Source organism: Callionymus lyra, chromosome 5 (assembly GCF_982586985.1).
Source record: "Callionymus lyra chromosome 5, fCalLyr1.hap1.1, whole genome shotgun sequence".
NCBI classification, from domain to species: Eukaryota; Metazoa; Chordata; class Actinopteri; order Syngnathiformes; family Callionymidae; genus Callionymus; species Callionymus lyra.
The window spans coordinates 23,853,948-23,975,843 of NC_141822.1; the positions used below are offsets into that span (position 1 = coordinate 23,853,948).

The 121,896-nt window shown below is 38.6% G+C and overlaps 7 protein-coding genes across 13 annotated transcripts in view; 3 read left to right on the forward strand and 4 right to left on the reverse strand.

Annotated features, from left to right (window-relative positions):
• The window catches only part of dzip1 (DAZ interacting zinc finger protein 1), a 9,573-nt gene extending 5,387 nt beyond the window's left edge, over positions 1-4,186 (reverse strand). For 3 of the 7 annotated variants that reach the window (XM_087791531.1, XM_087791530.1, XM_087791526.1), the window contains exons 1-6: positions 4,080-4,186; positions 3,448-3,596; positions 2,764-3,384; positions 1,785-1,869; positions 1,079-1,194; positions 844-1,002 (exon numbers count right to left, since the gene is read on the reverse strand). In XM_087791531.1, coding sequence (XP_087647657.1) covers positions 844-1,002; positions 1,079-1,194; positions 1,785-1,869; positions 2,764-3,384; positions 3,448-3,450 — 984 coding nt within the window. In that variant the 5' untranslated portion in view covers positions 3,451-3,596; positions 4,080-4,186. The remainder of the gene's footprint in view (positions 1-843; positions 1,003-1,078; positions 1,195-1,784; positions 1,870-2,763; positions 3,385-3,447; positions 3,597-4,079) is intronic. The other 4 variants (XM_087791527.1, XM_087791532.1, XM_087791528.1 and 1 more) reach the window with 4 other exon arrangements.
• Positions 4,187-26,372: 22,186 nt separating this feature from the next.
• On the forward strand, positions 26,373-48,347 carry LOC148079846 (heparan-sulfate 6-O-sulfotransferase 3-B-like). The gene is made up of 3 exons (XM_087791551.1): positions 26,373-26,388; positions 26,490-27,161; positions 47,119-48,347. Exons 2-3 carry the CDS (start codon positions 26,614-26,616, stop codon positions 47,882-47,884), a joined length of 1,314 nt encoding a protein of 437 aa, XP_087647677.1. The 5' UTR covers positions 26,373-26,388; positions 26,490-26,613; the 3' UTR covers positions 47,885-48,347.
• Positions 48,348-56,959: 8,612 nt separating this feature from the next.
• On the reverse strand, positions 56,960-61,266 carry klhl41b (kelch-like family member 41b). The gene is made up of 6 exons (XM_087791534.1): positions 60,063-61,266; positions 59,452-59,609; positions 59,265-59,372; positions 57,952-58,137; positions 57,296-57,442; positions 56,960-57,206 (listed from the first exon to the last, which is right to left on the reverse strand). The coding sequence occupies exons 1-6, from the start codon at positions 61,161-61,163 to the stop codon at positions 57,095-57,097; spliced, it is 1,812 nt and encodes a 603-aa protein (XP_087647660.1). The 5' UTR covers positions 61,164-61,266; the 3' UTR covers positions 56,960-57,094.
• Positions 61,267-63,222: 1,956 nt separating this feature from the next.
• Positions 63,223-93,182, reverse strand: LOC148079848 (uncharacterized). Its single transcript, XM_087791535.1, has 36 exons — positions 93,112-93,182; positions 92,861-93,014; positions 90,810-91,384; positions 86,563-86,583; positions 86,424-86,486; positions 85,130-85,183; positions 85,016-85,060; positions 84,821-84,847; positions 84,668-84,712; positions 84,458-84,502; positions 83,572-83,625; positions 82,678-82,746; positions 82,518-82,586; positions 81,919-81,987; positions 79,337-79,405; positions 78,740-78,808; positions 75,875-75,943; positions 75,724-75,792; positions 75,590-75,661; positions 75,386-75,454; positions 75,238-75,309; positions 74,156-74,224; positions 73,750-73,818; positions 73,598-73,666; positions 73,463-73,531; positions 72,484-72,552; positions 71,262-71,330; positions 71,123-71,191; positions 70,989-71,069; positions 70,889-70,924; positions 70,770-70,806; positions 70,119-70,676; positions 68,856-69,073; positions 68,579-68,792; positions 66,383-66,577; positions 63,223-63,605 (listed from the first exon to the last, which is right to left on the reverse strand). The coding sequence occupies exons 2-35, from the start codon at positions 93,006-93,008 to the stop codon at positions 66,390-66,392; spliced, it is 3,588 nt and encodes a 1,195-aa protein (XP_087647661.1). The 5' UTR covers positions 93,009-93,014; positions 93,112-93,182; the 3' UTR covers positions 63,223-63,605; positions 66,383-66,389.
• A 7,489-nt stretch (positions 93,183-100,671) lies between these two features.
• Positions 100,672-103,693, forward strand: atp5f1b (ATP synthase F1 subunit beta). The gene is made up of 10 exons (XM_087791536.1): positions 100,672-100,830; positions 101,506-101,679; positions 101,753-101,927; positions 101,998-102,119; positions 102,202-102,386; positions 102,459-102,617; positions 102,695-102,817; positions 102,900-103,112; positions 103,176-103,377; positions 103,449-103,693. The coding sequence occupies exons 1-10, from the start codon at positions 100,728-100,730 to the stop codon at positions 103,544-103,546; spliced, it is 1,554 nt and encodes a 517-aa protein (XP_087647662.1). The 5' UTR covers positions 100,672-100,727; the 3' UTR covers positions 103,547-103,693.
• Positions 103,694-103,986: 293 nt separating this feature from the next.
• LOC148079850 (retinol dehydrogenase 7-like) lies at positions 103,987-108,265 on the reverse strand. The gene is made up of 5 exons (XM_087791537.1): positions 108,129-108,265; positions 107,247-107,561; positions 105,085-105,343; positions 104,858-105,021; positions 103,987-104,796 (listed from the first exon to the last, which is right to left on the reverse strand). The coding sequence occupies exons 2-5, from the start codon at positions 107,557-107,559 to the stop codon at positions 104,576-104,578; spliced, it is 957 nt and encodes a 318-aa protein (XP_087647663.1). The 5' UTR covers positions 107,560-107,561; positions 108,129-108,265; the 3' UTR covers positions 103,987-104,575.
• A 1,532-nt stretch (positions 108,266-109,797) lies between these two features.
• Positions 109,798-119,906, forward strand: LOC148079851 (cilium assembly protein DZIP1-like). Its single transcript, XM_087791538.1, has 13 exons — positions 109,798-109,857; positions 110,674-111,276; positions 113,605-113,707; positions 114,883-114,956; positions 115,024-115,182; positions 115,257-115,310; positions 115,372-115,434; positions 115,509-115,637; positions 115,698-115,737; positions 116,569-116,690; positions 116,762-116,921; positions 117,997-118,153; positions 118,225-119,906. Exons 1-13 carry the CDS (start codon positions 109,855-109,857, stop codon positions 118,679-118,681), a joined length of 2,124 nt encoding a protein of 707 aa, XP_087647664.1. The 5' UTR covers positions 109,798-109,854; the 3' UTR covers positions 118,682-119,906.
• The last annotated feature ends 1,990 nt before the right edge of the window (positions 119,907-121,896 follow it).

Sequence of the window (121,896 nt, forward strand, 5' to 3'; positions counted from 1 at the left end):
GAGAGCAAATCTTACTATAATAATGTGAGTTTAAAAAGTGACAAGAACTTAAAACATATCTCGTCTGAAGCAGGAGTGTGAAAAACATTCACACAAGGGGCCGAAATTCTTTCAGTACTTTTTAACAGTTTCTAATTCTCAAGTTCTTTTAATTCAACTCGTACAGTTTTCTTAGCCAATCTTAATATCTGTCATCTGTAAAGATCCCAACATCGACATTAACTTTTATTGCCTTTGATTTTGAACCAATCCTCCAGTGGGCAACATAAAATGACTTGGCATTTTATGTAACCAAATTGTTTTCTCGCAAGTACGTAGTTTGTTTGTTTGGATGTTGTCATTCAAACAAATGTGATTAAAGGGAAGTTTTCTGTTCAAATCTTATTTCATCTTTGCTCAAAAGGACTTAAAAAAGAGGATTCCAGATACAGACTTCAAAAACAAATCCATACCTTTTCCCAGCAAAGCTGTTGTGGAGCTAAACATCTATTTATTTTACACTTGAGGCTTCATTTGAGATCTAGAATGAGTTTACACTAGTGTGGGATGATGAAGAAGTGTCATGTTATTTAGAGGTCAGTAGGTACCGCTATCAGTTAACAAATGATGTGATGTTTCATTAGAAAGGAAACAAAGGAACAAAGTACAGAGACCGACATCTAGTGGACTTATGACTTATAAATTATGACACTGTTTCATGAAGCTTCATCAGTTTAAAATAGTTAAACATATGCAGGCGTGGACCATTGACCATGAAGGTTCAATCTATCTCACTCAACATCATTAATAAGTCACAATGTCAACAGTTTGACACATGATTCAAATCGTTGTTTCAATACATACGTTGATGGACTGAATGTTTCGGCTGTAGAGAAACTCCATCTCTCTGCGGATGCCGTCCCTGCTGTCCTCTATCTTTCTGTCCGTACGAACCATCTCCTCTGCTTTGAAGCGATCCAACTCCTTCAGCAGGTCTTTCTGCAAAGACTGTTGCTCTTTCTCCTGCAATTTCAAAAAAATAAAATCAACTACCGGAAACTATCAACACAAACGGCAGAAGACGTGTGTTGTTTTTTACCTGAGTCACTTTGTCTTGTAAAGTCTGCTGCTGCTGTGAGATCTGCTCCTTCAGTTTGTTGATCTCTTGTTTCAGGCTTTCGATGCGAAAGATATTCTCATTGTCAGACTGTGACTCTGGAACAAAAGATGAAACAGCTGTTGCCAGATCAAATATATAAAAGATAAGGACAACAAGATGTTGTTTTTTTATCATGAAGGTAGACAATAACAGCAAATAACCTAAACTACTATATGAAGCTTCTATGTGAGTAACTCAGACCCACATTTCACCTTTGTCTACACTTTTAATGACATGATTTCATTTATTTTCGATCATAAAATGGTAGTTTAAATCTTAGGTGAAATATATCAATACACATTTACTTTTAAATATTTATAAATGTATTTTTGTGGTCTTTTCTACAGCTAAAAAACATGTTTTACATTACTGAACAATTACAATGAAATCATTATTATTTAAAAAACAATGACGAATGACTTTCGGGAAGTGTTACCTATTAACTTTTCTTAAAGTTACATTTTTAGTTGCATCTCTGACCACCATGGCTGAATAATTCATTGTTTGTTATAGTTCAATATGAGTTATAAGTGAATTATTTCCATGTTCAGCTTTGTCCTCTCTTATCTTGATATCGAAATATTTTATATTTTATTAGAATGAGTCGGTCATGTTAGTGTTGAATGATGTCAGAGGAAACACTTACGCTTCTCATACTCCTCAGGATGGCGGCGCTGCATGTGACCGTGGAGGAAAGAGGAGTTGAGGAAGTTTTTTCCACAATGTTGGCACTGAAAGAAACGAGAAACAGCAGCATATTATCACCAACAAAATCACAACACTGGATGTAAAACATTTCCTTTTTTACATCAATCTTAAACATGGAAACACTGGATAATTTGGCTAATGTCTTACATTTAAAATGGCAAACAAGTCACAAATAAATTGGTCAATAATTCACAGCTGAAGAGTCCAGTATGTGTGAAAAGAGCAGATCGTACATAATGCTGTTTTTCAACTCAGTTAGTCACACAGCAAAGAGCTGTTATTAAATTACACACATGGAAATTAGAAATGCAATTTAGCGACTGTTTAGCCGTGGTCGTCCAACACTCAAGACGTCAGAGGTCGATTCAAGACGCACGTGAGCTCTCCATCAATTATTAATTGACGTCTGTTAGCAGCTAGCAGACACCTAGCAACCACATGCTGTCATGACACACAATACTAGCGTTGCCGTGGCAACACCGTGGCCAGGTCAGAGGCAGCCCTCGAAGTAAAGAGGGTTTGATCTCAACTAAAAATAGATTTGACGACCAAAGACTGTGTTTTTTAAAGGTGCGTGCATATAGGGGTGCCCCCCACCCCCTTATCCATGTCCACTATTTTGTAAGTGGATTAAAAAAAGTAATGGCCACAAAATGACACCATATGCTCGGCAGCTTAAGCTCCTTCTTGTTCAAGTGCAGACAGAAGCCATTGTTTTTTCATCCTGACACTACATACAGTCAAGAGAGGTCCTTAAAAAAAGGATAACAAGCCTTTTTTTTTCTCCGGCATTTGAATTCTGATGAGCTCACATAATACCGGAGCGGTGAAAAGATGGTGTGAACAATAGCAGTGCAGGGGACCCCAGAGGGAAGGGGGTGGGGGTGCTCACTCTATTGATGTGTGTCTTTTAGTACCTTTTGGCTGTTCAGGCGGGAAGAGGACGCCAGGAGAGACTGCTGGGTGCGAATGATCTTCTTTCGTTGTTTGAGCTCGTTCGTCAGCTCCTTCATCCGCTCCTCCTGCTTCTTCTGCTGATCCAGCAGATGATCCTGCCGCTCGCCGGCAGCCGCCAGCAGCTGTTCCCGATCCTTGTCGCCCGCCGAGAGACGCTCCTCGATCGCCCGCAGGTTCAGCGTCAGGAACTCCTGACAGTGGAGGAGCCACTCCACCGTGAGCTGGGCCAGCTGGAGCAGCTTGACCAGCGACGGGTCCACGGGGCTGCGGCACCGCTGGCAACGCTCGCCGTCCAGGCAGCAGAAGGTCACGGTGCTGATGTGCTCCTGGAGGGCGTCCACGTCCAGCTCGCTCACCACCAGGCTGATGTCCACGGCGCCGATCCGCCTCCAGTCCACGCTCTCCCGGCGCGGGCGGAACCTGAAGGGGAGGATGGAGGTGGAGGAGGCGCCGCTGGACGGAGTCATGGCCGGCGCCGAATGCTGGCTCAGTGGAGAATTGAGGAGGGAAGGGATCCCTGCTGACGAATGGGTCCCCTGGGAGTCACCGGTGAAGGGGTAGTAAACGCCGTCCTGGAATGGCTGTAAGAAAAACACCTTGAAATCTCACCTTTAATCCTCATCTAAGAATATGAATCCACACACCATCGTCCATCATCTACCTACGCAGCTGTGCCTCATGGACCACGATCCTTACCATCTTCCACCGACTCCCAATTCACGGCATGAACAGAATCTCTTCTGCTCTATCGGTTCCGCCTCCTTGCAGTCAAGACTGGGCGTCCCTCACGTTGCTATGGAAACAGAGAGGAGCGTCCCGGTGGGGGCAGGAGTGTTATGAAAACAGTTGCTACAATGAGCACATGTTTACCCACAGAACCAACGAACGAGTCCTGGGAGAAACGTTTTTTTATTTTTTTCATTTTTTTAAACCGTAAATATCAATTCAGCACGTTTTAATCGATCCCTGAAACAATGATCGACAGCTAAGCTAACGAATCTCTTGACTACACAATACTTTTAAAATGTCTTTTTTTTATTCTTGACATGTTTGAACTTGCCCGAGAAAAGTCGTGCGCTCGAGGACACCAAAAAAAAAAAAGAACTCACCGGAAGTTCCTAACGGTCCACGATGCTAACACTTAAGTTGTTTTTTCTCCTTTTAAAGAAGATACTTTTGGTTCAAATAACGTGTATTTATCCATCAAACGTCGCCGCTAACGCGTGAGGCTGACGAGCAGCATCACACTCGTGCTTTAGAAAAGAAGGAAACTCACCTAAACGTGGAGTTTTAGAGCTTTTTCTTTGCAAAAGTTTTTTACCTCCGCGGGTACCCCGGACGAGCAGAGAACCTCCACATTCCTAAATCCTTGGTCAGTCCAGGCGCTCCAGTGAAGCTCGCAGGCGTTAACACGTAGCACTTCCGAATCCTTCAAAATTAAATCACAACATATAAAAGAAATATACAAAAATACAATTGCTTTTAAATACAGTAAGTTAAAAATAATATGAATAACAAATAAAAACAGTCCTACAGACTTCAGTTCATATTTTGTCTGCCTTATTATTGTAGTTTACATTCATTGTTTTAAATCACGTCTCTATATGTATCCACGATTTAGAATTAGCAATATTCACGGTTAATTCCAAGGTCTCCTCGGGCCGATTGTTTGAGTCGCATCTTCAAAAGTTACGTTAAAACGTGTCTCTTATTTTGAAGACAGGAATACAATCCTGTTCGTTCAGGTAGAATTGACGCGGCCTGCAGAGGAGAGGGGGGGGAGGGGAGGTGGTCCCCGGGGATTTGGAGAAGGAGGCTGACTAAACATGGACCGAGGATCTTCCTTCTCAAATACACCTTAACGAGAACAAAGCAAACGGAGAATAATTATTCTGCCTTAAACACGACTCAACATATTTACATCATACGTTCATGTTTTTTAGAAAACTTTTAATAAATGAACTTATCGCTGTTGTCTTTTTAAATAGCTCCCTCTTGTGGCTAAAAGTTCAAAGACACTTTATAGCACTGTATTTTATAAAAAATATGTTTAACACAAAACAAAACAAAAAGGTATAATCTAAACACTTAATCGTAGTTAGAGAGACTGTAGATCTAACTCGTGTACAGGAGGTTAAGAGTGTTGATGACTTGTCAGAGAAAATGGTTCCACAATTCTAATCACTTTAAACATGTATTTACTGTAATAAATGGCGCATAAACGCCTGCTTTTGTCTCCCTGGCAACGCTATCAATACTTTGGTAAGTGATTACATTAAATGTGAGTTTAAATCACATGTTCACCAGTAGAGGGCAGAAGACTTCAAGGTTAGATTATCGGGAACAAATCAGGATCTGCAGAATGATCAGAAAAACGATTCCCTTCCAAACTCAATGCACCGTAAAACGATGATATTTATTACTTATTGGAGTTATTTACGTCAAAAAAAACAATTTGTTATTTTTTACTGATTGATTTACTTTAATTTAAATCAAGTTTTCATAAACTTTACAGACCTTGTACTAAAAAAATGTTTTTTAATTCTTATACGATTGTATCCCTGGTGCTATTTATGAGCTGCAATGAGAGAAACACTTCCTCTCCTAATATTAAGTAAAATGAAGTGACTTGGCAGTGATCACACAAACATATACACCAGCAGATTTCCAAATATAACAGACTTCGAAAGCAACAAAAATGAAGTGTATGAACAACTTATCAAGAGTGATGTTGACATACTCAATCACCTCATGCATTCGATCTGTGTGACTCACAGAATAGAAACCTGTTGGAGCAAATTAAGACAAGAAAAGACAAGGGAAATAGCTGCTTTAAATGCAAAAGTTGTTTTTATTTCCAAAGGTTCTGTCATCAAATAATTTCCGGCATTCTTTATGGACTAGTACGTCAAAAAGTATAATCCGATAAAATTAACTAAACAGTACAAAGAACACGTTATATTTTAAAAGTTTTTATTTTCTTTAATATTTTACTTGCAGAAAAGTTAATGATATGTTTTTGGTTTATCCAGAAATACAGTCTCATATTTGGAATTTAAACTGTGATTTGAAAATGTATTTAAAATAAAAGAGTTTTTTTTTCTCTCCTTTGTACAGGCTTGTCATTAATGCAGCAATAAACTAAACATAACTAAACCAAACTAAAATAATTGTTTCTGGCTCCTCCAAGTTTAACTGCAATACCATGAAACCTCAAACCCTCAATATGTATGAATCCTATATGCACTTCTGAAGCTATCAAAGAACATCAGTGCATGAATATTGAACGTTTTAAATTATCACTTACATTGAAATAAAAAAGATTTACATCTTTTTTTTATTAAAATTTTTCTTTAAAGATTTTGGTCATTTAAAAAAAAAAGGAATTAAATGATTTCTCTTGAAAACATTTTTTCTACTGAATAATTGAATTATACATTTGTTTATAATGTTTTATTTTTTTGGTTTTAAAATAATTTGGTTGGAAAATAATCGAATATTTTCAAACTTAGTTTTATGAGTTTTATTATTTAATTCCAGTAATTAAAAAACAAATGTTGAATCCATTACCTTTACATTCGTAGACTTTTAAATTAAACATAAAAGTTGGTATAATAGTGCTATCTTGTTATATAGCATTTAAAAGTCTATAAATTAAGAATTACATTGAATTTAGCAAAAATGCATATTTTTTTTATAACTGAATTAGAATATTATAAGAATTTGTTAAAAGAAAAAAAAAGAAAAAATTAACTTTGAAATGATTAAATTTCACTTGTTCCTTTATGAGGGCCATTCACACACATACTCATACCTACAGACAATTTCCTCAAGTTCCCAATGAACCTCTGTATGTTTTTGGACTGTGGGAGGAAACCAGAGTGCCCTGAGTAAACCCAAGCAAGACAGGGAGAACATATAAAACTCCACACAGAAAGGTCACAAGTTTCCTCCCGCCTAACAAATTCAATATTTCAATATAGAATTTATTTAATAAAATGATTGAATAAAATAAAATAAAATGCTAAAAACCCAACAACATTTCAATAAAACAATTGAATTCATGTTTCAATGTGAAATGTTAAATGAAACCATCTTATATTTAACCGCACTGATATTCTTCCTTATGAAGCTCTAAAAGTTTAAAAACTCTACTTTTGATAACATCTTATGAATGACTGAGGATATCATCCACAACGTTTTCATTCTTAACAATAAAAAACAAGACGGAAATCATAAAATAAAACAAACATACATGTATAGTTGTATAGAGTTTCCGTTATTATCAGATGAATTCCCAGATATCTTCGTTGTTTTGAGTCCCATCGAAGTTTATGAGAGTGATAACCAGGCTTGATCATGATTCGTACTAATGTTCAAGCACGAGTTTGCGTTCGGGGGGAATTAGAGTCGTACCAAAGAGTCGAGGTACGACTTGTATTTCATCACATCGCCCTCGTCATCAGGGTCCCGGTGCGGCTGCCATTTCCCCTGCCAGTCCCCAGACAGCTTTGTTCGTGTCCTGACAAATAGAGATTTTAATTTGGGCAGACAGTGCTGCCTAAAAGCAGGATAAACCGAGGTGAGCGGCGTTTCCCTGTGAGAGAGACACTCAGAAGCATCCCAATGAATCCAGGCTGGTTTGGATCTTTTTTATTTGTGCTCCCGCACCTTATTTTTAGTGATTGTTACACTAAAATAAAACCCACAGTTTTTGATTCCCGAGTCAGAGAAGTTGCAGCGTCACATTAGTCATACAGTAAACCTGGAGCAGAGGTGTGCGGAGGAAGAGGAGTGGAACCTCTCGAGATGAGTAAGCGCGGCCCTACACTCAATTTACTGCTTGATTTATGACTTCATTTCCTGCCGAAGTTCTCCGAGCGGCTGAGGAGGTATATCTTTCCCACTATAGGAAACCGTGGCTCCACTTCCCGATTCCCCAGGAGAGCCACTCTTTCCTTAGTGGAACTATAAATAATGGCTGCAGATGCAACTTCACGCGGAACAAGGAAGCGTCGACGCAAACATATTTATTCATGAAGAAGGTCCTTCTTCACTCCACGCAGATCGTCGGGCGTCTCTTTGTTGCTTCAGACGAGGCGTTGAGTATAATTCTTTCAGATATTCTACAGGATTTAACGACGGCGAGCACGTGTTCTCCGCGAATGCATCAAGCCGAGGAGCTTTTCATCTGAGACGCCGCTTCAGAGGAAGGCGATCAAAGTGAAAGGTCACGGCGGCAGAAAGTTTCCTCAAACCGCTGTGTAGTAAAGGGTAGCGTCTGACAGGCCGCTGTGCCATAATGTTCACAGATTTCATCCAGACAAATGGAAAGTGTCAGTTTTGCAGGAGCGTCTCGGAGCCGGGCGAGGGCCCGCTGGTTTTTCAGCCTCAGACACTTTGTTGTCTATTTTCAACGGAGCAGCCGCAGAGGTCACCGGCGGTGAATCAGCCTGGTGGGAAGGAGAGATGAAAGAGTGCTGAGACGATGACGGGAGAAAGGAGAGAAACATCCCACCGTTTCCTTTCATTGTCCCCTATGAGTGCCGCTCGGGTCGGGTGAGATATAAATATAGCAGACAAGTGATGAGGTTTGCACTGTTTTGTTCCCACCTCATCCTCCCACTGAGAGAGGCGTCCCAGCCTCTAGGTGGCAGCGCAGATATTAGACACGCTATCAGGCGCTTGGATCTACAGAGGTGTCTATTTATACCGTTGGCGTAAACAATTACTGATAATAAAGAAAAAGAAATACGTTTAACATATTCCAGGAGGCATTTGTGGTCCTTGAGCAGATTTTATGACGTATAATTCAACCAAAAACACGACAAAAACAATAAAAAATAAAAGTTTTAAATGCATCGTCTCAGAACAACCAAAAATAATTGAAACTTACCACAGAATATGATGAATTACTAAAATAAATCAACTTTTAAAATGTGTTGTTGTTCAGTAAACAACTTCTTATTAGAGATGTGAGGACTGCAGAGGGAATTTTATAAGTGACTTAGTGGTTAAGATGAGTTCATTTTTTTCATTGATTTACTTATTTGTTGTGTTTCATATGTGTTTATGTTTGTTCTCAGTGCTTTTACAGTTTCAAAAAGTCGCAGTTCATCGAGTGTTCACTTGAGGCTGACTGCAGAAAAAACAGAAGTCACTTACACACCAGGACAAACATTTAAAAATCCATATTTACATCCTTGTTTGGGGTATTTATTACATATGGCTTCGGTATTGATTCAATTCTATTTTCCCTTTTCTATTAGCCGCCATGTTGACTTTCAAACCGTGGCTCAGTAACAAACTGGTCGCAGGTACTAAAGTCTATAACTTTTACCACGGGGGCGCAGTGGTTTGCGAGGGAGCCAACTTTTGACCTTTTCTTCCGTTTTTATGTTCTTCCTGTGTTAACTCTTGGCCCTCCGGTTTCCTCCCACAGTCTAAAAACATACAGAGGATGATTTGGAACTTGGGGAAATTGTCCATAGGGATGAGTGTGTGAATGTTTTTCTCTCTTTGTGTGTCCCCCGCCTCCCACCCGTAGAAACTGGGATAGACTCCAGCCCCCCACAACCCTCATAAGGGAAAAAGCGGCACAGAAAATGAGTAAATGATTGTTCCGAGATCTTGACAAGATTCTCGCCCGTTTTACACATAATAAAGTCTAGTTTTAAAAACTGTGACTTGTTATTTCAAAAGTTAATTTGAGTTGATTGTGTTTCATACTCCCACGGCGGCCCTTATGAAACTCTCTCATTCAGAAATGTTGAAGCAAATTTGCTGCTTTTGTTCCCAGTGAGTGAAAAGTCTGAAGAATTTGCTATAATGGCCAATGATTATTCTGCAAGGCAATTGAAACTCTGAATGCTATTCATCCACAGGAAAAGACTTGAGAGACGTCAGCTTGCCTTCTTGTGTCAGACGAGGGAGTAAAGGTTTTTTCCGTACATTTCCAGAAGTCTCTGCTTATCCTTTTAATTGAAGATTTTCGGGCAACTTTTCGGGGGCCAGCCAGTGCGTCAACGTAAATGTCTGAGTGGCGATTAGAAACGGCACATGGGGAGATGGCAGCGTTCACAGTAAACCGACCGAGGGAGAAATAATTTCTGTCTCACACTCAGTCAGGCGCAGCTCCAGGCAGTTAAAGTAGCACCTTGTTATGACATTAGCATCTAAAGGAGTCATAATTTCTACACCACTGCTTTTTTGACTCCGTGCCAGCAAATGCTTGTTAGATTTCCCCCTTTAGGTGCCAAGTCGCCAGACAATTAGAGCAGCTTTTGTTCTGACCGCCCTGAGATATTCAGGGCCCAAAACATTCAAATTGGTAGAAAGTATAAAGAAGAATGATGTCCTGTGTCGAGTCATAGTTCCCAGATATCAAAGATGATCTTCACTTATGCATGAATGCAAAGCAAGAATAACATTATTGGAGCTACTTTCTATCTCGTTTAATCTTACCTTTTAGTCTGGCTCCCATCAGTAGCTCTCAAAGCAAGTCGCCAGCCTCCTTCCTAGTCACACTTTTTCTCATTTATTTTCACTAGTTTGGCTCACTTGCTAGCCAACTGCAGCCTGGCAACAAACCAGTTAGCCACTCTGCTTAAGAGATTTGGTCATTATCCCAGATAAATACAAAGCTATAACCTCATCAATGCAACACAAATATTTGGCTGTTAACCCTTGTGTTATCTCAGGGTCAAGATGACCTGGAGACCTGAAAACAAATGTGTTTCTGGTATCCCTTTTCAGGCCTCTGGGTCATCTTGACCCTGAGATAACACACGGGTTAATGGTTAATTCAACACCAGTCTGCCGTCCTGATCATGAACACTCCATAATTATTCACACACCCACCATACAAAAGATACCATACTATTGCTTGCAACTCTTGTTAGTGTTGAATGCAAAATCACTGTCAAAGAGAACCTTAAAATTTCACTTTTCTATCTTTAGTCTAAAAGAAATCCTTACTTTATTTTATTCATCTCTTTTTGCGTACAATGTTAAATATTGCAACTACCACATTTTCACTTGAGCCCACTTAAATCTAATGGTCTAATGGTAAATATATCTAATATTTATAGTATTTATCTTATTTCATCTTATATATATATTTTTGAATCTGAAATAATTCAGCAAAATCTGGTTTATTTGGTATAGCACATGATTCATCTTAAGGTAAGGTAAGGTAAGGTAAGGTTAAACTTTATTGATCCCTCAGGAGGTCTCCTTTGGGAAATTGTTTTTTTCCGGTAGCCAATACATACAGCAATTTTTTATTAAAAAAAAAAAAATAAAAATAAATAATAATAATAATAATAACCTTAAACCTTAAATCGTTCCTGTATTTTCACAACAAAAAATATGATCACTGAACACTGAATGCTCCTACCCAGATACAACACTAATAGACTCAGGAACTCATAAATTCCTGTGCTATTAGATTGTATAATTCTGAGTTTGGGGACAGGAGTGGTGTGAAAAGATGATGTTCCATGTTAATCTTTTTATCCTTTTTCTTTGTTATTTATGTTTGATTATGTTCTTTATCTTTAGATTTTGATTGTTTCATCTTGCACTTTCTTTCCATTGCACTTTGTTCTTGTTCTTGTTTCATGAATCTATGGTCTGTGTTGCTGTATGATGGAAAAACAATTTCCCGAAGGAGACCTCCAGAGGGATCAATAAAGTTATATCTATCTATCCAACAAAAAACATACTGTTGGCTGATCTACAAAGACTCCTATATGCATTTACTCAGTACCACTTATGAAGTTTGTAAGAGGGGCTGTAACACTTAATTTGACTGATTTGACGGATTATAGAGCAAATTCTGAATTCTTGCCGTCATATAAATACCAAGCTGAAATACCCTGAAATAATAAAAGACCAAATAACAGCAAAAACTCTGAAGAGAGAGGGGAAGGAAAGAGAGAGAGTGTGTTTACAGAGATAAGTGCTAACATATTTTTCAGTCTTCTGCAATATTGCAGAATGTCAAAAGATTGTTCTGCAATTCAATATAATTTCTGCAAATACATAAACCTCCAAACTACAACCCCTTCAACCTAATTATGCTTACATTTACATCATATATAGATTTGTAACACATAACATTACTGTAACTCTTTATTCTCTCACTCTACTTTTAATTTCAGTGTTCACAGATCCTCCTCTGCAGCGAAGTCATCATTCCCTAAAACCTCCACTGAGGAACTAGAAGTATAACTACCAATTTATAAATGTACTAGTCATCACACACACACATCATCCTTTAATACAACATACTAAATACTAATACTAATACTAAAATGGTATCACCATAATAATGATGTATAGAAAAACAAAGTTGGTATTTATTCAAATAAGTAGTTTGATGTCTATCAGAATTTGTAGAACAAAAAGAAAATAAGAAAAAGAAAAAAGTTAAATTGAAACCTTTGTTTTCCTTTAACCAGAAAAATACGTAGTCGGTCGGTGAAGTTGACAAGTTGGTGAAACAAAATACTAAGCTTGACACTGTGGAACAAAGTTCAAACAACTCTGCAAATGACAAGATTATTATATGATCACAAAAATACCAGAACAAAATGATAAAACTTGGAATAAACAAGACAAATAAAAGCTTACTAACTAGTTTGAATCTGATTCACCAAAAGTGTGCTTGCATAGAAGGACCTTTAGAGCACAGAGGTCTGGATGACTTTTGTTCATGATCACAGCTTTAAACACAGTTTTAATACAAGAAACACTCAAAATTCACATTAGTATTGACAGCGTCATGCAGGATTTATTGAATAACGATGAGTTTTATGTTGCAATTCTCAAACTTGAATCATCATTTGATCTATGATAAATACGATTTAAAAGTAAGTTAGTAAACCGTTTAACAGTGTTATAAATAAACTAAATTTGTTAAATGTATTTCTGTGTGACCATTGATTGTTCTGAAGTTTGTGAAATATAAATTTAGCGGAGCTTCCGCTGACGTCACATACACGGAACTCAGCGCTTTCAGCCTTTATTAAGCCTTTATTTACCAAAAAACTCTCTATTTGTAGTATGAGGCAGATTCCAATGATGAATCAACATTAACACTTACAAGAACGTTTGTTATTGTTGACTTTCATGTCCCGACTGAAAGTTTCTCTCGTCTCTACAGAACAGCAAATTGAACTGCCTCGTTTTGCTTCTTCTTTCTTTTTTCTCCGATCTGTTAATATTTTTTGTCGTGATGCTTCTCCAGATGCTTAATAAAGTTAGTGCTGTTGAATCCTGTGAAGCGCTTTTTCCTCTCCAAACACCCTCTCACATCTTCTCATCTTCTCATCTTCTCACATGATGTCAGCGCAAATATAGTTATTCAACTGCATGGATCGCAGCTCTTTCCTTTATACCTAATCTGACTTTTAGAGGCTTTTTTTCATTCTGCAAAATTGCAGGTTGATTAATTTTTCTCCAGCAATCTTGAAAATTGGTCTGCAAATTGTAGAGTGCAGACGGGTCTTTCGAAAACTGGAGATTATGAGCTTTACAATTGCTGAAAGAAGCTAGAACAATGTAAATCATCCTTATTTAATATGTATTCAATTTGGTTTTGCATTAGAATTGTGCCGATTTCAACCTTTTTGTTGCAAACTATTATAGTTTAAAAAAATGAGCTTGAATTATATATATTTATAAAAATAAATAAACGGTTTCTATATATGTGTTTTAAAAAAGACTTTAGGAAACATTTATGGAATCTATTTCAGACTTAATGTAACTTGTGACAGGTGGAACAAATGAGCCAGCGAAGTCGGGGAAGAGATATGGCCGACATCCAGAACGGACCTGCTTGGTATTCCAACAGCAGTTCTTTGTGGTGTCAGTGCGGGACAAGAGAAGCACTTAACGTGACATTTAGGGATGCTCGGTGATTCTCTCTGGAGGCCCGGTGAGAGGGGGTGGGGGGGGGGGGGTTCTGAGGAACTGTTGATGTTATCTCAGACATGTGTTCTAAATGCCAAGAGGGCTTCTTTGCCCGGGAGCACCGTCCACTAAGATAAGAGAATGTAACCCGACCTCTGGTCCGGCACATCTCCAACTGGTTCTGGGCGCTCACGTTAAGCTTTGTCTCAAATGGGCTCATCCTTTTTCCATCAAAAATGATCTTTTAAGGCTTAAAGAACAATCTTCTTAGATTGTACATTATGACTGATGTTATCCCTTGAAGATATCCACACATGCAGGGTGCATTTTAAATAGTCGCAGCACAGGACACACGAGTGGGCGAGAGGCTTTTCGGAAAAAGCTCCATCACCAGATGGTTGCGGGGCCTTTGGCCATCAGAGGGGTGTTTTTTTGGGGGGTAAAATCAAATCGACGAATCAAACTGTTGGAGAACGACGCTGCCCTGGATGCCAGTCATTATAAAGAAGCATGAATATTTAACACGTGAGAAAAGGTCACTGGTAATTGCTTATCGAAGGAATGACCTCATCACTCCATGTGAAATGAGTTTGATGTCTTCTGCTGGGATGTTAGACATCCTTGAAGAATATTATCAATTTTCCATTCATCAATCTTGGCCATGAAATGAGCCCCGGACTGATTTGTAATTCAAATAAGGCGAGTGTATTCATTTTGCAAATATATATTTGGGGACTGTGAGAATTAGGCTTATGGAAATATAGCGGCAGAACCACAGTTTAGGGAACAAGGTTAAGCATTAACGAAGGGATACTCTATAAATCTGCTGACCTTGTGGAACTCCACATGGTTCTATATCAAAAAAATGTTCAGCAAGTCAGTTTTTGCTATGTCAGGAAAAGTTCTAATGAAACACATTCTGGATCATGTTTTTCAAGTTTGCCGAATACAATTTAGATTCAGAATATTTAGTAATTTTTTGGTTCTTACCATCCAAAGTTATATGGTAAATAATTGAACACATATACTTAAATTTTAACCATTTAATCATCCTATTGGAGTACTAGGGTGGCTGGAGTCTATCCCAGCTACTTGGGGCGTTAGGCAGGGGACATCTACAGACAATTTTTCAATTGATCTATGTGTATATTTATTGGTTTAGGAATGAAACCAGAGTAAAACCAAAAAAGCACAATGAGAACATACAATCTCCACACGGAAAGGCAGCAAGAAGGATTCAAACCAGCAACTGTGAATATTGCTGATGAATCCACTATGCCCCCTTAAGATCAACATCACTTTATCCTTAAGACAAACTCTTGAATCAGGGTTTTCAAACTCGATTAAAAAAGAAGCCAAGAGGTAATAATGAAAACAGATTTAGAAAGTTCGAGAAGTTTAAACAAAATGTCTTTTTAACAATCAATCAATGGCTATTTTTGTTTCTCTTTCCCAACATCCGAATCGGAGGCCAAATAACGTAAGAATAAGTACCAAAAATGAGTCATTCACTTCAGACAAAAGGGCTTTTTGAACATGTTTGTATCACTGAAATGTACTTGCATTATAGGTGATCCGGTTTTGCATAAAACTAGCATTCAATAGTTGCTATAGCTCTAACTTGAAATGACAAGGCTGACCCTATTAGCCCCCCCCCCACCCCCCGGTTCGGTTTAACTTGGTCAAGCCAATTCAAAAAAGTAAAGGATGCACTATTCCCATTAATAACCAGAAGTTAACTGAGTTGGCTTCTTTTTTAAGGCTAGAAAATTTTGTGCCAGGACCTGTGAAACAGAAAGATATAAATCTCTCCATCTGTGTTGCCACTCACTTAGATTTTACTGACTCTGTTAAAAGTTGAATCACTATGAAGACCAAGGTTTATCGTTTTTCAAGTCTTACATCTTATAACCTTCAAGCAAACCTTTCAGTGCTTTGAACATACAAGCTTTTTCTTTGTAATTACTGAGAAAGAAAAGTAAAAACACCGTGTTACAAGTCAGGTTGTTGAGCACTGATATTTTCAAACTTTCTCTGTCATTTATATTCCTCTTTATTATCATATATTTCTATTGCAAAACATACAAATAAAGATCATATGCATCTACTACTTCCCCACAGGCCCACTTTCCCACCTTCTCGCTTCTTATCCAGGGAGGAAATCCAGTTTTACAATTTCTGCCATCGCAGGGCTCCGCGAACATCTGAAGCTTTGATGTTTTGTCGGTCTAATGCAGCTAAGCAGCTCGCCACGTCTGCCCTTGACGAGATTCTCCCCGTCTGCTTCCACTTCTCTTCCGCAATAACGTTTGCTTTTGAAGAATCTCTTTGTTCACTTCCTGGAAAGTTGTCGCCTGAAGATAAAGAATTCTTTCGATGAACACCTGTGAAAATGAAGGAGAAGAATTGATCATTAAATGTTTGCGTGAGACGAGCTCTTCCTCATTATTTGACATGGATTTCTCCTCCAACGACTTATCACTTTAAATAACTGGTTACATTCACAACATGAGCCTCCTACAGTATGAAGTGTCTGGAGTGTCTAGATTCATGCAGCATGTAGTCTTTAGCGGTGTTGCTGCAAATTGAAGTTATGACTGCCAGAGATTTTTCTTTGGCACAGGGCCGAACGCTCCCTGACTCAGCTCAAAGATGGAGAGAACCTGGCAGTGATACAAACCAGTGGACCATTACTTCTCATGACGGACTGACAACCTCGGCCAAGAAGGTTGTGTTCATGAAATCCAAATTCTTAAATGAAAATGGCAACATTTTGTAGAAATATTACATGATTTGTTCTGGTCTTAAAAATGTTCTCATCAGCCCAAATCATCAGTTTTGAACTCTTCTGACGGAAAGTAGTTTTTTGTGTTGGTCTTCTTTTGAGTGAGATGTTGGTGTGAGAAAGATAATCAATAACACCCTGAAGTGGACATTGATTGTTCTGGTGAATTAAATAATACCTTATTAGTTTATTTATAACACTTTGTATAGACCTGATGTTTTTATTTTCTATTTATTTATACGAAGGAACTCAACAATATTCACCGCTGCTGGTGGAAACTAAATGTCCCTAGAACTGCATCTTTTAAAACAATAAATTACATTATGAAGACATATTTACATGCTTCTGTCCAGATAATGAATATTTTAAAATTAATTGTAATGTATTTTAATGTAATTTCTCTATATTATTTATTCCAATGTCATTGTATAGTAATGTCTCTTATTTTATTTTAATTTATTATGTTCAATTTTATTATTTTATTTTTATTTCATTCGTATTATTTTGTCTTCAAATTCATTTTTATCTCATCCTGTAGATCAATCTTTTGATCTGCGACAATCATAAATTAAATGAAAACAAAAAAAGAAAGTTTGGAAAGATAAGTGTGAGATTAAAATTCATTAGTTTTGACATCAATAAATGATTACAGTTTATGGTTATTTAATCCTTCTATTTATATATATTTCTATAAAGGGAGCAGATATCATCATGGAAGGAAGAGATTGCCAGTTAAGTAAGTAAGTAAATAAGTAAGTAATTTATATTTATAGAGCGCTTTTCCAGACCAGGGTCACAAAGCGCTTAAACAATCAAAATAATACTCAATAAAATATAAGTAGAAAATATGGATTCAATAAACCAAACCTGACTCTCACAAAAGAGAGAACCATATGAAAAAATGAAAATGTGACACATCTGAAAGTAATTCAACATAGTAAAGAAGCAAGATATCATAACATTATGAAGTGAAAATAAAAAAAAAACATATTTAGTTCAATCAATCAAACAAAATGCAGGAAACGTTTTTAATCCAGAGAAGCTGTTTGTTGACTCAGCATTACCAGCCAAGGTCCGTGAAAATTGACAGAGAAATAAAAAGATCTATATTCAAGAATTTTCATTTCAGTTACTGTTCTATTCATATATTTCTATTAAGTAACCATCACTTATTTATTAGCTTCAAATGATCATTTAAATGGATTTACAGTCCTGGAGAAAATCGGTGGATTATTAAGAGATTTATTCAAACTTGACCATCTGTCCTTTCGTATATTTGTGCTCTTTCAATCCCAGGCCTGATGCAGAAGGAAAGAGCTTTGGGTGTATGTTCGCGGTAAAGTGGATTACACAGTAATTCTTCTCATGTTTATGATACGATTCCATCATATCTGCCCTTTGGTCCTCGACCATTAATCTATTTATGGTTTTAATGGTATTTAATGGTTTCCAATCTCGGATCAGAAAATATGTGGAGAAGAGTCTTTTAGCTTTTATGGTCCATACCTGTGATTTTGGTTGATGATTTTTTCCTATTTGTTTATACACACATTATCTTTTAAGTCTGCTTTCTTTTGTTGCATTTATTCATCCATTTGCTACATCTTGTTTCCCAGTCAGGATTACAGGGAGGGCTGGGCCTGCCCCAGCCGCCCGTGGCGAGAGCGGCGTACGACAGTCCTGAACATCATTCGTGCACACACTCACAGCAACCAAAATTTAAAGTACTCTATCAAAATATTTATGATATATTGAACTGTGTGAGGGAACCAGAGTCCCCAAATGAATATGTTCTAACTGCACACCTGCAACCGTCTTAGAGCTGTATGTACATCCTCAAAAATAATAAACTGTAAGTAAGTAAGTAAGTAATATTTATTTATATAGCGCTTTTCCAGACCAGGGTCACAAAGCCTGTAGAAAATGAATGTTCATAAAATGGTTACAGTGCATTATGGGTTGTAGAGGTTTTGCACTACAATAATGCTGCACTAAAATGTTTTTTGGTTTATTTAATTTATGGTTGAAAATTAAACTATTATCATTAAATTAATTATTTCATTTTTCCTTCAATGAATCATACCGTATTTTTCACACTATTAGGCGCACTGGATTATAAGGCGCACCTTCAATGAATCGTCTATTTTAAGAACTGTTTTCATAAATAGGGCACCGGATTATAAGGCGCATAGAATAAAAGATACAGTCAAACATTTGACTGGGGTTGCGTTATGCATCCACTAGATAATGCTGTATTAAAGGGAATGTCAACAAAACAGTCAGATAGAGCCAAACTTTATTAAGCGTTCTGATAACTCCATTCACTCCCATGGTAACGATGTTCAAATGATGTTTAAAAGCAGCAGCGCGTCAGACTGGTGTTGTGAGCAGACAACTGTTGTGCGAGCAGCAGTGAAGTTGAGCGCGTGTATGACAGCTAGAGCGCGCGTGTATGACATGTTGAACCTGTGTGTACGACTGGTTGAGCGCGCAGAAGAGTGATTTTGAGTTTACAACAACCAAGACACACTCGCTCAAAACAGTGGCAGTAATCTTACTTCATAAGCGTCCTCCATGATGTGACATGCCTCATAAATCCCACCCTGTGATGGCGCAATCACGTAATCCCGCCCACGCCGTGTCTGCTCTGTCGGCGCAGAGTCATGAAAGTGTTTGTGAACCAGTCACCCACCAGGTAATGTTCATATATAAGGCGCTACGGATTATAATGCGCACTTTCATTTTTTTTTATTTTTAAGGCTTTTAATCTCATTTTGCTCACACCTAATTCTTTTTTCCACAATTTTAGCAAGTCACTTCATCTTTGATAAGTTATTAAAATTCAGAAACACATTTTGGACACATGAACAGGAGACAGTGGACATGGTGGACCAAGAATCCTGGAGCTGGAGGTGGGACGTAAAAGTCAGATAAAGGTAGAGAAAACAACCTTGTGGTGCACATTTTTAACAAAGAAAAATAACTTTCAAGGCTATTGCACATGTTTTCGTGTTTCTATATTATTTTGGGGTGAAAAAGCTCAGCTCATAGAAACATTTCTCCTATATCTTCTTATCATGTGTGACAATCGAGCCAGATAACTTGTTTTTGAAAAATCAATGCTTTCATTTTGAGTCAGGGACATATTTCTTTTACAACTTTCGCCAAAAAAAAAAAGAAGGCTCCATTTAAGCACAAAACGCTCAAGGTTGGACACCTTTCTGACCCTCTCTAATTAGAAAACTCTCTTCGCTCAAAGTAAACCATCAGGTACAGAAAAAACCATCCACAGATGCCATCACACAAACTACAAAATAATTTAGATGCACAAAGAGAAACGTGAAGTGTTATTTGATGACTCTTTATTCTCCTTCTATTTCATGTTACAAAAAGCACATTAAAAGTTTGTTACCCAGCTATTGCCCTTCGTGTCTCATTATCTCTTCAAATCTATTCAAATCTGATTCATCTATTTTTTGATTGCGGCGTCTAAATCAACTGTGAACTTGTGTTGGCCTGCAGGCTGTCAGCGTTAAAAGATGCTCTTGAAACTGTTTATTTGCAGGCTGATCAATGAGACCCTTCAACTTGCTAATTATAGTGTTTAAATAGTTGTTCAGATCTGCCGTACTTGAAAGCCAACAAGAAGATAGACATTGATTAATATTTGCAACTTCAAATTATGTCATTTTATTTCATACTTATGATGCCTAAAGAAAAAAATGTCAAAGAAACAACTTCAATGTTTACATGAGTCACATTAAAATATATAACATAATAGCGAGTTACTGTCTAGCTGTAGCTGTTACTTTGACGTTAACGTTCCACTTGTCCACCACATGGGTTTACTGGCCCAGAAACAGCGTTAAAACAAAGATGCCAGAAACTGACACAACAAGAGCCTTAATCCTGTTTTTTAAATGAGTTAACATGCAGAAAATTCTTATTCAATCTTACCTATTGGGGCTTTGAAAGTGGAGATTAATTCAGCCCACAGCAAGAGTTGTTCAACCAACCCCGAGGAATTGTAATCATTTTAGACCAGAATGTTAATTTATGTAACCTTTTCAAGCTGAATCATCAAACAAAAACAACAGTTGTTTTGTATTCAGAGTTTAAACAGTGCAGTTATTGTTGTGAAAAAGGAGAAATTGCTACAACAATGGACGGTGAATTTCATTCTCATATTGACAGAAAACGGAGGCTGTGAGGAAATAATTTAATTTAAGCATTTGGTTAGTTTCTTTTACATGATTATTTTTTATATTTACTACTTTTAATTGAGCATTCAGTTTTTAACTTAAACTACTTCAACAGTTGTTTAGTTAAGCCCTAAATTAGGGTTCATGAAAGTTAATTGTGGGGAAGAAGACATTGAGGACAACTACTGAGCTTTCTGGATAAAGATGTTAAAGTCATGGAGAGGATATGTGTGACTATTAGCTTAGCTTAACTATTCACTTAAGAAATTTTGTAAAAAACAAATAAGAATTTGGCTTCTCTCATGTCCTCTACAACCAAGAAACACGCAATATTCGATTATTCCCATTGTTTTAACTCATCTTAGTGCATCATCTACAATCAGTGTTTCAGCCCTTTTGGAAAATCCAACCCGTAAGTAAGTAAGTCATTTTTATTTGTAGAGCGCTTTTCCAGACCAGGGTCACAAAGCGCTTAAACAATCAACACAATATTCAATAAAGTATATACTTTAAAGGGCAAGATAAAACTGATAACACAGCAGGAGTTCCAGAAAATCAAGGAAAACGTCTTAAGATGTTTCTTAAAGGAGTCAGTAGACTCCATCAAGCGCAAAGAAGTAAAGAAGTCTTGGATTTAAAAAGTGTTGTAAAACTGTTTTTATTATTCATAGGGAATAATTGTATAGAACATACACATACAGTATGCTGTATACTGATATAAATGACAATATGAAATAAGTAATTTATTATCATTACTACACAGTAATTTGTGTCTGACTGACTTCACATACCTCATGGACACTTTTAAAATCCTTCAGTGGAAGTTTTAGTCTAATTTAAGATTGAAATCTACATCTTTTAATACATTTCACACTTCAAGATCATTTCTAGAGGTCATTTTTCTGTCCAATTGGACCACCTGTACCGAGCCCCCCTTTTAGTAAACAGATGACAAGGCAAGAGACACAAGCAATATAAATGTTCTGCATCGAAATGTCCCACGGTTTCTAGATAAATAATTGGGTTCAGAAGAAGCCAATGATAATCGTGGGGCACTCGTGACAATGAGACTTGATGTGAGAAATTACTGTAATTTGCATCTGACATTCATTCAGTGCAACAGATCTGCCTCTTCTGAAATTGTTCCGAGGGAATGAAAAACATGCATCACGGCTGATTGTGAAGACAGGAAGGCTGATTAGGGCCACAGCAGGACGCATCAGCAGCAGCGTGTCCCCAAAGCTTCAATTACCTGCTAGAAAATGCAGATTGTATCACAGACCTTCTTCAATATCCTGGCAGCCTCGTGGTTAGTCGTCTGTCTGGCAGCCAGCTCGCACAGCGTGGGCCAGAGTTTTTTTTTCCTTCTTACATGGGACCGAGTGGAAAACGTGTCCCTTTTGATTAAGCGTCTTGGATGAGGTGGAAGTGGGGCCCCGCCCTAGACCCGTGTGGTTCCGTTGCAGCACTGCAGGCCTTCAAGCCTGCTGGAGGATCCCCACAGCGAGGGCTTTGCACATCTTCAGTCACTTACACAGCAGGTCGCTGAGGCAAATAGCCACAGATGTCAAGTCAGGAACAGCAATGAAGCTGCACTGCATCCACTCATCGAACCAACAATCACACATGGAGCAAAGGAACTGGGATTACCAGGACCATAAATAAACCACTTGTATATAGATAGATAGATAGATGGATAGATAGATAGATAGATAGATAGATAGATAGATAGATAGATAGATAGATAGATAGATAGATAGATAGATAGATAGATAGATAGATAGATAGATAGATAGATAGATAGATAGATAGATAGATAGATAGATAGATAGATAGATAGATAGATAGATAGATGGATGGATAGATAGATAGATATCTAATGGAATGAATGAGTGTTCAGAGGATGACTGTCATCATCCATGATGGACAGTAGTTTGTCCTGTGATCTCCTCTCTGCAACTGTCACCAGTGAGTCCAGCTTCATACCAATATATGATATGCCATATTACACTGTCCTTCAGCGATGGGGTTGGAGTATAAATGAAAATGTTTAAAAATATTCGCAAGGGCATTCCAACAGATGACATTTTTTTTTTAAATGAGAAGTTTTGGCTGAATAATGTAGATCAATAAATCACAGTGTTAAAGCATCCAGTGTCAAATATTGAAGGAATCACAAACACAAGAAGTCACAAAAAAGGTCAAACGGTAATTTACATCTGATTTTGACGTTTTTAGGAATTTTGACCATTTAAAAAAACACAATGTAAGACAGAAGTGAGAGAATGCAGCCCAAGGGCCATAATGAAACCCTTTGACTGTGTTTATGTAAGTAAGTAAGTAAGTAAGTACTTTCTCAAATTGTTTCATTCATCAATAGCTCAATTACAAAATATTTACTTATTTTAAAGTTATTAATTTTCTTTCAGCATTTTATTCCCTTACTTACTTACTTACTTGTGTTAGTAATTTTCCCCCAAAAAGAACTGTGTTAAAATGTCAAAATAAAGTGATTTTATATGTAGTTAGATGTCCTGTCCATACTTCTGATACTGAAGTATTATGTTTTTTACATGATACCAAAGTATAACGTTATTACATAATACTGAATTGTTGCGTTATTCCATTATACTAAATTATTACGTTGTAAACGTTCTTTCTCTTTATGTTCTTGTTCTTGTTTTATTTAATTTTATTTATTTTTTAATAAAAAATTGCTGTATGTATTGGCTATTGGAAAAAAACAATTTCCCGAAGGAGACCTCCTGAGGGATCCATTAAGTTTTACCTTACCTTACCTTACCTTACGTTATTACATGATAGTGAAGTATTACGTTATTACTTGATAGTGAAGAATTGCGTTACTACATGATACCGAAGTATTACGTTACATGATACTGAAGTATTGTGGTATTACATGATAATGAATTATTACATTATTACATGATACCAAAGTATTAAGTTATTACATGATAGTGAAGTATTACGTTACATGATACCAAAGTATTGTGGTATTACATGATACTGAAGTATTACGTTATTACATGATACCGAAATATTGTGTTATCACATGATACTGAATTATTACGTTATTACATGATAATGAAGTATTGCATTATTACATTAAACCATAGTATGACGTTATTACATGATAATGAAGTATTGCATTATTACATTAAATAGAAGTTTTACGTTATTACATGATAGTGAAGTATTATGCTATTACATGATACTGAAATATTATGTTATTACATGTTAACGGAGTATTAAGTTATTACATGATACCGAAATATTACCTTATTACATGATAGTGAAGTATTACGTTATTACATGATACTGATGTATTACGTTATTACATAATCTGTATTGTGGAATTACATCATAATTTTTTTTTTTTAACATGATTAAATTTAGAAGATTACATTGTTATTTTTATAGGAATAAGAATTGCAAACGATGTGTGTAAAATCATTATTTTGTAATATATTATTTTCATTTCAAAATACAAATGATTAAATTCAATTATTTACTCAAAATAAATTCAGCCTTTAATAATAATAAAAAAAAATTCCTAAAAATCAACCTTTTAATCTTCTGATGGCACTGATGCTTCAATTCTCCAGCCCCCCTTCCACCCTGCATACCTGATAAAAAAAGTGGTAGGAATTGAATAATCAAAAATATCATATATACTATAAATTACAATGTTGACTTCCTGTACTTGAGTTTTCATATATTGCATTGATGATCCTGTGTGACAACATCCATGACTTTAAGTGCAGGGCAGCATATGTCTCATTTGTCCTGCTGCTAGGATGTGAGAGAGTCAAGAAGTACATCATCTTGACTCATCATTCATCTTTTAAAACCATCAGTCTTGGTTTCATCTGAACATGGACGACTAATGGTCCTCTGAAGCTGCAGGTAGCAGTAGCAGGTGGTACCTCTGGATAATATAAAGAAACCCCCTCAAGATCTCTGCCGCAGCCTGAAGATGAAGAGAAGACCCTCAATAGACAGAGAGATTTCAAACAAGTCCACTCTTAATTTTTATAGAGGCCTTAGTTCCATCCCTGGGAGTACGCTGAATCAGCACTTCCTGGAGTTATCTCTCACACGGCGTGTATTCGAGGGACCTGTAAAGATCATACACTACATCTCACCACTGAACAGCACCGTCATCGCCGACGATCAACGATGTTACGGAGGCCTTAAAACTAAAGAGCATTCTGACACCTGATGTTATCATAATGTCCAGCTCACGTGGTGCTGACCTTTAGAGCTTGAACTTTTTCTATGAGTGAAGCCCGGCGTAGACACACACAAAGAGAGGTGAACGCACACTAACCTCACACACGCAGATTAAGTCAGCATAAGAGGACAAAGTACAATCATTGCTGAAAGAGGATTGAAAGGAATACATGCTAACATGTGCTGCACTTAAATCCCTTGATGGAGTTCATCTTGGGCGAAATAACAAAAGCTTTCGATCAGAGCTGGCTTAAAGAAAGCCATTACTGCGGGTTAAGAACCTTACGTGCCTACATTTTTGAAGGACTGGCGTTCGGCAGCAGCAGTAAAGAAGCTGGAGATTGACACACTTATTAGAAATGATCAAGAAACACATACTTGTAACGTTGGAACTTATTATATGCAATATGTAAAATGTTATTTATTCTGTTTATACTATATTGCACTATTTTTAACTTATTAATATTTATATTTATACTTTTTATGTATACATTCACTCTGCTGTGGTTTTTTAACGGTTGCTTTTAAGCGCCAGTTTCACTGCTGTTTTTTTTCTGTGCAATGACAATAAAAGAAAGTCTAAAGTCTAAAGTCTAAGGTCTAAGGTCTAAGGTCTAAAGTCTAAAGTCTAAGGTCTAAAGTCTAAAGTCTAAAGTCTAAAGTCTAAAGTCTAAAGTCTAAAGTCTAGAGTCTGAGGTCTAAAGTCTAAAGTCTAAAGTCTAAAGTCTAAAGTCTAAAGTCTAAGGTCTAAAGTCTAAAGTCTAAAGTCTAAAGTCTAAGGTCTAAGGTCTAAAGTCTAAAGTCTAAGGTCTAAAGTCTAAAGTCTAAAGTCTAAAGTCTAGAGTCTAAGGTATAAAGTCTAAAGTCTAAAGTCTAAAGTCTAAAGTCTAAAGTCTAAGGTCTAAAGTCTAAAGTTGACATGTTGGAGCTGTCCATGGTGCTGAAGAGAGCAGGAGAGCAGGTTTCACACTGTTAGGATCTGAACACGTGTTCATTCCTAACGTCAATATTCTGTCAACAGATTTGGGCATATATATATAAAAAAAAAAAATGTGGTGCGATTATGAGACGTCAATGACAAGGAGCACACGCGTCAAATCGGAGAGGCACACCGGAAACTACGCATCCCGGGTCTTCAATATAAAAGGGACTCCGGATTGCAACACAATGGAAAATAAAATGAAAACGATTAAAGATAATCACTAAACGCAACCCTCTATATAACTTATTTTTGTATCGAAGTAAAGGGGTAGTGACGGATAGAGTTGAAAAAGCGTGACCGGAAGTGCGTGCTTTTACTTTGTGTGGAGCGCGTCGCCAGCGCAGCCCGGGGCTCAGAGCTCAGCAGCTGCAGCTGACAGGACAGCCGAGCCCGGCGCTCCGCCCGCGGGGAACGTTCCAGATACAACTGACGACCCGAGTGATGAAAAGTAATGTTTTCAATCAGATTCACAGAGTTGTTTTATTTTTTAGTTATTTGACTTTGCGATTGTAAAGCGGCGAAGTAAAGTGTGTGTTATCTTGGCTGGAGGTTCTACCTGCGGATGGGACTTTCTCACGGCACCGGAGCCGCAGGATGAGACGGACACACTCGGGCATCTCGATTCCGTTCGTGCCAAAGGAGTGACCTCCAGCTCTCTCTCTCTCTCACGACCATGGAGGAGAAGTTCAACCGACTCGTCATCATCCCCGTCGCCGCCGTGCTCTTCCTGATGATCGGGTACCAGTACGTGTGCCCGGCGGACAGCAACACCTGCTACTTCCGCGGCGACGAGAAGGGTCAGTACCAGCGGTACTCCTCCTCCTCCTCCGGTCTCGACTTACTTTACTCGGACGGGGACGACGACGACTTCCCCTCCAAGACCGTGTCCAGGTTCAACTTCTCGGAGCGCGACCTGGACCGGCGCGTGGAGTTCAAGATCCGCGGGGATGACGTGATGGTGTTCCTGCACATCCAGAAGACCGGCGGGACCACTTTCGGGAGACACCTGGTCAAGAACATCCAGCTGGAGCAGCCGTGCGACTGCATGGCCGGCCAGAGGAAGTGCACCTGTCACCGGCCAGGTAAAACGGAATCGTGGCTTTTCTCGCGGTTCTCGACGGGATGGAGTTGCGGTCTGCACGCGGACTGGACCGAGCTGAGCAGCTGCGTCCCGGTGGTGATGAACAAGAAGGACAAGAAGAACACACAGAGGAGCAAAAGGTAAAATAAGATTTTTTTTAGTTATCATTTTTAAGATAAATGAGGACATCAACCATATGTTTTTTTTTAATTGATTTGATTCAAAGTGTAATTCAAAATGATTGCAAGCACTAACTATTCCAATAAAACTCAATTAAGTCAAGCACTGCATTGATTTTCAACAACTGGATTCATAGCGTCCAGTAGAACCATCAAACATGTTATTTTGAACGACACAATGGACAATTTTACCCATGTCTGGAAACTTCCAGAGACATTTAACATCAAGAATTAAAAAAATAAATACATCGAATTTTCCCATTTTTTTGTGATTCTATACTGCATTAATCTTCCAATTCAGGCAATAACAAATAAACTGTTTCTTTATCTGACATCCTCCTTGACGGAGCCAAGGTCTGAAATTGGAAAGTTTTCCACTCAATTTGATTATTTGGTCTTTTTTGTTTTTCAGGGATCTGTTAAGCTTATTCTGTCCTTAGAGCGGCAATACTTTGATTTTGTTATAATTTGTTCTCATTTTCTGTAATGATTGGTTCATTCATTCATTCAAAGGTTTGCTTTAAGAATTATCAGGCTGTATGAAAGATGTTTTTAAATGTGTAACTGTGACTGTAACTGGACGAAACCTAGTCTGTGAGTGTCACGTGACCGCTTTACATCCGTGGGTCAGAGAAAGTGTTATATTTATTATAAAATATAATAAAATAAAACAACAAATGCAATAAGAATATTTCATATGTTTTTCGAAAAAGATAAAGATGCAGAAGAAAAACCAATTGGAGAAGCCAAGAGGTTACATTGTTCTGACTCTAGGGGAAGCCACAAATAATATTTTCAATCTTACATATTGGGGCTTTAACACTTACTGAAAAAGGAAAATTCTAAAATACAATATATTGTTCCATTTAAAGCTAAATGGTGTAATAGCCTAGCTAGTAGATGGAAGTGTTTAAGTGTAATTTAACATCACATTACATTTATTTTCAGGTATATAATTATCATTATTTAAATTATTTAAATCTCAAGATAGATGAGATTTAAGATATCAACTTAAACACATCCTTTACAGTTTTTTTTATAAAATACATGTTTAAAAAATAAGTTAATGTGGATAAAACTCACCTTACCTAACTGGTCTTCAATCAAGTCTATTACAACAATGTGTATTCACAACAAAGTGTTCACAACTTACCACTTAAGTGAAGCAACAGTGGAACCCACAGTCTCTGCTGGTTGACTGAGCTTCCCACACTACGTATATCTGATGGATGTGACAGGGAGACCTCGTTCTTTTATTTTTATTTGTTTTTAATCTGCCATTAAACAATTAGTCATGAGTGGTTGGATTGAAACTTGATTATCAATTAAGAGCTGGTTCTTATGATCCAACTCACGGTGAACCAAGAACAAACCTTTTTAATCAAGCTCACATCTTACTGCCACTCCTTCACTCAACTTCAACAAACACAAAACACATATTCGTCTCAACAAAATGACTCTAAGGATCCCACGATGGAGTGCTGAGAAAAGCGACCTCATATTTTGAGAACCTGATGCGTGTTTTTTAATGCTCAGTTGATAATAGAGCCATGGAAATCAAAGCTACATTTATTTAAAAACGGTCAAAAAGATTATCATTATATATTAAAAGGAGACAAAGACAAGCGACGATACCATTTCCTCCTTCTGCTGAATCTCAGCGTGAACCCAGCTGTCAAATGCATGTAATATGTATTTATCCAAGTGTTAAAACTGTGACGTTAACACACGCGCCACATGGTGTGTCAGCGAGCGCTCCTTCGACTTGCTAACACAACAGTATGCAGAAGGTCCTTAAGCCTGTTTCAATTTCCTGTAATTACAGTATCTACATGGCACCAGATTAAGAGAGCAAATCACTTAAGCAGGCAGGGTCCTCTGAGGTGTGCGCCTCTGTGCTAAAGCCCATTTGCTTCACAGTTGGTTCAGAGAGCAAATCTCCATATGTTCCTGCGGGCGTTAAATAGGGAGACGAGGGCAGCGGTCGCCTTCGAGAAGACTCCACTGTGGCGGCATCAAGAATCTCGTAGAGGAATTCTAGCTGATAGTGTGTGTTCCACATTACTGGTGACAGGTTTTTCATTTAGATCAGAACAAAGATGGAATGTGCCGACATTTCCTGGGACTTTAATTGAGAAATATGGTGCATCCTCCCTCTACTTACGGTTATTGAGCTGAAATGAAATCGTGTCTCCAGGGTGTTGAGTCACGGAATGTTTCCGGAGCAGGCTCGTCCGGGCAACTCCTTCATCTGGACCAGAGCCTGACTAACTCTTTAGGTCATGCTCTGTAATTCCCCTCCTAAGTATCTGGAGTAAATCTTGACTTAAGCCACTTAAAAGGGCTGTAAATCAAATTCAAGATGTCGCTGTCAACTTCATGAAAGGTAATCACTTTGAGGTAACGAGTCCCTCTGCAACTCCACAAATAGTTGATAAGGTAAACACAACTTTAAATCTGTTTTCAAACCCAATGCATGTTGAAGGTTGGGTAGATATTCTTCGAAACGTGGTGTCACTTTTCAGTTGAGATTGATTGACATCTCACCATCCAACGAAGTTGACTCGATAGCTTCTTCTTCTACTACTTTTTAACGCTGATTGTAATCAGCCTATCAGCGACACTTGACAGCGTTTTTTTTCCATTTGAAACAAGTTATTAAGTTTTTTCATTGTGTTATTATTGTTGTTGTTGTGTTGTTTGTCTCGAGACATTTACGCCGGGTTCTGCTTTGAAGACGCGTCGTCAGTAACGTAGCTTCCGATAAGCGTCATCCACGTCACTAAGATGGCTGCCGTTGAGGTTGGAAGGTGTCCATTGAGTGCTCATTGCGCACTACATTTTTGCACACTGCTCATCAGGTTGCACACTCAAAATATTAAGAGAGTTTGGGCGATCTGAATTACGATTGGTTGATGAAACCACGCCCATTCATTTAGGGATTTAAGGGTTGTAAATATCTATTTTAATGCCGTAAAAATCAGTTGTTTGTAGTCATGAACGTAAATTCCAATCTCTGCTGCAAGTCTCAAGTGGACACTTGATGAACTGCGGCTTTATGCACCCTTTTTTTCAACCCTTAATTTAAACAGGCTGTTTTAAATGTTTGTTAATGGAGTAATTCATTAGGAAATATAGTGAAAGAATATTCCAAAAGAAGATTTGACTTGCATAGTTTAAAGCTGATAATGAGGATTTGGTGTGTTGAATATACACAAAACACATCAAACATACTCTTTGTATTGTTCTTTAATCATAGAAACTGATAAAACGGCTTGACTTTTTTTATACTTGATGATATCGTTTTTTTTTCTTTCCTCCACATCCTCCCAGAAACATGTATTGTCAACTTCACATCCGTCACTTGAATCTGATAGGCGAATAAAAATGGTTCTATCTATAGAATAAACGTCTTTGTGAGTCAGAAGATCTAATATCATCCTGGTTACAGACGACCAGTGCGTCATCGCTCACTCTCCAGCCCGAAGTTATCGCTGGAGTTATCGCCAGAGTCCCCGGTGGATTAGATCTGAACCATGATGGATCCATTAGTCAGCTAAAATAGACGGACAATTAGAGAAAGCCTGTCATATCACAGAGCTTCAGAACACGTTCTTATCGGACCCGGAGCGACACTTGTTGTGTCACTTTGGCTGACGAGGCTGTCGTCTGACAGACCGTGACACGCGACTGTGAAAAGTTGGTGTGACAGTTTGAATATGTGCTGCCTCTCTGCCTGGATCATGCTGTCCTGGACGGTCTACTAGACATGATGTCGTTACATTCGTCAGTGAAGAAGCGAATGATAGAGGAGGATCAATGGCCTTTCCAGGTCCACAGAGGAGCATCCACACTTACTTGAAATCCCCCTCACAGCTATGTGTTAAATCTCATTATACTGGTGTTGTCGTGCAGCAAACTTCTCTAGCATTTGACCCACTTTCTCTTGGTCAAGAGTCGCCTGGGATGCCAGGGAACCGAATAAATGATGAAGCCAGTTGGCGCACAAGTGAATCTGTGACCTATTATTTCAGCATTTTAGTGTCTTATTCTTCTATAATATGAAGCGGAAAGTATTATCTCTTTATCAATTAAAACTCGATTCAATCTGTTTTAATTGATTATTGTAAAGAATCCTGGAAGTCTCACCTCCAAGGGACTCTTTGTATAAACAAAGCAGGCATGATTACAACTGGCTAGAGGAGGAGTAAAGACATTATTACATCATAAACGACCACGCTCTCGTAACCTCTTGTTCGCCGAGATCTCAGACAGGGGAGAACTTTATAAAGTAATAACTTCAAAACATGGTCATGATGAGGAACTTACTGCATCTTGGAAGGAAGACTTCAACATTTGAAACATGTGAATGAGTCAAGAAAGTTAGGTTTTCCCATTTGTTGCTCTGTTATTGAATTCAAAAGGAAATGTACTTAAGAAAAAAAAACACATTTTTCCAAGGTCAGAGCCTGTTCTCTGTAGAGTCAATATGTTATACTCGGGTTTTCTGTGGACAATCCCAAAATCCTCATGAAGCTGGCTTTTGAAAGTTTCTCAAAACAAAGTAACTTTTCTAGTTTCTTGACAAAGTACAATTGCACATCGATCGTCTTTCCATTAGAAGTTGTTTCAGGCAGGAGCCGTAACTCAAGAAATCCTATCCAAGGAGATTCAGTTTGATGCTTAAAAAATCCACATGTATCCCGGGATGTTTTAACACAGACACATACACATTTGCACATACAGTATATACACTTTTAACTTAAACATATGCACACATGCGCACATACATGAACACACAAAAACACACACACAAAGACAGCTTAGTTTCACTGTGAATCTGGGATACTGTTGTCTAATTTGCTGTATTAATTATCTTTAGATGTATAACATACATGATCCATCTTAAGTATTTAATCAAAGTTATATAAATGATACAATTTGATCTTAAGATCTTTATTCCTTAACCATCCCACATTGTACAAGGTTGGAGTCACTTATTGAGCTTCACTGATAAAAACTTGATGTTGAATCGAAGCTTCAAAAGGAAAAAGTACAAGAAAATGTCCAGCAAAAAACACACGGAAAATTGTAAAGTTGAAATTCGACCTTCAAAATAACAGTTGTCAGTATCATAATACGCCGTAAAATACAATGTTGCACTTTGAAAAGACACAAACCATTGATTGCTCTTGAAATAAAATGAACATGCTTTAGTAATTCAGCCTCAAAGTTTGCTTTTACAGTTTATACCCTTCACACCACCAGCACTCTCGTCCAAAACTTGTTTCAGCAGATAATAAAGCAGCCGAGGTGTCAATAAATCTTCCTGATAATCGGCCTCTGATTGAAGAAGGGATTTAACTGCACGATGATCGTCAGCATTCTTTCTATTCCCTTGATTTTCTCACCAGTTTCTCTCCTTATTTGTTTGTTCAATAGCACTTCCCTGGTCTGATATATAATTCAAGTCCATTCTAATTGGCCTCCCACACATCACAGTCTCCTGCCGGCTTCTCCTTGAGTAGCAGCGTTCACATCTCAGCAGGTGACAAATCTGACCGGACGTTAAACCTGCTGATCGTGGCGAGCGGCTCTCACCTCAATATTACACTTCAGAGCCAATATCCAGGACAAGAAAACGGAGGAGTCCAGCAGCAACGGCCCCCTCGGGACACTATATACACTCCTGAAAACAACAAAGTAAACACACTTTTGGCTTCCAACATGTCACAGATGAAAAATTGGTCTTCCATTTTTTTCAACATGCATTTTTCCAGACATTCATCAAATTTCTCCTTCTTACTCCGTGGAGGGAACCAGAGTTTTTCCCGAAGAAGTTCTCAAAACTTTCAGCTTTTTTTGTTGTGAGTCTGCATCACAGTTGTGAATGACGATGTTGTCGATTGATTTAATAGAACAGGTCTGTCATCACTGTTGGGCCCACGCTGAGACACACACACACATACATGCTGGCACTCACACATGTAGACAAACAGTATGTACAAATACGTATACAAACACACTCATGCGCACACATTCACATGCTTGGACAGGTGCACACACACAATCACAAGACATATACACACAACACATAAACACACAGACACCACACATATACACACACACACACACACACACACACACACACACACACACACACACACACACACACACACACATACACACACACACACTCACATTCACACAGACTTACACGCTCTAACAGGTGCAAACACACACTCGCACACATGCGCTCAAACACACACACTCAGGCATGCACACACACTCCTAGAAACACAAACACACATGCACGCTCAGACAAACACAATAGCATGAACACATAGACACAAACTCGCACACATGCACACATGAATGAACACGAACAAATAAAAACAACCACACATACTGCACGTTAAGAAAACACATGCATTTACACACAAACACACATGCACATACATTCACACAGACATACACACATAAACAAACAAACACACACACGTCAACATCACTCAGACAGTTACATACGCACATACGCACATAGACACAGCGCACAACACACTCACATGCGCACCTAGACACAGACACAGCACACACATATACACAATAGTGACTACACAACTCTAGCAAGCGCAGGTTCTTGTGCAGATTGGTAAAATCAAGTCCCCATTGGATTTTCACACTTCCACTCACACGTTTATTCTGACGTCCCTCAGGGGTCTTGGAGCCAGGAAGTGTGAATAAGGAAGACATTTAAAAAAATGGTAAACCTTGGACTGAAGTCGACGATGATCTCGAAATGATTCCACGTCGTTGAAGCAAAAGTCCGCACACCTGCCGAAGACAGCGTCCCATTATGAAGTGCAGTTGAAGGACGGTGGAGGGTTAAATAAAGAACAACTACAAGTTAAATGCTGGCGGGCCAAAGCGGTTCTTGTTCCAATAGAAGATTTGCATTTGCAGTTTGGATGCGTCACTAGCTGTGGGTGTAAAGGTGCAGGAGGTACACCAGCACTCGCGTTTATTTCAGACTGAGAGAGTAAATGGACAGGGTCTTCTGAGAGATCAGCGCTGTGATGTAGGCTGATATTGCGGAGGAGCACTCGCTCTTAAATCTATGAATTGTCCGCGTCTTATCTTACATCATATGCCATCTTCATCAAAGTGCAGGTTAAATAGAAAATACCAGCGTTTTAGAGGGATAGCAATCGCTGAGATGAAGTGAAAATAAAAACCAAACAGATAAAATATCTTTATTATAGTTTAAGGACGATCGAAAACGACGAGTCACACAATTTATTTTTTTAATCCTTGAACACATAGTTATAGTTTAGTTCAATGCAGTGTTGCCAGTTTGAAGTTGTTATTTACACTTTCACACGTTCAGAACAAAAATGGTTAAGACAGATAAAACTGAAATGACATCATTACTCTATTATATTTCAATTTAAATTACAATCCCGATTTATAGAACCATTTTCTAGTGTCCTAAAATTCTGAGCTGGTTTATCAAATCAGATTAATGCACTTTGTAAAATATGCTATGTTGCAAAACATGGACATGTCTCTCACACTAGTAAACCAGTCTCAAGTCGGGGTTCTGCCTCCACGTCCTTGCAAAATTTCTACACTGATAACTTGATTTTAAATCATGTTTTTTCATGATTAGAACAATGACTAATGAAAACATGTACATTTAAAGAATTTAGGGAGAACTTCTTGTATTGAGACGATTCATAGAACTGTTTTATTTCTTAATTCATTTGTCAGATTTAACCTGCTCTGCCCAGCTCAGATGTGTGAGATTGCGATGTTGTTGTCGTCCGTGTGTGGAAGAAGTTATTCATCTTTATTATAGAAAATGCACATCAAAAGTACAAATAAAATAAAATAATTTACCATTTAAGAATACATTTGGAATAGTGAAAACAATTGATGAGATATTCCAGACCTAATAACAAAAGAGTTGGACAAATATTTGTCTTTCTTTTTGAAAGTAGATTATACTATAGTGATACTTCAATTTGTTTAACCCTTGTCTTATCTCAGGGTCAAGGTGACCCGAAGGCCTGAAAACAAATGTTTTTTTTGTCACTGGGTCACCTTGACCCGGAAATAATTCAAGGGATACCAAAAATACATTTTTTTTGGGCCCCTGGGTCACCTTGACCCAGAGACTTCAGGATATTAAACGTGTGAGTATGTCAGGACAGTTGGTTTTATAACCCTTTAATATAAATGTTTCATGTTTGGTAAAAAAAAAAAAAAAAATCCCCTCAAATCCTTAATTTGAAGTTACATTTACTAACTGCAGGGGGTTGGCAGCCACACAAACAAACAGAACACAAAAAAATCCTGTGTTGTTTTTACACCACACATGAGTCTGTTCGGAGGGTTGAGTCAAAGATTGCAGGTGAGTTACTAAGATTTGATCTTAAACAGGAACAAAGTGTAGACACACAAGCAATGAAAGCCCAGGTCTCTACACAACTGTACACTGTTATTCACTGAATAAAGAAGCCATTTCTACTTGAAAAAAGGCTAAATTAAATCGTAGGGGGTGAATATCCTTTAGAAGATACCAACAAAAAAACTATTCAATGCTGTCTTGATCAATCACAAGTTTAATGGCGAGTGAAAAGCTTAAATTGCAAAATTTAGCTCATGTTCTGGGAAAGAATACTTAAGAATCATCCATCAAGTATTTTGTTGCTATAATTTACGGCCTGAGCGCAGGAGCATCAGCTAACAGTAATTTGACACGGCAACACACCGAAAACCTGCATCTGAATTATTTATTGAACAAACAATTGTCAACGTGAAGACCATTAAATTCACAAGAGTCTCAGGCATGTCCTGTATTCTTGCGAAATCTAAGAGTTTCCGGGACATCGCTAATCTCCACACTTCTTAAGGGGGATTAGGAGCAGGTTTATTGTAAGTGGGAGGAGTCAATGGAGGGTGAGGGATTGGGGGGTTAAAACATAAATCCTGATTCATGCACAAACCTTCTTTCTAGTTGAAACCAGATATTCATGTAAAAAAAATGTTATATTCATCCCAACACAGTTGTTGTATAAAGGTGTGTTGACATCAAAGAAAACATGGCTTTCGTAAACACACACACGGCCGAGTCAGAGTGATGTTTATCGACTGGAGCCGTAAGTCAGTGGATATCCAACACACCTCTCGCGTTCACTCTGAGAAAAAAATCAGTAAAAAAAAAAAAACAGCCTTTCAAAATTTGGTGCGTGGGTAGATGTGACCTATCCAGGGTCCAGGCACCCATTTATTCACATCTACGTGGACATAGAATGCGGGCGGACACCTCACAAAGCTGTGAAGATTACAGTGTCAAGCAAAGGTTAAGGCTAAGACGCTAAAGCTACTAAAGCCTGTGTGTGTGTGTGTGTGTGTGTGTGTGTGTGTGTGTGTGTGAGTGTGTGTGCCAGAGTGTGCGTGTTCAACCAAACAGCAGAACTCAACGAACTCTTAGAAATCCAGCTGCCTGAAACTTACCTTAAAAAAATAAAGTCTCTGGTTGATTTGCGTACATAGACACCGTCGATGAAAGGAAAAAAACTCTCTTCATGGAAGTGTTTTCACGCCTGCTGCTTCTCCAGCAGCCTCCCCGCAGTTTTCTATCACTTTCTAGTCAAATAGATTTCTGTATTAAAACAAGACAACAGTGCGGCTCTTGAGTGATTCATCAGCTTGTTAACGTGAGTTGAAATTTATGCTCTGACTCTACAATATATCCACATTTTTATCTCCTTTTTTTTTCTACTATGATTTGAAAACAGTGCGACTTAATGACAAGAACACGCTGCTCCTTGGTAACAATGTCCATCCATCATAAACATGTATTTCTGTAGAAGAGGAGAGAATCGTTACTTAAGACACAAGATACTCTAAATAATGACATCAGCACAAACAGAGATTCCATCTTTGTGTTATCAGATCAGTAACTTATCCGAATATAAGGATTTGTCTCGAAAAATAAGGAACACAAAAATAGAAAATAATAAATAACAAAAACAGATTTGTTTGTGGGGCATATTTTGCTTTAAAGTTTTAATTATATATAAATAATAATAATAATAAATGAACTTTGGGAGCCAAGTTATGCAATTGTCATTATTTGTTTCTATATACTTTAAAAGTCACGTCAATCTTTTTTTTAATCTCTAACTTTAATATGTCTGTTTTCAAATTTTTATTAACTATTTTTTTTGTGTTTGGGTGAAAACAATCAGTCACAACCTGAAGTGGAGATTGAGTCGTCGTCATATAATTCTTGTTTTATTTACCAGCACTTCATATAGACCTAATGTTTAACTCGATTTTTATTTTAGTATCACGGTAAATTTAGAGAAAAGAACGCAAGAGTATTCAACCAAACCGGAAACACTCAAATAAAGCAGGATGTTTACGACTAGAACAGCATCTGTTCAGTAATTAACTTAATGAAGAATTTTTTAACATATATCAATCACTTGATGAGCCACAATAACAATTTTAAACGAAAAACAAACTAAAGTTCGGGCCTTTAAACAGCATTTAGAAAGATAAATGAGATCATTGAATTACAGGTGAAAATAAATGAATCTCTCAGTTTGATATATCCATACATCACAAGACCAAATGTTTATTGACTCGGGATACTAACTCCACTTGTCAAGGATTCTCGCAGGATATTATAAAATGTTAGAGCGATCCTGAAGTGTATCAGTTCTTTAAGTTCTGCATGAACTCAGGTACTTGCCGTACATGCCGTCGTAGTTTCATAGCAGCTGAAACCAGCGTCAACATTGTTCAGTGGAGTCGACGAGGTTCTGACTGAAGGTCCGTCCGACACGTTCATCAGTTAGATAATGAAGAAGAAGGCTGTTGATGTGTGTCTGTTGGCTAATGTTCTGCTGTGATGATCTTTTCTTCTTTCTTTTTTAATTTGAACCAAAATTATACAAAAACTAAAATGTCAGATGTTGTGATGGATCATGCTGTTAAACTCAACATGCCGACAGCAGCATGGTTTCCCCCTGTTGTCCATGGCAACAAAAAAGAACAAAACTCTCTTTTCATTGAAATATTAGTATATGTGCTTAAGCCCCGCCCACTGAAAACGCTTGGTTATTCTATCTTGTTTAGCATAATCACACCTATTCTGCTGTGGTCAAGGTCAAGGTTTGTCACTGCACATCATCAATCCTGGAGGTCTCCACCTCCAAGACACTTGTTGTATAAACAAAGCGGGTGTGATTACAGCTGGTCGGAGGAGAAGTAAAGACTATTATTAAATCATAATGCTCTTGTAACCTTTCGTTCGCTAATATTTCCGACAGGGGAGAACTTTATAAAGTAATAACTTCAAAAGATGGTCATGATGAGGGACTTACTGCATCTTGGAGAGGAAGACTTCAACATTTGAAACATGTAAGTGAGTCAGGAGACTTGGGTTTTCACATTAGTTGACCTTTAAAGAAAGCTTGCTTGAACATATTTCGTTTTTGCACTTTTTAAATGATATTTAACGGAAAATCAAAACATCTGAGAGTAGGAAAATATATGCAAACTTAAATATTAATTAATTTTCTACCAGTTGTTCCCTTAACCTTCTTCTGTAGGGCTGTAGTCTATACCGGTGGATTTGGGCGATAGTCGGGCGACACACTGAACAGGTTGGCAGCCTGTCATAAGGCACAGAAAGACATACAAAAACTCATACACACACACAATTACACACTCATTAGAATCTGTACACCAACCTAGGTATGTTTTTTGGACAGTGGGATGAAACTGGAGTTTGCAGAGTAAAACCCACTCATCTTCACGACCGATATGACCCGCTCTACTGCACCTTGCTCTCCATGCTGGTTCTCACAGATCTCCAAATGAGTGTCACAGGTCCACATGTGCACTCTCACATGATCACAGCACCCTAAAAGTGGGATATTCTCCAACTGTGCATGTAATCAACACCCTGACTTGTGTTTGAAATCCAAGTTGAGTATCGCCGCGGTTGCTCAACTTACCGCTGATTGAGCCACTTTGTAAGTGCTGTACTGCTCAAAGGAAAACAATTTGCAGCCCAAAGCTACTATTGTATGCATTACTGCTTTAAACGCTGAGCAGATTGTTGTCGATCCTCTTAGCCGCAGTTTGGATTTTTGGTTTTTCGAGTTGTTCAAATGAGTTTGTATCAAGGCTTTTATTGTGTGGCAGATGGTGTCCTTGATGGTAGTGAGTGAATTAACAAGAGCAATATCGATCTTTCTGCTGTGAGTTTCCCCTCCCAGCTTTTGAATGGTGATTTGGAGAGTGAGGGAAAAACAATCAGCGGGATGGATGGAGGGAGCCGGATCAATAGTGTTTGCAGATTCGCAGTGAGAAAGCGGCGCATGAATGAGGCGACTCTGGATTGATCCGCGGCTAAATGTGACAAGCTACAAAAGTTTACAATATTGGTGCTGTTAAATAATAGAGCGGCCTCCGTGTGTCAGGGAGCGCCGGATTTGGACTCGATCGATGCCTCGGAAAATGTTCCCACTTTGTCCGTTTCAGAGTGAGACGCACAAAACTGATTAAGCATGCATTAGAGAGTGGGAGTTCTGGTGAGATTTAGCTGTCTGGATGATAGATGATGCTCCAGACATGAATCATGGTGACAAGATTCATATTCTAACTTCAAGTCGCCTCATCAACCAAAAGTATTTTGTCGGTCACATTCCCCGGTCATTTAACTTCTTCAATCTGATGCTCACTACTTCATTTCCTGTCCACAAACTTTAATCTGAGCTCAAACTTTAGGTTCAGATTTATTGCTCAAGGTGACATAACAAGGTCTCAGCTTGGATTCTAGACTAACTTTCTGTTTCCTGAAAGTTGAATAAATGATTTGGCAGTAATTTATTACGAAGGTTTTCTTCCATCTGCCTAGAGATGGAGGTCAAACTCAATCACACAAGAGGCCAAAATCCTGTCGCTATCAAAGTCACAGGCCAAATAAAATTATATTTACCAGGATGTTTGATGGATATATTTCTTGTTATCGTTGGAGGCTCAACATATTTTAATTATCTGTGTCCTTCTTCGTGAAACACAAAGAAAATTAATTTATTTTAACTATTATTGGAATGATCTGTATAATTGTTGACATCTATAATCTCTGTTACTTATCTTATCTTACAACACACTTAACAGGCATTTGTCTTTCTTGCTGTGCTGGGAGTAGAACTGGTGACCTCTCCAGGGCAACCCTCACCTCTGGCCCTATCTGGCTGGGTTAGGGTCTAGCAAATAAGCGGCTGGAATTTAAGCGGCTTTGGGTTTTATTTTTGGGGATCGTAAACTACTCCATGTTATCTGGCGTTGTCAGATTACAATCACAAATATGAATCATTTTATGAATTGCTAGAAAGAATGTAGACGCCCATCAAGCAGCTCAGTAAAGGGATTTAAAATGTAAAATGACTTCCTTTAAAAAAACTATTTTAACTATCAGTGCCAGTGACGCTATCAGACAACAAGTGGCAGAAGAGTGACAGGACTCAATCAATCAATCAACAGCTGGCCAAGAAGAGTTGCTCAAGCTTGTTCCTCAATTGACAGATTGAAGAAGGTTTTAAACACAACTTAAATTATATTCCAGACCCATATTCGGACATTTTGTTTCCCGTGGTAACCTTAAAAAGTAACCTCACTAAAGACCCAACTGGGCTTAAACACCAAGTCTGTGAGCTAAGGAGTTTTAAAAGAATGCTCTATCAATCTCTATTTTGGTCATAACTGACTTATTTAAGCAGACATTTTCTCTGTCCCAACGTCCAGATCTTACTCTCAAAAGTTGAAAAAATTAAGTAAGAAAACAATTGAGAAAAAAGGTCAAAAGAAAAAAAAATATTTCACTGCTGACTCAAGACAAACTGCTGGTCTAGTTTGGCGTAAAACTTGCATTCATTATTTGTATATGTTGGCCAAATAAAAGGAATCAGTGTGCCCAATTCAGCCTCCGAGCCTCAGTTTACAAAATAAAATCTCCGGAATTTATAACAAGACTAGTGAAGTTTGGCAGTGCTTATGCCCATGAGGGCCGCCGTAGCACCACCGCCTTGATTATGAGTATAAACACCATCATGATCACAGGTGTTTGTTTACAGTCGCAGCATTCCCAAATGTGACTAAAGACATTGAGAGAGTATAATCCATATCTTGGTGCCTCTGGGCATGAAAATAGACAGTCAACCTTCATCTTCATTATTTTCTCTAAGAAGGATGGTGAAAAGAAAAACAAGTTAAATATTTAGGATGAAATCATGACGGAATTAAGCAGTTTTTCTTCCTGAAATGCAGATGAGAGAAAAGTGAAAAACTAGAGCTAAGCGCTGAAGAAGGTAACACAAACTCCATCAAAGTGACACACACTGTTTCCTGCATCGGAATAGCTGCGCCTTCCGTCCGAGGTGTAATTATTCCCGACCTCTGTCCCTGACACGGGTAAGAGGAGAGCTCTGACATGTGCTGCTCTTTGTCAATAGGTCAGTGTGAAGGCAGCGAGGGAGGGGTGGTGGACATGTATCGATCGTCGCCGGCTCACCGCACAGATGGATGATTGGCACGCGAGTGGCAAAGATTTACTCCAGGAAGTACAACAACGAAGCTTGTGTGCGCTCGTCCATCTTGTAATGTTCGTTTAAGCCTCGCGAAGATGGACCTTTAATTCACTTAGTCGCCTCTGCAGACGGCCATTATCTCCGGGGCTGGTTTACGTGTCTGCGACTACGAGGCTTAAATGCGTCGACACGCTGGCGGGTGCAGCAGACGATCTTCTCTCTCATTGGAAGTGTCAGTTCATGAACGACCTCTAAACAATCACAGAGGCTCTCACTGTAAAAGCTTCAGACTCCGGTAACTAGCCGCACTACTTTGCGACCAGCTCGTCTTACTCGCTCACACTTCCCTCAGCACTTAAAACCATGATATTTTACCCTTGAAACAGACTTTTGAAGCGATCCCTGGAAAGTGAATAAAAATGTATTACATGCAAGTTTGTGCTCCTTCGTTCATGCAGAGCATGATAAACAGGTAGATGTCAAAGGCAAGAAAAGATACATTTATGAAGGAAATTACACATTTTGCTCAAAGAATTTAATCGCAGTGAACGAGAGGTTACTAGAGCGGAACAATTCTAGGTGCTTGACCAATCACAGCAGAGTGGCCGTGGTTATGGTAAACAAGATTTCATCTCCAGAAAAACTAAAATGATTTCAGTGGGCGGGGCTTAAGCACATTTTCTGGTGTAAATATTTCAATGAAAAGAGAGTTTTGTACAAACAGACACATTTTAGACACATTTAACTCAACGAATTAGTTACTCTTAAACAATTTATTTGTTATATAATCTTACTTTTTTTTAAGTTATAATAATAATTCCTGGATTGAGGTTTTATGTTTGTTAAGTAAATTCCATGTCAGTATCTTAGAACAGCAGGTTTAAACCAATGACCCAAGAGCACACAATAACAATAACATCAACAAAAACAACTAAAACTTGAAAAACGTATAATAATATCGCTAGTTTTATCAGTTTCTCTCAGATTAACATTTTAGCTCATAACATAAGAGTGTTTACTGGCTGCAGAGGAGAGAACGATGAGAATTATATTTATTATTATTTATCTATCATGTAATTATTCATTTTTTATTAGACATTTCAAGATTTAGATGCCAGTGATTACCCTTTAAGTATTTAAACTGTATTTTTATGTTTTCAATATTTTTGAGGAGGTCACAGTTCATGTAATGTCATCAGCCAAAGAAATGTTTTGGTTTTTGTGTTCCTCGTCAAAACTGAGTGTAGAACTGTGACAAATAAGGTCATGTATGTACATATTTAACACTACCAACACTTAATAGACTTTTCTAATAACTAAATATTTTCTAATGAACTTTGTTTTTGCAGGAAATTTAGACAATAATAAGAAAGAATGTTAGGCTGAATTAAAATAACTCAAAGAGATTTGTTTGTTGCAAATCAAAATCAAACATTCAATTCATCCTCTTTTAAGAAAAATCCAAACCTGTTTGTTGAATTTCATTAAAGTCAGGAAACTATGACTTCAATAAAATGGTAACTTTTAATCTGATAGTTAATTCGTTTCATTGTTTCTTTCTATATATTAGATTAAACAAACAATATACTTTGATAGAAAACATGAGAGTTACTGAAGAGAATCAATCTGAAAATACAATAAATGCTTGATTGCTTTTTTCTTTCTTTGCAATAAAGCTGCGGTTGAAAATGTATTTGTCAAAATCATCGTGCAGACCCTGAGCTCATGTTCCAATCAAACAAAGGCCGCCCAGATGGAAGCACATTTACAAAATAAAGCCAATTAAACACACGAGAGCCAGGAAATAAATCATTTTTATTTGTTAAATGTCCATCGTTCTGATGGTGAAAACACGATGATGTTTTCTTGACCTCTTCTCTCATGACTGAAGCTCTCATGAGCATATGTTTGCAGCTTAGATTCAAAGATGAAATCTTTACATCCTTAGGTTTTGTAAAGAAACAACTGTTAAAGGAAAGGTTGACGGATGCAAATATTTTATCAGGCAATACATTTCAAATAAACCATCTTCTCATTCCTCGTCCTCAAACGTCCTTGAGTCTTCTGTGATGGACTAAAAGCACTAGAACCGTCCAGATTCGAAGTCATAAAACGTTTTTTTTTTTTCTTCTGCGACTTTAGATTTGGTTTATTTCTTCTCCGCTGAAAGGTCATGGTGATCTTTGCCCACAGGACGAACATTTTCAATTTCTCTTTCATCAAGTTTGTTTTCATTTCAACATGCTTCTGGAAAGAAATCGCTGAGATTCTCTGACTTGTGTTCTCGGAAGATTCTCCGCCGGTGACAACTGAACTTAATAGAAGAAAAATAAATCCAACTTTCTGGTTTAAAGGTTTCCATATATATATATATATATATATACATATAAATGTATATAGAGCTGATATAACTAGCATTGTCTGGGTAAGTCAACACAAAAAGCATATACATTACAATGATATGATAAAAAATAAAACAATCCTAGAGGGAGGAGAGAAAAGAGAGTTCAGGTCAATTCTGTGACATGCAGTTTCAGAAACATCGGAAACAATGGAAATTATTCTGATTTAATATGTATTATATATCATTCCACGTATGAATTCATTTTCTTGGAGGTCTTCCGCCCTCCTTTGGGCCCCCGTACAGTTAATAAAATGAGTTCATATTATGTAAATCTCCCTTATTTAGTTTGTAATATACACTGTACAGTGGGTTTACTCCAGACACTCCAGTTTCCTCCCACAGTCCAAAAACAAACATAGGTTGATTGAAAACTTGGGGATATTGTCTGTAGGTATGAGTGTGTGTGAATGGTTCTTTGTCTTGTGTGCCCTGCGACAAACTGTCGTCCTGTCCAGGGTGTCCCCCGCCTCTCACCCGAAGAAGCTGGGATAGGCTCCAACCCCCCTGCAACTCCCATATGGGAGTACGTTGAAGAAAATGTATGGATGGATATATAGGGAAAATCAATTCAAATTGTATTTCAATTTTTAAGGCGATCTTCTGCCCCCTCTGTACCCCTTTGACATGATTAAGTTGCCCTCCCCCCTAAAACCTTCCTTGAGAGGTCAGTAGTCTTTGTGATAATTTTAATTTAATTTTGTCCAGCATTTAGGGCGTCTGTAAGACACACACACACACATGCGCACACAAATGAATGCATAAACCTCTACCTTTAAAGTCAGACACGATCACCACATGCACAAGGTAAGTAAACATGTTGAAGATGGCAGGAACAAATTGCGATATTTATCGCTGTCCTTGATGTTTGCGCCGTCGTCATTATAAACACCCTGAGACACACTCTGTGATGATCATCAAATAAACCATAATGACACCTTTATTGCACACACATGGCGGGGTGATATTTCTTACAGCTTGTTCTCATTTAGAAGAGGATATCAGACTTTTGATGTATAGTTTTCAGGCTCCCACGCACAGCTCGAAATGTTTTTTTCTCTCTTACACACACACAAACACGAGCACACACACACTCGCTGAAAGCTGGGCACAGATTCAATCAAACTGGCTGTCGTGCCACATGACTCATATCAGAGTCGCATATCATTTTATATATTTTGGCCACAATTGGGTTATTATTTTGATTTAACATGGCAGAATGTCTCTAGTTACCCCCCGACAACACCGGGTGCCCAAATGAGTCACTAACATGACGAACAACGATGATCTACGGTCATTTATTTCCATTTGACCGGATCCTACCAACTTTTACAGACTCTGCAACCACAAGGCTTGCGGGCCAAATTCCTCCCGCCACATAATAAAGTATGGTCCATGAAAAAAATGTAATGTCTTCCTAGAACACTGCATTAAATTCCCATAATGCACTGCAACAGTAATGGACAGTAGTTTTTTTTTTCTATATTAACCCCTGAACTTCACAGTTTGTTACATATTTAAATGTAAAAATAAAAACATGGTAAACAGAGTTTGAAATAAAGTTTGCCTTGATGTTGATAATCCTCAACATGCTGTCGACGTCTCGCTCCATTTAATGGGTGTTTTTTTTCAAAGTCGGACGACTTAAATGATTCAGAATGGCTGATCGTACAGTGCCGTGCAAAAGCCTGATGCCATCATCATGTGATCATGTCAAAAATAACTGGATGATGACGTGCCTGTTAAAGTTAACTGCCATTCCTCGACCCTTCCTCCCTCTCCTGCTGTCTCTGTCTCTCTGTTCTTCTGAGACAAGATTACTAAGAACACAGATGGATGAAATTATGAATGAATTCTGCTTGAAACAATAATAGGATATTTGTCTTTGAAGCTGACTATGAATGCATATTGTCAGGAGATATGAGCCAAGAGGAAAAGAAGGCGTGGCTTTTGGAAACTAAATTAAACTATGACACAGTTGAATGTGCTTTGAATGTGTTTCGGCTGCAACTTTATTTGTGGTATGTTCTGTCAGTGTTATTTTGGGGGGAAATTGTGTGCGTGTGTGAGTATAGCATAGTAGGATATCAGAGACATCACAATATTATACGGTTTGATTTAACAATACTTTTGGAACCCAACATGATGAATTGACCGACAGTGCTTCTACCTCGTCACATGATCGTCTGCCCATCACATGATCATAATGTAAACTTTATGAGTTGAGTTCCTACATCATCAACATGAAAGAAATGTGGCTGATAAAATTAAATTCTTTGAGCGAAACGTGTAATTACATTCATAAATGTATCTTTTCTTGCGTTTGACATCTACCTGTTTATCTTGCTCTGCATGAGCAAAGGAGCACAAACTTACATGTAATACATTTCTATTCACTTTCCAGGGATCGCTTCAAAAGTCTGGCTAAAAGTTTGATCAGTAGCTTAAATTTAGAAGGCTACGAATTAAAAAATATTGAATTCAGAACGCTTGTTTCTCTATTGGAATAAGTATATGAAACTCTATAAAAAAAAACAAAAAATATTTGGAAATAATAAGAATAAATTGTTATTCAATTATTTAATAAATACAAATTCAACCTCTTAATAGAAATCATTGAATTCAATTACCTTAAAAAAACTACATTTCAATAAAAATCCCTACACTAATCCATACGCTAGTGGGTCTGAGTTGACATTTGGTTAACTTTGGCAACAAATGTATATATAAGCAGAGTTTTATAGCTGTCTTTGTTCTTTGTTACATCATGAATTGTTTGGATATTTAATATATCTTTGACGACCCCAAAGTTATTGTTGTATTTGATTTTGTTCATTCCAAAACCCTGATTTTCAATCATTTTTTTGTCTGTTGGCGTAACCGCTGTTGTCTTCTCCTCCTGCAGGAACTTCTACTACATCACCATGTTACGTGATCCGGTCTCACGCTACCTCAGCGAGTGGAAGCACGTGCAGCGCGGCGCCACGTGGAAGACGGCCCTCCACATGTGCGACGGCCGCCTGCCCACCCAGGACGAGCTGCCGGCCTGCTACAGCGGCGAAGACTGGACCGGCGTGCCGCTGGCAGACTTCATGAACTGCCCCTCCAACCTGGCCAACAACCGGCAGGTGCGCATGCTGGCCGACCTCAGCCTGGTGGGCTGCTACAACATGTCGTCCATGAGCGAGCTGGAGCGAGGCCGCGTGCTCCTCGCCAGCGCCAAGGCCAACCTGCGCAACATGGCCTTCTACGGCCTCACCGAGTTCCAGCGGAAAACCCAGTACCTGTTCGAGCGGACGTTTGGCCTGCGCTTCATCCGGGCTTTCACGCAGATCAACAGCACCCGGGCGGCCAGCGTGGGGATCAGCGAGAAGGTCCGCTGGCGCATCGAGGGCCTGAACGCCTTGGATGTGGAACTCTACGAGTACGCCAAGGAGCTCTTCCTGCAGCGCTACCAGTACAACCGGCAGAAGCAGCACCAGGAGGAGCGTCTGAGGAGGCGGCGAGAGCGGCAGCAGAGACAGAGGCTGCACAGGACCTATCTCGCCGAGCTCTGGAGACTAGGAGGAGGAGAGGAAGACGAGGAGGATGACGAGGAGGAGGCGGGAGCGAAGGTGCTGGGGGTCGCAGCCACCACAGAGGACTACAGCAGCCAGGTGGTGCGGTGGTGACTTACCTTAAACGCTGTTTGAGTCATTGTGCTTTATTCGCCTCCTTCAGCTCTTCGCTGTGAATCTGCCAAATGGTCCTGCCCTCATAGTGCTTGGTCAGCCTGCCAGACAATGTCTTAATATTTATAATGGATGTATTTATCACGGCAGCAAACACGTTTTTATATATTTATTTTTTTCCATTTTCTCAACGCTTCTCTGTTGGCGCAGCAGTTGTTCAAATGTTTATTCTCCCATCGCCTTTGAATGTCTTCAAAGCAGCGTCTGAGGTCGACTAAAATAAGAAGCTAAAAGGGTAAAGCTTGTTTTTTGATGGAGGCGTCTGAAGATACTTATAGGAAATCAAGCCTCTGTTCAATGTGCGTGATCTTGTGTCGATCAGTGAAATCTTGTTGTGAGTCGGTGGGTTTTTTTTCGGCCTCGCGAGAGACTCAAACCAACTTGGCCAGCGACGCGGACTCAATCAAAGCTGCAACAATCCTAGAAAATGTCAAAAAGAAAATGTGTTCAATAAAAAAGAAAATGCAGCATTGAGTAATCCACGTGTGTTTCGTCACTACACCTTCCCACCACCATAACGGAGACCACATATGTTCCTCATTATATCCACGTCAAACGCAACCTTCGTCTCACACTGCTGCTCCATGAGAAAAAACCTACGTCTATCATCAGCCAGAGACACGTACATGAGGGTCTTGTGACGTCAACATCACAGAGTCGTCAACTGATCACCGTAACTAATGGTCTTCTGCCCTCACATGCTAACGCCTGTCACACCTGTATCCGTCACCACGATATCTTCAGAAAACATCTCTCAGATTCACCATGTGTCGAAGTGATTGCCAACATTAATGGGTGTAATATTCCTTCCTGCACGCTGCGTCCATGCAATCTGTTCATAAGACAGAAAATGAGGATGAGATCAGTCGGGAGGCAAGAAAGGAAATAGATTCATCCACCGACTAAAATAGATTCTGTCTCCAGCTGCACCGTCTGCTTGTTCTGACTTCTTCTTTAACTGGGCACTCTACTGCTGCATCTCCAACTTTTCAGACTTATTTGTATTTAATGTCAAACTTTTCATCTTAATGAAGTGCAAGTGCCTCGACAAAAGGTTCAGAGCTACTATAATACTCCAGGAGACGTCAAAAGTAAATGTTTTTATCCATGTAAGCACAGTTTTTTTACGGGATATAATATTGTTGTTGATCCAAAATTGTTGTTAGGTGAAATAGAGTTTTTAAGACAGAGCAGAAAAAGCTTCATAGTCTCCAATTGTTACTTGTAACAAATGTTTTTTTTTAATTTTAAACTGAACCCCACTAAATGAATTCACTGCAGGTTAACCTTTTCTTTTTCCTCAAGTAATTACATCTATTTATATGTAATAGAAGGTCTGTCTGTGTGTGTCACCCTGATCATAATGTCCTCACACACAGCTTGACGACATTTTTGTCAAGACGTTTGAAAGTTTTGGGAAAAGGTTAAATCTCTCACACAAAAAGACTTCTTCAATAAAAAATAATTGCGGGAGGAGCAGGAACATTATTTAGTTAAGACAAACAAGAGCTAGGGCGAGTAAGGATTAATGTGTGGGTTGAACAAACACATTTTTTACCCTCTATATTGCACTTCATTAAAGTGATACTTCACCCAAAATTCTAATTTGAATCCTTTCCTACTGACCCTCATGTAGACTAAGTGTTATTTTCAGTGTAACCAGTCTACAGTTACAGGCAGAAATTGTGAAAAGTGAACTCTGGTTGCAGTCGCCATATGGACCTACATTTCTGCCTATAACTCCTAAAAATTCTAAGCAACATTTGAATCACTCGACCAGGCTAGCCATTGTTAGCACGGTACGCATTGTAGTCTTCGTATACAGCATGAATATTTTCAATTATACTAATATACCAATATATATAAAAAATAAAAATATTATTCATTCTACAGATGCAGCAAAAAACAAAGTTATACCTCAAATATACACAATATTACCGGAGCTCAACTCATTTCCGAGCCGCCATCTTCGATTTCACTACTCAGGTATGTCTGGCTTCTCTGCGACTGGGAATTCGAGGGATGTTCCAGTCGGGTGCAATTTAGAAATGTTGGTATTCTGAGAATATCTTAAACAGACTAGTAGGAACGAGTGTGTTTCAACTCTTGAGAGTCGGTAGTACCTCACTATCATTGTCCCCTCACACTATCAAGTGAGGTGCTACGATCACATGATCCTAGTCGTGGATGTTGAACTGTAGCTGGTCACTTACAATGCATTCCTTAACCTCACCCTAGACAACTCCCCAAGCATCTACTCTAAGTAATGATACTCGTATCTACTGATAACAAAAAGCATATGTGTCAAGAATCGTTGAAAAGTCAAAATATGATTGAACAAGTGCTAAAACAAAGGATTAAAAACATTTCTACTACAATATACACATGTCATGACTACGATTACTTTATAGAAAACTAAAGTAAATGGAAAGTAAATGGTGTCAAACTGGCCAAGATCATTTTAGTTTACCAGACATATGATTGAGGCAGTAAAGGAATTAACGTTAGATAGTTCACATCACATCTAATCTAATGGTTTTATAATCAACAAGTGTTGCAGATATTTCTCCTGAACATCTCAACAAGTATTTCTTGGTAGAAATCATACAGGGGCACTGAAATAAGCAATTTAAGTGGAGTATAAAAGCTGAAAAAAAAAGTAATTTATTAAAAATTTTATCGACACCTTCTTGAAAAGTACCTTTACGTAATATAATCCTTTCATTGACAGCGAGTAGTTATATATACTCGCTTTAAAGCATTAAGGTTTCCATAGCACCAGACAGTTTGTCCTTCAAAACGAGATCTTGTATTAAAAACCAAGATTTTCGGTTAAGAAGAGTTGAAAAGAAGTATTATGTAAGTGAAGAAATCTTTTGAAATGATGGTAGAAGATCAGTTTTCTTGTTGACGTCTCCATATAATCCGTGAGAACTCGAATGTATCTCAGAGAAGTCGAGCTCTAGTGCAGTTACTCAAGGGACGGATAAATAATCATTTAGTTTAGTTTAAAAACAAATCCAGATTATTAAACACAAGATTGAATTTTGAATGGTTCTACTGGTGTGATATGAAGTGTGATATAAAGTATAAGAATCCCTTTATGACCTGAACAGGTGAAAATCAAAGCAACCTCTTAACAAATATGTGTTAATGAAGTTGTGACATTCACAGAGGGATGTGACGAATGAAGAGGTGCTGAATCTTTGTATTTCATTTATTTCTGATTTCTTAAGTGGTTTCTTTCTTTTTATATACTACTTAGCATAGTAAAGTAAGTATTTTAAGACTCGCTGGACTATCTTAAGAAAATGCTAAACATACATAATAAAAGCAAAACAAATACAAAAAAATCAAATCCTGTTATTAACAAAACGTTCTGCATTAAACCGATTCTATGCGATTTGAAGTCAGTGGACTAAAGGTAAGGTAAGGTAAGGTAAGGTAAAACTTTATTGATTTTTTTGTTTTTTACCAATAGCCAGCAATTTTTCATAAACAATAAAACAAAAATAATAATAATAATAATACATAAAAAATAAAATAAGAAGAAGAACATAAGAGGAAGAACAAGATGACACAATCTAAGTCTAAAGATAAAGACAAAGAACATAGGTCAAAGACAAACAACAAAGACAAAGGATACAAAGACTAACATAGAACAGAACATCCAGATAATCTCACTCCACTCCTGCCCCCGAACTCAGAATTGTACAATTGAATAGCCCGAGGAATGAATGAGTCCCTGAGTCTATTTGTTTTGCACCTGGGTAGGAGCATTCGTGCACTCATTCTGCTTCTCTTCTCACTGATGACAGTGTTCAGAGGATGACTGTCATCATCCATGATGGACAGTAGTTTGTTCAATGATCTCCTCTCAGCAACTGTCACCAGTGAGTCCAGCTTCATTCCAACCACAGAGCCAGCCCTTCTGATCAACCTGTCCAACCTGTTGACACTCCTCTTGGACACATTTCCACCCCAACAAACCACAGCATAGAACAGGACACTGGCCACCACAGACTGGTAGAACATGCAGAGGAGCTTCTTGCAGATGTTAAATGATCGAAGCCTCCTCAGAAAGTACAGTCTACTCTGAACCTTCTTATATACATGGTCTGTATTGCAGGACCAGTCCAGTTTACTGTCCATCCACACACCGAGGTACTTATAGTTGTCAACTATCTCCACCTCGTCGCCTCTGATGGACACTGGACGTGGCTTTGTCCTGGACCTCCCGAAGTCCAAGACCAGCTCTTTGGTCTTTGAGGTGTTCAGCTGCAAGTGGTTCCTCTCACTCCAGTCCACAAAGTCACGTATCAGACTCCTATACTCGTCTTCGCTGTTGTCCCTGATGCATCCAACAATAGCAGTGTCGTCAGCATACTTCTGGACGAGACAGCTCTGAGTTGTAGAAGAAGTCTGAAGTGTAGATGGTGAAGAGGAGAGGGGCCAGTACTGTCCCCTGAGGTGCTCCTGTACTGCACACCATAGTGTCAGACTTGATGTCCTTCAGCCTGACATACTGTGGTCGATCAGTAAGATAGTCCGTAATCCAGGAGACCAGACCAGGGTCCACATGCATCTTAGTCAGTTTGTCCTGCAGCAGAGTGGGTTGGATAGTGTTGAAGGCACTAGAAAAGTCCAGGAACAGGATTCTCACTGAACCGCTTCCTTTATCCAAGTGGGAGTAGGTCCGATGCAGGAGGTGAAGGATGGCATCTTCCACACCAACTGTTGGCTGGTAGGCAAACTGCAGGGGGTCTTGCGCGTGCTGGACTTGTGGCCTGAGATGTTTGAGGACCAGCCGCTCCAGTGTCTTCATCAGCTGCGAAGTCAGTGCCAACGGTCTGTAATCGTTCAGCTCGCTCGGTCGGATCTTTTTAGGGACTGGAACGATACAGGAAGTCTTACACAGAGTTGGTACTTTCCCCAGCCGTAGACTGAGGTTGAAGACATGCTGGAGCGGCTCAGCTAGTTCAGCAGCGCAGGTCTTTAGCAGTCGAGCAGACACCTTATCAGGACCAGCAGCCTTCCCTGTACGAATCCTCCGAAGTACATCCTGTACCTGGAGTGAGGTGAAGCTGGGAAGTGGTTGTGTGGAGCTGGGGGGGGGCACAAGAAGGTGGGGCAGGTTCTGAGGCGGGAAGCAGTGAGGGTGAGGTGACCTGCTCAAACCTGTTGAAAAAGTTGTTCAGTCCATTTGCCTCCTCCACCGTGTCCACTGCAGTCAGAGAGGCCTTGGTCTTGTGTCCAGTGATGGTTTTAACACCATCCCAGACCTCTCTTATTTCTTCTCGATAATAAATAAAATGAATAATAATAAAGATAATGAATAAAGTGGTAGTGTTCAGCCCGACGGGAGACCACATTTCCCATGAGCACTCGCTAAAAGGCGCAAAAGTTGCCATGTTGCAGCAGTTGGACAAATTTTCTTTTTCTAGACTTCCATTTGCTGAATGAAGGATGGATACAGGTGAGGTAATAAATCAGATTGTGGATAATGAAATATGATATGACGGCTTTGTAAATAACATAACTTTAATTTTGTTTTTGTACCGTAATTCCTCCCACCACAACCGGCGCCATATGTAGCATGTTCACACCATCCCCAAGAACTTTTACAGTGAAAATAAAAATCACACAAAACCCCTCAAGTCACAATTTATGAGTCATTCCACTAGTTTTAAGTTGATGTGTCATCACAAGTTTCACAAATATTTTAGTACACAAATATTAAGGTACCCAAACTACCTAGAGCTGCTTTAACAAAGCTACTAGTTCAAAGCTGTAGCACACATGCCAGGCCTATATGTGGTGTTGTAATGTCCTTATTTAAATAGTGACGGAAGAATAACAACTGGAACATGAATAGCTAAGTGGAAGCCAAATACTTTCAATAAATTCAACAGTTTTTGCAGGAAGCCCCCTGTGGGGAAAACAGAAAATGTAAGTGGGATCTGTAATATAAAACGGATCACAATCTTACGACATAACAATATTGTTGCGCACACAAGCCCTCATTATTTTAGGAATCAGCTTTAACTTCAGACAATGAAATATGATGAACTGGACGAGCAACAGTCAATAACAGAAATATTCCAAAGACGTTAATTGGCTCCAAATAGTTTTGATGTCAAAGCCAAAATGATCATATGTGGCGACACTATTGTAAGTTTAGATTTTTTTTTTTAATAAACTCGGATAGAAAAGATCTCTTCTTCTTCTCAACACACCGGTTCATGAACTCTCAGAGGCTCAGACAGTGACCTGGCAACTCCAGACTGCTCGTCTCGCTGCTCTCAGTGTCTGCCATTGTTATATAACAGTGACTATTATCATAGAGCGAAGAACTTTGTTTCTTTCACTCTCATCTTAACATCGGTTTAGCTGTATATCTGTACCTTTTATACAATCATACACATGTTTTTCTTTGTATACATCAGAGAATTTTTAATTAAATAATTAGTCAAACTATTTATTTTTTATTTTTTACCAAACACATTTTAACTTAATACATACATTTACCAAATCAATTATAATTGGTTTTCAAGTATAACCAAACAATTTTCAACTGTAATCAAACTGTTTCTTTAAAGATTGAAAATGAAGAAGTAAAAGAAAAGTTCTTATTATTTTATCATTTCATCCTGAATAACGATCACAGTCAGAATATTTAGAATTGTGTCAAGGGCAAGAGCGACTCCCCAAAAATATGAACAAATAAACAAATGAGTAGGAGTATTTAATGTTGAGTCTTCTGGAAAAAAAAGAAAGATAGTCTTTAGTTCAAAACCTATTCAGAGAAGAATCAAATCAGACGGAGGCACTGAGAAGTAATTGTAGATGGGCTGAAGGCACAGACACAAAAGAACGACCTTTGTCTCATGCATTAATCTTAATGTTCCGTCCAACGCTGATGACAGAAGAAGGTGTCTCTTCATCTCCACAGACGTCCAGGACCATCGCCTGCATGTATGGACCCCATCAACATGTGTCAGAAGAGAACCAGTGCACTTCCTCTTTCTATTTTACACATGGCTTTGGAAAAGAAATCCACGACCAAGTTAAAGATTGTAAGAATTCCGAATAACCAGGTGCTGTTCTCGGACTGATAACAGTGTCACAGCTAATGCGTGTCACCTGTCAGAAGCCAAACCAAGTCTCCCTAATTACTGTCAATGGTTACTTTATATAACAAATACCAGCAGGGCTAAGTAAAGCACAATAAATGACATGCTGTCGTACAACCTGTGAGTTGTAGAACGAACTCATCTCATCAGCCATAATGACAGGTTCAAGTCCCAGAGTAAATACCATATACTTATTCAACGTGGGTTTGTTATCTGTTCTACTTATTTTACACGTACATAAATGTATAGGTATTTCTGTATTATGTGTGTTGTGTGCATGTGTGTGTGTCTGTGCCTCCCGATTTTATAGACTCACAAACCGCTCTACAAAATTATCGCGTAAACTACTGACCTTTTAGTGGGTTTTTTTTTTATACGTCTAAATTTGATTTAAATTTAATTGATCACCTTTCCATCTGATATTGCACAAAGATGGAGTCCCTTGCTCGGAGCGCACTCATAAAAACTTCAACAATATATGAATATATTCACAGAATATCATCTCATCAGCCGCAAATCGACCACAAGCCTCAAGTGAGACTTGCATTTTATCAGATAATCTACTAAAAGAGAGAGAGAGGAAAAGGTGGGTCATTAATGAGATCATGATGAAACGTACATTAAAGACCCAGTTATTGTTAAATAAACATCATCTTCTTTTTGTAGCTTTCTTTTTTCTTTCATTTTACTAATGAAAGCATCTGCTTATGAGTTGCTTGATCAGATTTAATGATGGTTGTGTGTTTTTTACTTTTATGTCTCCGGACACCTCCTGATCCGTCGAGGCTGTCTGTAACTGAAGACAAACTTCATTTTAAATCCTGTAAAATCATTAAATTGTGCCTCCATCATGCGTCCCGTTGTCCACTATAGGTCACAGATAAATGCTTTTATTGAGATATACAGTTAATTGAAAAGTGTTTAGCTTTAAAGCAGGAGCTTCATCCTGATGGAAGAAGAGAGTGTTGTCACTGCATGTATTTGTCCCTCAGGTACGACCTTCAACAGGGTACAAGGATCTCCAGTCTCCTCTAGGCTTACTCACGTCATGTGACACTAGTGCCTGGATGTCCTCCGACAACATTAGCTGACTCCATTCTTTTGCTGAACCCCTACTGACAGACAAACAGATTTATTAGTAGAACATAAATGCCTGATTAGAAACATCCATTACAAATAAAACGTTTGGTATAAATAATAAATTGTGTCTGAATATATATTTAATAAAAAATAAATTACCCATGATTCAATGTTATCGTTTTGACTTGGCTGTTTATTCAATTTTTTTTTTTTAAACCATTATTATTATTTATTTAATTTCTTATAGAATTCTGCTGGCAACACGCTTCAGTCTATTGAGGGGGCGTAAAAAATGTAACGATGCTATAGCTTTCTTTCCAAAGCGACCAATCCTTAAAAATATTCCTGTACAGATTCTGAAAATTTACCAAAATAACCCCTTAATATTCTACTATTAAAGTCCCTGAAATAATCATTAATCATCAATCATTATTTTGTTTCTAGGGCGGAAAATATCATGTTGATTGCCATTGATAAATGTTATTACATTTTTAATTGAATTTTTCTTTTTTATTTCCCCCTGCTGGTGGAAACAAGTATTGCAGGCAACACTAGTCTCAGATACAGCAGATACGAGATTAATTAATTATGAGATCATGATTAATGAATGTATTTTTGATCTTTTTTCAGTACTTATTGATATCAGAGTCTTCTTCTGTACCGAGAGGAGAAAGAAAGCCACTCACCACCACGTGAAACTGATGAACAGAAAAATCTTAATTTTTCCCAGGACCATAGTTTGAAGGTCAAACTCAAAGTCAACGGAGCAGAAGATTAAAAATGTTTATTTTACAAAAGAAAATGAGCAAAGAGCTTCCCGTCTAAATGGTTTCTAATGCCGTTAAGGATTCAGTCTATGAAGGAGGTTTTCCGGTGCAGAAATGAGCTAAGCGTCAAAGGAATCGGAGCAGTTGATCATCAAAGGAGACGAGTGAGTCTACAACTTTGGCATCCTGGCGGCGTTGAGGCGCATGGAGACGCAGGAGGAGCCCGCAGCGTAGCGCATCTCTCTCAGCATGCCGCTCCACTGCTTCTTGTCACTTTCATACCTGAAAAGCAGAGACGGAAATAAAAACCCTGGATCTTTGGCCGAAACAATGATACATGCCGGAGGAAAAAAAGGGGGGACGAGACTCACTGCCACACGTCTGTAACCTCGGTGGGTGTCACCTCCTTGTCCTCCGTCTCCACCATGGTGAAGCCTCCCACGGCATACAGAGCTGAGCCGGCGCTGACCAAGTTGACAGAGCTCCTCTCTTGAGGAAACTCTGCAAAAGGCTCCCACCTGAGGAGACGCAGCAGAAGGAAAAAGGTCAGGGAAGATGAATAAATGTACTTTTTGTCCCAATTAAAGCAGTATGTATAACTCACATTACAATATTCTTCCCCACTGAGAATCATTTTAGATCAGTTTTCCTTAAAAAGGCGAGCTTTTTTTTAGCAGATATGACCCATCTGAATTTAGACTTTCACAAGCTTAAAAATATCTAAACTTTTCCTCAAGTTTCTTTCAGAGCACGGAGAGGAAAAGTAGGTCCGCCTCACTGAAGTGTTTCTGATGTACTGGCTCGTAGGAAACCACAGGAAATTTCCAAAAAATCACACTTTTTGGAAAGTGTGAGACCTCCGACTCTGAAGCAATATCACAGCCCGTCAATCCTGAATCACAGCCAACCGAAACCAATTGGCGCCTCGGCCCGGTCTCTCACCACCATCTTCATTCTCTCCTTTTAAGAAAAAATCTTTTTCTCTATACTTTTAGGAATGAGTCATTTCATCCGGTGTGTGACCCACTTGTTTGTGGCAAAATCGTAGGTTTCACAGGAAGCGCTGAGCCCCGCCTCGTTGACGCCGCCTGCCACGATGATCTTGCCGTTGTGAATGGTCGCTGCAAACATGGACCGGGCCGTCTTCATGGCCGCCAGCTCCCTCCACTCGGCCTGCTTGTGGTTGTACACGAACATCTTGTTCAGAGCTTTGCTGTGGAGAGAATCAAAAGATGAATTTTCCTTTCTGTTTTTGTTCTGTAATCTTCATTTAAACTGATGTTTTTTGTCATTAAAAAGTATACATTTAAATCTGAATCCTTCACAATAATTGTAAAAATGGTTATTTCATGAACAATAAAAGAAGCTTTCATTGCCGAATCATTTTTCAGTTTTCTACATTTTCTTTTGTGTCGTCTAAATAGTCACTTTTGTTTGAGTGACTCAATGACATGTCTGAGTAGCTTTAATTATTGAATCACTTTTTGCTGAACAAAAGACATCTTTCAAAAATTCAAAAAATAGTATTATAGTTCAAATCTTGTTTCAAGTAAAAACTTTCTGATTTAAGTTTCTAATAGTCTCATTTACCAGACAAACATCCGATTTAAAGATATTAAAGGACAGAAATTCCTCCTGAATTGCTCGTTAAGAATTAAGAAAATCTTTTCGACTAGAAGTCTTGTTTAATTATATGTAATAAGATGGTTTTAGAGAATTCGCAAGAAAATGTTTCTGGTGCAATTTTCTGTACTTTATGCATATCCAGCCATCATTTTGACTAAAATTAATACTTGTCAAGAGAATGAAGCTCATGGTAAAGTCAAATAAGTACATTTTACATAACAAAAAATAAAATATTTTGATTAGATTTCAGATTTTTTAAAAATCTTTTTCTTTAAAACGTTTCTTTATTGATGGACGGGGGATAGACCTCTGTGGAATACCCTTTAAACTTTCTGTAATTCTAAGAATACTGTGAAAGAAATCACACAAAATATATGCATATATAATTTATATGACACTGTATAACCAGTACAGATTGTACGTATATATTTTTTGATGGTTGTCTTTTCTTTTGGTGCTATAAACCTTAATTTATAAGGGGGGTGGGCGAGTGTATCTTGATGTAATTCATGTGTACATCGATGTAAATACAAATAAGAAAATATAACAATGAATATTGTTGACTATTCACACCTTGTTGTTCACAAGCTTTTCTTGCTTTATGTCAAGATCTGTTCTTAAGATGGTGAGATGCTTCCCTGAAGTCTAGTTGACGGACTACAACAGCTGCACTCGCACACAGACACACACTAACTGACACACAAACAGACTCACTTGTCATCTGTCTTTCCTCCAATGCAATAGACGAGACCTTTGTGGGAGACCACAGCATGACCGTGGATCTTCAGAGGCAGTTTTTTGGTTTCGCTCCACTTAAGCTTCCTAGAAAACAACAGTACAGTTTCCAATGAAGTGTTGCTGAAACATGTTGATCCACGTAAGAGTAAAACGTGTGACTGACTCGGTGTCGAAGCACATGACGTTGTCCAGAGACTCGTTGGTCTGCAGGTCTTTTCCAGCAACGGCAAACAGGAGGTTCTCGCACTCCCCGATGTTGAAGAGGCACCTTGGAGATGGCATCGGTGGCAAGGCGACCCATTCGGATGTAAGAGGGTCCAACTGTCACAGGGATTCCAGACGTATTTATTGATCAGATAAAACACATTAGAAAGCTGTAGGGCTATGTTTTTCAATATATCTTCTCACATTCATTTAAAGAAAAACAAAAACTTCTGCAGGACCAGAAATGTGTTGATACTAGAGTGACAGAAACCATCTATCTAAGGCTTAGTCAATCAAGTAAACATCAACAACATTGTGAAGATTTTGATTTGGAATTCACGGTGGATTTTACAATTCAATTACCATTCAAATCTTGGTAAACCTTAAGGTAGACAGTACATTGCTGAAGTCTAATTATAAGTGGTAGAAGCACATCAATCGATGCCAACAGTGTTTTCTGCCCAATTTTTCAGATTAATATTTTATTGACAAATGTATTAATTTACGATTACTTCTAGATAAAGAACAGAAGAACAACATACATGTTGGTTAAGGCGATATACTGCCTACCTGGTAGAAGTAGCACTGAAGCGGCATGTCCTTGTTCTCCTCATCCACAAAGAGTCCACCTATGACGTAGAGCTGGTTCCTCTGGGACACCATGCTGACGTGGTTCCGTGGCACTTGCTCGGACATGGCGGCCAGGAAGCATTCATTCTCGATGGCGTCGTAAGCCACCGCTGCCGCGTCATTGATCATCAAGATGAAGTCACGCGTGTACATGCCGTGTCTGCGGTTGTCATTCAGGCAGCCGGGGATCAGGGCGGCGTCTTCTCCTTCGGTGCCTTCTTCGCCCTCCTTTTTCGGGGGTGTTTCTGGGAGCTTACCCTTGTAGGCATCCCTGACGAGTTGGATGGTCTTCTGAAGCTCAGGGTCCGACTTGATGATGTCGTCAGTCTCCACTCGGTCCTTGAAGTACTTCTCTGGCAGCAGGCGGAAGCGGATGCAGTTAAAAGCATCTTTGAGGACCTTAACCCGCTTATCCTTGTCATAGCGAACCCAGTTCATGACCGCTTCGAACACCAGTTCCTCCTTCTCCACGTTCAGTGTGTCTCCTCCGATGACCGCGAACAACTCGTGGGCTGCGAGCTTGAGGAACGCCTCCTCTTTGTGGAGCGTCTCAAAGCGGTCCGCGACGTAGTTACGGGCAGCCACAGCGAGCCTAGGACAGTTAAGAACCAGACCCAACCTGAAGATGGCCAAGCAGTTGTCCACGGACAACCTCTTCTGAAGGTAGTTGACGCAGACGGTGAAGACCGAGGGGATCTGGAACCTGTTGGCAATCGCCACGATGTCCTGCACGTTGTCATCGGTGAGGTCAATCTCAGCCGAGTAGAGGTACTGAACGACCATGTCCAGGATGGATGGGTTGACGTCCTCCAGGACCACCTCTTTGGTGTTCGCCACCTCCTTCCCGTCCTCAGTGAAGAAGATCTCTCTAAAGTAGGGACTGCAGGCCGCCATGATCAGTCGATGGCAGGGGAAGCTGCGGTCCCCCACCTTCAGAGTGCAGTCCACAAACTTGTTCTCATTCAGCAGCTCCTTCAGTCCATCCTGGAGCAGAGTGCTCTGAAACAGGCGTAGTTCCTCCTTGATGGCGTTGGGGTCCATTTTACCAGGAGGGGAAACAGAAGGTGAAAGAAGAAGGGTCGAGAGAGAGGAAGGAGTGTGAGGGCCACAGGTCCTGTGGGCAGAGGGTCCTGACTGGAAAAGGCAGGGCAAAGGAAAGATTCCCAGTGTGAACACCATGCAATTTAATCCTGTCCCCTTCTAAATATAGAGCCGCTGCCCCCCCTCCTGCTAAAACTGCAAAGGAATCTGACTGGACCGAATCACAGAGCTGCTCGACAGCTGCTGTCACAGACTGAAAGAAGCAACTGGCTGGTTGGGACTGGTTTGCCACCGTGATTCAGCTCCAAGAGTATCCGGTTACAGAGGGGGACAATGCCGTCAAAGCCCCTGAATAGACTGAAGCGTGTCACCAGCAGGATATTTACAATCCTCACTATGACAAGGAAAATATTAACCAAATTAATCAAACCCTATGTATATCTTTTCTAAATGGTAATGGAACTCATGGGAAGGTTTTTATTGGTGATTCTGAGTATTTGCTTGTGTTTCCTGGTTGATAAGAAGCAGAGAGAAAAAGATGTGATGAGTTCACTGTGACAGAAGAAACCCACAATAGATTACATCTAATTCAAGGTACAGCAATGAAAGAAAAATTTGGGCTTCAATAAAATGTTTTACCCACTTCTTACTTACTTACAGTTGGAGAAATATCTATATTCTTAAGTCATATTAATCACATACAATGTGTAATTGAAAATACTTGATTGATGGAAATGGATTAGAAAAAATACTTGTGGCATTGATTACATTGATTCTAATATATATATATATGTATATACTGTATATTTGGAATCTTGTTTGGACTTTACAGTTTCCAATACAGAAAACCTCACAGGAGATCTCACCAGGAACAGAACAATTGTGTTTAAATGGAGCTAAGTAGCAGCAGCTGCAGTGAAACAGGTGAGACACACACCGACACACACACACACACACACACACACACACATACACACACACACACACACACACACACACACACACACAACTCAGCACTCCTCAACCCTTTGGGCAATTACAGTCCAACTTGGAGGGATCAGCAGCTGTGTGGGGTTCAAGAAAGTTCGGCAAATTCTCTTCTTATTCTTCGGTTTAACATTTAAATTAATTAGATTGTTCAGGGTTTTTTTTAATCTGGCACGTAAACATGTTGTTTTTTTTTAGATCATCCTGATTTCTTGCCAAACTCTATTTTTGAATCTGAAGTTGTTCCACTCTGGTTTCACACTTATAGATAAATACTATCCAATTAGTAGATCATTTCTCAACTAAAAAGAAGTTCAAACTCATGATATATCGAAAAAGAAAGAAAGAAAATCAATGTTTTCTCGAGTAACTTTCAGTTCATGGCGGATGTTAGACGTAAACACGATGAGGCTCTAACATTACGACTGTTCCAAATATTTTGAATATATAGATCTGTAGATCATGACAGAAATCCACCATATTTTAATAACAAATAGCATTAAAAACAGTTCAGCTTGACACGACCAATAATGAAGCTTGGAGAGAACTCTAAATAAACCATTTAAATAATAATCCCATTTACTAGTTTGTAACAACACTAAAAATGTGGTGTAATTTAATAATAAAAAGGGCTAGAATCCAAAACAATTCTCAGCATTCGCCAACCTTTGAAAGCAGGTTCCTCCATCAGATACCCAGCCACTTTGAATAAAACTGATAATATATGTTTTTTTTGTTTTTTTTAAAGCAAAGAATACTGTTTTAAAAATTGAGACAAATGTTAAATCAACTGTGCATAAAAACAATTGGTCAATTCAATCTGCTGCTGTGGTGGAGAAATCAAGCTCTGCCCATGTGTCAACAGGAACACTGTACTTTTTCAAAAACAAAAAAGAGCACAAAAGTAAGTTGGATGAAATGAAAAAGTAACATAAAGTAAAACCTTTACTTTGTTTTTTTTTACCATAAACTCCCCTTTATTTTGTCCCTCCCCAAAAAAAAGAGTATTCAGAAGGTGCTTCTTGACGCAATGATGACTCTTTATGAAAGATATTTCACTTTTACACAAATCTACGGATGTTTGTTAAAAAATGTTTATTGTATTCATTGTTGAGTATAACAAGTGTAAACAGTCGGCACAACAGTGTATTACTGTGAAGAGTAAAAAAAAACACTGTACATTACATTGAACACGTTACAGAGCACCAGTCGGGTAATATACTGAAGAGGAATATTTGGTTGATATAAGTGATGAAAGGCGTCACCGTGGGGATGTTGTTCACACAGTTGTTAATAGTGTTGCTCTTAAAGTCCATCAATGTGTAGTGAGCGAGTGTCCCATGTGAGACAGGAGAGGGGGGTGTGGGGGTTCCCTGGAGAGAGCGTGCTCATCTGTATTCCTGAGTGGTAACATCCACAGAGCATAAGATTCCGTCGCTGGTTTTCACTTACTGTCTGTGAAGCACAAAACAAGGTTTCATTTGTGTCGACAGTCGTAGGAAAAGACTTGACGCTTAAGAGATGTAACTGTTGCCATGCATTATGGGACATGAATTTTGTACATTCGATTAGTTGTGATGAGCACATGTTTTGTGTTTCTTTGCACAAACACAGCTTCATTAAACATACAAAACTGAGCGTGATTTATTTTTGAATTTGTTCTGAAAGTTATATTCTTCTTTCTCTGATATCAAACTTTATATCCATGTCTTCTGTGAGGTGCTGTTGGGAGATGTAGAACAGGGATATGGACAAACCAGCAGTAAAGTGGAGCTCAAATTGAAGGAAAAACCAAACAGCACTGATGAAAGGGTGTGTTTTTGTCGTTTATGATTTGAAAAAGTGTTGATCCTCTGAAGGAAGGAAAGCTATTTGTGATTCCTGTGTTATGGGATGTATACGAGCTGTGATTTATTTTCCAGTGAATCAGTAATTCACATAGACGTCTGTCTGCCCAAAAAAACTTCCTTAAAATAAATGGATTTTTAGAGACTGGCACTGTCCTGTGGTGTTGGCACTATTCGGAGCCCTCTGAGAGGAATCTGCGAGGATGGCATGCGGAGCCGAGTGCCATCAGGCGGTTCTGCACCACTTGTCATCTTAAAGTTTAAATCACTAATCCAGCTAAATTGGCAAGACCGCACAGGAATTCAAACTTGTCAGCTGAATGGAAATGACCCAATATTTTATGACCACAGTGAATCCTTTAAAGCGGGGTGTCAAAGGGTTTCCTAAGATTTGTACCTTTATCATCTGTAAATACGACATGACATTCTATGAAGTCAATAAATATTAGAGACTGGCAGAAATAAAAAGTTTTTCTCTCTTTTTCAATCTCTAAAAACATTTGATTACAGTGGATTATTTTTACAATTAAAAATCTTTGATTCTAATTTATATTGGTTGAATAAAGTTGAAAGTTGTTTGATTACAGTTGAATATTGTTTTATTTCAAAAGAATATAGTTTAATAACAATTGAAAATAGTTTGATTACAGTTGAATATTGTTTAATTACAGTTAAAAAAAAAATTTTTATAGTTAAAATATTTTGATAACAGATAAAAATAGTTTAAATACAGTTCAATATTGTTTTATTTTATTTGGAAATAGTTTAATTACAGTTGAAAATTGTATAATTACAGTTGAAAATTGTTTGATTACAGTTTTTAATGTTTGATTATATTTTTTAATTGTTTGATTACAGTTTTTAATGTTTGATTATGTTTTTTAATTGTTTGATTAGTTTTTAATGTTTGATTATATTTTTTAATTGTTTCATTACAGTTTTTAATGTTTGATTATATTTTTTAATAGTTTGATTACAGTTTTTAATGTTTGATTATATTTTTGAATTGTTTGATTACAGTTTTTAATGTTTGATTATATTTTTTAATTGTTTGATTACAGTTTTTAATGTTTGATTATATTTTTTAATTGTTTGATTACAGTTTTTAATGTTTGATAATATTTTTTAATTGTTTCATTATAGTTTTTAATGTTTGATTATATTTTTAATTGTTTCATTACAGTTTTTAATGTTAGATTATATTTTTTAATTGTTTCATTACAGTTTTTAATGTTTGATAATATTTTTTAATTGTTTCATTATAGTTTTTAATGTTTGATTATATTTTTTTATTTTTTCATTACAGTTTTTAATGTTAGATTATATTTTTGAATTGTTTCATTACAGTTTTTAATGTTTGATTATATTTTTTAATTGTTTCATTATACTTTTTAATGTTTGATTATATTTTTTAATTGTTTCATTATACTTTTTAATGTTCGATTATATTTTTTAATTGTTTCATTATACTTTTTAATGTTTGATTATATTTTTTAATTGTTTCATTATACTTTTTAATGTTTGATTATGGTTGAACAGCAATGTGGTATATTTAATAGACTGATATCTTTCTGGGACTCCTGTGTTTGTCTCTATGTTGTCTTGGCCATTAAGAGTTTTTAAATATGTGTGTATTCTTGAATGTGTACTGCTTTTGATTATTCAAACGCTTTGTGACCCTGGTCTAGAGAGTCACTCTACAAATAACTATTACCTACTAACATTATGTAGTCGCGTAAGAGCCATGAATGAAGCTTGATCAAGGGCTTTAAAAATGTAGGCTTTTCCTTGATTTTCTGGAACTCCTGTTGTGTTATCAGTTTTATCTTGCCCTTTAAAGTATATACTTTATTGAATATTGTTTTGATTGTTTAAGCGCTTTGTGACCCTGGTCTGGAAAAGCGCTATACAAATAAAAATTACTTACTTACTTACTTACTTTAAATTGCCAGACATGTCAAGCTTTTACCTACAATAGCTACTTCGAAATAACCTTGCTGTGTAGTACCTGCCAGATTAAACGTAAACTAGAAACGAAACCTTATAATTATTGAATTTGTCATCCACCATAATAAAGAGTGATGAACATTGCATTGTGACCCACTAGTATTAAATCCCCCTTTTTATTGATTTTATAATTTGCAAACAAAAAATGTAATTCTTTCTGTTTTTGGCCGATAAAAGGATACTGGAGTCCAAAAACGAGCTAACAAAAGAATTCACTGATGGTGCAGTTCAGTGTGTGCTCACCTAGTTTATGTATAGAGGGAAGCAGCTGTGTTTGAAGTGTGTTTTTTTAATTAACAATTTCACAAGTTATGAACCTGTAACTTTTCTGTCACACTTTTCTGCCAGTATTAACAGCTCTCCTCGCGGCAGGTGTACCTGTGGCTCAGATCCTCACACACGTCCTCTTGCATTCCTCCTCTGTGTCGAATCGGTTCAAGTTGCCCTCGCAGCCTCCGTACCAGAACTGGGCGCAGGCGTTGGCCTGCCTGTCGTAATACCAGCGGATGTTATACTCCCGACACGTGCCTTGATCGAGAACCAAGTTGCAGCGAGGATCCAAGGGCACGGTCTCTGCAGGAACATGTCGCACAGAGACAGAAAGAGAGAGAGAGAGAGAGAGGGGGGGGGAGAAAAAAGGAAACAGGTTGAGATCACAGACACTGATTCACCAGCTCTCTTCTGCTAATGAGCTGTCCATGTGAAAGTGGCGGTACTATTCCGAGGCAACATCTGTTTCTGTTCCTCTCTCCAACAAGAGCTGATTCCACAACCTCATCCACACTGCGTCAAAAATAATTGGCCTTCCTGCCTCTCATTGACATGACCTCATTAATCGGCCTGTCAGTCATGAAGGTCCAATCAAAAGCCCAAAGGAAGAACCCAACGGAGACGCTCACACAACTGACACGGGTTTTCCCATAAGATTTTGCTCGGGTAGCACTGTGTCCCAGTTATCAAGGGACATCGCGGTCAAGTAAGACGTCGGGCCAGTACGCAGTAATACGAAAACCGCGGAAAATGTTTTGAATAAAAAATGCAAAAGCTGTGTAATTTAGTTTTAAATATTTAATGGTCCCTTTATCATGCTTGCATGGACTGAAAAGGGAGCAAACGTCATTTTTGGCTTATAAGCTAAAGGCTAAAGGAAGGATGGAGGACTTTTAAAAATCTGTAACTTTCTTAATATTTGAGCTTCAGGACTCCCTTGGAATAAGACAAATAAAAATACCCTATTCATGAAAGCACTAATAATAAAGGCCCACAAGAGGTTTCAAAATCGATATTTAATTCTAGTTTTAATCCTAACTACCAACTTGACCACATGTACTATGGTGTTCAACAAGTCTCCAGTCAGTGGTGACGGATTCATTGATTGATTCTATTTTTGATTCTGAATAGGATGGAGAAGATGTATTCTAAAATTAGACATTGATAGTAAAAATAGAAATGGACAGAGGATTCTGTGGGAACTTGTCAGCCTGTTTTTTATTTTATTCAAAAGGTTTTCCCCCTTTCTTGATGGAGTTTGAAACCTCCGGAATTAGACCATCATTACCCTATACAAATGTATGAAGACGGAAGTAGAATCCTTCACAAAGTCAAGACACCACAGAAAGAACCACAGAAAAAATATGGTCAACTGATCTGGAATTTTAGCATCACTTAAAAAATAAATATAATTTAGAAATAAATATATCAAAAACGCGAGTGAACACTCCCTCATGCAATTTCCTTCTCTCATATTTCCTGAAGGCAATTACCGGTCTCAGATAGAAAAACAGAATGAATAAATGGCAGATATATTAAGATGGTATCTTTATTTTTTACTTTTCAATTCCCACATATGACAGAACTCTATCTATTGCTATCTATTATTAAGTGCATTTGAAATATTCTGGAACATGTTGTCCCTCAAAATCAACTAAAAAATCAATATAATAAGTAACATATTAAAGATTTTATGATAATGATGTTTCATCCTAAAAATAAAATAGAAATATAAAAATGTTAATTACTATAACTGCTCTACTAACCTCTCCTCCAGATTTTCTAGTATAAAATAGATCATTTATTGAAGTAAAACATGGCCCTGAGAGGGTTCAATTATACTTTGACTCCACGTTATGACCACCGAAAATAGTCAACGTTCCGGCGACAGACCTAGATGGAACAAACTGCCTTTCATCGTCTGTTAGACGCTTTCCTATCGGACCCAGCGTGAGTATTGTCGTGTAGGGTAGTGCTCCACCCCCCTGCTGTGCCAGGCTGCTGAGGAGTGGAGCTGAGGTGTGCTAAATCTGCCCTCCTTCTGTGGGAACAAAAAAGAAATCTGTTGCTTAATGTCTGCGGGGATCTGCAGTGTTGCCGTGTAACCTAGCCTGGTGATGTATCGGTTCTATTTGTAGGTTTTTATCGTGGTTAAAACGAGTAGTTCCGTACGACGAGGTTTTCTAAGTTGTCATCACAACTTCCAGGTCCACACACGTGACCTGCTTCTACCGCCCTGTGAGGTTAAAATACTCACACCTGACCTGCAGCGTGAAGAAGTGCATGATGGGGGTTTGTTGTTACCTTTAGGCAGAGCTGGCCTCACAGGGACAGTCTGTACTTTTGAGAACGTTGTGGTCCTATTTGTCGAAGAGGAGGATGAGGTGGAGCCGCGGGAGTCTGGGGAAGGGATCCTCTCTCTTGTAGGTGTGAGGTCATCGGTGTGGCGGTTAAATGTGTCCCCGCGCTCGCTTCCTCTGCTCACGGTCACGGTATCCACGAAATGCCCACCATGCACCTGACATCACACCCCAAAATGTTAAGTTCTTAATGAAGAATAATGGGTTATCATGGTCCGTACCTGTCCCGTGTTGCTTGATGTTCCGACACCGCCGATGTTCACATGATGTTTCTCCTTCTCAGTCAGAGGTCGGTGTCCGTAGCCTCCAGTCACGGAGTTGCCGTTGACGACATTCCTGCCGTTACTTCCGAATCCATTGTAGCCATTAGTAACTTTGTTGTATATCAGCGCCCCGTTCTCATCCTCACAGAACTGACTCACCAACTTGGACTCCAGAGCTGAAGGGGGGAAAAAATAAAAAAGGTTATTGATATCCGAAGAAAAACATTGTTAATATGTGATGTCATCATTTAAAATGTACAGTTTGTCCGGCAGAGCTGATGTAGCTCACAAGTTCTCCTCCAGCTAAAAACTATATTACACAAAAAGTTCTGCCTCATTAGAACCTTGTTCAAATATACATATACATATAAATAGTATATAATATAAAATAGTAGCTATGTGCGTGTATGTGATCTTGATGATCTAAATACCGTATAATCTCACAAACTAAAATGAGTCTAATTTGGATGAATTTCAAACCATATTTATAACATTATACATAGTCCAATTTCAACGAAATGTATACTGTATATTTGCTTCCTTTGGTGATTTTTTTTAGGGTATTTGGCTTCATATTAACTTCCATATCATTATTTATATTTTAATTTCCATTGCCTTGGTATCTCAGCTAGTTATTATAAATAAGTTTAACGTCTAAATAGATGCTATGCTGCCAACTATCAATCAGAGCCAAATTAATTAGCGCCTGCTAATTCACAAATACAATTTTAGTAAATCGCTTTTATCCTATGGTTTCAGCCCCCACACAAAACTTTTAGATAAGTTCAGGAAAAAAGGTGTGTGTTCTAAGCAAGGCGACATTAGTAACTCATTCTCAATTGATTGACCCAGTGATTCCTAGACACTGTTGTGTACTTTTACTCGTGTACTTTTTCATTCTCATGAAAACTTACTAAAAGAATAATACTCAGTACACAGACCTATGGCTCAAGTACAGATACTACTACAAGTACTAGTCACTATTAGTATACCACTTATTAGTAACCTACTTATTAGTATACTACTACGTACACCACCTATTAGTTTACTATGCTGTATACTAAGACTAGGTGGTGTAGAAATTCTTGCATGCTTTGCGACCATGTATTATGGGACCATCCCTTATGGAGTATATTTGGAAAGAAGAAAGTAAAAAAAAAACAACCTTAAAGGTGCTAACATTTTTATCTAAACCTTTTAGCTTTAAAGGTAGAGATTCACCTGGCAGGGTGTTGAAGTCATCGATAGGTAACATGTGCTCTCCGTCCGGATCTGAAGCAATGAGGTTCAGCTCCATGAGAAATTCCGCTTGAGCTGGATCGGAGGAATTGACGATTCCAATTGCAAACATTTCAATATTGGCCGCATGTGCTTCCCGTACGGCGATATCCAGCTTCACTGGCTCCCTCTTGTCCGTCTGTCCGTCGGTGATAACGATGGCCACTTTGCTGACACCCGCGCGGGCGCTGACGAAAGCATCCTGGGTGGCCTTGCGGATGGCCGTCCCTGTGTAGGTTCCCTCTCCTAGGTACGGGATGGTCCTGATGGCCTGCTTGATGTCCTGCTTGTTAATGTAACGGGCCAGATTAAACACCAGCCGAACCTCCAGGCTGTAAAGGACCAGGCCGATCCGAGTGGCGTTGCGGCCGACGGTAACCCGATCCACGAGGGCGTTCACAAAGTTTTTAATGATCTCAAAGTTGTCTGGGCCGACGCTTTCTGAGCCGTCGATGACGAACACCAGCTCCATTGGCCTCTCCTTACACTTGATCCCACATCCTGGAAAGACATCCCATTGTCACATCAGTTTACGGTACAGGAATCTGATTGAATCTCCAATTTAGCCAATCGAGTGAAGGCGAGAAGTCGTACCGCAGATCTCCTTGATCAGACGAATGATGTCGTCCCTCTGAAAGTCACATCAGCAACACAGTGAGCTGTTAGTGAAAACTCCAAAAAACATGACGGCTACTGGAGAAAATCATCCTTACAGTGAGACCAGCTTCGCCTTTGACCCCCTGACGCCCCTAAAAAAGAGTTTGACAAGTGTTGTTAAAGTCTGATAGTGACCGATGAAACCAATATACTCACAACTTGACCTGTCACTCCAGGCTCGCCAAACTCCCCCTTGATGCCCTTGATCCCTCTCTCGCCTGTGGAGCCACGGTCACCCTAACCAACAACATTTTACTAAGAAACAGAGACCACATCGTCCACCGACTCACCTTAGCTCCAGGGACTCCCTCACCAGGGATCCCCCTTGGTCCAAGCACTCCTTGACCCCCTTGTTCTCCCTGAAGGAACACAATGTATAAAAGCAAGGTAGTAGACATACACTACAGGTGCTCAATTAGGAAAATCTACCTTTGGACCTTGGATTCCTTGACCTGGTGGACCTGTTTGTCCCATTGGCCCTGGCCGACCCGGGTTGCCCTGCAGGACAGCAATATGGAGTAAACAATTTTTCGCATTGCATTTTTGTCGATTTGGGGAGAAATCATTTATTCCTAGAAAAATTCAATTTTTTTTTTACATTTGATGCACCAGTTTTAATTTAAAATGTTGTTGTTTTTTATACGTAAAAACATTCTTATGAAATTCAAATGCAATCATGTTCTGAATGGAATATTTTGTTAGCTCTGTCAAGAAGGTTATTAAAGGGATACAAAAACAGTCTTCCAGTCTACTGTGTACTCCAGCTCCCAGTTTAGACACCAGTCACTGGAAGTTCGGATAAAACTTCTACTCAAGTGTTCCTTTTGTTTAGCATGTCAGCCTTTTAACTGTTTCTATAAACAAGCTGAAAATTAAGACTTATTAGATTTTTTTTCCCTTAACAATTTCTCATGTCGGGGCTTCGATACAAGAGGGACATTACAGACGAGCAGTAATGGATGTTCTAAATGGACTATGAAAAAATATATAATAACAATGTATATAAAAACAAGGTGTAAACAGTAGACCAAAGTTTACTTCTTCTTTGAATGCATCTTAAATTGCCTACTTTTTTTTATTTGTTTGCGTTAAACAATTTGTGACATCATTAAGTTCAAAATGTATATTCCAGGTCTTATGTTACTAGTTCGTTCCGGATCTTTGTTCACAGAAAGACTCCCTTGCAGCCGCATTTATCAGCTTGTCACCTATTTGAACAGACATAAAGATTTTGTGTCGACTGACATGTTGAGAGGCGGAATAACTGAGCTGCTGTGTTGCAACATGTTGGTCGAGAGAAGAACTGTCTGTTTTATAATGTCAGTGGATCAATTAAGAAACAAATAATCCTAACAAAGAGCTTGTCCACCTCCGGGTATTTATTTTCTCAATTATTGATTGGGCGGCCAACATGTCCTGCCACATTTGTGCACTCGATTGACTGCTGACTCTGAAGCACGCCGTTTCCATTCCAGTTGTCGACAAATGAGTAAAGTGTCATGTCGTTTTTTCATGCTTTTGTGATTGATTTCTGGCTTTTAGTCAAGAGATGATACAGAAGAAAGGGGGGTATATGCAATCTTTCTCATATGAGAGTGGAATTCTAATATTTAACCATTACTTTTTGATTTGGAAATTGAATCATTTTTACCAGCGGTCCTTGAATGCCTTCACCTGGGGGTCCCGGTAAACCTGGCAATCCACGGAATCCAATATCCCCCTGTTAGGACGAACACACAGTGAAAGTCAACAGAAGTACAGTCCGGGCCAAAGAATTGGACACACATTCTCATTCAATTATTGTTTCTCGTTTTCATGATTATTTACATAATATATTCTCAATTCTCTGAATGAACACATGAAGAATTATGTACTTAACAAGAAAACTGTGAAATAACTGAAAACTTAGATTCTAGTTTCACCTTTTTTAGTATCACCCTTTTCTCTGATAACATTTGTCATTCTTTTGATGACCTACAATATATAGTCACCTCAAATGGTTTTGACTTCACAGGTTAGTCTTTTCAGGTTACTTATTGGATTTGTTTTTGCCTTATTAATGGGGTTTGGACCATTAGTTGTGTCATGCAGAGGTCAGGTTGATACAACACTATTGAAAAACTTTATAATTCATTTTATGGAAAGAACCAATCACTTAGGTAAAGATAAATGAGTGGCCATCAATACTTTAAGAAATTATTATCAGTTCGCCCGGAAAATTGTAAAAACTTTAAATGAGCCAGGAAGGTGTGTCCAAACGTTAGGCCTGAACTGTATTTTAAGGAAAAACAGATTCCTTTCACTTAATAGTAGACACTTAAGTTTCTGACATTATGGGGTCAAAACATCTGTTACCACCTTGTGTTTTGTTTTACATGAGGATTTACTCAAAAGGGGAGGAAAACAGGTCACCATGGAAAGGAGGGAGGGATTTAAGTATTTATTCAAATTGCAACAGCTGGTCTTTACTTTGAATGCCAAAGAATTAAGTTGGACAATTTCCTGTAATGTCATACACATTGATTTGGGACAAACTAGCAAAAAAAAACACCTTATTATCCGTATAAATAAATAATGCAGAAATATAGTCAAATTCTTTTTCATTTTATTTAGTTCTCTAAATAATTTACCTTCGGTCCAGGGATCCCCACTCCTTCCGAGCCAGGTTCTCCTGGTAGTCCAGGTAGACCAGGAGGACCCTAGAGACACATGGCACATGCTTTAAAAAAACAAGTCTTTTATCTATTTTATTTTGGTCTTCTCACCATTGGGCCAGAATAGCCTTCACCTTTAGGACCATGTGGACCAGTAGGACCATGATCCCCTCGATCCCCCTGCAGCAAAAGTCAGTTATTCGTACACAATCAGTAGGATAAAGAGTGTTTTAATAGTATAACAGATATCAAGACAGGTTCACCTTTGGACCTGGAAGCCCATAGCCAGTCTCCCCGATTGGACCTGGAGGACCACTTGGACCTAGATCTCCCTAGAACATCCCACATTTGTTACATGAATGCAGGTCAAAACAAAATTTCTATAAACCCTGAGTATACACAGTTAACACAGTGGCACGGGATGTCTAAAAGAGAAAGACATATAGACGTCTGACATTGATGCTTTCATTATCACTGCTGTTGTGACATGGCTGACACGTGTTATCCCAGCGTGTCAACATCATCTGACAGCTTCTGCCCTTTCAAGTTCACCGCTGCCTCCCTGTCGAGAGCTTATCTGAGCAGACAGTCTGTTTATGATTCACAAAATCATTCAAGCAAAAAAAAAGCTTAAATTGTTTTCATTCCGCAAAGAAGAAATGGTGGTACCTTGGGTCCAGAGATGGAGCGTCCTGTTGGGCCTTGTGGACCACTGCGGCCTTGAGATCCTGGTTCACCCTGAGGATATACATTTTTTTAAAGTGTTATAGGGTATAACATCTCACCTTAGTGGCTGCAGTTGGCTCTGTTATTTACTATCTTAGCTAGCAATTTACCATTCGGCTTAAAATCTCCTCAACTTTTTATTAAAGTTTATTATTACAAGGGGCAAAGTTCAGCTTAACTGACTAATCCTGACTCGCAAAAAAAGCACATGAAATATGTGAAAGTGCTTGTGAACCTGCCTGCTTGAGACCTTGAGTCCTGAGAAGCTGTATGTGATGTTTTCTGCTGTCTGACACGTACATTGTCTTTCCAATAACCAGATCATCTTGTTGGGTTTTATCTAAAACCACCAATCATTGCTTTTATATATAAGATACAAATTTGATTACATGGTAAAAAAAAAAAAAGTTTTTTAAACCAAATAACCCAAAAAGAGAGTGGGGAGGAGAAATTAGGGTCAGAAATTATGAAAATCATTCTTGTCTAATATGATTTAAATATGGCATACATTTTATTGGAATTTGACTAATTTAAATCTACAAATAGGTTCTCTAAAGCCTCTTACAATTGACGAAAGTAGCTGAAGTTATGAAATGATCTCTTACTTAGTATTTGATAAATGGTTTAAATTACATATACATTTATCTTTAAACTTTCATGGAGGACTATTGTGACTTTTATATATATTGATTTTTTTTTTTTTACAACATATTATAGCATTTAAGGCATGATTATAATAATGAATAATTCTAAGAAATGTAATCATGAAATTCAAATGCAATCATACATTGTTCTGAACGTAATATAGAATAAACACATCTGACGGTAAACGGTGTACATATACACTGTGTGTATGTATATTGGTTAAATGACTATAACGTGTATTTACAATGGCCTTAAAACATTAACAATAATTAGCAGTTTGCATTTTGACACTTTTTGCATTTCCAATATGTCATGAAATAGAGTGGTCACTAAAAGCTCTGGTTTCAAAGGAAGAGACTCATAATTTAGGCTCCACCCACCTTAGGCCCTGATGGTCCTGCAATGCCAGCTGGGCCGGACAAACCTCGTATGCCTCTTTGTCCTTGGTCGCCCTTTAAAATTCACATATAAATACAAGTCATTCTAGATGTGCTTTATTGTAGGTGTGTACATTAGTGTTTTCTTTACCTTTTCACCCTGTGTGCCAATTCCAGGTGAACCCTCCAGCCCTCTTAGACCAACAACTCCGAGCTCCCCCTTTGAATGGAAACATGTACGTTTTTATGACTGATATCTCTCGTGTGGTTTGGTGACTACAATGACACAATTGGCGTCTCTTCTGCCAAAGAGTTGGTTGTACATAACAACAACAATATTTTAAATGGAAAGAACCTTCTGTCCTGGAGCACCATCCTCTCCTGGCTGGCCTGGCAATCCGTAGACTCCAGGCGATCCTACCCCACCCTGAGAAGAGGTTTATCAGGACTCATTTGCTTTGGCCTTTTTCATTAACAAATGTCTCCCACCTTCTCTCCTGGCTCTCCAATGCCCCGTTCTCCTGGACTGCCGGACTCACCTGGTAAACCCTGGTCACCCTGTGCACAAAGACAAAGGCAAAGTCCATCAAATGCTCCTTTTACATGTGCAGGCTATAACAAATTATGTTCATCTCAATACCTTAGATCCAGGTAGACCTTCCCCTGGTTGGCCCCTGGTCCCTGGTGGCCCCCTTGGCCCCTCAACACCCTGGACATGAGAATATAGGGTCATTAAATGGGAACAGAGATTTTAAATAAAAAATGGTGAAATGATTGTTAAATAGAATAGTGAGGCTGGTTGATGATTTCAATATTGTCTTTATGTGAAATAAACTGCTTGACATTGATCTTTAAATGTATCCGCAAGTCTATTTCCTCCTCTCCTTCTCTTTGACACGGATTCTGTAGAATATCGGATGGTCTCTCGGGTACTGGGCGATTTCGATAAGAGATCGAGAAGGAGATCTTGGGTTCAGGTCAAGTAACTATGAGCTGCCGCTCGCTGGAACTCTGACGTCATCGGGCTTGCTCGATGTCAACATTCCTCTCATTGAAGAGTGTGAGAACACGTTAGCGCTGCAGTCAACCCGCTACTCAACACATGGTGGTTAGATCTTTTAATTTCCTCTTTTTAATTCGGCTTTTACAACAGAGTTGAAGGTGAGTGACAGCTGTAACCCACGTGACCGCTGCTGTTCTCTTTAAAGGATCCCATGCTGCGTGGCTGTCAGTGACTCGGTGATGTCATCAATGCTGCACATCAGTCTTCTGAATGCTCGCTCCATTACAAATAAATCCTTTTCTCTGAACGGTCTCTTCACAAGAGAAAAGATGGATTTATTGTGTCTGTCGGAGACTTGGCAGAGAGAGGAAGAGTTTATTAATCTGAACAAACTCTGTCCAGTAGGGAGCATTGTCTTGGGGAAGCCTCTCCTCTCTGGTCGTGGGGGTGATCTTGCTACAGTTTATAGAGAGATTTGTTCTTGCAAAGTGATTAGGACATAGGAATTTATTTCTTTTAAGTCTCAGATGATCTTGGTTGGTTCTGCAAGTCCTTTTTCTATTGTGTTTTAGTCTACCGTCGTCCCCGTCCTGTGGCAGTGTTCTTGAAAGACTTTAGTGACTTCTTATCTTCCATTGTTCAAATGGCTTGTGTAAATCATTCAAAAATTCAGAAAAAACGGTGCCCTTGGACAAATGAAGAACTACTGAGTCTGACGAGACTTTGTCGAAAGACTGAGCATCTCTGGAAGTCCACTAAACTTGAGGTGCACAGACTTCACCTCAGGGATCTGATGTCCTCATTCAATGAGATGATGAAAACTGCCAGATCTGATTACTTCAGTAAACTGGTAGCAGCAAATAAGAAAAACCCCAAAGTGTTGTTTGATAAGATCAATTATCTTGTTGCTCCTTCTCCTCAAATCACGCCTGTCTTCTGTGAAGATGACAGCAATGCATTGTTGAAGTTTCTCATTCACAAAATTAAATTAATCAAAGAAAAAATCCCTCCCCCTTTGTGTGTAAACCCTGCTGTCACTGAGCCTGTCTCCTCCCTGTGGTCTTCCTTCAGTGCTGAGTCTCTGGGTGATATTTCAGCACTGGTGAGCAAGATGAAACCTTCCTCTTGCTCGTCCTACGTCCTTCCTTGTAGGCTCTTTATGTGTGTTTGATGTTATTTGGCCCTGAGTTACCAAAATGATTAACCTCTCGCTTTCCACAGGGGTTTTTCCTAAAGCATTTAAACATGCCATTATGGAGCCTTTGCTCAAAAAGCCAGGCTTAGACCCTCAGTAATTTCCGGCATTTTTCTAAGCTCTCATTCTTGTCCAAGATCTTAGAGAAGGTGGTGTCTGAGCAGCTGTCTTTGTTCCTGGATCATAGCGACAAAGTTTCAGTCTGGCTTCAGTAAATATCACTCTCCGGAGACAACCTTACTGAAAGTGTCCAGTGACCTCATGATGTCTGTTGATTCGGGTAAATACACTGTTCTGGTTCAGATCCTGATGAGAAGACTGAGGGATGAAGTGGGACAATCTGGGTCTGTGTTACAGTGGTTCTCATCATACCTTTGTGGGCACAGTTTCATTGTATCTGCCAATCAAATTAGGTCTAAATCATCAGATCTGTTATGTGGAGTCCCTCAAGGTTCTGTTCTGGGTTCTTATTTTTCTTAATGTACTTGATTCCCCTGGGTAAAATCGTTCAGAGATTTCCTGATGTTTCTTATCACATTTTTGCTGGTGACATCCAGCTCTACTGCTCATTTGATCCAACTCAGCCCAAGAGGCTGAACAGTTTAGTCAATTGGTTGCTAGAAATCCAACAATGGCTGAGTGAAAACACTTTGCAGCTAAATGTGGACAAAACTGAAACTTTGGTTATTGCTCCTGATGATAAGGTTCCAGGGTTGAGTCAGTACTTGGGTGGCCTGTCAGTCAAAGTGAGCCTTCCAGAGGAGAGAAATCCTTCCAGTCTGTTTTTCCTAAGCTTTGGAACGATCTTCCTCTCTATCTGTGCTTAATGGAGTCTACTATCACCTTCAAAAAACATCTGAAGACATTTTTATTCGTGCAAACTTTTCCTTGATTCTCTGAAACTACTGTGTTTGTCTTGGTGGTTTCTTGACCTTTTAAGTATATATTTTATTGGGTATTGTTTTGATTGTTTAAGCGCTTTGAAACCCTGGTCTAGAAAAGCGCTCTACAAATATTACTTACTTACTTACTGACTTACCCACCGCATCAGTTAGCAGGGATAAGTTCCAGTACCTTGTGACCCTGATAAGAGAATGGGAGCTTAAAAAATAACTAATAAATTAAATATATTCTGGTCTCTTTCTCCTTTTTGAAACATATTAACCTGAGATACTAATAGACAAACTTTAATAGTAGTTTCAGTAGTTCTTAGGCTGGAGGTTCCCAGACCACCTACAAGTTCCCCAAACTCCCCCTGTGATTCGCAGGTATGAAGATCAATTTGAAGAAAAATGTGCTGTACTTGCCTTTTCGCCCTGGATGCCAACACCTGGTAGGCCAATGGGCCCTGGAAGACCTGGAGGGCCAAAATCCCCCTATGTGATCAGATGAGCAGTTAAATGAATATAATAACAGATCACGGATCATGTACAGCAAAGTGCTTGGAGGCTCGTGTGATTTATGGGATATGGAAAACATCCAGGTGTAAAGCAGTTAGATTTTTCTTATGGTATATAATTGTATATGCTTAGATACAGGTCCTGGGCCTTTTTACAGACATTCCTGTTGATGTAGAGCTCAGGTTGTTGACTGCAACATAAATGTTCAGACATTTATGTGGCCAATTAAAATGGATGCTTGTAGGGGTTAATATCATTCATTGCCTCCAGACATTTATTTCCAGGTAATCTCAACTCCTCAGCACACATCAATCGAAATTTGCACCCTGGTCATGATCCCAGTTGCTTACTTCCACAGTCCAGAGTGCGAGTCTCTATTCAGCTGCACCATTGCTGCCTTCACTGTTAACCTTTGGCCTTTCTTTTCACGCAAGGCTTTTACTATCAAACTCCTATAGAGTCTTTTCAGTCTGGATTTCAATTTAGGACCATTCTATAAGATACCTTGGTTCCTTTGATTCCGGCCCCCGGCTGTCCTCTGGGCCCCCGTGGTCCATCCAAGCCTCGCTCTCCCTGTGATCAGAGACGGAGAAGATTCGGCATTCAATTCTTTGAAAGCAATTACATCTGGGTAGAGCCGGAGCGACACAACTTTATGTTGGAAAGGCTTTGAAGAGAATTACAACCACCAATGATGTACTTTCCTTACACCCCAGATGGGTTCAGTTAATAGAAGGATTCCCTATAGGTTTGTACCCATGACGTCAGCTGCTCCCTCTGTGTGCTGAAGGATGATGGAACCAGATGAAGACCTTTGACTGTTCAAACTCAGCAGCTTCATGTCTTATATCTGAGACAATCCGCAGCGTTCTAATCCATTTCTGGGTGGTATTTTTTTTTTTTAATCCTGCATGTGTTTACTGGATCATGATGTCTATGCTTGTTTATGCTTGTGAGTTTTTGCCTCTTTTCTGTTGGCACACATCCCTGTGTGTGTTTGATTCTCTCTCTCCTGATTGACTGGAGTGTTTTTAGTGCCCGGTATTGTGGGCCATTTCAGGTGTTAGTCCTGGTATCTGAACTCTTAAAATTGAAGAAACTAGCAGAGACAGTTTGAGGTTGCTGTAAGTTTTTCTTCAAACTGCAAATGAGTCATCTGGACTGAAGAAAAAATAGTGTCTGGAATGATATTAAAGAGTCGAACAGGCTGTAAAAGATTAGGACGGTCTCTCTCCAAGACTGTCTAAGGCCAGCGGACACCATCTGACAGAGCAGGAAGTGTGTGGAATAGCATGGTGTTCTAAATTCAAATGGAGGTTTGAATTGAGGCTAAAATGTGTATTCCTCCAGATATATTATGGCACTCTGAACAAGGCGCTAATGATGTGGAAAAAAAAGGTAATTCTGCTCCTGAGCTCCTGTGAATCCACAGCATGTCGAAACACGTCATGTGCTGAATGTTGTTACAAGAACACCATCTGTGACTCCGCGGTCAAGTCCTCTGTTGAGGAAAGAAAAGAAAAAAACAGCACCCTCGAGGGCCAATCATGGTGGCTGATACGCCTCCTTCTGTTCACAGGTGGAAACTGGCTGTCAGTGTCTTCACACAAGAGCAAATGATGAATTGTAATGGAAAAAAAAGGTAGGAAATTATGATGATGATGATGAAAGTATGAGGAAAAAATGTGTTGCTAGGCATTCAAAACCATTTGAAAGACAGCCAAACAGCTGTCACATAGTTATCTATAGCTTTCATCTTTTTCAAGATGGTGATGTTATGTTAAACCAAGACAGTTCATGATCTACTGTATAGTTTTTCATGTTGAAGTGATGTAAAATATATGATGCAGTACTTTGAAATCATATAAAAACAAATATTACAACTCCCTTGGTTTCTTCAAACAATGGATTTTGTGTGAAGTAGTAACTCCTGTGTGCATTGGGTGAAAAGAAACCATGTAAATACCTCAAAGCACAGTTTTTGTCAGTACAATGCCGACGTCAGCAGTGGCTAGCATTTAAAAAATACATATTGTAAGCTTATTTTTCCGTGACTATGTAATTATTATTATAAAGGTTTAAAGGTGAGATTAAGGCAGACGCTCAAACTTAATAAATATATATATTTTTAAACCCATAATAATTACATAATTGTCTCACGCACCTTGCGGATGTGTATGGAAGTGTGTGCACTCCATGAAAAGAAGTTTGTTCAGTTGGTTACACTTTTGGAAGACCAAGGGTCAGGCTTTTTCTCTTCAGTCAAAGCTGACCCAGTCTCACATCTTGTCTGAAAGTGTCGAGTATTTGTTCTTGTACTCTTCCCACATGGTCTCCGGAATGTTCTGAATGATAGCCTCGCCATTAGTGGAATGGTTTCACATATGTGGGTCCAGCAAGAATTCTTCTTGTTATTTTGTGTTTCAAACATTTCAGAAATATCTTTAGATTTGTCTGCAAATATGTTTACTGTGTCTACTGTTTCAAAACCCAGCTACGAGTCTAGTGTCACATGACTGACATGGGTCTCACATAAGGCGTGATCTCCTGTTCATTAGGGCTCAGTGCCGTGAGCTTCACTGACGTCCATCAGCCAATACGAACATTGGCAGGTCTACTGTTGACGCGGTGATGACACAGATGGATGCAGGTTCACACTCAGCCAAAGTGATGTGCATAAAACAGACTGAGATAATGTGATAATTAGGCCTGGCAGTTATAATCTGACATCTTCTGACAACTGGGGTCATATAGACGGATAGTGCATGGAGCTTGTAGGTACTGCTCATTGGTACTGAGGCAAACCAGGTCACCAACTGGCTTTTATCTCCCATCTCCTACCAATTCAGAGTTTGTCAAAAACGGTCATTGTCTAAGGCGAGTCCCCCCCCAGATATAACAGACATGATCTATCTTTAAGACATTATTGGGATGAAATGTGTTTAACTGCGATAACGTTGAATCCAATTTTCAGTGGATGAAAGAATAAGGCTGACCTTTACAGAGAATATGGCATTTCGTTCTCAGAAAAGAACTCAAAAGATGGATCTGATTTCCAAATGAATTCATGATTTTTGTGAACGTACCTTTGGTCCAGGCAATCCTTCACCAGTTTGTCCTCTTTCTCCCTGGACTCCTTGTGGCCCCTGAGGCCCCTATTGATCAGAAAAATGGCCATTTTTAATTTCACAGCAAACAGAAACTGTGGAAGCTTTACTTCATTTATTTCTATTTCTTTTAGACACATCAAACACATCAAACGAAACATCCAAAAGAAAATATAAATAAAATATAACTGTTTATGACTAAACACATGTTTCTAACCTAGCTGATGTCATTCTCTGTTTTTACTGTTGCAAGCTAATTTTAGCAAACAACATGTGGTTTTAGCCACCTCAGTAGTATGACTTTCTACCCATATTCCTGTAAATCCCAGCTGTCTACTGTACATAAGGATTTTCTTTACAAGTTAGATGTTGCTGTTGTTTTTTTTCGTGGGCCACATCATCAACATACAAACAGTCCAAACTGAATTACTAGCCCACTTTTTTCATTTAAAACTCAACAACTAAAAATATAATACTATTGTGGTTTGTAGACTTTTCAAATGTCTAAATGTTTTAGAGAACATGATTTGAGTGGTTCTCAAACAGCGGTCCATTAAATATGATCTAAGAATCATTACCGGTGGTCCATGTTCACCAATCCCGATGGGACCTGGAGGGCCTGGATGCCCCTGGAAGCCCACATCCCCCTGTGTGATTACAAAGCAAAACACAAGATGAGTCCCAGGTGGACAAACAGGCCGCTCTTGCATTTATCAATTACAGGGTGGAGGACTTTACCTTGGGTCCTGGAATGCCTATCCCTGATTCACCCTGAATTCCAGGTGGCCCGGAAAGTCCCCGTTCCCCCTGTAAACAGAATTCTTATTTTGAATATGGATTGTGGACCAAAGGTGTCTTTCTATCCAGCAAATAAAGAGGTTCTTCAACAGGCGGCCTGGACATGTTCTCAGGTATCCTCTGACCTTCTCCACTCTATACTTTATTGGTTGGAACGTGGTAATTTTTCTCAAATGCTATAAATCTCGGTCTGTCTCAGGTGAGGCGTGATGAGGGCGTGGAGATCTAAGTGGGTGCATACCTGCACTTCTATTTTCCCCTTTTCCCCAGCACTGTCGGGCAAGTTAGAACAATGCTTAAACCTAGACATTACTCTTCCCATTATGTGATATATGATGACAGCCAGACAATCAACATGAGCATTCTTTGAAAACAATTAGGGAGGGAACATTCAACAAAGATCTGGCAAAAACAGCTAAAAAGCACAAGGCGGTGACGGACAGAAGCAAACTGACAATAAACGATAACAGTCTTGTAAAAGGTGACGATCTGTTGATGATCAGAATGTTTGACTCGGAGAGTGCAATACCAAAGAAACGCAGTATGACTAATCTCAGAAGCTTTTATTCACTCTCCGGACACACTTTCATGTAAAAAGAAAGTCCTTATTAGAAGCAGATAAAAGTCAGCATAATAATCTCTTTTCATGGGAAACAGAAACTCCATATGGCTTTGAGACGTTGGTTCACATTTAATCAGGCCGCCTGGAAGTCACGAACATTAAAGGAAACATTTGAAAGAGGAAAAAGTTTCAGATACGTCTCACTGTCTTTTCTCTATGTTCAAACTATTAAAAGATTTTATTTTTAATGAAAGTATAAGATCAGTTCTTACCTTTTTGCCCAACATTCCTTCAGGCCCGATATCACCAATTTGACCTGGTAAACCCTACACAAATGATGAAGTTCTTAATGTCAAAAAAATAATAACTGCTCATTCTCCTAGTTTCTACCTTAATAATAGTCTCCAATGTAATGTTCAGGTTGAAAATGACAAGAAGAATGCTTTGAACAAGCACAAATGCAAACATGATATACATCTTGGGCTCGTTTTAATGTGAAACAGTAAACATTTTCTTCTACAGTTTTGACCTGTCCTAGCTTTTTTTCTGTTATGCATGGTTTCATTTAAATTTTAAAACATATTACAAGTCTTCAGATAAAAGTCGGAACAGTTAATTTACATTTAATTTTTATTTTCCTGAGGTACAGCTTTGTGCCATATTAGTGCAGCATTAATCTGCAACATTTCTTATCAACTGAGACAGATAAATAAAAAAATAAAAACTTAATGACGTAATAACTATACCTCTGGGATGGTTAATAAAAAATTTAATTTAGAGTTAACGGTAACACGGGAAACACATTGCATTAATAAGAAACTAAAAAGGGCTGTCCATCAAAACTCAATAACCAATGAACAGTGACCCCTAAAGAAACAAGTAACATTTATGTTGGAAATCCTTCTTTATTTTGTGTATCTCTTTACATCTCTTTACTTTATCTCTTTTCATATACTGCACGTCTCATTGTGAGAGCTGAGGTTTACCAATAATCCATTAAAAATGTATGAAAATGTGACTCCAGTGCAAGCTTCTCTCTACGTCACATCACATAAGACTTAAGGGTTAAACTCGGCTGAACATTAGTATTCTTATGTGGTAAAATAGTGTTTTCATATTACTAATTTCATAGAATTTTCAGAGAAACGTTGAGTTCACCTGAGGCCCACGGTTTCCTCTGGGTCCAATGTCACCTTCAGGGCCCTTGAAAAACAAAGAGATGATGAACAAGTGGCTCTGAAGTGATATATTTCCCACATATTTGTACTGTCAAGTGGTTTCGAGGGTCTCTGATATTGCATGCAGATCTTCAGGTTGGAATGAATCTGACATCAGAAGGTATAATAACAATAATCAAGAACAACTTGCCTTTTCCCCTTTAACTCCAGGTGTTCCACACTCCCCCCTCTCACCCTGGGAATGAAAAAAATCAACATTTTCTAAGAATAGCAATTACATTACAAGGTACTGATAATTAGTATGTCTTGAAAATGTGTTAATTTTTTTCTTTAATTCTGTCACCCTTTCTCCTTTGTATCCTGGTTTCCCCTGTTGGGGAAAAAAAGAGAAGCTGTTTAATACAAAAGTATTGACAAACAAGTGAAGCTTAGCAACACAGGGGGCAGATCAAGACATGTCGCATCGATGAAAATGATCGCTGCTTTTTAATCTGGCTCACGGCTTTGAAACAAAAATAAATAGATTTAGTGAGCTCACCTCTGCTCCTTCTCGACCCGGAAGACCACTGAGACCACCTTCACCCTGAGGGACAAAGGCATTTTACTTAACAAATCGAACCATTGAATTTGAATTATGGATTTTGAGCAGAACCTTAAGACCCTTTTGGCCAGGATTCCCATCATCTCCAGGTCGTCCCTTCTTTCCCTGCAAAGAAGTTATTGTAAGTGGCTCTGAGGTGAAATATAATTGACTAAATAATACCATGATATTTAATTAAATACATAAATATTCATTTTTATAAAATATTGCATGTACAAAAGTGTTTTTTTTTTACTTTAATTCCATGAATTCTAGTTAATAATATACCAAACTTTATAGAATGAAAAGTAAAAGCCATGCAATTATAGTTATAAGTAAAAAATAAAACTGTATGCTTTAGATAAATAACGTTTTATTAAAAATGTATAAAAATGGAAAAATATTGAATTTCAGATGAAAATATTGGTAATTCAGGAACCCTGGATTACATAAATTCAGTAAATCAAGAGTTCAATAACAAAGATAAATATTTTTTAATCTCAAAAAGTGTTCTTACTAACAAATTATTCTACGGTAAGAAAAACATCTAATAAATATAAATGACATCTCGTGCTGTTCATAAACGACTGAACTTATCAAGGGAGACTAATTTTGAAAATTAATTTGTTCTTCTGATGCTAATAAAAGACAAATACAATTTAAATCGAAATGGAATTCATGCAGGTTTCAGTGTTTTCTAATAGATTATAGATGATTAACTGAGCTTGAACCCTTGAATCTGTGTGAAGGGTCAAAGGTCAGTGGGTTCATCATCTAATGAGTCTGGGGGGCGGGGGGGCTGGGAAGCGCATGTGTGGGTGTATCTGATGACTTGTGAAGTCTTCCACTTGCAAGCGTGCGTGTTCTTGACTGTGCATGTTCTTATCTCCCATGTGTTTGATGCTTTGTAAATTTCCCGTCGGCACGTAATTGCACTTCCCGGCACCCGCTGATGTAAAGCAGCCTTTGTTTGTAGCGTCAAGTTTAATGGGCTAATCTCTTTCTTCGCACCCCCCAAAACACGAGCGTTGTCGGCGGCCTGACCTTATCGTAAAGGGCGCGCTTACATCACGGCGCCGTGGCTGTTGGCGAGCGATTAAAGATACGAGCGTCTTATCTTTTTTGAAGTCAGAAACTCAAAACGGTGGGAAATGTATGGGCAGACGTAATTTACTCTGAGTGTCCGCGTAAATATGAGTTTAGGCCTGTTCTCAATCTGCCACGAGAGGAATGTGAAGTATCTGTGTTGATCCATCGCTGCAGGGAAACCGACTTTTTCAAAACCACACAATTCACTTAAACACCCTCCAATTACATATCCTGTGAGTTTGAGATGTACAGAAAAACAGATTTGAGTTTTACTCACGGGGGGGCCGCTCGGGCCCTTCTCGCCCTTCTCACATGCACACTTGCTCTGGGCCAGTGGACACTTCAAACACAGACAGGAAGCAGTCAGAGATGCGAGCCTCAAACATGTGCTCCATGACCACAGACTGTAGACTCACCCCTTCGTCCACCACTGCCGTCTGCGGAGAGAGAAACAAAAGAATATTATTTCCCATACGTTTGATCTGAGAACAGCTGGCATTGATACGTTCATCGAAACTTCTGACAGTCTTTTTGAAATCTTATATCAAAAGAGTCACTTAATATCAAAGACTGATTCAGATCTAAACACGATGGAAACCTTGTGTAAAGAGGATCCAACGATCTTAAAGATGACAGGGGACTTACTGTGAAGCTGCAGGTCCTTAAGCATTCATTTAATGGACATTTTTAATGGATATTTAATGTCAAATGTAGTCGTTACTTGAGCCACAGGTGGTTTGGCTCAACGATCATTCAATAATATTGTCTAGACTGTGTGATATTTGGTTGAGTTTTTGTTGTAGCAGAAATTCAACATTCCGAACAGATATTGCTCCGAAAAAATGCTTCAAAACATCTTACAATATCAGAATCATTATTGTTGTGGAAAGAAGCCAAAATCAATTCGTCAGAGAGGAAACTGAAAATACTCAACTTCAGTTTTTGAGTAAATCAACTTGAGCAAAATCCACTACCAAATAAAGAATCCAGATAAAATATATGACAAAGTTTGAAATATGTATCAATTAAATCAGACCTGGGCAAAATGCAAACTAATCATTTAGAAATATTTACGATCAAACCAATTTATTACTAGTTCGACTCGATATAACTTGGTAAAGTCCTTTTTTTTTAAATAACTTGTTTCTGCTCTTATCTTTTTTGGACTAGTCCTTTTGATGGGTTTTGAGTTTATTTGTAGTGCTTTCAAATACTACACTATTTATTTTGTGGCATAACAACACGTTGTTGCATTCGATGTATTCATTTTAAACTGTTAAGTAAATCAAATAAATAAATAAAATACAATTATATAATATAAATGAAGACTAAAGCATTTTTTTGGATTAAGCTTTTACATCATATTAAGTTATTAATCTGTCCCTTCTTTCTTTTGGCTCGACCGCCCCATCAAATCAAATAATGTGGCCCTCGAGGAAATATAAATCCTGCCCCTGAACGAAATGAACCACAGTGGCGTAACGTTGTCCACCAGGCTAAATAAAACAAGCTGCTTATGTAGGAGAAATCCCACAAAGATTTAATATCATTCATATTCATTCATCTCTGACCAAATGTATAATCGTTTCATTGTCAAAATGGTAGATGAGTTCCCTCTGGATCATAATAATAAATATAATCTTGATAGGGATTCACGCATGAGGTGGAACAAATATGTGTGTTTTTATGATGAAAATCTTTTCATAGAAAGTTTAAAAGTTATCATGTGGTGTTTGCACTCAGCTATGCATATAGGCTGTAAGAAATGTTGTGTTCAATTGATTCCCTGTTTGGGTTTGATTGACTTAATTTTTACCAGTGAAGAGTCCTGAAGTAGAACACTCAAACTATTATTTAAAGATGAAATTCACTACACGACCAGTGGGTCAGAGACAGTGTTTTAAGAAAGTACTGGGAGACAAAACGTTATTTTGTAGACTAATATATATTGAAGTTACACTGTTCTGACACTGGAGGGAGCCAGGAACAATATTCTCAATGTTACCTATTGCTACTTTATGCTAATACTAGTTGGGTTAAGGTGCATTTGTTTCACAATAATCCCAGAGTTCAGAGGCATCAGGATGAGTGATTGTGAAAGTTAAATTCAACCCAGTTAACCCTTGTGTTATCTCAGGGTCAAGGTGACGCAATGGCCCAAATACAAATGTGTTTGTTGTATCCCTTGTGTTGTCTCTGGGTCAAGGTGGATTAATTGTTAATCGGGTCACCTTGACCCTGATATAACAGGAGAGTAAATACAAAAACATAAAATACATGTTGATTTTATTAAATTAACAAGTGCAACTCTCGGATAACAAATGCTGAAAACTTGTTTAAGTAAAAGTTGAATGACATACGTGAGAATCAAACCGTGAAACATTAATCGGTGGCTACAGCAGTAACGTCCGAGCGCATGCTGCGTTACGTAAAGAACACATTTTCAAGCCTGTCAGAGGACAAAACTGATGAGAGTGCAAAATCTAAGCAGAACAACGTGGCTGCCCTTTTAAATTTAAGGAATTGATTAAGCTTCTACGCGGAGCTCAAAAACATCTGCTCTTCAAACTCCCAATTAACCCTGATCCTTGACACCGTTGAGTTGCACCGTAACACATCTGAGTAACGACACTCAGATTATCATGACGGTTCACACCTACTTCAAAGATCTTCATAGCAATTCATGTCAAATGAAACGTGGAATATATATATATACAGTATATATATATATATATATATCCTTAAATGATGTCAGACTCCACAAGGACGTACATAAAGAGCTTCAAACACAGAGCTCGGTTCGCTCTGTTCCGTCTCGTCTGGTTGCCAGCATGGAAATTCTCACCTCAATCATGAAGAATGATGAATAATTACGATAAGAAATAATTGCTAGCGAGAGACGATGAGTAGCAATGGGTGGTTGGTGAGAGATTCGGTGCAGATGGAGTGTCGGGATCTAAATTGAATGGTCTGACTGTGTAATAACTTTTTCAATCTTCTATGAGCGAGACACGACTGAACTCAGGCTCCTCTTGTTTATCATCAGACCTTGAGATTGTTTCTTTTTACCTGTAATAGAAATAAATTTAACATCCTCATCCTTTGAAATAGAACTCAATCAAGTGCGTGTTTACCTATAAAAGTGTCTGGATGTTGATCATCTGCCAAACAAATGTGAGCCTGAACCTGAGCGAGAAATGATACTGTATGTTTCTCAATGGTTGGTGGTTTCAGGTATAAGTGTTTCTTTAATGGCTAATGGAAAGCCAACACTATTTACTGTGACTGTTTTAAGCAGCTGAGAAAAAACCTAAATAGCCTTCAGTGGGGATATTATAAAGTAAGTAGTTTAGCCATAGAATAAACCCCTAAAATACTTGTATGATTTTATATATTGGAGAGCTGTGGAAAAAAAGTGAATATACAAAATAAATGCGTTATATTTTTGATATACTGTATATACTAGCTGTAAAACCTGGCATTGCCCGAGTTTACAAAAAATAAATTTGAAGAATAACCCAAAATTGTGAGCGGAGGGGAGAGATAATAGTGCATTCAGAGAAATTGTGGGTCATACAATTGCTGAAAGAAGCTGGAATTCTGGTGATCATCCTTAACCCTTGTCTTATCTCAGGGTCAAGACGGCCCAAAGCCCCAAAAATCAAACGTGTCCACCACCTCATATGTATTTCTGGAAGCCATGGAGACAACACAAGGGATACGTCTGGGTCATATTGACCCAGAAATAACACAAGGGCTATTTAATGTGTGTTAAATGTGGTCATAAAAATGTCATGTATTCAGATCTTCATCTTCTGCATGCCCTCATTACAAATAACAAAAGAAGCAGTCATTCTGGACCACACTTGCACCCATTCACACTTTGACCTATTTAAATTTGAATGGGGGTCTTCTTGAGCCCCCTTTACCCTCAAAGAAGATTAATTATATTGATTTGACCATTGAAGAAACCAGAGTATATGCTAAAGTAAGTAACATGTTATGTAGCAATGTCAACAATCATACAGAGACTTAATAACTATATAACAATAAAATTGATGTTGAAGAAAAGGAATGTGATGCCTCCAAAAATGAAACAGACTAATACTTCCTGTTACGAACAGTTCAAAAGATAATTTATACTGGTACATTAATACGTGATAATAGTCTGGCACAATTGCAATATTCCTTTAAATACAAGTGTGTCTAAACAGATTTATCTAATCAACATTTCTTAAGATTCCATGGTTATTATTACACCTTTTACCACAGACGTAAAGAACGACCACTGTTTTAACTTGTTATTACTTCAAAATTAAATTCTGATTACCTAATTTCGAAAGGAAAACAGATCTCACTCTTTTATGTTTTGATGTTTTGAATTGGATTGATCGTCATGTAAAATATACAATTCACACATGACCGCAATATTTATATATGTTGTCTTTTTTTAATGTTTATTTCATTGTGTTGCTTTAAAATTCCTTCAATGAACATATCAGCAAATCTAAATGAAGATAATGGTTCACCCAAACCTGGGTTTCATTTTAGAATTACCAATCCAAACCACTAGAGGGTGCCAGTTGTGCCACAGTTTGTAAAATACTTGACCTTTGCAACATTGGTACAAGAAGTAACAGACGTGACTTTGGATTTTACTCACAATTTCTTGAATGACTTTGTCCACAATGCCTCGGTCCTGCAGGTTGTGGAGGTAGCGGTCGGGCGGCGAGCTGGCTATCATTCTTAACTGATCCACATTAGCAACCTCTTTTGCCTCAGGTGTGATACCGATGGTAAAGAATCGAACCCCCTGGTTCTTGGCGTCGGCCACCGCTCCAAGTATATCCGGGTTCCGAGGATGTGAGATTCCGTCAAAGAGCAGAATGGCCACCTTGACGCTGCTGACGTCCGACTCCTCCAGGTAGATGCGGGTGAGGTTAGTGATGGCATAGGTGGTGTAAGTGCCGTGACCGATGTACACCATGGGGGCGATCTTGGCCTTGAAGTCCTCATAACCCCTCCATTGGTTGAAGGTTTGCTCTATAATGACGTGGCTGCTGTACTGAAGCATGGCGGAGCGCGACTTGAGGCCGCGGCCGGTCGCCAGGTGAAGACCCTGAAGGCGATTGGTTACCTCAATGGCGAAGCGTTTCTCCTGGGCATGGTTTTCTTTGGCGCTCTCGGAGCTGTCGATCAGGAAGGCTAACTCCAAACTGCAGTCCTCGGTGGTGAGAGCTAAACAGATGTGTTTCAGTGTTAATATGTAAACGGTAGTTTTCCCTTACAATTAAAGTCAACAAGAACAAACACATCTTGAACAAGTCATCACGGTTGTGTATGTTCGGATATTTTGATTTGTGTGATAAAGGTTAGGACAATAGACCCCAGCTCTAGTAGAAGAACTCACATTTCCCCGATCCTTAAAACTCTGCAACGGATCGATCAATTTTAAAATTCTTACTTTCAGAGCTATTCATGGTCAGACCCCTTTTTACGTCCGTGATCTTATCCAGCCTTACACCCCAGCTCGGGCTCTGAGGTCTGTGGATCAGTATCTACGGATGGTTCCGTGCACACGGTTCCAGACCAGAGGAGAGAAATCCTTCCAGGCTGTTGCTCCTAAACTTTAGAACGATCTCCCTCTCTCTCTGCTTTTGATGGATCTACTGACTCCTTCAAGAAACATCTTAAGAACTTTTTATTTGTGCAGGATTTTCCCTGATTTTCTGGGACTCCTGTGTTTGTCTTATGTTGTCTTGGCCTTTTAAAGTTGTTTAATTTGTAGGTACGCTCTTTACAAATAACTGTTACTTACTTACTTACTTACTTACTTACTTACTTCCAACCTTCTTACTTACCAACTTACTTACTTACTTACTTACTTACTTACTTACTAACTTACTTACTTACTTATTTACTTACTTACTTACTTACTTACTTACTTACTTACTTACTTACTTACCCCCATGAAAACTCAAATAGATCCAATTTTCAATGATTTGGTTTTCTTCCTTAGTTTATGTTAGTCATTTCTATTTGAGCATTTGCTATGTCTTTCCTTTTGTTCAGATCTTTTCTTCGTACTGGAATATTGAATACTGAATATTTAAAAGACATATCTGTGGTCCGAAGGGCTCTGAGGCAGCATCGCAAACCCCTTCTGCATTAAGATAATTGCCTGCTCTATTGTAGACTAGCAACTTCTTTAGTGTGTACACTGATTTTCTCCAACATAAAGTTGAGATAGAATCTAGTCCTGGGTGCTCCCGATGTTGTAGGTTCTGTTCAGGTGAAACCTGCTCCTTAAAAGTGATGGACAAAAGTTTTAAAAATCTAGTGGGAAAAGAGCTGAAATTGAAGGCCAGTCCTTTCAACACAACTTTTTCAATTGCAAATACCAGCTCAGTTGGGTCTCGTTTATCATGACGGCATGACGTCACGGATGAAAGTGTGCTTCGGGGGAACTGAGTTCCAAGAATAAAAAAGTTTTGAGGATGGATGGCGGTAAAACAGAGAGATATGATCATTTCATCCTCTAGCAATGTCCTCGTTGCAGTATCAGGTTCCACTTTTCCCTGGAAGTGCACTTTTTTCCTCGCAGCGATGACAGCGATGAAACATGTGCCACCTGCACAAGTCGTACACAAGAGAACAAGAGCAAACACAGAGGAGCCACTGTGGTAGAAGAGAAGGACAAAAAAAACCACTTACATTTGCTGCTCTGAGTATTGGAGTAAGGTGCGTATAGTTTACTCCTCCTTCTGTTTATCACCACATCTTTCAAGTCTTCATCGTTGTCTTGTGCCCAAAGACCCTGAAGCCCCCAAAAGAGCAGGAACCAGTGCAGTGAGGAGACCATGACCCCCTTGAGAGACAATTCTAATGTGATTAAAAGTCAACAGCAGCTGAGATATGAGCTCAAACAAACATGTGTTCAAGATAAAGACTCAATATTTACTTACAGTATTGATGGTGTTGATCAGATCAGTGCTTTAAATATCCTCTGATTAGAATTAATAAGTGCAAAAAAAAGGTCTTCAGTCCATGTCCCTATCTTTTATCTGAGACTTCTCCTCACCTGCTCCTACAGTGAGACATCTGTAGGTCAGACTCGTGCATCAGTCACTCCCTCCAGATGTTTAACTGTGCTCTGACTCTCAGGAGAGAGCCAATCTGGAGGGAAATCAAATGCTGGCTACGCCCCCAATTTTTTTTAAGGTTTGTGTGGGAGGGTTCATCGCAGGCAGCTGCTCCACAATCCTTAAGTCATGTCGGAGCAAAGAAACACTGTCCCGTTTATGAAGATCCTACATTTGCCGTTTCATCTATTTTGAGCGTGATCACAGTGAAGGGCCTCGGGGGACGTTATCAATTAGATCGTCATTTGTCAACAGTCTTGACAAGAGACGAACAACTTGCTGACACAGAGGACACGCCATTAATGCAATAAGTATCCTGATGTTTTTAGGGGGGGTTTTGAGGATAAAATGTATATTTATATGAAAATTGCGCATGTGTTCAGTTTCAATTCCATCCTGAAAGTGCCTCATTTTGCACATCGGCTTCATAGACAGGACTGTTGACAGTTGACAGATGACATTTGGCTCATTCCATCCTGGTCTCAAGACCACCTTGTCATGGTCACAGTCTCATCTTGGAGTTGACAACCTATTGCATATGAAAAAAGGTCAAGGGCCAAGGGGCCAAATCAGGCCAGCCAGGTCTTTTTATATGGTCCGAAAGAGCTTTTGAATTCTGACTTTACTCCAAACTAGAGACTTGACCTTTTTTCAGGACCTGTGATAATAATAATAATAATAATAATAATAATAATAATAATAATAATAACAATAATAATAATAATTATACATTACATCCTTTGATGCATTTTTTATCAAGAATCAATATAATATAAAAAGGTTAAAAATAATATTGGCATCTTATGAAAAGGTGTTCAGGCTTATTTCAAAACAGGTTCTGAATAGCCCTCAGCTGGATTGGGAGGCTGTTCCATAGGGGAGGTGTGGTCGAGCAGAATACCTTTCTCATATGGTGCTGAGGACTTGAAGAAGTACAGTGTTTGTGGATCTGAGGGTGCGGGTGGTTGAGAATTTTGGAGTGGATCGAGGATGAGACGAGGAGCCAGTGTAATTATTGTAGCGCCTGGATGGTTGCCTGGTATTCTGATGAAGCGCGTGTTTCAGTCGTCCAGCATTGAGGAAATGAAGGCATTGACCGGTAGTTCTGCTGCTGGGAGGGATAAAGGGGGGCGAGGTCTTGAAATATTGTGGCAGTGATACCATCCCTTACAAAGAACTGTATTGTCTTGAGTCTCTGTATTCTAAAATTTGCCATTGACAGTTCAAACGGAGACTAGCGGAGCATTTATCGGACTTGTTTTGAGTTCAAACATTTGCTCTTTTGCTTGATGGTGTTTGATGAACGTGGTATGTGGTCTTGGTCTTGTATTGGCCTGGACTACCCTCCAACTCGCTCTCTTGCCATTTCATTGTCTTGATGCATGGTTACGTTTCCATCGTTCAAAAATGATGCAAATTTTCTTCAACTCAATTGAGTTATTATGTTTGTTGTTTTTTCGTCTCAATCTTGATCTCAATTTGGAAAAGTCTTGGTCTTCGGAAAATTCAAAATTTCGGTTGATGGTGAGTAGCAGTCGACGCTGTATGTAAGAAATGAACAAAAATTAAATCATAACTCAAAGTTCAATAGATACAATTACAGTAGTAAAACTTAAGGAAACCCAGAGTCTAATATCTCTTAAAGTCCAAAAACCAAAGAATCCACCAAACTGGGAAATAAACTGGAAGTAAAAGAGAATAACAGGGAATTTAGAAGCAGAAAAGAAAGCACAGAGGTCAAAACATTTGCAAAGAAACAACAAACAAACTAAAGCACTCAGGCACAGGGGGCATATAAAAGCAAAAAAACAGTCCAACAAAAATTTCCAAGGGAGAGAACAAGTTGTTGGTTGAGGTTGGTGAGGGTCATTGATTGCGGACGATGTCCAGTCGTGTGCCATTTGTGAACTTTGGGGAAAAGGGTAAACCAGGGAACAGGAATTGAGATAACAAAAGGAAATAGAAATGTGTTTAACCAGATAGTATAAAGAACAGCATTGGCTCTTCATCTACCATACTAGTGTTTTAAAATGTTATCTATGTCTGTAGGACATTTAAATTCTGTTGACTTAAGTTGCACAAGAAGCATCATTCTTTAATCCTATCGAATGGAAAAAGTTTGCAAGGATTTATGCCTTGAGGCAACACACCTTGTGGTGCAAGAGAGTTCGCCTGTGAAAACACCCAGACATACTTTTTGGATCCTCCAAGTGTGACTCACACAATTCACTTTTTCCTCAGAAGTAGACGCTGTTGGCAGAGAAAATCGACACCAGCAATTGTAATTTAACGAACAAAGACGTTTAACAATGAAACACTTGAACAAAAGTTGAACATTTATTGTCCGCGTTTCCCAGATTTGATCATTCTTAACAGAAGTGAGAAGGCTCTGTGAAGGGTTTGGCTAAGAAGGAGCAGTAGGATATGAGTGTAGGAGAATATTAATCAACCCAAAAACTTTAAATGGGTTCTTAGAGGTAGAATCTGAGATCTGAGTTCATTTATGTTAGAAAGTCTGTACGTTTAATATGTTTGACTTGGTTTATTGGAGTGGAAACTGTTAAGTTATTAAGTAATTTCTCTTTTTTTAAATAAAATGACTGAGCCCTTGAATGCATCAAATGTTGAGGTACGTTTCCTTTAGTCTCATATGCATTCTTTTAGTACGTAAATGCAAGGGTGAGTGAAACGTTGTTTTTTTTGTCTTAATTCAACTCAAAAATATAATTTGATGATTGACAGTTTAGTCATAGAAGTACTATAAACTTATATAAGCAGATGTGTGTGGAAAACTTTGGAAAAAAAATGCTTTTCTTTATTTGTTGAGCATTGTTTCATTTTTTTGTGGGGTATATACATTTTTATGACGTTGATCCCTCAGCAACTGGTCTCTAAGAAGGTTATTAAGAGTGGATCAGGTCCATCTTACACTTCAACTGAGTGAAAGGGAAACATCCTTGTTTCACAGAATTCTTAAGAATGATCCAAAGAAGAGAGTTCAATTGTGATTTTCTAAATTTCTGGCTTCTTAGCTCAACAGAATTATTAGTCATATTACGAGCATAAACAGTACAAACAGTCTAAACTGCAGGAGAGCCTTGCATTCTACAATAATACATTTTAATTCATACTTTTGTTTAACACATTTGAGGCCTCTCACTTTTCTTGGTTACCTTATCATTTGATAAATGGAGAGAGAGAAAGACAGTATTCTGCAGCCGTTTTTTACAAACCGTGACAAGCGAGCTGAGTGATGTTTTGTTTTTATTGCCAACATTCATACAGCAGACAGGAAAAGCTGTGCTGTCACTCAAGAATGCTCCTTAAAATTCTGAATAAGTTCCTGCACTTGGATTGTAAGTCTTATTAAAAGAAACCAGGCATTATTTGTGACCTTTAATCCAGATTAGTTTTACATCTCTTGACAAATAGTCTTTATTTTTCTTGGTTTCATTTATTTAAACAGCATTCAGGGATAAAACAGCGGCAACATTAGAAAAATATTTATATCACTGGCTCGATACTAAACACCCACACACGTTTAAAAGAACTTCTCTCTTAGATCGTCTATGAGGAAAAAACAGGGTGATTGTATTTATGATGGGAAAGTCACGTCTGAATTTTTAATGAGCAGATTGTTTCTTATTAGCGGGCGTCTGAGGAAGTAGAAGAAGAACCAACAAAAGACTTTTATGATGCTGCGGAAGAAAGTGTTTAACTCTTTAATTTAGCTAAGCCCCTCGGGGTGTCTCCTCTGTAACATCTGACTGTAGTTGCTTTTATACAAGTCCTTGTTTGTTCGTGGTGGTATATTTACAGTACACACTCGTCAAGAGTGAAATGCCCTGCATACAGTAAGGTCCCGTCAAAGAGGTTCAGAGAAGACAATTGCATTATACGATACAAACCAAACAAAGTGAACTTATGTTAAGGTTCTTTTGGCAACTGAAACATTGCAAATGAATCTAATTCATCATGTGGTATTTTTTTGAGGACCGTTTTCTAGTCACTTTCGGATGATGCTTTTAATCCGAGAGTTCTTTTTACATTTGCATTCTCGAGTCTGTTCCGTGTTATATTTGTCATCTCCTTATGTAGCAGATATTTGTTGCCGTCGTCAAAGTTCCTATATAGAATGTTAAACAACTATCAACAATCTGATTCTGTGATAAGATAAAATAAAACAAGAGAAACCTCCACCTCATGCTATGAAAAAAACATTATATTTAAGGCCACTGTAGAGATTATACCGACACATTCTTCAGTTTCAACTTTATTTAATTCTAAGTGTCAGATAACAGGATTATCTCAAGACAATAAACCCCTCAAGTAACACTATGTGAGAACAAAACAGGTCCTAGCTGAAGTGACGGAAAAAAAAAAGTTTAACCGGCAGAAGCCTCGAGTAGAACCAGACTCGGCTGCTTCTGTCTCAAGCCGGAAGATAGAGGAGAGACATGGGGATGAAGTGAGGGGGAGATGGGGGATCCAGCAGTGGAGATACTGTATATAGATTTGGAACACTGGGGCTCCTCGGGAGAGGAAAGGGCAAGTTAGAAATTCACAGGTGATGAGATAAGATGCAGGTAATAGAAGGTCAGGGAGAGAGCTTCTCATTTCACAGATTTCATTGTCTCTGTTGAAACATGTCTATTCATGTATCATCAGGCATCTCATCGTCGACTTGAACTCATTCACTCTGATATGTATGCTGTTCCACTCGCTCATCAGCACAAGAAAATAACATGTTCAATATTTTTTATTTTCTTTCTTAACTTAAGGCTGCGTACAACAACGAAGAATGAAATAAAACAATTTTAGATTTGTGTTTTGACAGAATGAATGAATGGACTTTCAGTGACAGATAAATCCAAATAATTCACATTAATAAACATATATAAGTCTAACTCTTTTTTTAAATAGAATTGATTAAAGTTAAATTAGACTTTAAACATCCTACACTTTACATCTTATATCTTCTTGATTCTCTCTGGTCTTAGCAACAGTTAATAGTTGATAAGGAACGTTGAAATTAGGTGACATACATCGTTTTCTGTCAGAACACCAACAGGAAGTGTATTGATCTTGTGTCACTAGATTTGACCTTTGCAAACTCTAATCGCGTCACTCAAGATGCAAGAGCGCCTCCTGGTGTTCATTAGTGGGGCCTACACTGTAATGACGTCACACAAATACAACGTGTTCTTTAAATATTATGAATACATCCAAAATGTTTCCACCGCCCGGACAAGAAAATACATTTATTACAAATGATGAAAGCCTTTGTAAAACGTATGAACTAGAAAGGAGGTTAATTTCTATCTTCTGACTCACTATGATCCTTTAAAAACACACTTTTATAGACTGGCTTTTACTGTATGTGTTTAGTTTTTTGTTTCTTTTATTATTTTACTTTGTTTCACCATCATGTTTTATTGTGTTCTGTTTCAATGTACTGAGCCATTGTAAAATAAAAATAAAATGACTGATATTGTGTTCTCTTTCAACTAAGCTAGTGACACGATAATATTCTAGAGTCAGGAAGGTTGCAGATCCATCATCAGAGTCTTTGACGGACATTTCTCAGTGGATGTCTAAATTCCCTCTGTTTTAACCAGGATTGATTATCCTGATCAACCTTGGTTTCACCCGCAACAGATTTGTGGTCATCTTTCCTGCGACTTCATCTGAAAAACAGTTCTCCAACTAGAATATAAATCACAGAACTGTATGTCACATATGTACTCGTTGGGAGCAAGACTTCTTCAATTCCCTCCTGACTGATTTGCTCGACTACTCATCCATCTGCCGAGCCATTCTTAAATAAGTTCAAGTTCAAACATCTCTTGGGGATCGTTTTGAACTCACCTATGGCAATAGAATGTTATCTCCTTTTTCAGTCTTTCACGACAGACTTATCTCAGGGTCAAGGTGAACCAGAGGTCCGAAAACATATGTGTTTGTGGTATCCCTTGTGTTGTATCTGGATCAAGGTGAATGACCTCCCTGGCTTCCAAAAATACACATGCAAAACTATAATGAAATAAAACAAGCAAATAAGAAAAAGTTAAAATATTAGTGCTAAATGGAAAGAAATCAGACAACAATTTGAGGGATGTCCACAATTTCTTCTTGTTATTTTTGTAAATATGATAGTGTATATATAATATAGGGCAGATTTTTATTCTATACTATTTAGATCTTTCTTTTCATTTTATTATTCTATTTCTGGGTGTTTTTTATTTGAGGTATTGCGCTTGCTGTTGTTTAAACTGAATTTCCCCTCGCGGGACAAATAAAGGATTTCTGATTCTGATTCTGATTCTGAAAGGAAATCATGAATAAAAGTCACAATTAATCTTGTACAAAAATAAAAACCAAGTTTACCATGTTCGCCTGTTGACCAAAAGTTCTCATTATATTCCTGCTCCTGCTGTCAACAAAACTTCCATCCACCTTCCATCCACCATATTTATATCAAACCTAACGGCAGAATATCAAGCCAAAAAAACATTTCTTAGGTATGGTTTTCTCACTTACTTTTACAATCTCTCTCTAATAGTATTTTGTAAAAATCTGAGAAACAGCATCAAATAAAGTTACACTTTTTAAGTGTTGTCATGGTAACTAAAACACTCAGGCAGTGGCAGCTGTAGTGGACTCAGTTGTAACAGTGATTGATGATATATAGAGCGATGTATTTTTCTCTGAAAAGCTATATTCTAGTTTGTATGAATGAAATATGATAATTTATTTTTGAATCAAGATCTCTTTGCTTTGGTAGTACTAACTTACCTTAATGGGGTTCTTTTTTTAAGTTTATAAATCATTTTTTGTCAAACATTAAAAAAATAATAATAATATTTGGTTGTGCATCAGCAGGGGTTCAATCAATTTGAAATTTGCAAAAGTTTAAAATCAGGTATATCTTGAAGTAAAAAAAACAACTATGTGCTTCTACCAGAGCAAGTTATCCAGGAAATAAAAAAAATCTTCATACAACACACACATACAGAATTGTCTTCATCCTGTGAAGGTGAGCTACAAGTGATGGTAAAAGTGATCATAGTTTGGTTAAACAAATGTAAAATTAAGTATTGTCTTAGCCTTTATTATATATAAAAAAAAAGTCATTGTTTGAATTAAATACATTTGATTTTCATTCTTTGCTTCTTGCTCTCGGGCGGTTAGCCCACTTTTGACATCTTTACTATACAAATATCATCATTTAACCCTGTCCTTTTTCCAACAACAACTTTTTGTCTTCTAACATTCCCCTTCTGTCATTCGGACATTGGTGGAGGGCAGAATGACAGCTGGGTTCCGCGCATGCTCCGTATCGGGGTCTTACGTCGCACGCATGCGCAGTCCGGCCCAGCCGTCATTCATTATAAAGCCGCAAGTTGCCCTGTCTCTTTCCACCTTCAGCCATTTTAACCATGTTGGGAGCTGTGGGACGCTGCTGCACCGGGGCTCTGCAGGCTCTGAAGCCTGGAGTCCAGCCTCTGAAAGCCCTCCTCGGATCTCCGGCGGTTCTTTCACGTGAGTTAAACAAACCATTTCTGCATTTTGGGGGGAAACTGAGGAGATATTTGACGCCATTGATCTTCACTGTCGGGGGCGCAGCTAATGTTAGCATTGCACACGCTGTTTGCACTGCCAGGCCGTTATTTTCAATGTACACTTTAATAAGCTTAATGTTCTTTTAATGTTTTATTTCATTTGCGCAAATGCATGTTGTTTATTATCTCAGCATTTCCTCGAAGTCGTCGGATGCTAACGACCGCCGGCTCCTTGTGCTAGCAGCAATGACCTTTGAGGAATGACATGAGGCGTCTCTATAGCCTGCTATAGTTAGCATTGAGTGTTTAGCTCTTCCAATAAGTTACGAATTAAAAAGATCGCAGATAAAATTCTTTTATTTTATACGAGCGTATTTGGGGTTTTGTTTCGAGGTCACCCTGTTGTGTATGTATGCTACGCAGCTGACGTTAGCATTAGCACCGATAGCTTCAAGTTCACTTCATTCATCGACCAGCTAAGCTAGTAGTTCCGCATACGCAGGCGTTCCTTTCATTCTTCACAATAATATAGGATAAAGTAGACCTTTTTTTCCGAACTTCAAGTTCTTGACTTTGTCGTTCCTGAGCCAGGACACCACAACAAGGTCACGCCTGCGCGTCACATGTCTGACCTGTCTTTCCTCGCTGTTTGCAGGCAGAGACTATGTCGCACCTGCCGCCGCTGCCAGCGTCGCTCACGGACGCATTGTGGCCGTCATCGGTGCCGTCGTCGACGTCCAGTTCGATGAGGGACTTCCACCCATCCTCAACGCCCTGGAAGTCGCTGGCCGCGAGTCTAGGCTAGTCCTGGAGGTGGCTCAGCATCTTGGTAAGGAACTTTTAGGTCCATGAATATTTTGTCTGACCTACAATTGGTGACTAACTTAATGTTTAAATCTAAGGTGAGAACACGGTGCGTACCATTGCCATGGATGGTACTGAAGGTCTTGTCCGTGGACAGAAAGTGCTGGACACTGGTGCCCCAATTAGAATTCCAGTGGGCCCAGAGACCCTTGGCAGGATTATGAATGTCATTGGGGAGCCTATCGATGAGAGGGGTCCTATTTCCACCAAGCAGTAAGTTTCTACTTACCAGTTTGTGCCTTTATCTTGTATTTGGGATAAACCATAAACTCCTTGATCGTAGGACTGCACCAATTCACGCAGAGGCCCCAGAGTTCACTGACATGAGTGTGGAGCAGGAGATTCTGGTCACTGGTATCAAAGTGGTGGACTTGCTGGCTCCTTATGCCAAGGGAGGAAAGATTGGTATGTTCAATTATTTAATTGATTTCAATTGTTTAATGTTTCTCTAAAGTAATGTTGTTAAACATTTACTTTTTTATTTAAGGTCTGTTCGGTGGTGCTGGTGTCGGCAAGACTGTGTTGATCATGGAGCTTATTAACAACGTGGCCAAGGCCCATGGTGGTTACTCCGTGTTTGCTGGTGTGGGGGAGCGTACTCGTGAGGGAAATGACTTGTACCATGAGATGATTGAGTCTGGTGTCATCAACCTGAAGGACACCACCTCAAAGGTGAGGCTAATGTGGGATGAAACATAACTTCTTGCTTAGTAGTCCTGAGCTCACTTCTGTTGTTCCCAACAGGTGGCGCTGGTGTACGGGCAGATGAACGAGCCCCCTGGTGCTCGTGCTAGAGTGGCTCTGACTGGACTGACCGTGGCCGAGTATTTCCGTGACCAGGAAGGTCAGGATGTGCTTCTGTTTATTGACAACATCTTCCGCTTCACACAGGCTGGCTCTGAGGTTTGTTCACAACTTGACACCAGCAACAGTTTTGTACCTGAAACGAGTCGCTGAGCAATTTGAAATTGTGTCCAAAGGTGTCTGCCCTGCTGGGTCGTATCCCCTCTGCTGTGGGTTACCAGCCCACTCTGGCCACTGACATGGGTACCATGCAGGAGAGAATCACCACCACCAAGAAGGGTTCAATCACATCTGTGCAGGTAAATTCATTTAATGTTTTATTTTTTAAATGTGCTATTGTTGACCTAATATCATTAACTTTTTTTTAAATTGACCCACCAGGCCATTTATGTGCCCGCTGATGATTTGACTGATCCTGCCCCTGCCACCACCTTTGCTCACTTGGATGCCACAACTGTGTTGTCCCGTGCTATTGCTGAGCTTGGTATCTACCCAGCTGTGGACCCTCTGGATTCCACCTCCCGTATCATGGACCCTAACATTGTTGGTTCTGAGCACTACGATATCGCCCGTGGTGTGCAGAAAATCCTCCAGGTAGGACTTATTGGTTTTGGTACGTGGTTCTTGAATGGGACTCAATTGTGTTGTGCCCCATAGGACTACAAGTCCCTGCAGGATATCATTGCTATCCTTGGAATGGATGAGTTGTCTGAGGAGGACAAGCTGACTGTGGCTCGTGCCAGGAAGATCCAGCGTTTCCTCTCCCAGCCCTTCCAGGTTGCTGAGGTCTTCACTGGTCACATGGGCAAACTTGTGCCCCTGAAGGAGACCATCAAGGGCTTCAAGAGCATCCTTGGAGGTGAGGGTCAAAACCTTAGAGCCGCTATCATGTTTAATTTCCTGTCTTCTAATGACACTTCTGACCTGCAGGCGAGTACGACGCTCTGCCCGAGCAGGCTTTCTATATGGTTGGCCCAATCGAGGAAGTTGTCCAGAAGGCCGAGAAGCTCGCTGAAGAACACTCGTAAACATCCAGACATTCTGAATATTGTGGGCGGGTTGGAGCACTTGGTTAGTAAAACATGTCAAAAAGCAAATGTACCTGTCATGTCATCCTCAAAGTTATATTTAATGTTTCCCTTGAAAGGATGGAATAAACGCTGTCTTTACACAAACTACTTGTCAACTGTATATTTCAGCTCATAGTAGTGCCTCAAGGAGGGGTTATTCTCGTCTTCTACCGCTAGATGGCATTCTTGAACAACATTGCATAACAAAATGTAATAAAATAGTGGTCCATGACTTTGTCTTTTATTTAAACAAGTGGATGCTCCCTTACTATAGGTCCTTGTTTTATAAATGGTGTTGGGTATTTTTTCATTCACACATGGGCCTTTGTTTTATTTGACTACAGATGTTACTTGCAACTTTTTCTTATCTTGACTGCAATGAAGGGAAGCAGCAGTAAAATGGGTAACAAAGGTTTATTTTCTCATTTTAATAGTTCCGACCCAGTTGCAATGCAAAACTAAAACCTTGAAAGCAGATTATTCACTTAAGCTCTGTTCGCATACAATAAGTATTTCTTGGGGACCTGCGTTTTTGTAAATTACCCCCCCCCCCCGGGTTTTTAGTACATTTGCACGGGATAAGCGATCTCTGTAAAATGGTCATTTTTACTGTCATTACCGAGAGATGCATATCTAAAAAGGAGTGCAATTACTGAAAGTTGGTGTAACCAAGTGTTCACACGTTTTGTTTCAACTTGTGCAGCGGGCTCGCTGCCCTGCACATAAAACAGACATGCTGATTTGTACGGGACTAGTATTGTCACCCGACGTCTGTCTGAATTACAGTAGGTAATTCGCGGCGGATTTATTACATTACAAATCACAGACATGGAGCATTCGCACAGGATTAAAACTCAGACATTCTCCATAATTACAAATGACCACAGGTCCCAGGTAATACTTATCCCCTGCAAATAGGGCTTTAATTTACATTTTCAGTTTAGTTTGCTACAAAACCATGTACACACACCAGCAGCTGAAGTGCTGTTAAAACTTTTTTGCGATGGGGATGCTTTCTTTGCTCATGATGTAATCGGTCACGCACGAGGGCATGTAGGAAAGCGGTAGCCAGAAGAACTTGGCATCCCATCCCGGAGAGTAGCGGGTACGAGGCCGGACTGCGGCCACAGCGTGCTCCATGCATCTGACCACCTTCATCAGCTCTCCATCGCTGATCTTGGCAACTTTGGTGCTCAGTATGTCAAGAGCTAGGCAGAGAATAAGATTAAACTTGAATATTTGTCATCAGAAACTGTCACTCAAACTTACACTTTTGAAGATACTCCGCGCCGTAGTCGTCTCTGACCTCTTGGGGCAGCTTCCCCCACAGACTCTTGACGCTTTTCCCCAAAATATCGGCATTAGTCACGTTGGTCTTGAAGAAGCCCGGCTCGATACAGAGGACTTTGACACCGAACGCCTTCATGTTCAACCTACACAGGAGATGCCGATTAACAAACATGACTGATAAGTTACAGTAATTATTGCCATCATACCTGAGGCTGTCGTTGAACGCCTCCACACCATACTTGGAGACGGTGTACGGACCCCCGACCACACTGATCCTCCCGAACACACTCGCCACGTTCACCACCCGCCCTCTGGCCTTCTTGATGAGCGGCAGGACGCTCAGGGTCACCGCAATCACGCCGTTCAAGTTCACATCCAGCATGGACTTGTAGTCCTCGATGGTCAACCAATCGCAGGGAGCGGAGGGCACTGCCACGCCAGCGTTGTTCACCACTGCCCACAAACCTGGAGGAATGACATTGTTATTCCAAATGTTAACATAAACAGTCAACTTTAACAAGATTTTTTTTATCCGCCATTTACTGTCTTGATCATTATGATTGAGGTCCTAAAAAAATATTTTGTTTTCTCAGTTTGTTTAACTTGTTGTATTTAGGCCCTACTTTAATATTCATTTTGCAATTTATCATCTAATATGTTGCAAAAGAGGGAAATGTATTTACAAAAGAAATGAGCACAAGTTAGATCTGTACTCTTTTAGTTGCGTGGTGCATCCTGTAGGGGGCGACATCCTGGTAAATACAGTTCCTAAAAGTTCCACCGACTAACAGGGACCAATAATCCTCCAGCTACAGCTTCATTCTGTCTGCAATATATTTCCCAGAGGAGCGTTTCGCTTACAGCGCCTAAGGGTGCGAGCTGAGCCAAAAGGTCAACATCAATATCTAGATATCAGCCAGTCAAGCTTCCAGTGCCCCCTAGGTGTGGAAATTAATCTAATCAGAATAATGTGTTTGTAATGAGTCTTTCTCAGGAAATAATAAACTGACAAACTTTAATGGGGGAAGTCGTTTCTGAAACTGTTTATAACTATTTTTAATCACAGAAAAGTAAGAGAATGTCGTTTCGGGGAAAGCTCCTAGAGAACAAATTATAAAAACGTTTGAGAATCATAATCTATTTCCATACTTTCCCCTAAAAGTAAAGTGAAGATCTAAGTAAAGATAAAAACTATTTAAAAACTATTCCTAGCTCTTGCTTCACAGAGCTGCCAATGTGAGGGCTGACACTTTTAAGCTCCAGGAATTCCCTTAGCAGAGTAAAAACTTTAAGCCTATTAATTAATTAGTTTCAATTTTCAACTTGCTTTACCAGCATGGCAAATCATTTTAGCAAATAAATATAAGTATCACTTTATGTTCTCACACATTTTGTAGGATAGTTTAAAATATATATCTCTATTAATTGAACAGATGCTTTTCTTTTATGTTAATTATTATTCACAATTAGAAAGTCTTTATAAAATTACGTTCTATTGGTGTGTGTATCAAGTATCACCCCCAAATCTATTTTTTTTATCTAGCTTTTAAAATCAATCACAGCTTTGGAAATGATTGCTCAAAGCCAGTGAAGGGGGTCCACCACACCTCCTCAATAAGATAGAAGTCACTGCCCCTTCCTTGCTCAGAGTAATAATAAAAAATAAATCTGGAATGATTATTGTTTTTTTAAGGATCTGTTAGGGCAGGGGTGGGTAATTAAAATTCTTCAAGGGCCACATTAAATTTTGTGAACGTTGTTAGGGACCATAAAGCAAAAAGACAGACAAAGAAAATCCCTTAAAAAGAAGAACATGTATCATTAGGCTGTGATATTTATTAAGCTAAATAAACTGCAATTCTTTCTTGCATAGATGAGTTTTTTTCAAAACATTTATTCAATTAACTCAAAATTTTTTGAGGGATAAAAAATTACACACAAAAAGGAGGGAAGTGTTACGTAAAAATGTAAATGAATAATAAATACAAAATACATTGGTAAATGCGTCCCCACCTTGCCAAGGTTTGTGTTAGGGGCTCTCTGAGGACACTCTTGGACTCTTTGGCCCTGGGTGTTTTGGCCCGGTAGCAAAATCTAAAAGATTTTAGGGCTATTATTTAAATAGCTTTAAACATATTATATAATTTACTTATTTAATTTAAATGCTTATTTAATGTTCATTTTTACATCACCCTTTTTTTTAAATTATATAAATAGATTTATATAAATGTCAACATATGATGCTGAGTTGGTAGTAGAAAAAAATATATATATACATGTATATACAGTACATAGTTTGTATTTGACTTGACTTGAGAATGCTGCAGGACCACGCGTGTGTGAAGAACATCCTCAGAAGGTTCCTCACCTCGCTCCCCGACTTTCTCCTTCAGCATCGCCGCCACTTTGAGGACGCTCTCGTTGGATCTCACGTCCAAGTGGGTCGTGGTCAAGTTTCTCGAGCAGGCCTTCCTCAGCTCCTCCTCCCCGCTCTCCGTGTAGCACGCAGCGATCACCCGGAACCCCTGCTTGTCCAGATGTCGGGCCAGAAGGTTCCCGAAGCCGCTGTCGCAGCCCGTGATGTAGACATACTTGCTGTTCTTGTCCGAGACCCTCGCCAGCTCCCGGGCCCAGCGGTACACGAAGTAGAAGGCACCGAGTCCGAGAAGGTAGAGGAACATGGCTGGAGGAGGAAAGGAGATCCGTTCAAGTCCAGAGGAGGTTCTTCAACTTTTAGAGGTCCAAGGAGACCAAGTTAATCCCGAAGGAATTTTGTCAGAAGATTTGAGCGACACTACACGAAGAAAACCATCAAATCGACTGAGTAATACAATCTAAAAGTACATCTACTGAAACAAATACAACTTGGCCATGAATATGTTGATCCAACTTCTATTGTTGACGTCAGAGTTCAGTTTATTATCTACCCATCTTTCTGGCAGGAAGCTAAGAGGGCGAAGTTCTCGTATCATTGTCAAGACTACGCAAATGTTTTAAAAAACAAAAAGTATTTTTGTCCATTAGACGAGAAAACATTGCATAAATGTGTAAATAGTTATGTTAAATGATGTCGACATTTCTATAATGCATACTTAAAACATGTTTAATAGTAAGAAAAGCTTTTTTTTTTTTAAAAACAGCTACTTGTGAAAATATTCCTGACATATTAGAAGCTTACTTGTTGTGTTTAATGTGTGTTTTAATTTCAAGTTTTAACATGAAACTCAGAGCAAGAAGGAGAAACACTCACCTGCTAGAACGAGGCCCTGCTGGTTGTTGAAACCTGCAGCTCCAGAATTTGACTTCAGTCAGTTAAGTTAATTTGTATCCAAAATGGGCTGTTCCTCCTAAACAACACACCCCCCCGACGACTGGAGTCCAACGAGCACACACTGTTGACTGCAGATAACTGGAGAGATAACTGAGGAGGGCATTGAGGATGAACCACAGCTGAACTACAATCACTTTTACAAATATTAAGCATTTGTATCACACGGAACCATAAAAAAAAAATCAATGTCTGGAACCAGGGCCGGGTCTAGGCAGGGGCAAGAGGGGGCCTGGCCCCCTCAAATAAATGTTGTGCCCCCTCAAACTAAATCCCATGGTATAGACATGGTAAAAGGTGCTGGAGCACAATGCCCCCTCAAGATTTGTGGCTGCCCCCTCATACATGCCTGTCTAGACCCGGCCCCGTCTGGAACCCTGTATACATCAGATATACATCAGATATACATCAATCTTGATCAGTCTCTTGCAAAATATGTCCTGTGTCGACTCTAATCCAGTCCAACCTACTTCATGTGTGTATGTTTGCAAGTGAGATGCAGGAAGTTATGTAAAATCCTGTTGGGAACAGTAAGCAGAAACAGGAAGCCAACTCAATTCTGTTATCACTTACTTATTATCGCTGCACTTTGTAAATAGCCAAATAGTAAATGTGATTGTATTATGTTTATAGTTTAATGTTTGATGTTGAAACAAGTGACCGAAGACAATTCTTAATTAGTGGACCCTCTCCACTAATAATGGCAATAAAGATTTCTGATTCTGATCACACTGTGGAGCTTAATGTTGAAAAAGAAGTGATTCAATAAATCATTGAACCCCTGTTGAACCCCAGTCCATGTGAAAGTCGCCAACACTGTATCTCTTTTTTTTTTGTCCTCTGTCTCTCCTCAACACGTCTCGTCTTCTGTAAGTTAGCACTCTCAAAACAACAGTTTTGGAACAACAAATATTAAATCAGGGATATCAATTTGAAATCCCTCTGGTGCAGCCATGTTTTTAATGTAACTGCACATTGTCCTTCCAAATTAAATAAACTCTACTAAACTCGCACTTGCTGCTGTTGTAGTGCATCATGGGACTCCTGAGCAGAGGAAATACTTTTGACCTACAGACTATTGATAATGGAGATATGTAATTATAGATGTCAGACACTGGCCTTGACCCTGACGCGCCAGGTTAAATATAGCAGGTCAAAGTCAATGTTTCTGTGGGAAGCTTCTCTATTATGTCCTGGTATATATTCCTGTGACTATTTAAGGAGGTGGAGTTTGTCCCTGTCTCAGTGGTTGCTCTGAGGAAGTGACAAGTGCAAGAAAAAAAATGGAAAAATGTGAGTAAATGAATGAAGTTGTCTAGCGCCAGATATGTCATATATTTCAACTTTTTTGAAGGTTGTGTATTTCCCTGGAACTTCAATAAAGTTGATCTATCTATCCATCTAACGTGATTGTGTAATTTTATCATAGAACAACCTTCTTCTTCTTGTCTTGAAATCAAAGATGAGCAGAGAAGAAAAAAGAAAGGTGGGTTTGTGAGACACTAAAGCAACATGCCGTGTCATAAAGACCTTGTTTTGGTACTTAACCCCAAAACCATTATTGATTCTTGTTCTTCTGTCAGGCATAAGGGGAAGGAAGAGTGAAAAGCTGTTTTGTTAAGTGCTATGTGAAGGGAAAACATTCAGGATGGTAAGAAAATGCTATTTTTTAGGATCACAAACTCAAACTTTGTATAAACCTCCATATTGGTTTGAGAGCTAGTTGACCAATACTTGCTTATATCAGGTCGTTTATGTAGGGTTTTTATTCTGTTTTATTGTAAGGGGGTGACATTGTCTTTTTGTTTTTGGAGGTTACATTTAGTTTAATTGTCTCTTATTTCTTCTGTGATTTAAAGTGTATATGTATAATTGTTAACATCAATCAACCATAACCCTTTTTTTACCTCCTAATTTATGTTTAAACATAATTATATTCATATCCAAAATGTAAGAGTGAAAAGACGCGGCTGCACTCTCTTCTTGACGGATCATTCCCCTCCATACACTGTAGGAATGGAATCCATTATCCTTCAAAGTCTTTATCATTTAAAATTAAGTAATTCATCATCCTTTTCCTCATTTTCTTAAGACCCTTATTTGAGTAAAATAAATGCCACTAATTCTCTACTATCCCTTGGGATTATTTTCATAGTAATCTTTTCCAATTTCAATTTTAATGCAACGACTACAGTTCAGTTGTCTTCATTTTTGTTGACTTACATTATTGTCTATAACTCTAAAAAGTTTAGATTACTCTGAGTAGAAAATGATTAGAATTTGGGTTAACAATTACTTTAAATATATAAATGTATCTTAAAAATTCAAGTGGAAGTAATAGTGATCTATTTAGATATATCTTCTACTTTAAATCAGGTATTTATACACTGTTGAAACTCTTGATCTTGACGATCATTTGGACAAGAAATTAAGATTGCTGTGACATTTTCCTTTATCCTCTCTTTAGCCATTTCGGGACGGTGTCTACTACCCCTTTACCCCCAAAGAAACCCTTGTATCTGCAGAAACCCCATCCCTGCTAAATGCTCTACCAAACCATTATCCGGCAGCAATCACCACTCCATCCAGCGGGAAGTCAACCATCAACCCCTTCAGGTTTCGTCCTAAACTGGAGCGCGTTGATTGGCGTCGCATCAACGCGGTGGACATCAATCATGTGGTGAACAATCTAGACCTGGACGCCCTCCAGGAGCTCATCGGCTCGGTGACCTTCTGCAGTTTGGACCGGGAGCTCTGCCAGCGGTGCCGAAGCCCGGTGGACCCGGCTCTGGTCAAGCTGCTGCAGTTGGCTCAGCTGACGGTGGAGTGGCTCCTCCACTGCCAGGAGTTTCTCACCCTCAGCCTCAGAGCTGCAGAGGAGCAGCTGGATAAGAACGGCAAAGACAAAGAGGAGCTTCTGGTTTCACTCGGGAGGGAAAGTAACCTGCTGCTCACTCAGGTGCAGAAGCAGAAGGAACGGATGAAGGAGATGAGTGCAGAGATCAAACAGAGGAGGAAGATCATTTGCACCCAACAGTCCATGCTGTCGTCGCCTAAGCTAATAGAACAGGTTCATAAGAGAAATATTGCATATAATCTTACTCGTGAAGAAGAAGAATTTAACAAAACATCATCAAATTCAAATGAATTTTTTTTGAACTAGCTGTAGCAAGCAAAGAATATACCTGCAAGATTTGGACGAGTTAAACTTTTTAATCCAGAACCATAAATACTACATTAATGAGGCTGAAAGAAGCTCAAAGTAAAAATTCTGACAGACTAACTAGGAGAACGATTCAATAAGATATATAGTGTATAAGGATACACTTGAATCATCACAATTTATTTTAGTGACACATTGTGATTGTTCCACTCACTTTATGTTGAATTTAAAGAACGAAAGCTTAAAAAGCAACTGGAGTCGAGTGTATCCTCTCATCCTCAGTCATCGTTTCATTGTTCCTTTAGCCACCTTGTAACACCAAAATGAAGAAATGCTGTGCATGCAAATAGTGAAGAAGAAATAAGAAATCTAATTATTTTAATTTTATATATACTTTATTTAAATATAAATCATTAAATAACCAAAATAAAAATTTCATGTGAATGAATAGCTAACCAGTCCCAAAAAAAGAATAGATAAAAAAGCTAGCACTATATCAATTTTTTTTTTTTCACACACACAACGTTTTTGACATTTCATTCTCAGACTGACCTTCAGTGAAAAACAAAATATTATGATATGGCAAAAACAACAATAAAAGCAAAACAGTATTCGCATGAAAACGACATCTTGATGATTGACTTTGACATCACATGCTGGCTTATGGTACAAAAGCTTCAAAAATATCACAACACTGAATTAGCCGAAATACAGTCAGTGCCTTGAAGTGTCAAAAGTCACAAGCTTAAGTTAGTTTATAAAAAAAATGTAAACCTTTAGACAGTAATAATCCATATAACGGAAATAAAATTTTCTGTAAGGCCTCACAGACCAGTATGGGCCACCGGGATTCTTCAATTAGCCAACACTATCAAACCAAATGCCAGTTTACCTCTCTTGCATTTTCTCTAGTTTCATTCAAACAGTTTTTTGGTCCAAATGTATTCTTGTTTATTTTTTTAAATTATATATGGCTTCTGGCTGTTTATTTTAAGTTGCTTGTCTATGATTATGCCTAATATAATAACCGCTAATCCAATGTTTCTTCCTGAAGAGTAAACATCTATAACAGGTTTGATTTAGTAAGAGAGCCAATGGGTAAACCAACTGACAAGATGGAGTTTTGTTGACTTTTGAAACGAAGGCTAAGAAAGTACTTCTCTCCCTTGGTGTGCCTCAGGCCGTGACAGTACTTTTGCAAAATTAGGAAATGTATTGAGTCATTTTTGTTTGTCTCTGGGTGAAGTCGAAAACTTTTTGCGTAAGATTTTTTTTTAAATAGCTTTAGCTTTTGTAGTAGGTGAGAAAAAGACACAACCAAGTTCTTTAGCTGCAAACATCTCATCAGTAATGAAATAGTTAAAAAAAAAAAATCTACCCCTACTACACCTTTACTGCAGAGAAAATATTCATAGTAAAGCTATAGTTTCAATCTTTGATTTTCAATATATAATTTATTTAATTTGTAATAAATAAATATATATATATATATATATATTTACTTTATACGTAGGTGTGTGTGTGATTATTTAACTCATGTTTTTTTTAATTTATATTTTTGCCCTCTACTTAAAATAATAAATATCCTATCTGTCACAAAAAAGGATTTATGGAGCAAATACTCCAATCAATTTTAATTAATTAAATAAGAATAATCCGTCTTTTTAATGTTTTAAGTGCAAAATATTTTTAATTGCACACCAAAAGTTGTATCTAGGCTTTACATTTAGAATAAGCAGCAACATATATAAATGTTCAGGTATATATATTTATGTTTGTCATTTTGTTTGTACAACATTTTGTTTGGTAAACTCTATGTTTACTTAAGTTTGTACTTGACATCGGTTGTACTTAACCGCTGGTCAACAAAATACAAAAACAATAAAAAAAAAACTACATAGACTAAGAGTGAGTAAAGCTGCACTAAATTGTTTGTTGACAAGCAGTTGTTCAGGAAAGAAAATATGTGTGAAACCACAAAACATGATGTCTGTTCTTTGGGCAAGCAAGTTCAGTAACTTTTAAGCCACGTGTTCATTAAACTCCATAATGCTGTTATTGATATTTCAAATGCTAAAATAAACAGTGCATTAGGTATGTAATTGTAAAGGTAAAATTAAAATTTAGATCTGAACCCTGTCATTCTCTAACCCTTTTTATCTTTAAAAATGTGATTATTTTCATTGTACATGTTACTATGACAATGAAGGACTGTTCTACCATCTATGATTTCAGTGCCACCATTGCGACAAGTCTTTTCTCAACCCCTCGTATCTCCAAAGTCACCTGAGGCGCCGCCACCCCGGAGAGTACAGCAAACACAAGCCTAGTAATGACGGTGAGATCTTCGACAGATAAAACGGGAAATTGGTCTAAAGTCTACTTTGTCGATGTAAGCATTTCAAGCATCGTATCAAGATAGTGGATCGAAGAAAGCTCAATCTGAAGCTTGACAAAACATTGTGTCATCATTCGTAACCACAACTAAATAGCCTTGAGAAAAACTGCCAACTCAGACAAATAGTGCAATCCGGGCTTTTACACAAAAAGTGGCAGTTACAGGAATTGCACCTAAGAAACAGCAGCACACTTCACACAGTTTGTGTTAGAATTTTACTTTGATGTTTTTACTGTAACACGTATGTATTGTTAGAGTTCAAATAAAAACAGAGTTTATTTTAATGGCTCATATATATATTTTAATGGATCATCATAAAAACTAAAAGTAAACTAACAATGTACATTTGTACTTTTTTAACATTCTAATTGTAAATTGTTCAGGCTCTTGGCTTCAATAATTTATCATCATAATAATAACAATAGTAAATAAAGAAACGGTCATATAAAATAACATAAAATAAATAGATAGGTTTAATTAAGTAGGAGAAAGGAGGAAAAATAAAAAATATGTGATTTTACATGATTTGTCCCAATTATTTGTATATATAATATTCAAACAAGATATAGGGAATATAAATAAAATATACGATGAGTTGACAACTAACAACTTGTTTTTACATTCACTGATGCTCCCAAAAAACGTTATTTTTTCTAGTTTCCCTTGTTTCTTTGCTACATTAATTAGTATTTCCAATCATATGTAGTGTCTTTTTTGACACTTCCTTCTCTTGGCTTGGCTTTTGGGTCCAGATGTTCTTCTGACATCTGGACCAATAAGAGCTGGGCACCAGTTCCTACGGTGACCAAATGTAAAGCTGTATTGGGGAGCTTAGTCAATAGGCCTGTGGGCCATTTTGTGGTTTAAGTTTTTTAAAAGTGGGTGCTGAGCAAGAAACTCCTTTTTTGAATATTGTCAGATGTAAAATCACATATATAGCTTTGATTATATCATAAAAGTTAAAATGTGAAACGACACAAATATCCACAAAACATTAAACTACAATCATCAATAATGCATCTCTCTGGACACCCAAGTTACCCAATGTAACCGCGTACAACAACAAAGCGAAACAGTTTTCGGTGCATAAAGAATTTGTTGTTCTCACTCTCAAGACGTGCATGTGGAGGACGACAAGATGGAAAGCCTCAAGAAGGAGATCGACTGTCTAAAAGAGCAGATAGCTCAGGTAAGACCAGACATTAACTCATTTTATTCCAATTGTAATCCAGATTAAAGTGACCTTTGTGTGCCAGGACAAGGAGCAACAGGCCGTTCAAAATGACCTGCAGAAGGAACTGGAGCGCTTCAGAGCCGAGGAAGCGTCTCGAACCGACAGGAAATTAGAAGACAGCAAGGACGGCTTCCGTCGCGAGATGGAGCTTCTCTGCACTCGGAATATTCAGGCCATGAATGTGATTCTTCGTTCTGTTGATGTAAGATATTGATGGACCTTTGCCAATTCTTATTTCTTGATGTTTGACTCCAGGACATGAATCAAAGCCAGTTCGTCAACCATGAAGAAATCAAGGTGAAGAAGCAGGTAAGTACTAAAATAGCTGTGACTGGTGGTTTGAAGGCATCACAGTGGAACGTTCCCTCAGGAGCGGAAGTGGAAATCCAAGTTACAGGATCTGAAGGTTCATCACGAAGCTCAGAAGAGTCAGGTGAGTGAGAGACCAACACCTGAAATATGTGACCGCCTCGTGGACAGAACGTAACCGTCGACTCTCTCGCTCAGTTGCTGAACGAGCTGAGCAGGCTGCAGCTGTCCGAGTCGGAGCAGAAGCAGAAAGTCCAGCATCTGAAGGAGGAGATGACCTCCAGGCTCCTGGAGAAAGACAAGATCATCAAGTGTCAACTGGAGCAGGTTCAGTTTCACCTCCTGCTGACACTTAGAACCCGTTTTCATTTAATTTCTCCCTTTCAGATCGAGCAGTTGTCAAACACCAAGGAAGTTCAAGTACCAGGTAAGAATGTTGCTTTCCAAGACGGTGCAGTTGTTGTAGATCTAAATTATTTATGTCTCATGAATTAACTATAATGGTTAAATAAAATCACACGTAACCCGCAACATGACATCGTGACGTATTAAAAACAGTTAAGGTTTAAACATTTGCATTATTACATTCTTATCTAATATTTGACTCATTTGTTCTAGATTTGTACATAAAAGTATTGAACTTATTTTGAATTTTAGTATTATCTTGTTAAAGGGCAACTAATGTGAAAGCTCAACTCTCCTGACTCAAATGTCAAATTTTGAAGTCTTCCTCTCCAAGATGTAGAAAGTAATTGAAGATTACATTCTACATTGAATTCATACATTGAATGTAGAAAGTAATTGGTGATCATGACCATTTTTTGAAGTTATTACTATAAAGTTCTCCCTCGTCTGAAATCTTGGCGAACAAGAGGTTACGAGATCGGAACCCATTATGATGTAATAATGGCTTCACTCCTCCTCCAGCCTACTGTAATCACGCTCCGCTTTTTCTATACAAGTCCCCTCGAGGTGGAGACTTCCTGGATTGATTGGTGACAAACATTGATGTTTGACCAATCACAGCGGAGTGGGCGTGGTTATGATAAACAAAAGAGTTTTCAGTGGGCAGGGCTTAAGCTATTTCTAATGTAAATATTTCAATGAAAAGAGAGTTTTGTACAAATAGACAAACACTGATGAGTACAAGAGAGGTCCGAGATCTATTTAAGAGACACTTAAATCTTTATATAAGTTTCCCTTTAATTTGCTTGTTCATTGTTACAAATGTGTAATTCCAATTATTTTTACACCGTAGAGTTGATCAGCGTTTCTCAGAAACCTTCGGAGAAGAAATGCAAGCTAGTCAACAGAAGAAAAGTGCGGCAGGAGCTGGAAGAAATCATTTCAAAGCGGCTAGAAAAACTCGGGGTCAAGCATGTGAGATCCATATTTGTAGATGCAGAGCACATGTTACGTCGTGTTGCTGACAGAGTGCTTCCTCTCCTCAGCCGGACAGAGGGATGAAGAACTGTGAGCTCAGAGCCATCATGGCCAAGCAGCAATCCAAGTGGGACAGTTTTGCCAAAGAGGAAGTGGAGATGGAGGAGCAGGAGCGGGACAGCATCCTGCCGCCAGAACCTCAGAACCGACCCAAGAGCGTGGCTCAAGGTGTTTTTTCAATTCCCTGATCATCTGCTTTTAACAACCTTCATTTGTTTGGGTTTTTTTTAAATCTTATATTCTCTAGAACTGGTTTCATTTTCACAGTTCCAGGACACAATACAGGTACATCTCAAAAAATTTGAATATAATGAAAAAGTAACAATATTTTTTGTTACTCATTTCAGAATGTGAAACCCATATATCATATAGATTCATTACACATAGAGTGAAACATTTCAAATATTTATTCCTTGAACCTTTTGATAATTGTGGCTTATAGATAATGAAAACCCAAAAATTCCTTATCTTAGAAAATTAGAATATTGTGAAAAAGTTTAATCTTGGAAATCAACTACTTAACTCAATACACCTGCAAAGGTATCCCGAGCAATTAAATGGTCTCAGTCTGGGTCAGAGGGCTACACAATCATGGGGAAAACTGCTGACTTGACAGATGTTTAGACGACAATCAGGTGGCTTGAAGTCCAGTGTGAAGTTTCTACAGTCAGTGATGATTTGTGGAGCCATGTCATCTGCCGAAATTTTAGAGCACTTCATGCATTCCTTCTGCTGACAAGCTTCATGGAGATGCAGATTTCATTTTCCAGCAGCACTTGGCACCTGCCCACACTGCCAAAGGTACCAAAAGTTTAAAGTTAGGGTTAGGGTTAGGGTTAGGGTAAGGGTAAGGGTTAGGGTTAGGATTATGGTTAGGGTTAGGGTTAGGGTTAGGGTTAGGGTTAGGGTCAGGGTCAGGATTAGGGTTAAGAGTTAGGGTTAGTGTTAGGGTTAGGGTTAGGGTTAGGGTTAGGGTTAGGGTTAGGGTTAGGGTTAGGGTTAGGGTTAGGGTTAGGGTTAAGGTTAAGGTTAGGGTTAGGGTCAGGGATAGGAATAGGTTTATGAGTTAGGGTTAGGGTTAAGGTTAGGGTTAGCAGAAAGTTTAATAGTTCTTTCTATATATAAAAATGTATTTTTCCTCATTCCGTCTGGGATGGCTTGAGATATTGTCAAGGTCACATTTTTGTTTCAAGAGAGCTTAGAAGAAAAGTCTGAAATGTACATTTATGTCTTTTGTTAAAAGTCCAGCCTACGACCTGCTCGGTGTCCCCCAACGCTTCCCGAGAATCCGTATCTGCCCTGTCCAAGGCCCCCCTTCCATTGTCCATCTTCCAAACGGTCCCACAGCCCATGGTGCTTCTCAGCAACCCACACCTGGGGAGGAGAGTCTACACTCAAAGGTTCAAGCAGATATTTGACCATCAGTTCAGTCATTTTTATTGAAGGTATTAAACCTGTCGTCCTCTTGCAGGTTACCTCCTTTCAGTTCAGACGACGAATCAGAGGACAAGTACTTACATAGGGAAGTGACCTGTCAGAAACCAGAGAAGGAAAAAGGACCAGACTTGGGTCTGTACGAGGAAAGTCCAGTGAAAATCCCAACTTTCCAGAGAGAAGTTCAGATCCGATCGCCTCCCTGCTCACCCTCGCCCGCCGCCTTCCAGCACCACCTGAGTGGCCTGGGCACGGACGAGGAGAGTGAAGACGACAAGTATGACGACGAAGAAGACACGGATGAGAACGGGGAGGAAGAAGACATGATTGATGATGAGCTGGCAGACGACTCATCTGACGTTAGCAAGGAATCAAAGCTGGGTAAAGAGTCTTTACAATTGATGGAGGATGTTGTTGCCAAGCTCCACTCGTCTCACCAGATAAATGGTAGTAAAAAAGATTCAAATTCACCTGTTTCTGAAGAACACTTTTGACGTTAATGACTGCTGGTACCAAAGATGTTTCTTTGGCATTTTAAGACTAATTATATACTGGACTATGGTGGCCGGGAAGTATAAACCAAATTTACAGACGCTGAAGCAAAACATTTCTGAAACAAATTTACATTGTTATCAATTATGGAAATATATTTACACAATATTGAAAACAACTGAACAAAATATTGACACATTTAAACTGATACAACACATTTATGAAGTATTGATACAAATTTGAAAACAAAACAAATGGATCATCTATTGAAACTTATTGGAAAACTATGAGAACAAATGTATAACCTATTTAAACCAATTTTCCAACTATTAAAACAAATTAACAAACTATTGGCATACATTTACACACTATTGAAACAACAAGCTAAAAAAAGATTAACACACTATTGAAACACATTTGCAAACTGATGAAACACATTTACACATTATTGAAACAAATTTAAACACTTTTGAAACACATTTACAAACTGATGAAAAAATGTACCCACTATTGAAACACGTTTACAAACTATTGAAACACATTCACAAAATATTGAAAAACATTTACAAACTGGTGAAACACATTTACACACTGTTAGCACTCATTTACAAAATATTGAAAGACATTTACAACCTGATGAAACTCATTTAAACACTTTCGAAACACATTTACAAAATATTGAAACACATTTACAAACTGATGAAACACACACATACACACGCATACACACTATTTGCACACATTTACAAACCATTGAAAAGCATGCATAAACTGTTGGAAAATTGTAATTCCTAATTTAAAATACATACTGCAGATTTTTTAAATATTTGTTTAAATTGTAAATATGTTTCACAATTATTTGAATGTGTTTCGATAGTTTGTGACTTGGTTTTGCACTTCCCAGCAGTCATACTGGGTGGATGCCATATAAATAACAAATACGTCTGTAAAAAGTGTCTGTCTATGTTTTCGATCGGATATTATGGTCTTTGTCGATTCGTTTATTTTAGAGCTAAATATATACAAATAATGATACATTTTAAAAAACACAATCACAAGGCATTCATAGGCAAATCGACGTGACTGTGTGGAATTTGAAGAACAGGTGTCAACTCTCTTCTAAGAAATGTAAAAAAATATGTTATGATATAACATGGCTTCTTCTTTGAAATGAATGAATGAATGTATCTGTAAATATAAACGTTAATAAAGAGAAGATCAAAACTATGTAGTTGACGTCACAACTGCGTGTTGAGAATCTGGCCACACGAGGGCGCCATACTACTATTGACATCGGCAGACATAATTGCTATTGCCAAAAGTGTGAAGTTTTTTTGTGTTTTCATTTTTTTTTTCACATTTTATCCTAATTAGTATTCATTTTCTGAATTTAAAGCCTTCAATATCTGTCTAGACAGATCAATATATTTCTTCTGAAGTCTCAGTTCAATCCCCATGTGAGATGTTCATCTTCAGACCGACATTTAATCATAAGCTGCTGCTGGTCCAGGTTGTTTTTATGAGGTGAGTAAAGTCTCAAACAAAGATCTTTGTGAATGTGCGAGAAGTTTTAATGTCAGGGGAGAAGCTCCAGCAGGACTGTTATGAGAATCACTGCCTCACCTTCTTTGACCCATTTACTCTTGTATTTCAGTGTTTTAAATTCAACATAATAATCCATGTATTTAGAGAAAAAAAACTCACTAACAACTAAATTGTCATCACTCAACATTAGCTTCACCGCATGATATAAAATACACAAATGCATTTTTAATTGATTTCTTTTTGCAATGAGTGTCAACATCTTTTTTTCCACCTGGGGAAAACCATGAACTCATCTTTGTTGAAAAGACCTGAGTGGAGAAGTGAAGGTTTGAATCCCAGAGCGAGCAGAACACATGAATATATATTATCTATGCTGTGAACATATGAAGGACAAACGTGCCAGCAGCAGAAACGTGCACGGAGGAGATCAACACATTGGAACGCATGGGTTCAATTGTCAGTGTAGTCAGAGGGGATTTGACACTTATGGAAAATGTTCTATTATGAAGGACACAGACACTGAAAGTGGTGCATGATGGTCACGAGTCATGTTAAATGTATTTATTTTGAGGGTTAAATATGGCCCTCTATATGGTTTATAGTTTAATGCCGGGTTCAGTCAAAGTTCATATTGATGTTCCTCTAGTTTTTAATTATTTTATAAATCGGAAATTGTTAATACTTGTAATTTTCTGTACTTGCTTTGAATAATAAGCTGTGCTAATTATTTTAAGTAGCAGCTCCTGGCATGGCCTCTTCAGCAGCCTCTTGACGTAGTTGGACTGATCATATCTCTTTGTCTTGAAGAAGCCGGAGATTTTTAGTAATCACTGAGAAGAGAGTCACGGGTTATCTCTCTCTCTACACCAGTGGGGAAGTCATTTAAGTCATACTGTCAAAGATGAAGGGGCCGTCACACCACAGCTTCTTGGATTTTCTTCAGAAAACCTAATTAATTCAACTTTTTATGTGTTGGATTGCATAAAGTAAGACAGTAAGATAAAAAGGTCAAGAGGAAAGAAGGATACAAATAAAGCTAAAGGAGCTTAAAACACGACTTAAGTGTAATATTTACAAGTATATAATTATAAGCCCAAGGGAAGGGAAGCTTATTCATTGTAAAGTTTAGCCAGAACACAGATTGAAGTTTGGCTTAAGGGTCAAGAATCCCGAGCAACGACTTTAGACTAGTGGTGCTGTAGTGTTAGATTGACCCGCCTTTTGTTGCTTCTCATTGGTTAATATTGCATCAGGCCTTCCGCGATTGGTTAGATTTACGCAAATATTATGGTGAAAACATAAATATTGAGTATTAAATGGGTCAATATAAGCGTGAGAAAAACAAATAATATTTTATTTAAGGCGAAAATATAGTTTTCATAATATTGTATTGTATTTATCAATGTTTATCTATTTTTTATACCATTGAAATTAAAACCCTTTCTGGTCTTAATTTTATCTGTAAATAAAGTTGGTGCATGGACTTTATTTCTTCTTCTTTCACCACAGAAATCTCTCTCGATCAATCTCAATAATTAAGGTGTTTGTCGTCTTCTATCAAACAGTAAACATGTTTCTTTCCTTCAACTTTATAGGTCACCAACATGAACTTTGATCTACGTTGATTTAGAACCAAGTTTAACACATTTGCTGCCACTTTGTGAACTCTCTG

Excerpts from the sequence above, each read along its gene's own strand:
- LOC148079848 (XM_087791535.1), bottom strand. The coding sequence starts at position 93,008 with ATGGTCTCCTCACTGCACTGGTTCCTGCTCTTTTGGGGGCTTCAGGGT. Across the intron at positions 85,061-85,129 it reads CTGGCCAAAAGGGTCTTAAG|GGTGAAGGTGGTCTCAGTGG; the intron begins GTTCTGCTCAAA and ends TTTGTCCCTCAG. Across the intron at positions 84,503-84,667 it reads CTGGAGTTAAAGGGGAAAAG|GGCCCTGAAGGTGACATTGG; the intron begins GCAAGTTGTTCT and ends TTGTTTTTCAAG.
- klhl41b (XM_087791534.1), bottom strand. The coding sequence starts at position 61,163 with ATGGACCCCAACGCCATCAAGGAGGAACTACGCCTGTTTCAGAGCACT. Across the intron at positions 58,138-59,264 it reads GGAGGAAAGACAGATGACAA|CAAAGCTCTGAACAAGATGT; the intron begins GTGAGTCTGTTT and ends TTCTCTCCACAG. Across the intron at positions 57,207-57,295 it reads GAGGTTACAGACGTGTGGCA|GTATGAAAGTGACAAGAAGC; the intron begins GTGAGTCTCGTC and ends TCTGCTTTTCAG.
- LOC148079850 (XM_087791537.1), bottom strand. The coding sequence starts at position 107,559 with ATGTTCCTCTACCTTCTCGGACTCGGTGCCTTCTACTTCGTGTACCGC. Across the intron at positions 105,344-107,246 it reads GGAGAAAGTCGGGGAGCGAG|GTTTGTGGGCAGTGGTGAAC; the intron begins GTGAGGAACCTT and ends TCATTCCTCCAG. Across the intron at positions 105,022-105,084 it reads GCGTTCAACGACAGCCTCAG|GTTGAACATGAAGGCGTTCG; the intron begins GTATGATGGCAA and ends TCTCCTGTGTAG.
- LOC148079846 (XM_087791551.1), top strand. The coding sequence starts at position 26,614 with ATGGAGGAGAAGTTCAACCGACTCGTCATCATCCCCGTCGCCGCCGTG. Across the intron at positions 27,162-47,118 it reads AACACACAGAGGAGCAAAAG|GAACTTCTACTACATCACCA; the intron begins GTAAAATAAGAT and ends CTCCTCCTGCAG.
- atp5f1b (XM_087791536.1), top strand. The coding sequence starts at position 100,728 with ATGTTGGGAGCTGTGGGACGCTGCTGCACCGGGGCTCTGCAGGCTCTG. Across the intron at positions 103,113-103,175 it reads GTGTGCAGAAAATCCTCCAG|GACTACAAGTCCCTGCAGGA; the intron begins GTAGGACTTATT and ends TGTGCCCCATAG. Across the intron at positions 103,378-103,448 it reads CTTCAAGAGCATCCTTGGAG|GCGAGTACGACGCTCTGCCC; the intron begins GTGAGGGTCAAA and ends TCTGACCTGCAG.
- LOC148079851 (XM_087791538.1), top strand. Across the intron at positions 113,708-114,882 it reads ACACAAGCCTAGTAATGACG|ACGTGCATGTGGAGGACGAC; the intron begins GTGAGATCTTCG and ends CTCACTCTCAAG. Across the intron at positions 118,154-118,224 it reads AGGAGAGTCTACACTCAAAG|GTTACCTCCTTTCAGTTCAG; the intron begins GTTCAAGCAGAT and ends GTCCTCTTGCAG.